Genomic DNA, 144,179 nt, shown 5'->3' with positions numbered 1-144,179 from the left:
AGCAATCCATATATCCCATGCATTCTTTTTCTGAAAAGCACATCATTCATCCACAAACTTATAATCCCTATGTCCAATCCTTTTTTTGGACTTATAACAGTCAAAAGAACAATACGATAGAATTGATGAATGCACTTTGTTACCTAGAGTGTTCTATTCCTTGGGTATTTATATACAAATACGGTTACAAGTGATAAGCTTTACAAAAGATATTGCAAATGATAAAATATAACCCCTGAAATGGCTAACATTATTAGGACTTATTTTCTTGATCAATTGATTTGCACTGATTGGTTGACATCCCCCCGCAAGCTGATGGTTGAGGCATGACCTTCAGATTGAAACGCAGTGTCCGATGCGGGAAGACACAAGTCCTTTTGTGTAAAAATATCGGCAATTTGATCCCTGGTGCTAATATATTGGACGGTTAAATCACCCCGAGTGACTTAAAAATCTTTGTATTCAAACAATAAATTTTAGTAGAATTTGAACATACTGACATTGTTAACAATTAATTTCAGTTGGGGAAAAGTGAATTCATATAATTCGTGTGAAACATATTTTTTATTTCATCAATTCAATGCAATTGGCGAGGAAACTATTTTTTTCCATTTATCACTTTTTTATTTTAATAAATTTGCTAATGATATTGAACTATGTAGTTGATTATCCCTTACCATCGTGATATTAAAGATACATGAACATAATTAATAATGACTTACATATAAAAAATTTAATGAGTCCTAAAAAAGGTGACAAAATATTTTTCGCCAAAAGGTTACATTGAGCAAGGAAAACAAATTTCCTCGCAAAAGGGTTACATTTGGCGAGGAAATTATTATTTCCTCGCCAAATGTAACCCTTTTGCGAGGAAATTATTATTTCCTCGCTAAATGTAACTTTTTGGCGAGGAAATTAAATTTCCTTGCTAAATGTAACTTTTTAGCGACGAAATTGAATTTTCTCGCAGATTGTATACTTTTAGCGACGAAATCTCTTTTCCTCGCCATATTTCCTCGCTATAGGCCATCCGTGTTGTAGTGACCACACATTAGAGTGAGAATGCATTATGCAATATTAGTCTACTCTGAGAATGCATTTTTCCCAAAGTGCTTTAACAAAACCACACATTAGAGTAAGGTAAAATCTATTCTGCGCATATCTTACAAATACTCTCCAGATTGATAATCTATTCTAATCATAATCCAAAAAACTGTAATTCGACACATGAGTATATATCGTCCGTTTTCATGAGTCCACAAGAGACAGGATAGTAGTAGTAGAGTTTATGATTAATATTGAGAACTCGAGTGATAGGAACAGAGATAATAAGTTCATTCAACAGAACAAATTAACAAATATGAAGGCTAGCCATTGAGCAACGTAAAAACTAAGCGTCCAGTCAAAAACCATAAGCTACTGAGTTTAGAGGTCCCAACATTTTATTCGTGTGATCACTCATTTCATACTATTCCCTACCAAAAGCGGTCAAGCGGCCCTCGCCATCCTCTTGAATTTTTAATAGAACAATTTTTATCATTGAAGGAACAATAGCGTGGTCTCCCGCTCTAAGTGTTTTGGCTAATAACCCATTTGGCTTGTTTTGTTTTTTTGCCTTTATTCAATTTTTTTCGTATTTGTTAGTTTCGTGTAAATTTTTTGTGAATTATCAATTTGTCTCAAGAAGACAAATCAGAAAAGTAAAAATTGTGATCAATACTCTAATTTTTATGATAGTCAAAAAATCTAGCTTTTTGGCTGTTTTTTGTTTTTATTCAAAGCAATTTATGTTTTGACTATAATTTTTTTACTTTTTCGATTCATCTCATCGAGATGAACCAATAACAAACAAAAATCTGGCCCAAAATTAAGAAATGTCAAAAAAAAATTGTATAGCAAAAAAAAAAAAAAAAACCAAATTACTTATTTAGCCAAAACACTACCTAGTCTTCAATCATATCCGAATAGGGGACCAGACACGAAACATTATTCAGCGGGCCCATATCAAGAGCATTCTGTATATAGATAATTAGAGGCCGGTCCTCCTTTCTAGCCTCGGAATGATCCCAACCCTGAAATATTTTCCCGAAGCTGAATGGCTCGGGTATGTTGGGTGATGGACGTTTTTGCCCTTTTTCGGGTTTACTATATATAGGCTTGTTTTCAAAAGAATATTGACGGAGAGAGAAGACAGATAGAGAGAGAGAGAAAGCGCGATCGCGATCGCGATCGTGAGAGCGATTTCGAGAGAGAGATATCGAGATCTAGGGAGAGATTGCGATAGAGAGAACGATTGATGTCTAGCTTGAGCGATTGATGTTCGATTGAGAGGAGGAATTGCGTTGGATTGAGATTCAATCGATCTGTTGAGGTATTTTTGAGTATGTTGTTAGATTTGATTAGTTATTCAGTTGATGTACTTTTCATTTAGTAGTGATGTATGTTGCTTTGTGATTCGTTGTAGCTTTGTGGTGCGTGAGGAGATGCAGGTTGATGGAGTCGAGCAGATGAGGTATTTAATGTCGTTTTTGTTGGTAGATTTGTTTATTTTCAGTGTTTATGTGATTGTTTTGATGTATGAGAACTGTTTTTAGATCTATGAGAACTGGTTTCTGAATTACGAGAGCTGGTGTCTGAACTATGAGAACTGGTTTCTGAACTATGAGAACTGTTTTCTGAACTATGAGAACTGGTTTCTGAACTATGAGAACTGTTTTCTGAACTATGAGAACTGGTTTCTGAACTATGAGATCTGGTTTCTGAATTACGAGAGCTGGTGTCTGAACTATGAGAACTGGTCTCTGAACTATGAGAACTGGTTTCTGAACTATGAGAACTGGTTTCTGAACTAGGAGAACTGGTTTCTGAATTACGAGAGCTGGTGTCTGAACTATGAGAACTGGTCTCTGAACTATGAGAACTGGTTTCTGAACTATGAGAACTGGTTTCTGAACTATAGTTCTCATATGAATTTGATGTGATTTGTCGTTTTGTGTATTATTTAAATGTTGTTTTTGTTGTTAGATTGAGGCCTAGCTTGAACTATCATTGTGTTTGTTTGTTAGATTTTGATGTGAAGTGTCTTTTTGTGTTTTTTGCATGAGAAGTGTTTATGAGAATTGTGTTTTTAAAATGAGAACTGTGTTTATTTATATGAGAACTGTGTTTTTAATAGGAGAACTGTGTTGGTTTATGAGAATTGTGTCGTTTTCCTTTGTGTGAATTGTTTGTTTTTTTGTTAGGGAAACGGAGAATTCGTTGATTTTGTTTTGTAAATACAATGGATTGTGTGCTGGAATAAAGTTGTCTCGGTCGTCGAGAATTGGAGATTTTATGAAGATATTGTGTGGCAAGTTTAGTGAGTTGAGAAGACACTCATTGCAACTCTTTTATGCTATACGTGATCATCCTAGTACCATGTTATATAATGATGAAGATTTGGAGGTGATGTTTGCTGTAGCTGATAGTATTGGATTGAATTGCATTGAAGTTACAGTAGTAGATAGTCGTGGTTTTGATAGTGGTATTAGTGGGTGTGGTGTTGATGTTGGTGCTAATAGTAGTGGGGTTTTCGATAGTGGTGGTGCTAGCACTAGTAAGGGCATTTGTTTCAGTGGGCAAGGGTTAGTCGGTTGTCGGTTGGAATCAATGGAATATGTAGTAAAGAGGATGATTTGGGAGCTATGTTTTGCCCGCATCAGCATCGGCCAAGGTTGTCGGACGCGTGGAAAGAGCTTATTAAAAGTGTTGGTCAGTTGTTTGTCGGGGGTTCGGAAGGTTTTCGTGATGCATTGCGGAAATATTCAATTGTTCATTCTTTTGAGTTTGACTTTGTAAAGAATGAAACAGAGAGAGTGACTGCAGTTTGTAAGGTAAAATCTTGCAAGTGGAATATCCATGCTAGACTTGACAAGGTCAGTGGTTGCTTTTACATCAAAAGGTATTATAATGTTCATTGTTGTGGTGTTGCTGGGCGTATGACAAAGAACTGTCATGCTAATTCATCTCTGATTAGTCAATTGATAAATGATGATGTTCGAGACAAGTCAAAGAAACGTCCTGTTGATGTTGTTGATGATTTGAAGGAGTATTATGGGGTGGATGTGTCATATAATCGTGCTTGGTTAGCTATCCAGAAAGCCAAGTCAAGTGCATTTGGAGATTATTCAGATTCTTTTAATCAACTGCAATGGTATCGTAATGTTGTTCTGAATTCGGATCCTACAAGTGTTTTTGATGTTGAGTGGGATCAAACCACAAATCGTTTTTTGAGGTTGTTTGTAGCATTTGATGCATGTGTACAAGGATTTAAGCACTGCAGGCCTGTTTTATCCGTTGACGCAACGTTCTTGAAGGCAAGGCATATGGGATGCTTGATGTCTGCTTCAGCTAAAGATGGTAATGCAGGTATGAAATAGATCACATATACAATTCTCATATGAGTACTTACACACATTTCACATAGGGTACAATGCAGTATGAGAAATATGAGAACTGTTTTCAGAACTATGAGAACTGGTGTCTGAACTATGAGAACTGGTTTCTTATGGTCATATAGGATGCTTGATGTGTGATTGAGCTAGAGATGGTAATGCAGGTATGAAATAGATTACATATACAATTCTCATATGAATATAACATACAGTTCACATAGGCTATAATGCACTATGAGAAATATGAGAACTGTTTTCAAAATTATGAGAACTGGTTCCTGAATTGTGAGAACTGATTTTGTCATATGTATGAACTGGTAACTGAATTATTTTTTCCTTCTCAGGTCTATTTCCATTGTGCTTTGGTGTGGTTGATTCTGAGAATAATGATAATTGGCTTTGGTTTATGGAGAAGTTGCATGGTATTTTGGATGAAGACAGAAGGGTTTTTGTTTTTATATCTGACTGTCACAGAGGAATAAAAGAGGGTATTGCTAAGGTGTTTCCTTCAAGCTTTCATGCTTACTGTCTCTATCATTTGAAGGGTAACTTGCGTACTGCTTTGGCGTCCACAAATGTCAAGTATAAAGAGAGTTTGATCAGAGTGTTTTCAAAATGTGCTTATGCTCCCACTGTGGCAAAGTTTAATCAGCATATGGGTAATTTGCTGAAACACGGTGGTGCAGCTGTTGTTCATTTTCTGTCGGAGTTGCCTAATGAGCGCTGGGCAAATGTTTTTTTCCCGGGGCAACGTTATGGAGCAATGTCCTCTAGTCTAGCTGAGTGCTTTAACTCATGGATATTGAAAGAGCGTGAATTGCCCGTGGTGGATATGGTTGATCGTATAAGGAAGAAGATGATGAAATCAATGTGTTTGAGGAGAGAAAGGGCAAGTAAATGGGATCAGGTGATTTGTCCTTATGGGGAGTCTCGGTTGGAGAAGTTATATGATTTAGTTAAAACATGGAAAGTGATTCATTCAAGTGCTGATATATTTGAAGTTGACACGGATCCGTCTGTATGTGTTGATATTGGGAGGCGTACATGCAGTTGTTGTTGGTGGCAGTTGAATGGATTCCCTTGTTGCCACGCTGTCTGTGCTATCAAATATAGTGGTAAGGATTTGAACTTGTATGTAGAGCGTTTTTTTCATGTTGAGAGTTATCGTCAGGTGTATTCAAAACCAATTTACCCAGTTGCGTCATTGTTGAAAGGTGATGTGGTTGATTGTGGTACTAGTATTCTGCCACCATTGTCAAAAAAGCCTCCAGGGCGGCCTAAGAAGAAGAGGATTCGTTCGAATGGGGAGAAGGTTAGAGAAATGAAGTGTGGTAGGTGTGGGAAGATGGGGAATCATAATAAACTTACTTGTAAGGAGGATTTGAGGCCTGATTTTTAGTTTTTAATAATTGAGTTGTACAAAAAACAATGTTATTGGATTTGATTCATGAAATAATTGTTGAGAATAAGATTTTTTTTTGTGTTTTTGTTACTAATTCTGTGTTTTGTTCTAGCACTTTGAATTATGTGAAGTATCTAAGCAACCTGTGTGTATAGCTCTATGAGAACTTTGTATTTTCTATGAGAAGTGTGTATTTTCTATGTGAAATGTGTATCAAAACTGTGTTTTTAGTATATGAGAATTTTGTATGAGAAGTGTGTTTTTTTCTATGAGAAGTGTGTTTTTTTCTATGAGAAGTGTGTTTTTTCTATGAGAAGTGTGTTTTTTTCTATGAGAAGTGTGTTTTTTTCTATGAGAAGTGTTTTTTTTCTATGAGAAGTGTGTATTTTTCCATGAGAAGTGTTTTTCCCCCCTATGAGAAGTGTGTATTTTTCCATGAGAAGTGTTTTTCTCCCCTATGAGAAGTGTGTATTTTTCCATGAGAAGTGTTTTTCCCCGCTATGAGAAGTGTGTATTTTCGATGATAAGTTAAATTCTAACAGAACATGCATCAAATTGACATACACCAAACCATACTAACAAATAGCAAACGATTGTTAACATAGATGAAATCCAGTTTAACATTCAGAAGACCCTAATTATCATCAGAGTCAGATAGCACTAATTACAGCATCAGTGGTTTAACACAACTACAAACCCTAATTTTCATTGGAGTTAGATTCCTTAATCATTTGAGGAAGGAGCCAAAAAGTCGCAAAAAATCCCCAAAATGTTGATGAACCCCAACTAGAAACCCTAATTTTCCAAAAAGTAGTTGAGGCACGAAACCCTAACTTCTACTGTGCATCTTCCTCTTCCTCGTCCTCCTTATTCCCTTCTGCTCTGTGAGCGTCCATCAATGCCTGGATTTCTAACCTGAGGCGGAGAAGATCGATGCTCTGTATCCTGTGCTGGCGATGCAGGCGTTCCACTTCAGCTTTGAGAGGAGCCACATGCTCCTCAATGATCTTCTTCACAGCATCCTCCATGGTTGAGATTTTCGGAGCGTTGTTTGGTGGAGTGTCGTCCGGAGCGTTCTGATTTGGGGCTGCCATTTGGTGGAGTGTCGTCCGGAGCGTTCTGGTTGAGATTTCTTCTCTCTCTCTCTCTCTGGAAATGAAAAGCCGTGTGCGGTGTTTAACCTTTCAGGTATTTAAGGTGGTAGTGATACACGTGGTGAACAGTTTAAAGTGCAACGATTTTTGGTATAAAAAACAAAACAAAAACAAGAAAAACAAAAATATAGAGATCTTTGTTTGAAAAATAATAAATAATAAATATAATAAATAAAACAAAAAATAGAATATATTCGAGATTACTAATTAATTGTGACTGTTTTTTTTTTTTTGGTTTAAGTATTTTTGGCAATTAGAAATATAATAAACAAGGAAAAACATCCAGATTTATAAGACATACATCGTTGGATACACCTGACGATCGAAGAAAGTAAACATTTCAAACATCCTAGATGAAATTGATAGATCCAAATACAAGGAGAAAAAGAAAGTACCAGATTTAAACAAGAGATCTACTAAGAAAGAAAGAAAGAAAAAAAAAAAAAACATAGAACAGCCAAACTGAAAAATTAGATCCCTAGTTAGTTGGTGGTTGTCTTCTTGGTCGCACGTTTCTGCTAGTAGTGGCTTCTTCCGCTTCCGCTTCCTTTGCCAAATTTTTGGCAAGTTTCCAATCTTTGAAGATCTGCATTTTTTTCTTGAGAAGGTTGATGTTGTCCTGGTTTTCGAAGAATCGGGCTTGGGTTTCATCAAGTTTTTCACTGGTCTCTTTGACTGATGCATCTACGGCATCTTTGATGAGTCTTGCCAAGTCTTCTGCCATTTTTTAGGATTTTTTTGTTGTAGTTGTGTTGAGGGTGGGAAATGAAGAAACGGGAAGAGGAAGAGGGGTATTTATAGGCCATATAAAATAGGGTTTCACGTTGAAGATGTAATTTACAAAAATACCCTTTACATTTTTTATGAGAATTGGTTATTTTCTATGAGAATTGTGAAATTTCCTATGAAAACTGTGTTTTTTCTATAAGAACTGCAAATTTTTCTATGAGAACTGTGTTTTTCCTCTATGCGAAATGTAAACTTTGAACAATGAAAAATGGAGTTTAGAGAAAGATGATTGTATTATGAGAATTGGTTATTTTCTATGAGAATTGTGAAATTTCCTATGAGAACTGTGTATGAGAATTGTGAAATTTTCTATGCGAACTGCAAATTTTTCTATGAGAACTGTGTTTTTCCTCTATGCGAAATGTAAACTGTGAACAATGAAAAATGGAGTTTAGAGAAAGATGATTGTATATGTTGATTAACCAGTAAACTAAACAACTCATTAACCAATATACATGTCATGAACAACACCTCCACCACGTCATTACCCATGTGCACTACTTCCACATCCAAAACTAATATTTTTACAGTGGTTAATGAGGTTTCTGCTATGTTAGGTTTCTATGAGAATTGTGAATTTTCCTATGAGAAGTGTGTACGGCATCTTTGATGTGAACTGCAACGGTTTTTTTCCTCCAATGTGAACTGCAACGGCATCTTTGATGAGTCTTGCCAAGTCTTCTGCCATTTTTTAGGATTTTTTTGTTGTAGTTGTGTTGAGGGTGGGAAATGAAGAAACGGGAAGAGGAAGAGGGGTATTTATAGGCCATATAAAATAGGGTTTCACGTTGAAGATGTAATTTACAAAAATACCATTTAAATTTTTTAAGAGAATTGGTTATTTTCTATGAGAATTGTGAAATTTCCTATGAGAACTGTGTATGAGAATTGTGAAATTTTCTATGCGAACTGCAAATTTTTCTATGAGAACTGTGTTTTTCCTCTATGCGAACTGTAAACTGTGAACAATGAAAAATGGAGTTTAGAGAAAGATGATTGTATATGTTGATTAACCAGTAAACTAAACAACTCATTAACCAATATACATGTCATGTGCACTACTTCCACATCCAAAACTAATATTTTTTGCAGTGGTTAATGAGGTTTCTGCTATGTTAGGTTTCTATGAGAATTGTGAATTTTCCTATGAGAAGTGTGTATGAGAACTGTATTTTTTCTATGCGAACTGCAAATTTTTGTATGAGAAGTGTGTATGAGAAGTGTTTTTTTCCTCCAATGCAAACTGCAAACTTTGAACAATGAAAAATAGAGTTCAGAGAAAGATGATTGTATATTTTCATTAACCACTAAACTGAACAGTACGCATTAACCACTATACAAGTCATGAACATCACCTCCACCATTTCATTACCCATCTGCACTACTTTCACTTCCAAAACTATTTTTGCAGTCTGAGATTGTATATCTTCATTTACCAGTAAATTAAACAACTCATTAACCACTATACAACTGATGAACAACACCACTACCAACTTTGATGAGTAAGTTGAATCTATGCCTTTTTTTTCTTCTCTTCAAGAAGCTCCTGGTCGTCATAATATTTTTGCAGTCTGAGATTTTCCATCCTATTATGATAGATTTCTGGAGTCCATGATCTCTTGGGGTCACTGACAAATGCTTGCACAATATCAGCTCTCATTTGAAGGCATTGTTGCTTTGTAAGGTCGCTTTTAATTGGTTTTTTCATTAGCTTTTGGCGAATGATGTAGGCAACAACAACTGCACAATCAACCCTGTGAATACAAGACTAATGTTAGGGGCTTATATAAGATGCAGTGACGAGTTTTGGTAGTTGAAAGATACTTACGAGCCTGGTTCTTGTTGTGGTGCATTGTCCACGAGCTTTGCAGAGGTTTTAATCTTCTTCTTGCATTGTTGGTTGATGTAGTTCGTGACATTCTTTCTCTGTTACAGAATATGATCATGGATACATTAACGATACACATTTCACATAGTTTGTTCACATAGACTACAATACACAGTTGAAAGAGTTCATATATTTTTCTTAGAATAAGGAGGGATTATGTTACCAGATTGGCAGTTGCTTCACAGTATTTATCTCTTCTCCCTTGTCTGTGGATGGAGTTGTAGAACCTCCATTCTTGGTCAATGGTGTCTAGCTCAAGCAAAGTATAATGGCTTGAACCATATATTGGGATAAGGATTGTTCTGGTGTTCAAAATCTTTGAGCGGACGACATCAAGTGCTCTGTTAGCTGAGTTTTGATCACCTCCAAGGAAGGTCTGTTTCGAAAGAAGATAATTAGGCAACCTCTTAACTGTGAGTGTATGCTACATGAATTGTGAGAGAGTGCTTCCTTTTCTTACTGATGAAAAGCTGTTGAAGACAAACGGCATATCTTGTTGGGAATCTTCTATTCCCAATGAAAAGGATGGTCCAGATGTTGGTGGTTGTAGTGTTGTAGTCAGCAAGTGGACGTAGGCATCTATTGGCTGTATCAGAATGTAAAAAGTATTTGTTTATCACGTACAGTTCTGATATAAAAAACAGAGTTCTGATAGAAAAAATACAGTTCTCATACAAAAGCACAGATCTCATATACATTTCTCTTAAAATATAGAAAGAGAGTTGCTTCTTTTTTTATTGTGTTACCTGGTCTGTTAATTCTCGATCACATAGCAGAAACCTCACATCTTCTTGATATATGCGCAGGTCATCTAATTCACAATCCCATATGTGCATACTGCATGATATACATAACATTAGCCAATCTGAAATGATTTAAAGACAGTAAATTGTTGGGTTTAGCATTTTTACCATCCCTCCTCGAGTTCCCAAAATTTTCTGATTGTTTCTTGGCATTCGTCAGGTAGCAATGCAAGGAGAATGTCTGCCTTTTTTCCTAGGGGAGGAATCTTGTCATCAAGTTTCTTGATTTCTGCTTGTGGCTTGTCACTTTCGACAAGGACAATTTGTTCTTTTTTGCGACCATCCTTTGTGATTGAACCATAGTAATACTTGTCATCCATTTTTTGCCTTCGTGGTCTTTGTTTTGCATTATCATCTTTGTTGTCCTCTTCAGAATCTTTCCCTGCATGAGCATATAGTTGTGTAACTTCATGGACCACTTGCTCAATCTTCTGATCAGTGTACGTTTGTGTGATGTTATGTATTGCTTCCTCACTTCTTTGTGTGAGCAAAGAGGAATCAGTCTCGAGAACCGGTAAATGCTTTTGAGGTTCTTTGGTATGTTGCGGTTGGATGGAAAGCTTGCTGGTGAGGGAAAGCTTGTTGGTTAGGCTGCGTATTTCTGCATCTTTTTGAACAATTATAGCCTTTTGCCTTTGTTCAGTTGTGCTCAGATACTTTTGCAGCTGGCCCTTCTCGGTCATTAGGGATTGAACTTGCATTGTAAGGGCCTTTTTGATTTTGTTCTTCTCAATTTCAAATTGTTCCAGCATCATATGTTTCTGTTTTTCAAATTCATCCCTTTCTTTTCCCATTTCCAGCAGCTGCTTTTCCATTTCATCCCTGTCCTTTTTCAAAACGTTTGAGATTGTATCCATCTTCTGCAGCTTTTGTTCCAGTGAGTCCCTTTCTTTTTCCATTTCCAACAGCTGATTTTTCATTGTATCGCTGTCCTTTTCCAAGACTGCAGTCTTCTCTATCAGGAACTTGTGTTGTTCTTGGGCCTGCAACATTGTGTTGGACATAGTTACGATCTTCTGCAGCTTTTCTTTCATTGCATCCCGTTCTTTTTGCATTTCCTCCAGCTCATTTTTCATTGCATCCTTGTCGTTTTGCAGTCCGTGGTTTTGTTGTTCAAGTATTTGTTTTTGATTCTGAATATATTGGACTTGTTGCTGGAGATCCTTGATGATAACTTGATCATTGTTCTCCAGTAAGCTGTCACAGAATTTACCCATCTGGTTGTGCTCTTTAATTAGGCCCTGATAATGGAGTCCAGAGGTTGGTAGGTACTCGGAACCATAGTCTCGCCTGATTGTGATTGTGAGAACATTGCTTGTTGTTTCTCAGTAGATGATGTTGACACAAGAGGAGATGGTTGCTGTTTTTCAGTTAAGTGTATCTCATCAAGTTGTAGTGCCGGACTTTGAGGAGATTGTGTATGCTGCATCATCTGTGATATAGTTCCCCTGTCATTGTCATCTACAACTTCTGGGTGTGGCATGCTGTAGACTTGAGCCTCTTGGCATGTTTCTTGAAGTTCTTCCTCATATACCTGAAAGATGTGAACTCACAATCAGAATTGTGTTTTTCATATGATAACCATGTATTTTCCTATGAGCACTGTGTATGAGAAGTGTGTTTTTTTGTATGAGAACTGTGTTTTTGCTATAAGAAGTGTGTATTTATCTATGAGAACTGTGTAATTTTCTATGAGAAGTGTGTAATTTTCTATGAGAAGTGTGTAATTTTCTATGAGAAGTGTGTAATTTTCTATGAGAAGTGTGCACTTTTCTATGAGAAGTATGAGAAGTGTGTATTTATCTATGAGAAGTGTGTAATTTTCTATGAGAAGTGTGTACTTTTTTATGAGAAGTGTGTACTTTTCTATGAGAAGTGTGTAATTTTCTATGAGAAGTGTGCACTTTTCTATGAGAAGTATGAGAAGTGTGTAATTTTCTATGAGAAGTGTGTAATTTTCTATGAGAAGTGTGCACTTTTCTATGAGAAGTATGAGAAGTGTGTATTTATCTATGAGAAGTGTGTAATTTTCTATGAGAAGTGTGTAATTTTCTATGAGAAGTGTGCACTTTTCTATGAGAAGTGTGTATTTTCGTGTCCAAGTTAAGCAATTTGATTAGTGTATATACCGTAATGTTGAGATTGCTCAAATCTTTAAAATCATCAATTCTTTTTTTCAGGTCTGAGGTGTTCCAGTTTAGTAGTCTTGGAATTGCTTCATTTTTTGGTCGTGCAATCAAATCCGTGTGTTCACAAATCCAGTACTGCAAAACAGGTAAGGAAATTATTAGAATAAAAGAAAATTATTAGAATACCCAAAAATACTTCTCATAGCAAAATAGATTTAAGTTACCATCAATGCCACCACACATCCTGTTGCATCTCTTGGTTTGTCAAGGAACTTGTGCATTGATGTATTCAATGTTTCTGCAATGGATTGTGCCCAGTCGTAGTCTTTTATTTCTTCTATTTTCTCCATGCAATGCACATATGTCCATGCAATGGTGACTCCTGATGTGGAGAAGAACAGCGTCAGGCAAATGAACATGCATACAAGGCGGACTACATCTTGGATGTCTTCTTCAGTTATGGATTCCTCTTTTTTTGAAAGTATTTCATTGATCATATCTTTCATCTTTTTACTACCAATCCTTGCCTCCTGTATCCCCCTTCTTTTTGCAAATGCAACATCACTTTTCTTCTTGTTCAAATCTCCTATTTGTTTGTTCCCACAAGCTATTCCAAAGATTAGCTTGATGTCATTCCTTGTTATGGCAACCTTCTTACCACCAATGAGGAACTTGCTGTCATTGGTATCATAGTTCTGAATGATACTCAGGATGGTTTTATCGTGCTTCATGCAAGCTTTTTCCGCTAACTTACCTTTCCTAATGGCATCAATCAGCATCCAAAAAGGTGTTTGTTTCAAGAGCTCTAAGTGGGCATTGTTCAAGTTCAGTTTTGACAATAGCCCCACTGTTCCTATTACATTGGACCTGAATGTGCATTGCTTTTGGGTCTGGGTTGGGGAGTCTGGTTGTGATTCTGATTCTGATTCTGATTCTTGTTTCATGGCCTTCTTTTTCTGTTTTGGGCTCTGATGTTTCTTTTGTTGGGTTTGCTTTTGGGTCTGGATTGGGGAGTCTGGTTCAGATTCAGATTGTTGGGTAAGCCTTTGGCGTTTTTTGGCGACCTTTTCCTGTTTTGGTCTTTGTCGTTTCTTTCCCTGAGTTTGCGAAGGGTTCTGTGATGATTGGCTAACTAAGGAGGTTGCTGGCCTGTCAGGTTGAGTTTTCGATCTTGTAATGACTCCTGCCTCCTCCATTGTTAGTGTTCTTGGTCTGATCTCGTAAGAAGTTTTCAAATCTTGTGTGTAAGTCTTCTCATGCCCTGTTAAATATATGAACAAAATTGAGATAGAGTTTTTACATTGGCTCATCATAGGTATAGTACACAGTTCTCATAGAAAAATAAACAGTTCTCATAGAAAAATACAATGTTCCTGTAGAAAAAATACATAGTTCTTATAGACAGATGTCATGTATAATACACAGTTCTCATAGAAAAATACACAGTTCTCATAGAAAAATACACAGTTCTCATAGAAAAATACAATGTTCCAGTAGAGAATTCACAATTCTCATAGACAAATCTCATGTATAATACACAGTTCTCATAGAAAAAAAAACAGTTCTCATAGAAAAATACAATGTTCCAGTAGAAAATACACAATTCTCATAGAAAAATCTCATGTATAATACACAGTTCTCATAGAAAAATACACTGTTCTGATAAACAGTTCTCGCAGAAAATACACAGTTCTCATGGATAAGTATGATGATGTGTAACTTTAAAAATGTATTCTTTCGGAACAGAATACACAGTTCAAATTTTGTAAGTCTTCTTGTGTCCCGTTAAATATATGAACAAAAGTTAGATAGAGTGTTTACGTTGTCTCATCATAGGTATAGTACACAGTTCTCATAGAAAAATAAACAGTTCTCATAGGAAAATACAATGTTCCAGTAGAAAAATACACAGTTCTCATAGACAGATGTCATGTATAATACACAATTCTCATATTAAAAACTAAAAAATGAAAAACCTAAAGCGAAACCATCAAATGTGCTTATTATCCTGACCTCTTCGCTGCTGGATAACTGGCCAGTCTCCTCCTTGAAGGAGCTGATCGAGAACATTTCACATAGAACCCTACACACAGTTCACATAACTCGAAAACACATACTTCACATAGACGCAACACGTTTATGAGAGTTAGGGTTCTCATATACATATTTTACAGTTCGCATAGAAATTTCGCATAAACGTTCGACATTCTTTAATGTACATACCTTTTTTTGCCATATTGAAATGTTGTTGCCTGATCGATTGCACGAGAGAGAGAGAGAGATCGAGCGAGAGAGAGAGAGAGCGAGCGAGAGAGAGAGCGAGCGAGAGAGAAAGCGCTGTTGAGCGGAAGAGTTAGGGTTCTGTAGCGGTAGAGTTAGGGTGGTTCTGTAGTGGTTGGGGGAGAGAGGGTTTTGTTTAGCCGTATGGAGAGGGTTCGGGAACGTGACCCGCGAGGTGTATTTTGACCCGCAAGAGGATCCGGGATGCTTGTTTTGACCCGCGAGGGGTATTTTTGTCCACAATGTAGCGCCGGGACTAAAGGGGGTATAGAATATTTTGTGCTGGGCTGAATTAGGTCCGAGCCTAATTTTTTGGGCCGGCCTAAAAATCCCCCTTCTGTATATCCACATTAATAACCAAAGGCCCAGTACATGGTTCCACCGCCATGTTCATAGGCCCATTAATCGGTTGAATTGAACTGGGCTCTAAAGGCCCACTATGTGGTTCCACCATACTGTTTATAGGCCCATCCATCTCTTTATTTGAACTGGACTCTAACAGTAACCCGCCAGTCCCTTTTGTTAAAACTACTTAGTACTAGGAATAATCTATGTGTTACCTGGGAGCGCATTAGAGACGTGTTACCTGGGAGCGCATTAGAGACGTGTTACCTGGGCGCGCATTAGAGCCGTCAAAACATGTTTTGAACGGCAAGGATTTAGAGGCCGAGAAAGAGTGCTCAGCTAAGTAAGATAGAGTGTTCGGATTTGGGCCGTCCAAAACATATTTTAAAGGTTTGAATGAGCGCTGGATATAGCCATGCGGTACCCAATTTGTACCCAAAAACCTGTTGAAATACCGTTGAATAAGTGTGGTTATCTATTTATTAATTTTACCACTTTACCCTAACAATTAATTCATGTAATATTTTAGTGTAGTTGGGGCAGTAGTGGAAAGAAATTTTGTGACAGTTCACAAAAGTGTCGACACCAAAGAAGGATAGCCCGTTTATACAGAGAATTAGATTGTCCGATCCCCTTCAACCTCGAGCACCCCAATCTTCGCTGCAAGATTAACATTCAGTGTTAATCTGAATGAAAAAAAGAAAAAGATTGGATTGAACACTTACATATATCAAATTAAGCTGATTTTTCACATAATCACTCTTTTTTTTTTTTTGAATTATTAAACGGATTGGATTTTTCATGCAAGATTCGTAGTGGACCCGCATGATTGTCGGTGAAGCCACCATCAGTGCATGGCTTTAGAAGGATTCTATTGCTTCTCCACTAAAAGATGCTTAGTAAAATATATTTACGTGATTTATTATTTAAAGACAATCTAAAATCTTATTTCTCAAAATAGTAGAGGCCAACGTTTGGTTAGATGAAGAGAATTGCCTAACACCTTCTCCTACAAAAATTTATTGGTGTGTAAATTCCCAAAACTAAGTGGCAACTCCAGAAATATAGAACACCATAGTGGGTGATTATTCATCAAACGGGCATCCTGCTGTGGGTGTCGACATTCACGAGCGGGTATCAACATGATATAAACTACTACTAACAACTTTTAGTTAAAGATCGAATTTTTGGCCATGTTGTTACGCTCTAACAAGTAATTGGGCTAGTGGCATAAATGGAGTGTTTTAGATATTATCAGAGCAACTTGTATACACAATCATGTGGGCTAGAGCTAGCTAGAGGAAGGACCAGTAGAATATGGCGGTGACTATAGGCTTATGGCTCATGTGGACACTAAGGAAAAAATCAGTGCAATATCGTGATGACTTTAGTGCTCAATCCCTTACGAGAACGCAAGGCTATATATACAGACTAGAAGTTTGTTGTAACTCGCCCCAGATCGAATGTCTAGATGGGTGATATGGAAAGTATGAGGAAACAAGTAAATTTGGGCCATGTTTTTGGGTTTGCGCATGTCATGGTTGATCTCAAATATTTATTTATTTTCCATAGACGACGCCAATCATACAGGAAATAAATTTGTGTAGCTAGTATTGTAGGACGCTCTTTGAGATCGATGGCATGTGAGCAACTCCGAAACCCTAGTGTTTGCAAAACAAAACATCTTGAGTGCGCCTTTGCCTCTCATCGACAAATGCCGTCCAATCAATGCCTAAGTTAGACCCGTACTAACAAAGAAACCTTAATTCACGTATGTATAACGATTGCAAGTAACGACGTACCGTTCTCTTTAGGTTTACGGCCGCTCCAATACCCTTCTTATGGTAGGAAACTCATACATTAGAAATCCTTCTCAACTTCGTTCCATAGAGCAACTCAATCTCTACCAACCACATGCTGCAGTTCGATCGATCTCTTCTCTTATTCACGAGATTCATTCTTATATCGTATGTATTCCTTCTAGAATACTCTAGAATAGCCTAACTGGCCTAATTCCCAAGTCAGCTATACTGGGGTTTGCTTCCGTATACTTATGCCCTTTGCTCGGCAATAATGTTGAGCGTCCTTACGTAGTGTTACTGATCTGGTATCTTGTTCGGCCCTATGCACCTTCTCGTGGTGCCCCTGACCTGGCCACGTGTCTCATACGTGGTCGGGGTTAGTCTCTCCGATGCACTCCGGGGTTAGTCTCTCCGACGCACTCCCATGTGTCAAAAATATGTCCACATGTACCGCACGTGTTCGGGCGCAATTCTTCCTATTCGGGAAGACCCCTCTACAACGCTAAAATTATCATTTTGAACAAGAGGATAGAATTAATCATGATAAATGGTCTTTGTAAATAAATAACGATTGTATCGTAATGAGATATGATCAGTGTGCAACAACTACAAGTTGTGTGAGATTTTATTTCAAAGTACATTTGCAATGATTAGAGTAATGATTTAATAAACGGATATACCTACTAATGAAATGATATAAATCCTACGATATACAGACTCAGTTCCAAAAACCTTCTTAAAAAATAAGCAGTTTATTTCACATTTTCAAACTCAAAAATAAGGTAAATGAAAAATAATTTTTTTAATTTTTTTTACATCGTATAAAAGATCTCTTCGAAATCTTCCAAACAAGATCTATATTGCATATTTTTCGATTTCAATAAGTCCATAATTTTTGAGCTTGAAATTGCCTTTTCTTGAAAAATAAGGACTTATTTTTTGTTCTGAAACGGAGCCACAATGACATAGAGATAGATAGGCGCGCAGAGAAAGAATAAATCCTACGATATACCTACTAATGAAATGATATAAATCCTGTGATTAATTTAGGAGGTTAATCACATCGGGATTTTTAATTGAAGGGTGCAAGGACTTATTACTATAAGTTTAATTTTGGCTTTAAAATGAACATTTCATGGAACCAACTTGGGCATTTCCGTGTGCTATAGAGCAACGCAAAGTTCACCGGTTATGTCTACCGGCTCATGTGGCCATTAAAACGTGGACCTTTACTCATGACAAGGACTCTTTATGCCAAAGAAACATGAGTTCAAAAAATACGCCAAGGGAACTATTTTAAGGAATTCACTTCTCCTACTACAATTTTTTTTAATATTTTATTACCCATGTTTGATGGTATGTATGTTAACACAGTGGTAGAGTCAAGATTTTAATTCGAAGGAACTAGTGAAGAATGGGTGCCCTTAGGCCAAAAATGTTTTCCTGGCTTTTGTCGATCTCACGGTTTTTTTTTCCGTTGTTTTCTCTTAATTTTTATTAGATTTGGTCAAGTTTTCTAGATTAATTGTTTATCATGATGACGGAAATAAATAAATAAATAAAAGTATAGGAACATATAGATAAAAAAAAAAAAAGTACTCCGTATAGTTTTTTAGATTAATTGTTCTTCAACTCGTCTTGTATAAAGATTTTCCAACTTCGTTACGTATTTATATATTTTTTGATACCCTCGTCAAAGCGAAAAGTGTGAGCCCCGTAAATTTTTTGACCAAAAACTAACAAAAAAAGTTAAGTAAAAGGGTAAATCTTTCATTTTCTCTTTTTTTGTCATTCGATAAATGTCTAGTCTATTTCTAAGGAGATGGGGAAGGAGTCGCGCTCCTGGCAAGAATTGAACCATCACCTTCCTTCTTCTTTTTTGTCACTTAATAGATGTCTAGCCGGCCTACTCCTAAGGGGATAGAGAAGGAATACCGCTAAGCGGCATACAGGTAGGGCAAGCCCAAAGAACATCAAACACTCACACTCCTAGAGAGAATAGAACCCTTACCTTCCTTATGAAAGAGGTGATGAAGTGTCATTGGACTACAAGCCCATAGGCTCCACTTTCTCTTAAAATCGGTGGACTTTTTCGTGCTCTCTAGCATTTTCAATTGGAGTAATGCCCAAGTTGGTTCTATGAAATGTTTTTGATTCCCAAGACGAGTTCAACAAAGATAAATGAGGCCTATATAAGCTGGAATTCTAGTACTTGTCCATATCAAATTATTTTTTAATTAAACAAACAATTCTATATTTTTTTTTCATGAATGATGTATTTAACGACTCATCTAAAATCAACCTACCATATCATCAACTTGTTATCTTAAGTCAGAATCCTGATCGACATAAAAAGTTGACCAAGTCGAAGTTATACACGCTTTGTTCAGTTAACTGTTTAGTTTTAGTTTTAGTTTTAGTTTTCAATCATTATCCTATTTCTTTTTCCAATTATCATCCTATTTTTTCAATTATTACTTTCTCATCTCTCTCCAATCATTACCCATATCTTCAATCATTACTCTATTTCTCTCTCCACCCACTATCAAAACTAAACTAAACTAAACTCTCAACCAAACATAACTAAAACTTTGTTGGACATCTCAAATTGTTATCCTAATTAAGACACAATCTTAACATAAAAAGTTAACTAAGTTGGACATATCAACTTGTTAACCTAAGAAACAATCCTGACATAAAAAGATGACTAAGTCGAAGTTATATAAGAAACAACAGTGGACATATCAACTTGTTATCCTACGATAGAATCCTAGCATAAAACGATGACTAAGTCGAAGTTATATAAGAACTACGGTGGACATATCAACTTGTTATCCTACATATGACAGAATCCTGGCATAAAAAGATGACTAAGTCGAAGTTATATAAGAACTATGGTGGACATATATCAACTTGTTATCCTACGACAGAATTCTGGCATAAAAGGATGACTAAGTTGAAGTTATATAAAAACTTTGGTGTACATATCAAATTGTTGTCCTAAGACAGAATCTTAATTAGCATATATAAAAAGTTGACTAAGTTGACATTATATAAAAAGCTTTGGTGGACTAGAGCAGCTGTCCAGATCATGTACATTACGGTCATTACCCAATTATTGAGTGCCTTATTAAAAAGGACGTTACTCATTCATTAGTCCTATTTTCTAGCTTGAGAAAAGTTTTAGTCCTACTTCAAAGTCTAAGTTATGTTTATGTCTTGTATTCTGTATAATCCCAATTACACCCTTAAAACTTTATCCCTTGTTAACCGGCGTCGTTATGCATCGAAAATTACTACTTTACCAATCCAAAGAGAACTGTATGCTTTCTAAAATATTCCCCTTTCGTAATTAGTAATTAATTACTCCTAAATCGCAATCTAACAAAATCCGATTCATATGGTGGGACTACCTTCTATTGTTAGTTTATGATAAATTAAGAGTGATTTGATTTTACATCCCTTCGATTTTATGCGAAAGTTCAGTTTGATCCTTCAAGTTCCAATTCCAACAAATAAAACCTTTAATTTGCAAATTTATTTCAATGTCATCCATGCATCCATTGGGTGCCATTACTAATTTGGACGGAAAATGGGCATGTGCCCAGCATGGACAAGGTGAGCGGACCGTGTGCTCTCCCCAAGGGCATATTTGCCCATTCCCCTCCTATTTCTTCTTCTTCTTCTTTCAAATGTCAATAAATTTTTTGCAGATGTTTTTGAAAACATTTGCAAATTTATTTCAATGCATAATCTTGTACCAAAGGTATTCTCAATTCTATTCTATTGTAAATTCCATTCCATCGAACTAAACATATTCTTATAATAAATTTATGCATGACGTCCTAAACCTAGCGTTTATGCTCACATGTTCGTACGGCATGGCCACGCAGATCATCTTGGTCTGTCTCAAGTTGGTTTGCACCCAACACACTTAGATTCGGTATGGACAAGGTGAGCGGACCGTGCGTGATAGCTAGGGTGCAACTGTAGACCAGAGACCATCAAGCACAGTTCTGTCCGTTGCGCATGATTTGCTTTGGTTCAGTACATTACGTTGGTCCAGCCCATTTGCACCCGCCGCCAAGGACGGAACTAGGATTTTACCCTAGCAGTGGCGAAATGTATACTAAAAAAATTTATAAAAAAATATTTCAATATTAATAGTCATCAGCTCCAGAAAAAATTAAAAGAACATAACAAAAACTAAACTAAATGATGTTTGTCATTTACACATGGAGTACAAAAGAAGACTAATTTTAATTTTGGGCATCGATAATGGCATAATAATTAAATTTCTTTAATTTTTTTAGGTTAAGTTGTTTTAGTGTTAGAGTGTGGAATATTTTTTTCTTAATTACACATCATCATTTATATTATTTCACTTTGGCCCATTGAATTTATTTTTGGAATACTTTTTTGGATCTCCTTTCATGAAAAAAAAATATAAGATTTATGACTAGTATATAATAAAAAATAAGGGAAAAAACCTAGCAGTGACGAGACTACATAAGTTGGGGATAAAAAAAAATTGTCACATATAATAATTGCATTTTTTAAAATTCTTGTCATGGCGGTCGCCGCCATTAGACCTCCGTTGTTCCATCCTTAGTTAGCATGTCAGCTGGCGCAAGTCATTATAGGTCATACATTATAATGATGCAATATTATAGTGTATGGCCATTTATTATAAATTCTCTCACCAAAAGTGCAATAAAAAACTCTTAACCAAAACTCTCTCTTAAATCAAGTCTCGCAAAATACTAATTTTCACAAAAAAAAACAAAAACATTTACTGGCTTCTCCAATCCAAATGGACGAATCTTCAATCAATCAAACAAACAAACAAATTAATGGAGTGCGGAGTCTTCCAATATTGGATTTTAGCTAAAAAATTCCACACACAATCCTTCTCAAATACAAGAATGACTATGTGTGGGGATAAGCTCGTTCAATGTGCATTTGAGACATTTCGTTTGTTTATTTTAGGAGACTTTCAATGAAGACTCCTGCAGTCAGCTTTAATGACAACGTATGAGGCCCTTGTTTGCCACCGGCTGATAAAGTGGGGAGCTGATAAAGTGGGGACCTATTAATTCAGTGGGAAATGAATTTCATTCAGTCCTTTTCGATTCCCTCGTTCAACAATAAGTTGATAATATTCTCTCATTAGACACCAAACAATCATTTTCAATTAAATGAAACCAAAAAGAGAGACCAAGACTATTTGAATAGTACACATACGTACTTATCAGCAAGATAATTCCCAGGTCAAGAAATCCTCCCATAGTAACTTCTGATCTGGTTCTTAATTCTCGATCTTATGAATGTTATAGTTGGAATGGTCTCGAAAGACAATTTAAGGAATCTATCTCCAACTAATTAATTAAAAGTGGCACGAGGCACTGAGATATACGTGATTATAAAAAGTAAGGAATACAGCTGTCTCCAAATAATGTTTTCTAATGAACCTGGCTATATTTGAATCAGATTGATCACTCTTAATCTTGGTTAGCTCATTAGTTTCGGTTGCATAGTCATAGTCGTAGATTTGATTGGGTTCAAGCAAAAGTAAACTAAATTAAGAATACAAGAATATCCACGTAGTTGTGTTCCCGAAGCACTGGAAAATCTGTGTGTGTGTGTGTGTGTATATATATATATATATAGGGGCCGGTTCTAGGGACAATACATTTGACAACACTTTTGACAATACATTTTTCAGAGCCCCACATGAATAATCGGAGCCGTTCAATTTGTTTAAAACATGTTTTTAAAGGTTCTTATAAAAAATCAACTCATTTAGATGTCGACAAGAGCTTGATCGGCTTATTCAATTTTATCTTGTCAAATTTGATAAAAACCAATTAAATGAGCCGATCAAGCCCTTAACGATATCCAAATGAGTTGATTTTTTATGGGACCCATTAAAAACATGTTTTAAGTATATTGAATGGCTCCGATCAATTGTATGAAGGTCCCACGTGGAATTTTGAAAAATGTGTTGTCCAAAGTGTTGTCAAATATATTGTCCCTAGAACCGGCCCCATATATATATATCCTCGTACTCATTAATTTCCTTATGCAGGCTTGAAGACTCATCTTTCTGCATGACTCAATATCCAACCTAATAGAACGACTAATTTGGAGATAAATCTCATCCACTGTTTATTAGCGGGGATTCAATTAAAGTCGAGATAAAGTTCGTAAAGACTGATCCTCAATACAAAAATGCATTGCACTATTAATAGTTATTGGCTCCAAAAAAATAAATTAACATAACAAAAACTAAACTAAATGATGTTTGTCATTTACACATGAAGTATGAAAAATGACTAATTTTAATTTTGGGCATTGATAATGGCATAATAATTAAATTTCCTTAATTTTTTAGGTTCAGTTGTTTTAGGGTTAGAGTGTGGAATTTTTTTTCTTAATTACACATCATCATTTATATTTTTTCACTTTGGCCCATTGAATTTAGTTTTGGAATACTTTTTTGAGTCTCCTTTCTTGAAAAAAGAAGAAGAAGATTTATGACCAGAATGTAATAAAAAAAAATAAGAAAAAAAACCTAGCAGTGGCAAGACTATATAAGTTGGTGATAAAAAAAATTGTCACATATAATAATTACATTTTCTAAAATTCTTGACGTGGCGGCCTCCGCCACTAGACCCCTGGTTCCATCCTTGCCCGCCGCACAGTACGCCCCCGGTTTGTACAATAAGGGAGACGAAGAAGTCGGGGAGTTTCTTACAATTCCTTTAGTCAACTGTACATTCTCTGCGTATTTTTAATTACTTGATTAAAATATTCTTTTCTTTTCTTTTTTAATAGGCTGTATATACTATATACATAACTCTCTCTATATATAAGAACACAAGACTCGACAAAGAATGCAATAAAAGGCCTGGTGAGTTTGGTATTCTACAGGGATTAGCGGAAAAGCAAAAGGAATCAGAGGATCTCCGAATTTGGTGAGTTCAGTCAATGAATTTTTATCTTTTTTTTTTTCGAAAAAGTTTCATTAATCTTAGAGACGAATTTTGTATTTTCAGAGACGAATTTTATTTGTCGTCAAAGAACGAATTTGTTGTAGTTGCTTGAGCAACTTTGTTTGGAATCCTTGCTTGACAGGTTGCTTGAGCAAGTTAGCAGATACTTATACCCAAACAAACTCTCTAGAAAGAAAAAAATAACAGACTCGTTAAAAACGACAGACAAATGCATGCGTGATTTGTCAATGGTATGGCAAACCAAAAGGGAGCTTAGCTTTTTAGAGCTTACGCCTACAATAAAAACATAATTACAGAATGTGTATATATACGCTTCTTGATCAGCAATATGAATACTAAATGCTAGTTGAATTTTGTTTTGTTTCATTTTTTTTAACTATTCTTGATTAGGCAGTGATGGAGGAGTTGATCAAGACAGCTAACATGCATCTATTATAAGTCATGCTCACCAGCCATGAGAGATGCAGCACATAAATTCTTCAAAGCGATCGATCATGACAACGACGGGAAAGTGTGCCTCCACGAATTTCTAGGGTTTATGAGGGATGAAGGCCACGCGAAAATGAGCAGTCGCCATTTTTTCAAAAGTCTCGACCGAAACGGGAGTGGAACCCTAGACTTCATGGGAGTTATGACTCTTTACTACATAATCCAAAGTGGGAGGCCATTTTGTTATGGGTGCGATGATTTTATTCCAGGCATGTATTTCACTTGCTCCAAGTGCTACCAAAATAGCCAAAACGTGATCTGTCTTTGTCCAGAGTGTTTTGCTAATGGAACGTATACTCATGAGCATAACCAATTCTTGGATAACTATGCTTTGCTGGAAGTAAAGAGAATGCAAGGAATTGCCACTCATTCAATACATCAGCATCAGGTAAAAGCGTTGTAGTTGATATCAGGAGGACGAAACTGAAATTTTGTTGAAACTAAAGGGACCATTTCTAAATTTTATGCCAAATATAACTCGTCTCGTTGACTTTTAAAAAGGATTTCTGAAAATGTACTTTTTTGAACTTTTTTTTTTCACCGATCAAAATTATTCATTAGATCTCTTGAACGGTGCAAAATAATATTTAAAATTTATTTTGAAAGTACTTTATTATTTGAGGTCAAAGTTATACGCCTAGGAAGCACGTAAAATGGGACAAATGGAGTATTTAGATTTCATGGTTAATATCTGTAAGAGTTTTTTTTTAAAAATAATTTTTTGTCCTTTTTTTTGTTTAGCCAAATAATTTTATTAATCTTCATAAATTGATACAAAGATTAAAGAAAGATCAAGTGTACACCGGGAAAAAGCCACATAAGAGCGAAAGGAAGGCAAGATGCCAACCAAAATACCAAAAATCCTAATGAAATTGCCCCAGAAACTGATCAGAAACAACCCGACACCTATCGAACCAAAAAAACCAAAAAACATACCCAAGCCACAAAATCAAAATAAACCCAGCCAGAAAAAACGTTCGAACATATCAAAAATCCAAAAACCAGACCAACAAAAACCTAAGCAAACCCAGAGCAGCCACACGGAAACCAGAACTCCAACGAAAGGGAATTGAAGCGTCGTCATCCCAATCAGAAATTTCCCCCTCAACTAGCTCTGCGACATGCCTCAAAGCTTCCTCCCTATCAAGCTATCAGCGATTTCCTTGGTGAACTTTTCTCTACTAGGAGTATTATTTATGTATGCTCAATTACTTACTTTTCTGGTTCCATTTTCTAACTGAATTACAAAAATGGAATTTTTTTTTAATCAATTTTAGGGAAAATCATTAGAGACAAACAAAAATTAATTATATTTTTCACTTTTCTGGTTCCACTGATTAACATTGCAGAGTGTGGTCTTCATAGTTGTTTCTTGTGTTTTATCTCAGCAGTTGCACCCAACATCATCCGTTACCATTACTGAACTTCCATTATCCACATCCACATCCACATCCCATGCTGTTGTTCCTTATAAACCCGGCCGCAAACGGGTGAGTATCTCAATTTTTTAATCCCTCCGTCCCAATTTAATAGATCCTCGTTCTATTCCGACCGAATAAAAAATTAGTTATATCTTCAAATCAGTAATAAATTTTATATCTAATTTAGATCTTGTTTCAGAAAGCTCAATTAGTTTTATAATATAATGTTTTCAAGACATAATCAATTGAAAAGTGACACAGAATCGAGATTTTCCAGATAGAAGAAAATCGAAAGAAAAATCTAGATCCAAATTTGTTAGAATTCAAGAATCTAGTTGAGATGTTTGAGTTTAAAACTCCGATTATGCAATGCTATAATAGTAATAGTTTGTTGAAGAGTTTGTTGAAGGGTGAAAGGCGCTATGAAAATTCTTCTGATTACTAGTGACTGAAGTCAAGCGAGTTGCAGGCTACAATCCGAACTGAGAACAGGATTTTGGAGTTAGCTAAAACCCTCGCGGGATCACAACCCTTTGTCCCAACCATTGTAGCACGTGTGTCACTTAGGGCATAAGGGGCATGATGACTTGATGTCATCCTCACCTTCCTCCGGCTTATCACCGGCAGTCTGTTCAGGGTTCCAAACTCAACGATGACAACTAAACACGAGAGTTGCGCTCCTTGCGGGACTTAACCCAACACTTACGACACGAGCCCAAAAAAGACTGTTAAATTTTGATGGATGGGATATTTGTATTGGCACATAAACAAGTTTATTTTAGTTTCTTTCTGAAACTCCATGTTTATAATCCAAAATATTGAAATTGCTTTTCTGATTTTATTTTTTTCAGCAAAAGTGGAAATACGCGTTGTGTCATCAAGTGGAAATATTGAACTGTAATAGTAATTCGAATACCGCCGAGGGCCCATAATTAGTACACTTACGTTGTGTCATCATGTACCTAGATATTTATGTTCGATCATTGATTATAGATATTTATTACCAAATGAATACAATGCATATCGGTAAAAACGAACAATATATAAGAACATGGCATGTCGTTGAACTAGTAGTACCGAGCACATTTGTCTCACTAGCGCATGTACGTGGTGGTTATGTTCACGTCCATATCGAACTAATTAATAAACCGACATCTTACCGTGTGGTGAAGGAGGAGAAAGATCAAACTTGAAAGGAGCGCCTGACGAAATAACTAGGTAAGACGCAAGTCAATCTTTATTAATTTACAGATTTAAGCAAATTTTGTAATCGTTGAGGTCTATACTTGTGATTAATTCCATATGACATGAAGCTAATTGGCTCCATGACGTATAATTTAGCAACTTATGAAAGTGAAGAGAATCCCTCCGAAATAACTTTATTTTTTATGTAAAGACCCATTCTTCTCTTTTAAAAAAAAATAAATATATAATCTTTGCTTGTTAATTTATTTAATACAGAAAATTATTTATGTCGTCACACAAAATTTTTATCTCGTAATCGTTTGTGTGTGTGCGCGTATCCGACAAATAATTTTCTTAATGTGTGGATGTGTTGCACTGAATTATTTTTCTCCAGCCTTATACAATTTTTTTCCCGCCATTTCTTCCCCTACGTGGCCCCTCTCTCAACCATTTATCCCACCTACCACTTTTCTTCTTTTTTTTTTTTGTAATCAACACACACTCCACACGGCACACAGAGAGAGAGAGGAGAGAGGAGAGAGGAGGAGCTCCGGACCCATCACCACCGAGCATCCTCATCACCACCGATCGGCTCCACCACCAGCCGGCCATCACCACCACCGATCAGCTCCTCGCCCCCGCCGATCCTCGCCACCACTGCCGTGCTCAACATCATCACAGCCGAGCTCCACGTCGCTCCTAAGTAGTATTAAAATTAGCTCTTAAGTAGCCACCCCTTGTCGATTTGATTAATTAACTACAACTAACAGATAACTTGCTCAAATAATTAAAAAGAGAGGCACGGTCGTAGGGAATCCGGCGCTCGCTACCAATCAGAATCCGCTCGCTTTTCAAGGTTTTAAAAACGGTTAAATTTAGGGAGAATTGGAAACTCCGAAGGATGCGAATCCTAAGGTTGCCGGTCACGTACACAGCGGCAAATAGGTTTTGGTCCCCTGTTCCCGCTCACATTAGCCCTGACAATGCATCGGATCGTCCAATGGACGTAGTTTTCACCAACTAAATTTATTTAATTAAATTAATGTGCAGAAAATTGCGACACGAATCCTAATTGGGTCGCGGCGCGCCTTTACCCAGCGACCAAACCTCAGATAAACTACTCACTTATTATTAAAAATAAAAGAAATAAAACTCTAGAATTAATCATGCTTCTATTACGGATAAAGAAAATAAACGGAAGATAACAACTAATTGAATATCAATAAACAACTTTAATTAAGAACATAAATTAAATCGAGTTATCAGAGTACAAGTAATTGAACAAAACTTGAAAACTAAACACTATTGAATCTCGCGGCGTGCTCCTGTTTCGTCCGAAACCTTTTTCCCACGGCAACCCCCTTTCTGAAGTCAGTACCACTGACTTATATAGGAGTAGGTTTTTTTAATCCCCTAATAACATAAAAGCCCCTTGGACTTCATATAATAAGATATTAGCCATTCAACTTCGAAGGACTTTGCATTTTGATTCAGAACTTCTATAAATTCTTTTTTTTACTCAAATTATTGGAAACCAAGCTCGAGCAACCTATAAACATAAAAACACATCATAAAAAATCAGTTAACAAAAATAAAGAACTAATAAATGTAGATTGAAGGGCCAAAATATGTATATTTTGCAATGTTCTAAAACTCGGTACTCGGTACTTGCTCGGCCGGCCACCTTGTACCTTGTAGGCCGAGTACTTGGCAATTACTCGATGATTACTCGGCGAGTAGAAATTACTTGGAATTTTTTTTTATATGTTCCCCAAATGATATTCATAATGCATAATGAGAAGTTCAATGTTCATAGTTCAAACCAAATGAAACTAAGTACAAAATTACTAGTCCATTGCAAAGTTTTACTAGTCCATTGCAAAGTTTAACGTTCAAACCAAATGAAACTAGATACGAAATTAATAGTCAATTACAAAGTTCAACGTTCAAACCAAATAAAATGAAGTACGAAATTAGTAGTCAATTATTCCTCGAAGAAGAGGAACAACAACAGTAGCTTGATTGGTGTGTTCACTCGATTAGGGTAAGTATAAAACTATACTGAAATTACACTAACGATCCTTCAAATTTAACATATTATGTATTTTACCCTATTTTTCAGTTTTTTTTCGATTTTCTCCTCACTTCCGAGTAATCTCGTTTTACCGAGTAATCGGTACTCGCTGGGTACTCGCCGAGTAATGCCGAGTAATCGGCTGGCCGAGTAATTCCACCGAGTAGCCCTAACTCTACTCGGCTAGGCACCGAGTACCGAGTACTCGCCGAGTACTTCCGAGTTTTAGAACACTGATATTTTGGCACTTATCACGCCCTCAACTTACACTTTGCTAGTCCTCGAGCAAAGAAAATAAAAATAAATAAATAAAACAAATGACAAGGGATAGATCTTTTAAACCCCCGGGTGGCCTCGGTAGGACGAGTGAAGTCTCGTGAGGGTTTTCAGCAATGATTACCCACAAAACACCGTGAATCCTGTCCACATAGAACCCAAAAACTGCAATGCAACTCATTGATACACCAATGCCAAGAATTTATCATACGCAACAGTAGTTCTAGATGCTATCAAAACATAGAAATTAATCATGGCATCCAAACTTAGCGTGAGTGAGTAAAGACCTTGACCACAAGTGAATCGCAACCAAGTACTGTCTCCGGACCGAGTCTCGACTTCAATTCTCACCATGTCATGCACTCAACAAAAGAAAACGCTCGAAACAAAGTGCATTTAATAAACTCTCAAAGTGTGCGGACGGAAGTCAATTATGTAATAAAAAATCAAAGTATCCCGCACACTTTAGACACAAAGAGAAAGCCACATGATCTCATGAAATAAATGTCAAGCATTAAAGACTATTTATCCATCGAACCACAACCCATTGCCCCTAAAATCAAATATGATTTTTATTCGGTTATATCGGTAGGCAAGGAAAATTGCTTCAAAAGTTATGATAAATTATAGGCAAGTGTCCAAAACTAGGCCAAGATAACATAGGGCAAGTATAACAATGGTCGGCCTCTTTCAACCCTTTTCATCTCCGCCATATCCCTCATGTTCTTCACCTTTCACACAATTCTAAGATGAAACAACTTATTTCATTCTTGCAACAAGTATATTGGTGTCTTTCCTTTTTTTCTTTTTTTTTTCAAGTTTCAACCTTTTTTTTTTGCATGGGGAAGAACACCGCAACTCGAGTACAACATTCTTGAAACACTTATCATATTCTCTTCAAAAATTAACTTTCATATGATTAGCTCGCCATTCTCAAGACACAATTTGGTTGGTGAAGCTTAACAAGAAAAATGCTCATGCAAGAGGCTCAATGTGGCTCGCAAGGATAAATATTTAAGAAAAAGAAACGAACCGGCTCAATTAGCAAAGATGGCCTATTATCCTCTCCTAGGGGCAATAAAATCAAGTAACGGTCCAATCCAAAAGAATAAGATTACAGACATGTATTAAGTCTCAACACTTGACGACAAAAGATAATGAGATCAACAACGATTAAGCTTTTTTTTTATGGCAAACGAAGAATTTATGTGACACCACTCCAAAGAAAGGTAAGACACTAAAGCTCACATGGGTATAAGTCTCCACTAATCTAGCCGTTGAAAGCGCTCAAATCACAACTCACAAGCAGTCAAGGTCCAAGAAACGTGCAGTGCAAAAATGCTAAGAATGTATGCCAGAATAAATTTCTATCGCCAAGTTAGCAAAAAAAACTACCATGCAATATCATATTCAAGTAATGCCCAACAATTCTCAACACTAGCAACCAACAAGTAGATATTGCAATCTCCAAGACTCAAGCAAACAGGATTTAACAAGTATTTTTTTTAATTTTCAATTTTTTTTTTGCTAACAAGATAAAGAACAAAGTGATCCCTCCCCCTAATTTGAACTATTCAATGTCCACATTGAAAGCATGAAAAATAACGATAGGACATAAACGTATAAGAGAGGAGAGATATCACCTCGAAAATGAGGGGCTAAGCAAAGTAAACAATAGAGAGAGAGAGACCCCCCAACTTGGATCGAATAACCTACAAAAAGTTAGCCTCCAAGACAAAAAATAAAAAATAAAAAAAATAAAAAAATAAAAAAAATTATATATATATAATAATAACTAAAAGAAATAAACAAGATAAGACAAAAAATTATCTACTTTCTTCACGCGAAAAATACGAGTACTACTTTTCTTCCCATTTCTCAAGCGAGAAACGGGTGGCTAAACCAGACTAAAAATATATATATATATGTACAAGCAGCCAAACGTGGATACCAAACATTTATCATGCCAATGAAAGCTAAGACCAGTGTTCTAAAAATCGCGTTTAATCGCCGATTAATGGGCGATTAATCGGTTTTATGGCCTCTCCGATTAGATTAATGCTTTGGCGTTTGAATTAGGCGGTCTGGAGATTAATCGAGATTTGGCGGCGATTAATCGCACATTAATCGGTTAATCGGCGATTAATCGCCCATTAATCAACGATTAATCGGCAATTAAACGGTGATTAATCGGTTAATCGATTAAACGGCGATTTTGAGTGTGAGTCCGACGGAGACGAAGTTATGGATGGATATGGAGAAGAAGATGAGTAATTGACTAATAATTCCGTATTTGGTTTCATTTGGTTTGAACGTTGTACTTTGTAATTGACTGGTAATTTCGTACTTGGTTAGTTATTTGGTAGTACCAAGTTTCTATGTCTGTATATTTGAATTGTAGAGAATTGTTAACATTTAGAAGTGTTAACATTGAGTATCCAATAGCCAAAGCGAACTAGGAAATTTTTTAGAAGAGAAGATATATCACATCAATTAGGAAATCTGTGATTATTAATGGTAGGGAGGTTGCAGAATATTTAAAAAAAAAAAAACCCCAACTAATTGCTAAAAGGCGATTAATGGCCGATTAAAAGGTCTCGACGCTTGAAGGTGGTTAGCCGACCGCCTAGCACCGAGCGTTTTTTAGAACATTGGCTAAAACAATGAACATAGCGCTCCATTCTACACCTTTTATCAAGAATTGAACCCGGCCATGCCACAAGATAAGATAATTCGAGTAGCACATTTGCCGAATTCGTTTTAGACATTTAAATTCCAACAAGTGTATAGCCAAAACTAGATCAATTTTCAAATTGTTGATAAAATCCACAAGATATGGATGATAAACTAAATTAAATTCATCAACACCATGAAAATCAATTAGCTCTACATTTAAAAACTCTTGCAAAAGTGTAGATTCAGTAGCAGGGGTGGCACAATCTAGAGCTGAGAGTACTTGATTATTCAGTGCAACTATAGGCAATGACTCCTCAAAAGGCATATAGCCTTCACTAATGACAAGCAGCTCTATTTCCTCTTTTTCTCTCGCATCAGAATCCTTAGGAAGTGGCTCTATTTTCTCTTTTTCTCTAGCATCAGAATTTGTATCCTCGGGAAGAGGCTCTATTTCCTCTTTTTCCCTATCATCAAAATTGGTACCCTCAGAACTTTCAGTCAATTCACAAAATTGGAGTTTTTGGGTTAATTCATCTAAGTAATCCCAATCTTCTTCAGGATTTTTATCCAGAAATTCGTCAGTGGACCTAAAATCCACTTGGCATGGCTTAAGATTTAAACTACGGCAAAAGATAACCAAAAGACTGCCAAGCTCACAATTAAAACTCGACCAATAGAATACGACAAATTTAAATCGCTCCCAACACTGTGACAAAGACTCATCGTCTTGTTGAGAGAAATCTGATAGTTCTTGTAAAAGCATATAAGTCTCATATGAGGGATTGAAAGTTTTGAAAAACTGTATTACAATCTCACTCCATGTCAATCTTGAACTCAAATAATTAAACAAATCTAGAGCACTATCACGCAAAGATACTGAAAATACATGTAAAAGAGCCACTTCATCGCTAGCAAAATCTTCCTCAAGGTCATGAATATGCGAAAAAGAATTTTCTGAGGCCAAACCATAAAATATAGGAATTGACAAAGAACAATCAAATTGTCTTGCATAACCTCCATACCTCCCCGCAAAATGGGCCATTTTTTTTTCAACGATAAAAAAAAATTAAAAAATAAATAAAGAACTAAAAAGAAAATAAATAAAAAAATAACTACCCGAATTCTTAACACACATTACCGTCCCCGGCAATAGCGCCAAAAATGCTTGACCGATTTTCTAGACCTAAAATAATGGGTTGCCCCAAGCGTAGGGCGGAGACCGACGTAGCACAATATCCGGTAAGATTGGAGTCGAATCCACTAAGGACGGTGAAGTGTATGCTGTGGAAACTCGGGTTGTAGTATTAAAATTAACTCTTAGATAGCCACCCCTTGTCGATTTGATTAATTAACTACAACTAATAGATAACTTGCTCAAATAATTAAAAAGAGAGGCACGGTCATAAGGAATCCGGCGCTCGTTACCCAATCAGAATTCGCTCGCTTTTCAAGGTTCTAAAAACAGTTAAAGTTAGGGAGAATTGGAAACTCCGAAGGATGCGAATCCTAAAGTTGTCGGTCCCGTACAAAACGGCAAATAGGTTTTGGTCCCCTGTTTCCGCTCACATGAGCCCTGACAATGTCTCGGATCGTCCAACAGACGTAGTTTTCACCAACTAAATTTATTTAATTAAATTAATGTGCAGAAAATTGCGAGACGAATCCTAATTGGGTCGCGGCGCGCCTTTACCCAGGGATCAAACCTCAGATAAACTACTCACTCTTTATTAAAAATAAAAGAAATAAAACCTTAGAATTAATCATGTTTCTATTGCGGAGAAAGAAAATAAACGGAAGATAACAACTAATTGAATATCAATAAACAACTTTAATTAAAAACAGAAATTAAATCGAGTTACCAGAGTGCAAGTAATTGAACAAAACTTGAAAACTAAACACTATTGAATCTCGCGGCGTGCTCCTGTTTCGTCCGAAACCTTTTTCCCACGGCAGCCCCCTTTCTGAAGTCAGTACCACTGACTTATATAGGAGTAGGTTTTTTTAATCCCCTAATAACATAAAAGCCCCTTGGACTTCATATAATAAGATATTAGCCATTCAACTTCGAAGGACTTTGCATTTTGATCCAGAACTTCTATAAATTCTTCTTTTTACTAAAATTATTGATAACCGAGCTCGAGCAATCTATAAACATAAAAACACATCATAAAAAATCAGTTAACAAAAATAAATGACTAATAAATGTAGATTAGAGGGCCAAAATATGTATATTTTGGCACTTATCACTCCGTCCCAAAATGGATGACCAAATTTTTGAAATTCGTGTCATTTTTCATCGCTTATAACTTTTAATTTATAATGTTTTTCATGAGTTTAAAAACTTTGTATTATAGAAATAATCGAAAACTATCAAACAAAATCCATATTGCATATTTTTTGAGATCCATATTGAAAGATATAAGGAATTGAAATTAGCACGAATATCAAAAATTGACATCCAATTTGGAACAGAAGAAGTACCACATTGGATAACTAAATGGATTCAAGTTGCAAACTGCCGCCGATCAAAAAAAAAAGTTGCAAACTGCCCCATTTAGTCAATTTGACGGGGCACATTTCGGCTGGTGCCTCGTTAGATAACTATTAAGGCATTGTTGGAAAAATGCCCTTTCAAAAGTGCCCCAAAATCCCTATTTTGTTGTAGTGGAATCAATAATCCACAAAAGTAAGGCGCAAAATTAATTAACGTGAAAGAAATTGAATAAGGAGAAAACAAGAGGAAGCCACAAAAATCTAAGCGGAAAGCTAAATTTTTTTTCTTTACCACAAAGCGAAAAACTACATTATTCCTCTTAGACCGTAGCATTTCGCAAACCAACTCACACTAAAGTGAAATGTCGATTTTGCCTTTGAAGTTATCATATCGTTTTTTTCTAAATATAAAAAAATTAGATGGATAAGTTGATTGGATAAGGGCAACAAGGTGATTTGGTAAAAAAGTACTTATAGACATACAGCTAAGCGGATCAACATTTCAATAACTTAGAGACTCGTCAAAAAATCCCAAAAAAATCTTTAGTGGAACTTAGGCTTACTTCTGCTCTTTTTATGCACATAAAACAGCACCTCAAACTCATGATACTCCATTTATTCTCTTGTAGTGATCACTCCCTCTCTCATGGCATTCAACGGAGAAATATTCGAAATTTTGTCATGGCTGCCGGCAAAAGCCATATTCACCTCGGAGCAGTACTTTGCAAAAATACAAGCTCGAAACATGCTTCAGAAAAACGACAATGCTTTCTTCATTCAGCAAAATTCCAGCCAGAAATACAAGGGCAAACTTGAACTCCATGTGCTAGCCGGTGAGGAAAATTCTTGTGGGGTGCCTTGTGAATCTCTTGACTTCATGAAAAACTCAGGCCACTTGCTTGGTTCGTCCAATGGGCTAATTTGTTGTAGAAATACAAATGAATTTCGCGTTGGAGGCGAACTATTTATTTGTAACCCTGCAACACGAAGGTGGCTATTGATACCCAACCCAGGGAGGTTCGAGGGCCCAAACCAGGACTTGAACATTGTCTTTCAGTGCGATGTCGGCCAATCTGATCGGTTTCCTTGTGGTTACCGACTGATGGTAATGGCGCACACAGAGTTTTGGACTTCAGACCTCATGTGCAAATTCTACATACCCTACAAAGGGATATGGCAAGAGCTGGGGCTTGTAAACCTTGGAGTCAGAAACATTAAATTCGATTGCGCAATATACCATAAGGATGCGCTCCACTTCCTGTCTGACTGGTTTCATTTTATACGCGAGGGAAGTGATTTCTGCTGGCCTTACATTGTGGCATTTGACTCCAAAAAGGTATATCGAAATTTATGAAAATACCCGAGGCTGCAAGAAAATATGACTTCGGTCACCCAAATTTCAAGATGGGCTTATTTAAGTGGAGCAAAGGGAACGAGGAATCGATTTGTTTGGTTACTCTTTGAAAAGAGTGTTCACCGCATGGGCAATGGTAGACTACGATGCGGGATTGTGGATAAAGATTAACAAAGTCCGGGCACTGGCAATGGGGATGGTCGAGCCAGACCCGGAAATACCCGGATTTACTGTACTGAATGGGGACTCTTTACTTATCGCCACAGAGAGGTTTGCCGGTATTGTTTGACCCATGATTGGAGTGGGAAGAGAGCTGAAAAAGTGTACAAGAATGGTTGCGGGGCCAATGTATTGCTGTATCCGTACTCGAACACTCTTCGTACTCGCGGGGATGGGATTGACTCGTTTCCCTTTATAATTTTGTCTTTCGATATAACGAGTTGTGAGTTTGGCCTAATGTTTCTAAGGATCAAATCTGGGCATTGATTTAAAGGAATTGAAAAAAATATTTGCAACGTTTATATTTCCTTATTTGTCAAAACCTGATTCAATTTGCGACGTGTGCACCGCGCCTGTCTCGTTAACCATTTGGCCAGTTTATGTTTGTTTGATTTTCATTATATTTGGTTACTCTGTTAACCAGCTCATGCTAGCTCAATTCGCCAGAACCCTTGCATCACTAGGAAGTCAAGATTTCTGTGAAAAAAAAAGGAAGTCAGGATTTCAAATCTCTCCATCGCGTGTGAGTATTCTTTCCTTAGAGGGGTTTTTTATTTTTTATTTTTTATTTCTACCTTATAATAAGCTTATTTCTTATAGTAATTGAATTGTTGAGCTTCGTTGTCTCATGTATTTTACAATTGGCTCCTTAATAATTTAGTGTTAAGCATGATTTGTGTAATGACCCACTCCTAGCTTGTACACTATTGTCTGCTATGGCCGCCCAAGCTCTCTCACGACTATTCCAAGAGGAGCATACTCAACTGTGTACTTTCAATGAGTTTTGACGTCCTGACAGCTTTAAAAAGCCTTGTATAAGATAATGACATGATCTATTACATATAGCATTAAATTTTGCATTCACTACTCGATATAAGACTCGTGACTAGGGTCACCATAGCTTTATCTGGGTTTTTTTCCATCCCATCAAGCATTAGGGTCACCACTGCCTCGCCCCGGGTCTTTTCCGTGCCTATGGGGCGTCAAAATTTGGTTTGTGAATTTCTTGTATCCTCAACGAAGAGTCAAATTGACCTCCAATAATAGCGAAGTATAACGAGATCTTTCAAGACACTACACCTAAAATAGGCCAAAGTGATGAGATCAGAGGATAACGGAGTATTTTTAAACTGGACAGAATTTTATCCTTCGGTAATTTCCTTATTTCGTTGTGGAAGACCTAATCCATTCAAACGAAACATCGGCCTCTACGTATAATTAGTTAGTTCAACATCCATTGTCATTCAAAAACAACTCAGAATCGAACCGAAGCCATTTGAATCCAGCACAGAGTTCTATCTCAAGCAAAATGAATTCCCTACAAATTGGGGCTCCTCTGGCCCTTTAATCAATGCGCGAAACAATCAATCTCTCTCTTTATTTGTCTCTCGCGAGGAAAAACAACAAGGGTTCTTGAAACTTTTGATTTTGTCGTGGTGAACGCGATGGCACCAGGTGAGAAAGCGATGATGGGTGTCGTAATGTGTGTGCTGCTCGTGCTCGCTCTGGGGGAATACAGATCTTCGTATCCGCATTGCAAGTCTGAATGCTACTTAGAATGCATGCACATGAGGCTTTTCACGTGGAACGAATGCAAGATAATATGTGACCAGGCTTGTGAAATTGCTCCCTCTCCGGTGGCCGACGATGGGTTTAATCCAGAAGAAGAAAGGGTTTCGCCCAATTCGGAGGGATTCGGGTCAATCGACGCACAACTGGAGTGATTGCAAAAACCATCTACAAGGGCTTCTATGTTTTTTTTTGGTTCTTCTTCTTCTTTTTTTCCTCTGTATTCAACATGTGCCAGATACGAATTACTTTTTTTGGTTGAAGCCTTTCTGTTCTTCTTGGTTTCAGTTACTTGAATTAAGCCGATCAATTAGTATTGTTGGGTTGGTAGGTTCTCGTAAACTTATTTTTTTCTTCGTTTTGTGTTTTGTTCGTCTTTTTTGATTTTTTGTTAGATTAGATTTGCATTATATTTTTTTGGTTAATGATCCGTCTCGATGTGAGGAGCCTAAAAAGCAAAAAATTATGGCCAAAAGTAAAAAAAAAGTTTACTAAAGACAAAAAAAAAGTATAAAACATTATTTTTTTTGTCTTAAGTATCGTCTTATATGAATTTTTTCTGACAAAGAGTTATAGGGAATCATCGGTTCATATTTTTATATTTCTCCGATTTGTCCTGTCTAGACGAACGATTAACCCTAAAAATTATAACGAGAAGCTAAACAAAGAGTTACGAAAAATAAAAAAAAAATATTGAAACAAGTTCTGAACAAATAAGTTTACAAGAACACATCTTTACTAATAGAGAAAAACGTAGATTGTTCCCAATTGTGAAATGCATAATGTTTGAGAGAAATTAATAACTAATGTTCAATTTAAGGGTATCCTAAATTGCAAGTCAGACGAGAGATTTTCTGAGATTTATGCCAGCTTTGTTTTTTTTGCAATGTTTGTTCATTTTCGACTATGGGTATATTACGGAGACAGGCCATGATGCCATTGATAAAGTTAACAAAAAAACCCCCGAAAAGACATGTCATAGACTTAACAGATTAGAGGATTTGGAGGCCGATTTTGTTCACCTACCTTAAAGACATGTCGAAAAAATTCATGTATACTGACCTTTTTCAACTCCATAGCTTGATGGGTAGTCCTATGGTATACACCCCTTATTAGGGGGTGTACCGTACGCATCATGATTTTAAATCCTTGGATTTCAAAATAAATAATTCGGACCACCCCTTTATTAAATCAAATTATAAAATAAAAAAAAGGCTCAGCAGGTAACAGATTGTTCTCTCCTCCTTAACTTTCTCTCCCTCTCCCTCATGTGTAAAATACTACAAATTATATAACATAACTACAATTGTTATGACAACACAAAAAATTGACACTTTCTTACCACAATGTATCGTACCAAAAGAAATCAATCAAAAGATACTAGATACAAGACCAAAATATATCGTAGCACAATCAATAATTATTATACCCAAGCAAGATACATGTCTAAAATATTACAAATTAAATATTGTATAACTTAACATCTTAACAGTCCTGATCGATCATTTTAAAAATACACTCACTAACGACATTTAGACTGTACAGTCAATTTATAGTATTTGGTATGAAACCTAGTCCTCTGTTGTAGTTGAATGTAATGTAGTCATGCGACTGTGACATAATAATGACGATCAAATCCGTTGAATTTTTTATGTTTGTTGATTAAGTCACCTACGTAAATTTTTGTCACAATCAGGTTTAGAAAGCTCCATCATCGGCACGCAAATTGAATAATAGAATGATATTTTCCATCCAATTAAGTGTCTAGCTATAAGCCATCAACTTCATTCTTGGTACGAATGACCTAATTAATATTATGTAAAAGATAGACGATTTTGATAAAAAAAAAAAAAACACCTTACGTGGGGCTCAGATGGTGTATTATTATATTTTAATGTTGTATTGAAATTGAACGACGAGATTTGTTGAAGTATGAAACTTTAAGGATTAACTATGTAATTTATCCTAAAAAATAACAACATTCTTTTTAAAAAAAAATAGGAACGAAGAGTGTAAGACATGAACCCCAGATCTTTTAGATAAATGTCCAAATTTCAATACTTTATCACTATGGTACACAATTGAGAATTTGTAATTTTAAAGGCTATTAATTATACAATATTTTCTTGTATGTAGGGGCTTTATTTTCAGGCTAAAAATTTGAGAAGACAGTGATCTCAAATGCCTCTATCCTAGTGCTGGGCCTACACTTGTAAATCATATTATAGCCTATGTCATTGGTGTAAATCAATATGTCGACTATAATAATTTTTTTTGAAAGAAAGTACAATGACAGTAAATTTACAAAATTATTTAGATTTTACTTCCACGGCCTAGTTTCAAGGACCACCATTAAATTTTGATTGGTATGCATAGGGTGAAGGTTTGACACCGATCCATGTGTCAAATATATAGTGCCAAATGTTAAGTGCACCGCTCTGAATATTAATAAGATTGGGTATTAATATAATTAATTTCATCAATTACAAAAAGGGTGGTAATTTTTACACTCTATTTTTTGATATTCACACTTATTTTTTTGTATTCCATTTTAGTGTCGAAAGTGTATACATTTGAGACAGTAGGATAATTATTTTTTTAGTGACCTCTCATTTTTCCACGAAGGAATTTTAATTTTTTGAATTAAATTTTGTAGAGAAAAAATTTGATTTAGACAATAGTTTGAGAGGAAATTGTAGTTTTATTCAAAAATTTTGGTATAATATTTACTTTTTGGTGAATTTCTTGGATGAAAATTTTGTGTGAGAACTTCATTTTTAGTTTAAATTATTGAGGTATTGTGTAGGGACAAATAAGAATTTGAAAAAATAGCATGGAGGGAATCAAAAATTAAGATAATATGGTGAAAATTTTAAAATTTTAAAAAATAATGTGGCGGGAATTGAAAATAATTAGTGGTATTGTATTTTTCCAATTATAACTATCGTTTACTGAACATTCCGATTGAATTTTTTTATACGACACGTTGTGGGTATGAAAACGCCAATTTATGGTGTTGTCATAACAAATTTGGTTATATTACTGAATTTGTGGTATGATATTTTGTTGATTATAACTATCATTAATTGAACATTCTAATTGAATTTTTTTATACGACACGTTGTGGGTATCAAAACGTTAATTTATGGTGTTGTCATAACAAATTTGGTTATATTATTGAATTTGCGGTATGGTATTTTGCTAATAATAACTACCGTTAACTGAGCATTTCAATTGAATTTTTTTTATACGACACGTTGTGGGTATGAAATACCAATTTATGGTGTTGTCATAACAACTTTGGTTATATTACTGAATTTGTGGTATGATATTTTGTTGATTATAACTATCATTAATTGAACATTCTAATTGAATTTTTTTATACGACACGTTGTGGGTATGAAAACGTCAATTTATGGTGTTGTCATAACAAATTTGGTTATATTACTGAATTTGTGGTATTTTAGACATGTGTTATTATAGAATATTTTAATTAATTTCCTTTGGTACGACACATTGTGGTAAGAAAACATCAATTTATGGTATTGTCATAATAATTATGGTTTGTTATATAATTTGTGGTATTTAAATATGTTTCTTTTGATACGACACCTTGTGTTAAGAAAATGACAATTTTAGATGTTGTCATAATAATTGTGGTTATTTTATAAAATTTGTAGCATTTTACAAATATTTTTGGCTTGAGTATAACAATTGTTGATTCTGGTACGACATATTTTGATTTGTTACGGAATATCATACGAGTCAAAAAAAATTTGGTACGATTCATTGTGGTAAGATAATGCCAATTTATGGTGTTGTTATAACATTTGTGGATAACATTATTTATTTTTTGATATTGTATGCATATATTTGGTTAGGGTACAAGTATTATGGATTTCGGTACGAATAATTATGGTTACATAATAACAATATTTTTTAATTATGGGTAACCTGCTAATGACCTGTTCAACAGGTAAATTTTAATGTACAAGTCGTAACTAGAATCATAAATATGCATTAAAAAATCAAAAATCGGCATAATGAAAATCACAAATTGTCATAATTTAGACATACGGTATACCCTGTGTACCATAGCTTCCTCCTAGCTTGATATGGGAATTCAAAAAAAAAATCAAGCGTAGCAACTTTGACATTGTTGCATATGGGGAAAGAAATGAAGAGTGGATTCTTGAAATGAAGCAGCGTCTAGGCAAGAGCTTTGGGAGGAATTATTGGAGCTTAAGAATGGCTCCCCTGTTCCATGGTGCGTAGGGGGGATTTTAATGAAATTAGAGATATCAGTAAAGGGTGGGCTGCTTGTGACTAGAAAGGGGCATGAGGAAATTCTCAGAATTTTGCAACAACATGGAGTTGATAGATATTCCTATGCTTGACCGGAAATATACTTGGACTAATTATCAGGATCATGCTGTCCATAGTCGGTTGGACAGATTCATAGTGTCTCAACAGTGGCTAGATAAGTACAATATCTTGCAATGGGGTCTACCGAGACCAATCTCTGATCATTGCCCAGTTACGATTAAGGATGATAGCAGGGATTGGGGCCCTAAACCTTTCAAGTTTATAGATATTTGGCTTTCTAACCCTAAATGCATGAGTTTGGCCAAAGAGACGTGGAATGAGGTTCAGGTGGAGGGGTGGGCTGGATTTATTCTTGTTCAAAAACTGAGGGCCATTAAAGATAGGCTGAAAGTCTGAAATAAGGAGGAGTTCGGGGACATCAACACTGCTCTCCAGGATAATGAAGCTACACTCTATCAGCTTGATATTGTTGCTGAAGGTAGACCACTTGATCCAGATGAAAAAGCTTTGAGATGTAAATTAAAGGCAAAATATTGGAGGCTCTACAAGCTTTCAGAATCATTATGGCGACAGAAATCACGGGTTAAGTGGCTAAAATTGGGGGACAAAAATACAAGGTATTTTCAGATTATGGCCAATAATAGGTTCAAGAGGAATATGGTCGGTTCAGTCAGAGTTGATGGTAGAACAGTGGAGGATCCAAACGAAATCAAGGAAGCTGCAATCGTCCACTTTCGAAGTAATTTTACAAAGGAGAGAAAGGTTAGACCAACTCTGGGGGGGGGGGGGGGGGTTTCCGAGACACATGTCTAGAGAGGTATCATTGCAATTGGAAGGAGTGTTTGAGGAAAGGGAGATTGTGGCTGCTCTAAAAGGGTGCAACAGCTTAAAAGCTCCGGGTCCAGATGGGTTCAACTTCTCGTTTATCAAGAAGGGGTGGGAGTTCATGAAGGACCTAATAATCCAATTCTTCTCAGAATTTCATCGGAATGGAAAGCTTACAAAAGGTATTAACTCCACTTTTGTTGCATTAATTCCTAAGGTTGATTGTCCTTCTACCTTTAAGGATTTTAGGCCTATTAGCATGGTGGGGAGTATTTACAAAATCCTATCCAAAGTGCTTGCTAATAGGCTTAAAGTTCATCTTCCTGATATTATTGGTGAAACTCAAGCTGCTTTTGTTAGGGGAAAACAGATTTTGGATGGTGTGTTAATTGCTAATGAAGCTATTCATAGTTGGAAACATTCTGCTCATGGTGGTTTAATTCTGAAATTGGATTTCGAGAAAGCATATGATTGTGTTAACTGGGGTTTTCTATTGAATATGCTTAAGAAGGTAGGATTAGGAGATAGGTGGTGTGGTTGGATTAAGGAATGTTACTCCACTGTATCTATGTCTGTCTTGATTAATGGGGCAGCAACGCGGGAATTCCAAATGCAAAAAGGGCTGAGGCAAAGGGACCCCTTATCCCCTTTTTTGTTTAATTTAGTGGTAGAAACACTTAATATTATGCTGGAACGAGCTCGAGCGAAGAATATCATCAAAGGTGTTAAGTTGGGGAATAATGGTGTGACTATTTCTCATCTACAGTTCGCAGATGATACAATTCTTTTTTGCAACAATGATTTGGTAGAAATGGAGAACATCAAGCGAATTCTTAGATGCTTTCAATTATTGTCTGGCCTGAAGATCAACTACTCTAAACGCTCCCTTTGTGGAGTAAAAGTTCAGCAGCAGGATATTGAGGCACTTGCTCGGGTGATGGGTTGTAAGGTGGAGTCTTTGCCTATCAAATACCTTGGGCTTCCACTAGGTGCTAATCCTAGAAGGGTGAAAACATGGGAACCAGTCTTAGAAAGGACTCAAAAGAAGTTATGTGTATGGAGAACGAGAACTATGTCTACTAGGGGCAGGCTGACTTTGATCAATCACAATTCTAGCACCTTGTCGATTTATTTTATGTCCCTATTCAAAATGCCCGTGGAAGTAGCCAAATCGCTTGAGAAATTACAAAGGCAATTTTTTTGGGGTGATACACCGGACAAGAAGAAAATGCACATGGTCAATTGGGAGAGGATCACTATGAAAAAGGAGAATGGTGGTCTAGGGGTCAAGCGATTGTTGCAACAGAACCTGGCTCTACTTGCTAAGTGGTGGTGGAGATTCGGCAATAATAAAAACTCTCTATGGGTGTAACGCCCCGATTTTTGAAAATAAAATCGGAGGTTTTAAATACTGATTTCTAAAAATTTATTGAATTAAAATTCAAAATCCAAACCGGATAATACCCTAAAGTTTCGTCTATTACAAATTATCGTAGAAATACTGAAAATAGTCTTTGTGGTAATAAACTAAACAAAATAACAGAGCCATCTTCTAAGTTTGATACGGATCCCAAGCATATTCTGGCTCAGCTCCCACCTCTGGGTTCTCTTCAGCATAAAACTGTTCACCTTCAGGATTTGGTGTCTCTTCTTGATTATCTGCAAAATCTGGCACGGAAGCCAGGCAATCCGTACCTGAGTGAACAAGTTCACCCCGAAGTATAATCCAACCCAACTACCCTTCTTACTTTACAGTTAGCATGCAACAGGATAATAATAGTGCGAAAAAGTAACACAGAGTTTGTTCCACATAATCAGTTTATTACTATCCATTAACTTGTCGTGTAAACTAAGATCTCCTCCGCGGGATCTTTCCTCCCCAACCGCTAGCTATGCCCTGTCCCATGAGCTCACTTTCTCTTGTTGTCGCGGATTGCACTTCAGTTATGTACCTAGCGTGTATCCCTCTCATTACAACAAGAGAAGGCTTATCATGCCCGAATCATAACTAGGGTTCGCTTATCTTATATACCGCTTCACAATCACCACTGGGCTTACTTTGCCAGTATCAATACATCGTTCACCATTGGGCTTACTTTGCCAATCATCATTCATCAATCAACACTGGGCTTACTTTGCCAGTTTCAAACCATCACATTCAACTCATCACATCTCAAAATCTCGCCTGCAGGCATTCTAAAGAAAACAAAACTTTCCAATTCATCCATTACCTAGCATCGTCTAAGTGAACTCTATTCGCATACCAACCCATGTCTCTAGGGTCCAATCTAGCATTCAATTAAACAGTAATGCAATATACAACAAATAAATAACAATTAAAACGATTAATAAATAATGTAATCACGTAACTTATTATGGACGGACCGTTGCCCTTAATCTTGTATGGTCACAATGTCAACAATAAAGTAAGAGTTTTAAAATGAATTTAAAAGGAAAATTTTCTAGGCTTTCATTAATTAATTCTAGGACAATAGATTAATTCAAAACTAATTAAATACATTAAATAGATAAAAATATAGAAATATTTATCATGACCTTAATAAGAGTCCTACAGGTCCTATGCAATCAGTTGAGTGTCAAAAGTTGGGTTCGGAAGGTCACGGAATTTATTTAAATAAAGACGCTTAAATAAAGTGGCTGAAAGTGAAGTAAATAGATAATAAATAATTTATAAATTAAAAATATGTTACTGTTAACAAAAATTCATCTTCAGAATATAGAGAGTCTAAATAAAATTATTCGGGCATTTATAATAACGTTATAAGGTCGTAAAGAATTTTTAATCGGGAACGTTATAAAAATAACAATAAATAGTAAATTAAATAAATAAAATATTAATTTAACAAGATATCATCTTTGAGGTGTGAGGAATCAAGGAAAAATAGTTTGGATGCTAAAAATATTATTTGAAAGGTCGCAATTATTTTTCGTTTGTAAACTTTGATAGATAACGAACAAATAATTTAATAAATAGATAATTAAATAAAAAAAATATGATCTTAACAAGTTATGATCTTTGGAATGTGAAGAGTCTAGAAAAAATAGTTCGGGGGTCGAAAACGATGTTCGGAAGGTCGAAAAGTCGATTCGAAACAAAACAGGTCAAAACGCAAGGTCTGACCGGTCAGAGGTTGCGGCTGGAGTCTCTGCCGCGAACTCGGCACTGGTTCTTGCGGCCCGAACATTGCGGCCGCATGGTTGAACGCAGAAAACGGTTTTTTTGTTTTTCTCCACTGTTTTCGATGCATGGGACGATTAGGGCTATTGGGTTAAACATAAAAACAATAAATATACTTAGAGGAGTGTTTGGATAGGATTATAATACCTTGAATCGGATCGAATGGATTAAAAACCGAAACTTAAATTTTTGGGAAGATGAATTTGGTTTCTTCAATCGGGGGAACCTTGGGCTCGAATTGATCGACGTTTAGCGAGGCTAGGAGTGGTAGAAACAGATTGGAATGGTCAATTCGGGTTTTGATTGGCTTCGGAAAGGAAACCCACTTTTCTCTCTCTCTTTTTCTCTCTCTAGAACTCCATTGATTGGAGCTCCGTTTTCTCCGAATTCTCTCTCTCTTCTGGACTGGTGGAATATGGGGAGTGGCGTGGTGTGCCCTAGGGTCGGGGTTATAGGGTATATATAAGAGAATTCTTTTGATAAAAGTGATAAAATTGAGTTTCAAAAGGAATCGAACTCTAGATGGACGGAAAATAGGGTTAGGGAGGAAGTAGAAATCGAGTAGGAGAGGGAGAGATAGAAGGAATTATAATCATGCATGCATGCAATTAAAATAAGATAATTAGATTAGGATAATTGTGTTTGTAAAATAAATCCTATTAATGCATTAATTAATTTTTATTATCAGTAAAACTAATTAATTAATTTTTTTACTATCAATAAAATTAATTATATGATATTATTATTAAAAGAAAATCTCGGGTCGTTACAATGGGTAAAGGTTATCAAAGGAAAATATAACTTAGACCGGAGAAGTTGGCTCCCGTGTTCGCCTCATGCTGGGTCGGTATCTAACGTATGAAGAGACATTTGTGCACTTGGCAATGTTGATTCGACACTTGGATTTTCTATTCGGAAGGGGTTTAAGGTGCAGGTAAACTCCGGTCGAGATACGCTATTTTGGGAGCACACGTGGTTGGGTAATATAGCGCTCAAAGATGAATTTCCAAGGCTGTATAGGCGATCAATGCAACAGGACGAGGTTCTGAGTAGGCTTTGTGGTTTAGGGGGCAATGGTGAGTGGCACTTGCTGTTTCGTGGCACTCTAAGGGTTCGGGATTCTTAACAATACGAGGCCTTGAAACAAAGACTGGTTGGTGTGACTTTAAATCCTTCAAAGCCTGATTTGTTACAGTGGATTTGGACAGCCGACAAAGTTTTTTCTGTAAAATCGGTCTATAGGCAGTGGGAAGCCCAGTCACAGCCACGGAACACTTTACTCGGTTCATTGTGGAAGAATTTGAGTCCCCCAAAAGTGGAAATTTTCTCTTGGATGGCCATTCAAGATAAGGTTGCCACAAGGTCGGTTCTTTTCGATAGAAATTTAATTTCTGAGATTCATTTGGCAAGGTGCCCCTTCTGTGACATGCATGTGGAAACACCTCAACATTTGCTCCTTCATTGTCGTTTCTTGTGGGTGGTGTGGTCAGAAATATTGGCTTGGTGGAACATCCAGTGGGTTTGTCCATCATCCTTAGTAGAGTTAGCACTTTGGTGGTTTAGGAGTAGGTTTCGAAACTTGGAGAAAGTTATATGGGAAGTATGTTTTTTTGCAATGCTCTGGTCCATCTGGTTAATGAGGAATGGGTATATCTTTAATGGGGCAACTTCTCAGGCTTTAGTAGTGGCGGATTTAGTTAAAACTAGAGTAGCTATGTGGATAAAGGCTAAGTTCAATATCAAGATATACACAGTGGAGGATTTCAAAGGGGATGGGATTCGAAAAGTGAAGGTGTAGATTGGATAAAAGAGGTGTTTTATCCAACTCTGGTTGGATATTTTCTATGCTTATAGCTCTTTGTATTTTTTGCTTTATCCTCAATGTACCCCTTCGAGATTAATAAATATTCCTTTTGCCGAGCAAAAAAAAAAAGTAAAATATAAAGTGCTGACTAAAAGCACAAAAAAATTCACTAAAAGGCAGAAAAAATAACAAACAGTTTTCTTATTTGTCTAAAGTGCCGTCTTATTTGATTTTTTTCAACATCGGTCCATACTTTTATACTTTTTCGATTCGTCTCGAACAATTAATTTCAAAAATTACGACGAAAAACTAGACAAAAAGTTACGAAAAATATTCACTACAAGAAATTACACAATTGCCGACTAAAATTCCCGACTAAACTAAATTTAGTCGCCAATTATTGAACAATTGCCGACTAAAATTATTTAGTCGGGAAATAATTATGTTTGCCGACTAAAATTAACTTTAGTCGGGAAATAATAATGTTTGCCGACTAGTAAATAAATTTAGTCGGCGAATATCAATTTTCTCCTCGAATTTAAAAACCAATAAATGAAAATCATTTCCCGACTAAACCATTTAGTAGGGAATATTTATTTTTTCCGACTAACATTATATTTAGTCGGCGAATATCAATTTTTTTCCTAAATTTAAAAAATTAAAGAAAGAAAAAAATTTCCCGATTAAATAATTTAGCAGGGAATATTAATATTTGCCGACTAAAATACATTTAGTCGGCGAATATTTATTTTTCCCTAAATTTAAAAAATTAATGAATGAAAAACATTTCCCGACTAAATAATTTAGTAGGGAATATTAATATTTGCTGACTAAAATTACATTTAGTCGGCGAATATCTATTTTTTGCAAATTTTAAAAATTAATAAATGAAAAACATTTTCCAACTAAATAATTTAGTAGGGAATAGTAATATTTGCCGACTAAAATTACATTTGATTGGGAAATATCAATTTTTCCTCTCTTTTAAACAAAATTTCAAGAAAATCAATATTGGTCCGACGACATCGATCACACAATGAAACCTTCCCAATCGAAACCGTTCAATTTTTTTTCCTTCTTAATCATTAGATTTCCGTAAATTTTTTGCTCGATTGGGTTAAGGAAAGCTGTTTATCGGCACACAAATTGTTAATTAAAAATAATTTTATTGTCTGATCAAATGTCTATCCAAATAGAGTTAACTACATTCTTGGTACGAATGATCATTTGTATTATGTAAAAGATAAGATGATTTGGATTGCCAAATAAGACCTCAGGCGGGACTCGATTAGTGCACTATAACACTTAAACGTCTCCGAACGCATTAAATATGTGTTTGATTATGTGGTCACTGATATCGAATGGTCTTTGATTTTGGTGACGATGCTATAATTGGTAAGACGTGAAATCCTAACGGTTCAGATCGAGTATTACAAAAAAATTACTCGGCAGTTATGTTTACAATCTATGCTTTTTTTTATTTACTTGATGATAGTCAACTAAGTCTTATGTTGCACTCATTGTTACAGAAGCCACACGACCACGAGAAAAATATTACGATCGAGACTGTTCATTTTGCTACACTCAGTGAATAATTCATTCTCGTAAATTTGCGGTTCGATTAGGTTTAGAAAACCCCTTTATAGAAATAAAAAAAACCCTTTATTGCGACATGAACTCATTAGAATAAATAGTATTTTCATGCAATCAATTGTCTAATAAAAAACAGTCAACTATAATCTCGGTAAGAATTATCGTTTAAACCATATTTAATAAAAACAAAAGATAAGATGGTTTTAACCGGGGAAAAAAGACCTCAAAGTGGGGTTTGAGTGATAACGTTCTTATTTGTGCATTGAAGAAATAGGTTTTGTCTGTGAATGTGTGATTGAAAAAATTCTCTTTTAGTGTGTGTAAGTTCTAAAAAAGATTATGAACTGCAGTAATGAGTTTTTTTTTTTTTTAAGAAAGTAAATTTAAAGAATAAAAAAAAAGTAAATTTAAAAGCTTATCAAAGAAAAAAATAAAGGTAAAACAGACGAAACCAAATAGTATAAATATTTTTATTACTGAAAAGTAAACCAAGTACAGCAGTGGTAGAGTGGTTAGTTGCGCGTGTGATGAAGGTAGAGGTCTCAGGTTCGAGACCTGGAAGCGCCATATTCCATCAAAAGAATTAGGTGGGAAAGGCAAATACAATTCAAAAATGGAAATGTAATTTTTTCACTTTGGCCCCCTGATTTTTTCGTAATGACATTTAACGCCACAATAATTATTATTGCCGACTAAATTTTTAGTCGGCAAAAGTTAATTATCATTGCCGACTAAATATTTAGTCGGCAAAAAGTTAACTTTTGCCGACTAAAATAGAAACCCCGACCAAGTTTTTTAGTCGCTAAAACCATACATTAGCCGACTAAACCTTATTTAGTCGGCAATTACATTTGCCTACTGTCATTCTCCGACTAATTTGCCGACTAAATTATTTAGTCAGGAAAACCCTTTGGCGACTAAAAACTGGACATTTGGCGACTAAACGTTAGTCGGGATTGGTGTAATTTGTTATAGTGATTATATTAAGTTCCAGACTTTTAAGTCAAAAAGAACACAGCCTAAGATACATCACTCATTTTTTATATCGTTGTGTATTTGGATACAGAGTATTTTAGGACCGACATTTATGGATGAACGTTCGTCATTGCTTGTACACAAAATCTAGTAATATGTCATGGCAATAATTAAAATTCTACGTGTCTGATTTTGTTGCGTCATCGTGTACCTAGATAATTATGTCCGATCATTGATTATAGGTAATTACCTGTGGAGTTGGCGTATACCGGTAAAAATGAACGATATATAAGACCGTGGCATGTCGTCGAACTAGTTGTACTACAGAGCACACTTGTCTCACTAGCGCGTGAAAGAATGTTTCTCGTGGTTAAGTTTACAACCATATCCAACTAATAAACTGACATCTTACCGTGTGGTGAAGGAGGAGAAAGATCAAACTTGAAAGGAGCACCTGACGAGATAGTTAATTAGGTAAGACGCAAGTCAATCTTTATTAATTTATTACAGAGGAAAAACAACAAGGGTTCTTGAAACTTTTGATTTTGTCGCGGTGAACAAGATGGCAGCGGGTAAGATAGCGATGAGGGGCATCGTAATGTGTGTGCTGCTCGTGCTCGCTCTCGGGGAAAACAGATCTTCGTATCCACATTGCAAGTCTGAATGCTGCTTGGAATGCAAGCAAATGAGGCTTTTCACGTGGAGCGAATGCAAGATAATATGTGACCAGGCATGTGAAATCGCTCCCTCTCCGGTGGCCGACGATGGGCTTCTATGTTTTTTTTTCCCCTCTTGTTTTCAACATGTGGCAGATACGAATTACTTATGTTGTCTCTCTGAAACGAAGATTTAGAAAATGGTTGAAGCCTTTAATTCTGTTCTTCTTATTCAGTTAATTGAACCAAATTGTTCCAAACTGTGAATTAATAATGTTTGAATGAAATTTAAGGGTATGTTGCCAAATTAACAGACCCTGCGGAGATTTTCTGAGATTTATGCCAGCTTTGTTTTTTTTGGCAAAGTTAGTTCATTGTAGACCATGGGTACATTATGGAGACATGCCATGATGCAATTGATCGATAACGTTGAAAAAGAAAAACGAAAAGACATTGGATTTGTCAAACAAAGAGTGGATTCTTGATCCAATGCTAGAAGAAAATTATTGAACTGGTTGGGAACCATTCGAAAAACCTTTGGAATGTTGTTCAATCGACAACCGATTTATCAAACAAGCTTGATTGAAATTAAGCGTGCACAACCGACTCCATAGATAAATGACTCAAAACCAAATATATACGGGTATCTATTATTTTCAAAGGTCTCTGACGCCCTACAATTCCTGTAGGGCGCCCTATAGGATTTTTCAATTCCTCTGGCGCTTGTTCTAGGTTTTTTTAGCATGGATCCTTCAACCAGATAACACATGAAGGGATCCTCTCGAGTTCCCTTTCGGAATTGGATGGTTCTATCCAAGCTTGTGGAAAATTTTAGGGATCCCTTCGGCAGTAGCTTATTTTTTTGTCATTAATTTTTTATTTCCTGAGAATAATTCTTCTCTGTCCTCTGACATGCGTGCACTCCTCTTCTCTCTCTCTCTCTCTCTCTCTCTCTCTCTCTCCCTTTATAAACTCTCCCATCCGGATCAAAAAAAAAAACTCTCCCATCTCCTCCTCTCCAACATTATACTACTGTATCTCCTCTCTTCACTTTTTATTTTAAAGTTTTAAAATCTTATAGTATTTATAACTTTTTCTGTAGATATTAATTTTTTATTAATTTATATTTTTAAAATCTACTTGTAGAGATATAACTAATGAGATCAATATTAAATATAAAATTATGAAAAAACAAAAAAAAAATTATCCTTATTTTTTGTTTTGTTTTGTCTTAATCTATAATTAGTAGCCTTAAATTACAATTAACAATGTAAATTAGCTACTAATATAGTAAATTAACAGAGTAATTAAAATTAACTGTAAATTAACAAAATAAATTAACTGTTAATTAACCTAAAAATAATCTTTTTTTTCTACTCACAATTTCATATGCAATATTAGTCTTATTTGATACATCTCACCAAGTATATTTCAAAAATATAAATTTTATAAAAAAATTTATAGGAAAAATAGTTATAGGTCTTATTAGATTTAAAATGCTATGTTTGGATTGGAGTTGGAAATTTTTTTGGAAAAATAGTAGAGGTAATAAGTGGAGAGAGATAAAGAGAGAAATGTTGAAAGTAGGGGGAATCTAGAAGGAATTTTTTGAAATTTTTTTTTTGAATTGTAAAGAGAAAAAGGCATTTAAATAAAAAAATTAGGAGGGAGAGAGAGAGAGAGAGAGAGAGAGAGAGAGAGAGAGAGAGAGAGAGAGAGAGAGATTTAAAATAAAAAAGGTACTCCCTCCGTCCCTTTTTAAGTGTCCTGCTTCGTAACTCCAACTTATTAAAAAGACATCATCATTACACCTTTCACATCAACTTTTTCCTCCACTTTCCCTACTTACCCATTATCATTACACTTTTACCAACTAACTTTTCAAAATAAAATCTACTTTTAGAGACAAAATAGATAATACACCAACTTTTACCCCCCTAACTTTACAAAATGGACACTTATTAAGGGACAGCCCAAAATGAAATACTGGACACAAAAAAAAGGACAGAAGGAGTAGTAAAAGTGAAGAGAGAGAGAGAGAGAGAGAGAGAGAGAGAGAGAGAGATAATAGGCATGAGTTGTGCACATGGGTAGGGAGATGGAGAAGGTGTGTGGGAGCTTACTTTTTGGCTTTTCATTTTCAATTTTTTGATTTTTTGGCTTTTGGATTATTGTCAGAATGAGTTTTTGAATTTGGTAGAATGTTTGAATGATATGTGCAGAATGCATTTTATAATAGGAGTAGTGTTTAGAAGATATGTGATCAAAATGAGTTATGACCTGATTTTTAACCATGTTGCCCTTGTTTATTTATTATGGGATATACTACGTATAAATAATGATTTAATCAATTTTTTTTTAAAAATTCGTTTTTAATTGTATCAGCACACACAGCTTTTTACACCTTTCCTAAAAAAAAACTTTTTACACCCATTATATATTAAAAAATAGAGTCCTGCTACCGGTACAGATTTTTGTGCACAGATTGTGCACAGATTTCGTTGTGGGGCCCACCACGGGTCCCACACAAATCATCCAAGCCGTTCATTAAATATAAAACATTTTTTCAAGGGTCCCTGTAAAAAATTAGCTCAATCCAATACCTATAGGTGCTTCATCGAACCATCTAACTTTTCATTCAGATTTTCGGATAATAAAAAGTTATACGATTGGATCGAGCATCTATAGGTATTGGATTGAGATTATTTTTTACGGGGGCCCTTGAAAAAATATTTTCCATTTAATGAACGGCTTGGATGATTTGTGTGGGACCCGCAGTGGGCCCCATAATAAAATCTGTGCACAATCTGTGCACAGATTGTATGTATGTGTAGACTTTCTGTAAAAAATATGATTAAAAAATTAATTGCTCAAGTTTTCAATCCGTTTTAACTGATGTAAAGATTTTATTTTTCTGATTATTTTATCTGTAATGGTCATAATAAAATTTTGGCTATAAGGCCTTTCAATAAGCACCCTAAAAAAATCCTAAAATCTAATATATATGATAATTTGGTCTTTTCTCCTCTTAGCTCATCAGAAGTGGAAAATGAGAAGTGGAAAAGAACCTCCAGCCTTATTTTTGACTTCTGCATATTCAAAATTGGAAAAATCATGTTCCCTAAACTGAAAAGTAGAAGTTAAAATTAAATGTGAAAATGAAGCGACCAAACAAGCACGGAGATTGGCGTGGGTTACTTTCAAAGAGGACCCACAGAGCATTGCACATAGCCTAAGTGACAGGGTGTGGTGGGGCCTTTGGCACCAAATGGTAGATCAATGCAACGTACGACTTAAAGGGCAAATTAAAGATGGAGTTTTTTTTCAAATCTATTTCGTTCGTCTTAATTTGTTTATCTAATTTTGATATAACTGTCTTTCAAAAAATTATCTATATCTCATAATCTATAATATTTTACATAATTTCAAAAATATCATATTTTAGATCTAATTGAAATCTATCAAATAAGATTCATATTGCATGTAAAAAATATTACTCCATAAATTGAAACATATAGACAATTTTGTAGGAGGCCTCAAATAGTGAAAATAGACAAACAAATCGAGGCGGAGGGAGTATTTTTAAAGGTCTTTGTGTATGCAAGTAAGTATTTTTACTGCTTTCATTTTATTTGTATGCTTGGAAACTTTCACTGAAAATTCAATACAAAAAAAGTTTAGAATTCAAAGTACATTCAAGTCTAAAAACGAAGGAAACACCAACAATAAGAACGAAGGAGTATTTATATACTGAGAAAATGACTTAGGCCCGTTCCGCTTTCTTATTCACTAAGGAATCGGTGACTTATTCACAGTTCCGCACAATCTCATATGTCCATCTCGATAATCAATAGTTGAGATATATTTTGAAATTTTAACCAATAAAAAATATTTTTGGCCAGTAAAAATTGATTTTGATGTAGGACAAAAATGGAGAGTTTTTGTATTTTATTTTCTTTGTTTTAGAATAAGATTTTGGTTAGGAATATTTCCGTTTAAGTTAGAATTATTAACTTTCCGTATTCGGTTTAATTTTGATTTTTACCTTTATTAGGATTCTTGGTCTATAAGAATTAGGATTTTATTTTAATTAATTAGGAAATATCTTTTATTTAATGCCGCTTGTTTTGGCATGATTTATTATTTCTTTTACAGTAGGATTTCTAGGGTTAGAGTCTTATAAAAAGGGCTGTAACCTATTCAATTATTAAACTTTTATAACTTTTATCAATAATATTCAGAGATTTTCTCTTTCTTTCTTGTGCGCAAGAATTGCTCGTTGCGACGAGTTGTTTATCTCGTTTGAACTAGTACGCTAACTAGTCTCTTCGTGAATTCCGCTGCGTCAAGTGGTATCAGAGCAAGGCTTTGCCTGGTTCGATGGCACCAAACAACGTTGAAGACACACCCATTGACGTTCGTCGTGGTGAAGTATTTAACAAGACTCGCACCAAGGGATTTGCCCATGGTCAATCTGTTAAACGCAAAGTTGATAGGAACCGCGTTGAGGGATTTGCCCGCAACCAACCTATTAATCAAAACGTCTCCAGAAGATATTCTTATTATCAACTTGATAGTGAGGATGAATCTGAAGACGAGTTATTTGAGGATTATTATGGATATCAGTCGAATAAGCGACACTCAAGGTTTGAAGGATTTTATCACATAGATGACGACTTTTCGACTTTTCAGGTACAACCAATAATTCCTAGTTTTAATGGGTATTGCCATCCTGAGAATTTAATTTATTGGTTTCGTAAAGTTGATAAGTTTCTTGAGTATATGGAAATTCCGGAAGAAAAGGAAGTTAGATACGTGACTTGTAAATTACAAGGCTATGCTTCTAGATGGTGGAAGCAATTGCAATATAATCGGGAGCGCCAGTATAAACAACCAATCAAGACATGGCTCAGGATGAGACGATTGATGAGTGATAGATTTCTTCAATCGCATCATGGTCAGATGTTATATGAAGAGTATCGAAGAAATCTTGAGTCCAAGCGATTGTCCCGAGATAATCTTGAGTTGTCTTATTCTTTTTCAAATAATAAAAATTATACCGTTGCGGCTACTGAAAACTCGAGGGACACATCACTGAGACTGTTAGGTTCGGGTCACTCAAAGCGTCAACAAACCGATAAAAATCTTTCAATCTCAGATTCATCACGTTCCAGCTATTATGATGGATATGAGATCGCAGAAGAGGAAGGAGATCGAGTTGAACTAGAGGAGGTGATATTTGTTGAGCCCAACATCGAAGAAACAGTGGAGGTCGATGTTGAATGCAGTCATTATGGGCACATTGAAGCTGACGGTAAAGAGAAATTTGACCTTGGTATTAGCGAAAAAGAGAAAACTATAATTGAAGTTGATAATAAAAAAAAAGGTATCGATGTTGGTGATCAAGTTGTTGATGACCAAAATAATTGTCCATTGGAGGTGATTGATACTAATATTAGTGTCAATGAGGAGATTTTGGTTAGCGACATTGACGAAAGTAAATTGGTGTCCGAAAAAGTAGATTCAAAAGATTCAGCCAACGATCATGTCGAAGAATACATTCATGGAAAGGATTCAAAACATGATTGCGGGCAAAGCAGAATTAATGATGCTAATTTTGTCGATTTTCTTGGTGTGCAACAATTTGATTGGGTTCCGAACATTCGTCTAATACATCTTGTTAACAAGTTGAAGTACGAAGAGAAAAGATCATTGCATAAATACTTTTCTTTAAATGATTTTTGGAAGACGAACAAGAGGTTGAAGTATTCCAAATATCTATTTCTTTGGAATGGAAGGTGGCAAGTTTCTAATGAGAACTCGAGGTCGAGTTCTTTTGAAGAAAAGGAGACTGATGTAGGACAAAAATGGAGAGTTTTTGTATTTTATTTTCTTTGTTTTAGAATAAGATTTTGGTTAGGAATATTTCCGTTTAAGTTAGAATTATTAACTTTCCGTATTCGGTTTAATTTTGATTTTTACCTTTATTAGGATTCTTGGTCTATAAGAATTAGGATTTTATTTTAATTAATTAGGAAATATCTTTTATTTAATGCCGCTTGTTTTGGCATGATTTATTATTTCTTTTACAGTAGGATTTCTAGGGTTAGAGTCTTATAAAAAGGGCTGTAACCTATTCAATTATTAAACTTTTATAACTTTTATCAATAATATTCAGAGATTTTCTCCTTCTTTCTTGTGCGCAAGAATTGCTCGTTGCGACGAGTTGTTTATCTCGTTTGGACTAGTACGCTAACTAGTCTCTTCGTGAATTCCGCTGCGTCAGATTTTCAATCCGAATCCTCTCAAACACTTTTGGATGCGCGATATTGAGCTTCATAAAACTTAGTTCACGAAGGCTCCGGAAAAAAGTTTTTCTCATAAATGGAAACTAGGAAATTGAAGTTGAAGGATTCAGGGTGAATGGACCTTAGCCACAATTGATTATTCCATTAATGGTATTAGAGTACGGTCAATCACGTTGTGCTCTAACACAATTCTTTCCAACATATTTTTGTAGGGTACTCGTGTCTGGACACCATTTTTTACCGAACATTTCTTCGGGCCGGGTTCTGTTGGGTCAACCCATAAAACTGTGTTGCGCAGAATTCTGTTGGGCACCAGGTGTGATTCCCCAAAACAATCCCACAATTTTTCTTTAGTCGCAATCCTGACATTAATGTTTTGAACGCGTCTGTGGGAAGACCAAGTCCTTGTACCTTACGTATTCCAAGATATTTCATGCACGCATTCTTAATTACAACAAAAACGTGAAGTTTTCACCATTTGACTTGTTGCAAATCATAATATTTTCGTAACCCAACGGTCCGTTTGTCGGACGTATAAGGTTACGAGTGGATAAGATGTTGATATGTTATAAGGGAGAATTATTTAAGGAGGAGAGATTACCTAATACTTAATTAGGCTAGGAAGTAATTGATATGGGTGGATATATAAGAGTGGATTAATGTAATAAATTACTTGGTTGCGCTCATGTAATCATTCTATCGAGAATACAGAATGATTCGAGGGATAATTTGGTCTTTTTCTCCACCGGAATAAGCTAATCCTAAGGTGGGTTGTTAGCTAACAACCTTAGACGGAGATAAGCTCTCTCCCTCCTCCCACAAATAAACACCTTTCTTCCTTCTCCGCCTCCCTCCCTTGTCCTTATCCCCCCTTATCTTCCCATCTAACAAGACTATACCATTTTCTCCTCCTCCCACCTATTTAAATGAGCATCTCCAATTCAAAAAGGCATGTGGAAGTCAAAGTTTGCCAGGTTATAACACCTAATATGCCCAAATCGGCAACATTACGCCGACGCAAATTTAGAATGGTACTTTTCTTCATAAAATTCCAAGTTTTCTTGCATGCAGAATACAGTAAAGACAACCCATTTCTTCAAAGAAACTGTTTAGGATCTCCCATTTATAGGTAGGACAGACATACAAGGTTTTGTCTTGGAGTACTATAAAATCTCTCTTCTTCTTAATTCCCTTTCTTCAAACCCCTTTAGAAAGAACATCTCCATGGCCATCATGTCTCCAACCTCCCCTCCACCTCCGCCCATTCCGACGGTTGGAAAGTCAAATTCGCTGTCGCTTAGCGTTGAGGTTCGACCCATGACCAGGTTGAGGAGGAGGCCGGAGAGGCTCATCGTGCCCGAGTGCGGCCTTTCGTGTTTGGATATCGCTGAGATGAAGAAGCAGAAGAAGACAGAAAGGAACATGAATCCTGAGTTTGAGGTAGAAGGGAGAGATTTTTATTTGGCAAGCAGAAAGGGAAGAAGGGAGATCATGGAAGATGGGTATGGAGTTATGCTTGACATTCTTGGAGACCCTAAACAGGTTAGGGTTTCTTCTTACCCCTTCTTTTCAATTTTGTAAATTTGTTTAGTTTTATTGTCCATTGAATGTGGTAACAATCTCGGAGTGGAACAAGAACCTCTTATGGTTATGGCTAACGCTTCCTTCTCCATGAGGGAGTTTCTGATTAGGGATTGCCTAAATATTAGGCAGAGCCTAGACTAGGTTTTATTTTAGGTATGATGTGTTTAGACCAAACTCTGAATTTGCACTTTTGATGCAGACTATCTTTCTGTTTTAGTTGAATGAATTTTCGAAGTACCGAAAAAACAAAAAAGAATATGGTAACAATTTGACCATCTGCATATATGTAACCCATCAATTTAATCATGCACATGCATTTTCTCACATATTGCATTGAATTTGTTCATAGAATTGGAAAAAAGAAGTCATTAAAACAATGACTGATGATCGAGTTAATATTTCCCCCCCCCCCCCCCCTTTTTTTTTTTGACAGCTTATATTCAATTTTTTGATGAAAAGATGAACAAAATATTCTCATCAAATGAGGTGATGTGTCAGAATAAAATAATAAAATCCTAGATTAATACGATACTCAATTTCGACATGGAAGCAGAACTTTTTGAAAAATTTGAATGAAATCCTGGATTAACATGATATGGAATTTGACGATTGGAGCCGGACACTTTTGTGGATTTATGACCAACCACCATAGGTCTCGGCTATATAAATAAAGGTTTTTGAAAAACTAGGTAACTTTTGGGGACTTTGTATTTTTCTCATACAAACGTGCCTAGCTAGAAGCTAATTAAGAACACAATCTTGTATTGATCTCAACCTATCAAAAGTCTTATCTAAAACCCATGCTTGGGAAGTTCTAAGCTAAACTTGTACGGTAGGACTCTCTTGAATTGAATTAAGAACTTTTAAGCAAAATTTTCTAACATTTGTAAAACAAAAATGCTACTTGCACAACTCTTGTGTTGGTTGTGTGCGTAATTCTGACCATCCAGATGTATTTGGACGGTCAAGATTTTATAAAAACTCTTTCAAGGAAAAGCATACCATTTGCATAAAACTTTGTACCAGCAGGAAATTAATCATGCAAAACATACAAAGATGATGTTGTAAATTTATATGCAAATTCCACGAATATAAGCTATGAATTCAATATTGTTGGTGTTATAAATTTAAAGAGGTATGTACCATACAAACCTAAGAGCCGTGTGTGTTGTAGCATTTTCTTTAGAGATTCATATTTCCGGTTAAATGTTAATCTGTTGATGGTAAAATTTCAAGGCGTTTTTCGTTGTGATTGACGGACATGGAGGACGAGCTGCAGCAGATTATATTGCTGAAAATTTAGGAAAGAACATTATGAAGGGCCTTGAAACTGTGGGAAAGGAAGAAGATCAGCTCCAGGCAGCAATACGTGATGCCTACTTGACCACAGATAAAGAATTCCTTAGTCAGGTAATTAACTAAACTATCAGGTTGAATTTTACAAAGCACAATTAATACTCCTATTACACACTGCAAATGATTTTCCAAATTCATTTTCTAACTCTCTTTTTTTCTCCACACATATGCAGAACGTAGATAGTGGAGCTTGTTGCGCAAGTGTGCTCTTTATGCACGGCCATCTGCTCGTAGCGAATGTGGGTGATTGTAGAGTAGTTTTGAGTCAGAAAGGGGTAGCGAATGTTCTGACAAGGGATCATCGCCCCGATAGAGAAGATGAACGTTCCCGAATAGAAAGATCAGTAAGAAATTCTATACCATGTTCCATTCATAGTTTCTTGTCCAATTTCCCGATCGGTATATTGTATGTTTTTGCCGGTGAGCGCTTTCGCATAGTGAGGGACCAAGAAATTCAATCTAGAGGATGCACTCATTAGGATGCACTTATTATGTTTGAGTTTTTATAATATCATCCGTTTAAAAAAAAAAAAAAAAACTTGCAAGTATTTTCCACAACCAGAGCAATGTTGGTTTGGCCATGTTTCAAAAATTTAAAGATGATTTGTTCTTTAAATGAAAAGCTCCATACTAATTAGACCATCAAGATATTAAGTGAACAAGTTTAATTTAAAGAATATACCAAAAGAGAAATGAGGTGTTTTTAAATATAAATCTGTGAGAAAAGTGATTCCGGGGTCGCTTTTACTCTTGAAGTTTGTAGGATTGGTTAGTATAATCGATAATTTGCAAATGTAATTTTTTAACTGAGGAAAATCAATGAAAGACATTAGAAATCTTTTGGGGTCTAAACGTAAGAGTCGGAACTTTAGGGGCATGTGACCCCCTGGTTCCATTTTAAATTCATTCATGCTTATGCGTATCTCAAGTAATTCAAAGCACTTGAAATAATGACAAGGAAGACCTCCAACGGCCCAAGGGGCTTTTACCGGCCATGGGAGTTTAACCTTGAATTCGACTGCTTTATCCCTCATTTAATGTCATTCTCCTACTCAGCCAATCCCTTGGGGTTGCGTTCATAATTTTGGCTAGATGTAATCATGTAAGATGTATACAAATGTAAAATACACATCAATATATGTTCTTTGAATACAAATCAATTCGACGGCCCAAAACTGTTTTTGTTAGTGTCAACGGAGAAAAAGCTTGTACCATGTGCAGGATATAATCTTTGATGCACTAAAATTTTGGTATTAATAAAAACAATTTTGGTATTATCATTTTCCTTTGAAAACGCAATGATACGGGATCCTCGCTAACTTTAGGCGGTGTGAAATTGTAGGGTGGTTATGTGGATTGCCGAAATGGAGTCTGGAGAGTTAACGGATCACTTGCGGTATCTAGAGCCGTTGGGGACTTGCATTCGAAAGAATGGATCATTTCCGAGCCAGAAATTTGCAAGTTTCCTTTAACTGCAGACTTGGACTTCTTGATAATGGCTTCTGATGGCCTATGGGATAAGGTAGGTTTGCAATTGGTGTTTCAAAGTTCAGATCAAAAGCTTTCCAGAAATTAATTTGTAGTACTAGAATTGTGGGTATACAATTAGTCTATCAAACTACGGCCACAAAAATTTCAAGAAGTTTGGTTTGGTTCTCGGGTGGCTATTTGCCGTCTTTTTTGGTTTGGTTCTCGGGTGGTTATTTGCCGGATTGCCAAAGATCTATTTAACCTTTGTATACCTTTTCAAAGATTAATGAAATCTTTTTTTGCCGATAAAAAAAAATTTGGATGCTTCCTATTGCAATTGGTGATTCATGTTTTTTGGGAAAAAAATCAAAGAAAAGCTCAACATAACCCGTTATTTTCGTACCAAAATAATTTACTGCCTTTTTAATTCTCTTTTCTAATGTTTTTATCATCTTTAGTCCATGTTTTTATACTTTATGATACCTCTCATGGATGCCTGTAATTAATGCCTAACCTGAACTTTAACCCGTTACTAACAAAATTCACTAAAAAATAAGAATGGTACTCCCAGTATTTAACGACAATTATTTAAGTCAAAACTCTGTATTAGTTGATAGTTTGTTCTGAAACAGGTGAATGGACAAGAGGCAGTTGATGTGGTACTAAGGGAGAAGGATCCACTTGAATCATGCAAAAAACTTGTGGATATTTCTTGTAAGAGAGGCAATATCGACGATATAACCGTAATGGTGATCACTGTTCAACAATTTTTGGGTAGCATCAAGAAATCACATAAGATTGATCCATCATCACCTCCATACATGAAATCGACTTCCTAAGCCGTGGTTGGGTCGATGTCCCATAAAGCCGATCTTCTGTTTTTTTAAAAATCTTTATTAACATTAGATAACGAGTTTTTGGTGAAAAATTTAATTCATTTTTCTTACTTCCTCTGATCTACACTAACTATAAAAGTTTATTCTCTTTTACTAAGTACAGATGAAAGATTCCAAAGAAAAAACCAAAAAAATTGGCTTTTAAGGACATCCCCAAACATAGCCTTACTAGTTTTTTTTTTTTTTTTTTTAAATCCTATGAACCAAGAAGAAAAAGTTATATATTTTTTTTTTGGTAAAGAAAAACTTATAATTTCTTTTTTTTTTTGGTAAAGAAAAACTTATAATTTCTTTTTTTTTTTTTGGTAAAGAAAAACTTATATTAATTTGAAAAACAAGAAAAAAATATATCAATAGTCTAGTAGTCGAAGTGGAGACCGTCAAGATGATTAGATCTGCAACCCTCATTGCTTTCTGCAATTTAGAATTGTCGTCAAAGCTTGTCAGATTGTAGCCGGATTTTCGCCCGAAGACTCGTTGAAGGATGGCTCCATCAAAGCAACCACAGCGGTATATAGGAAAATAGCATTAGATCGAGTAGATTGAAGGCCAAGAAAGCCAATGATCATAGAATGGCCACACATCTCCAGCTTCAAAACACGAAGACGGTCTAATTCATGCATTGACATTGAACACATATATAGGGAATCTATTTAATTTCTTCATTTGATTCATTCTCTTCTTAATAAAGTGAAAGTAGCCAATAAGTTGTAAGCTGTTTCCATTATTGAATTTCATTCGTTTTTTTAATTTTCTGTCAATAGTTGTAACGACCCTAATTTTCTCCTTAATTTATTTTATTGTCATTCAAATAATGTTAATTAGTTTAATATAACAGTTAGTAAATAGTTTTTTTGTTAGTTTGATTTTTATTTTATTTTAATTACATATGTATGTACGTGTATCATGTATACATGTCCAAGTACAGAAAACATGGGGGACATGTCCTCCTCGCCTCCCTTTTCTGCTGACACTCTCTCCCTCCGATTATCTCTCTTCCACTTCCCCACTTCTCCCTCTATGCCCTCAAACCACTACAACACCCCACCTCCCCACTATCTCATTCCCTCTCATTATACATGCCCTTATAATCTGAAAATTAAACCCACATTCACTCCACTCCTATTTTTGATACTCAGTCCAGAGAAGAAAAAAAAAAAAGAAACAGAGAGATGAGAGTTTGGTTTTTTTCATCTGTAAAATTTTACTGAGAGAAAAACGGGTTCCTACATCAAATTCGGGTTTCAATCAACCATTACATCACCAAGCATCCACAGCCCACCTTCCATTCGTTCCATGGCAGTCCCGGAGTTCTCCGATTCCGTTGTCTTCTCCAATCGCTAAAAATCGACCGAACCCATTAATCGCTTTTTCGGCCGGATTCGAGGTAGAATAATCGCTCATCTACTTCCTTCTAAGTATATAAATGTGCTATTATATTAGTTGTAATGATAGGAATTGAAAAGACACAACCCGTGCATTGTAAGTTGAGAAAATCGAAATTTTCGTTTTCGGTTCAGATCTGCATTTTCGTGAAACTATTCATATGGAAAATCTGATCCGTTCATCTTGTTCCTCTTGTCGAGACGATTCCGGAAAGGTATAATAAGGCCATTTTCGATGTCGGGATTGATCACACGACCCGGTCAAAGTTCCGGGTTAAACCATATATATATATGTTATATATATGTATACCTGTGCGTACAGTACTCCACTCCAGGTTGAAGATGAGTGATGTCATCATGAACTCATCCATCAGAATTTGCAGTTTAACCCCTGTGTTTTGGTTTGTACTAAAATTAGATCCTAAACTATGTGAAATTATTTATTTTACCTCATGTGCTAAAATTTTAAGCTTTTAGAATGCACCTATGACTATTCCTTTGGAATCTGTAATTTTTGTTAACCTCTAAAGTATTTAGTAACTAAAAGTATTAGGCTTAGAAAAGAATAAATTTTTTTTTGGTATTATTAATGTATTGTTAACAAAGGCCCTTTATAATAATACTTATTGTGTAATTCATTGACTTCAGTAAATACATTGTAGATGTAGATCATGTTTAATTTACTAGAAAGTAAATGTTTGTCAATAAGAAAAATAGTAACATGATGTATAAGTTTGAAAAAAAAAATTTATTAACTTACTTATTTGCTAAAATTTCCTTGTTATAAACATAAAAATCTAAGAGCATCGGCCTGACCATAAAATACTATGTGTTTTTTTTTTCTACTCACAAATTTTTTAATTGTTATTTATACTGCCTTTCTGAGATATATCATGCTACCACTACAAGAAAAAGTATGTTTAGTGACGAAAAAATGGCGACAAAATTTAATTTCTTCGCTAAATGAGTATATTTGGCGACAAAAAAATAAATTCGTCACTGTTTTAATAACTTCCGTGACGAAATTATTTTGTCACCAATTATAACTATTTAGTGACGAAAAAGGTATTTTTGTCACCAAAGGCTCCTATTTGGCGACGAAATAAAATTTTCGTCACCAAAAGAGTAAAAAAGGAGACGAAATTATTTTTTGTCACCAAAGATAACTATTCGGTGACGGAAAAAATATTTTGTCGCCAAATGAACCAATTTGGTGACGAAAAATATTTTCGTCTTCTTTTTACGTTTTTAGTGACGAAAAATTTATCCTTTGGTGATGAAATTTATGAATTACGCTTTGTCACCAAGTATATTTCGGGCATAACTCTTTGCTCAGAACTCCGATTGAGATAATCTAAATTGGGTTTGAACAATAACATAAAGAGTTACGACTTTCATGTTTATTAAAATTGCTAATTTTAATGTTTAATAGTTTAAAATACATTTTAATGTTCAATATATGTGTTATATATTAGATATTTCAAACATATGCTGAAAAGTTTGTGTGGTGTAGTTGGTTAAAGCATGCGTGCAAAACGTAGGAGATTTGGGTTTGAAATCCCGCAGGAGCAAAAAAGTGAGATTTTTTTCACATATAAGAATGTCTTTCGTGACGAAAAATTTCGTCACCAATGGGTCACCTTTGACGAGCCAAGGGGAATAATTTGTGACGAAATTTTTTGTCATCAAAAAAGCACAATAGGCGACGAAGAAAATTTCGACACCAAGTCATTTTTCGTCACCAAAAGGCACTATAAGTGACGAAAAATAGATTTCGTCATCAGGTAGGAATCCTCGACAAATTTTTTTTCGTCACCTATATTATTTGTGACGAAAAACATACAATTTGCGACGATTTTCATTTGTCACCCAATGCAATTTTTCTTGTAATGTACAATGTTACTGTTTGAGAAGTTGTTGGAATTACCTCATTTTACGTGTTAGAATGGACTTAGGATCACGGGATGGTTACGAGTAGAGATTCGTATAGACGATGCTAAGTAAATGAAAATTAATAAAGTGTTGAGGTGTGAGGTTGTGGATTGTGATTTGAGCTATGACTATGGCAAGGGTAACTAATGGGGCCCTTTGTTGAAATAGGTAACCAATGAGGCCCAGTGTTGAGAGATGTTGTGACGCTAATGTATAATGCGTAATGGAAAAATTCGCTTCTTTTGTTCAAGAGGAAATAGGTCTCATAAAACGGTTATAGTTAGTGGTAGGTGTTACCCAAATTATGCAACCTAGAGGGGGGTGAATAGGATTGCTAGTAATAATTACCAATAAAAATTTATCTCTAACAATATATGCAAACAATAAGTATGCAATCAAAATAGAGAGATAGAGAGATAGAACCCGTTTATAGTGGTTCGGTCCGGATTTGTCCACGGTCCGGCCCTACTCCACTTCTCCTCAAGCAATTACTTGAAGGTTAGACTAATCTTTAAAAGATTACAACTTGTAAGTCTTGCGGGTGCTTACAAGAACCGAATGCCTCTAGCTTTCCCGAGGAGCTAGCACAACCGCAAGAATTTTCTCCGAAAACTTCTCAAAAACAATAACACCCAAATTCCAACCCGAATTTGGTCTTCTAAGCTTTCAAGTGTTTGACTCAAACACTCACTTAGGAAATACAAGTATGTGAAGAAGGTATGAAAATTATCGCTCACGACTTGTACAAATTTTCTCTCAAGAATAATATGAAAGTGGAAGAACAATGAGAATTTTTGGCTTTGATCTTTTGAGAATTTGCTCTTGCAATAATATGGAATGTTGTAGCTTGTGTATGTACTCATTAATGAGTTCTTGATGCCTTATATAGCCATCCATATGCTTCCTAGCCGTTGAAAACTAGCCGTTGGAAACTAGCCGTTGGAAACTAGCCGTTTGAAACTAGCCGTTGGAAACTAGTCGTTGGAAACTAGCCGTTTGAAACTAGCCGTTGGAAACTAGCCGTTGGAACTAGCCGTTGGAAACTAGCCGTTTGATAGAGTGGTCATCCGGGTGGTCGTCCGGTTGTCACAGCTTTCTGTTCAGACAGCCGGCTTGTCAGCCGGTTCGTCAACCTGTGGCTCACAATTTCATCTAAATAAACCGTTAAAGCATGTATTGAGCTCAATAAAGTCTTTGTAAATATAAATCATGAATCCAAGAGACTTTATGCTATATTTCAAGGTCACGAAAATATTTAATTCGGGAATCGACTTTTCGATAATTTTGTATTTGCCGAATAAAAATATCATTGAATTAATCATCAAAATAATTAATAGAGATGCATATAAATTTTCACAAATTATAATGCATACATTTTTCAACAATCTCCCCCTTTTTGATGATGACACAAAATGATAGTTTTTATTCAAGTAGGAGTTATGCCAATCTCCCCCTTAATACATGCACCAAAGCAGTTATCTACGATCAACGAGTAATAGCAATAATCATCAGATCATAGCAAGCAATTTTTTAAATTTGCCCAAAATGGCAAGATAGATCAATTAAAACTTGGCTTTTTCTCCCCCTGTGACATCATAAAAAAAACTAAAAAGAGAAAAACAATAGGGCCATGGTTCCAGCACCATGCCGCTCTTGCCCTGTAGCACTCTATCTTCGTTCATTGAGAGCTTGGCGTCCTTGATTTTCGTATTCTCGAATAATGGCTGCTACAACGGCAGCTATAATGCCAATCCAATACCCCAGAGTATCCACATTTACATTCCATCCGAACCATGGTGGTATTCTCATGGTAAGTAACGCACACAGCAGAATGAAGATAAAGAGTTGCATCCAAATGGTTTGGATAAACAACCTGAACTCTGCTCGTTCGGCATCTCTTTCGTAAAACTCAAACGGTAACCCTTGCGGTATGTTTGCCATTGCTTGATGAGAGATTTAGGCCGAGAGAGAAGGAAAGATAGATAGATGAAGAGATAGAGAGAGTGTTGTTGAATTTATAGAGTATGAGAGAAGTGTTTGGAATGCTGCGCCGAATTGTTTGAAATGCTGCGCCGAATTGTTTGAAATGCTGCGCCGAAAGAGAGATAGATGAAGAGATAGAGATAGGATAGGGGATGCGGTAGAGATGCGGCGCCGAAAGAGATAGAGATAGGGGTGGCGCCGAATAGAGATAGGATAGGGGTGGCGCCGAAAAGAACAAGAATAGGGGAAGAAAATTGTGTTCGGGTGTTTATTGTTGTGTCCCCTTAATACATGCTCCCCCTAAAAGAGAGCTTTTTAAAGAATGCGAGGGGTATTACCGAGAATGATTATCCCTGCAAGCTTAGAGACAAGAAATTCATATCGGCGAAGTATATAAGAGACAATTTAAGCACTAAGCCATGAAGTTCATACAAACTAAGTGTAACAGACTTAATAAATCAGAGTTAGCAACGCAAAAGCTTGAATAAGTCTCAACCTCACGGTTGTCCGGTTGGACATCCGCTTGGACATCCGACTGACTGTCACGACCCTGACCCGCCCCTTGAGGTCTTAATCATGACAAATGCCAGTGATTTCTAGCAGAGGGCTCCCAAAAGACAGATTTCCAAAACCCACGAAATTATCAGCATATAACAGATTTGTTCAAGACTCAAAATAAATGATCAAACTTGATTCTTGTACATCTAACCAACACTTAAACATGTAAAGAAGGTAGGAGATCCCTACCTCGAGGGTTAGAAGCAAGCCCGAACATGGAGGAAACCTCAAAGTGCTCCGATCATGATTCTTCTTCGATCAATAGGAAGATCTCGTCGCGTAGAACAACTTTAGTACTTGGGATTTTTCCGAAATCTCATTCTAAGGCGATGAAATCGAAGAGAGAAGTTTGGAGGAGAGGTGAGAAAGAGAGAGAGTCGGTCGAGGGAGTAGAGAGAGAGAAACGTGTGTGTGTCTGCCCGGAAAAGAAAAGAAATATATGTGGGGGAGAATTATCCCCTACACACACCTTCACTTATACACCCATGCATATTACACTTGCATCCCGAACTTCTAAATTCTAGCACATTCGACATCCGAACTCATTCTCCATTTTATATCACAACTCATGCCTTAATAAAACATAAAGAATTATGGAAATAAAATACGGGTCTCTACACTGACAAATGCAGGTTAAGTCCAGAAAACGTTTAAGAGGAGTAGCATTAAAGACCATAAAACTGTTTTTCTGCATACCAAACACAGGAAAATGAATCATATGATAAAATGTTTGGAGGGTGATTTCTATATCAAGATCATTTGTACTCTCCATCAAGTATGATATTTACGAATTCAATCAACTCAACATTGAATCCAAAAAAAAAAACTTTTGACATCAAGAACACAACTTTTTCATAAATGATTAGACATGCCGAGTTCTCGTCGAATGAAACAAAATTGTTCTTCACCAAGGGGTTTTGTGAAAATGTCCGCCAATTGCTTGTCGGTACTAATAAAGTTAAGTTCAATATCCCCTTTTTGAACATGATCTCTTATAAAATGATGTCTAATCTCAATATGTTTTGTTCGAGAATGTTGAATCGGATTCTTGGTTAAGCTAATTGCACTAGTATTATCACATTTAATAGGAATATGATCATATTGCAAATTGAAATCCTCCATTTGTTATTTGATCCACAATATTTGGGCACAACAACTTCCGGCCGCTACATATTCCGCCTCGGCGGTAGATAGAGCTACGGAATTTTGTTTCTTGCTATGCCAAGACACTAGAGAGTGCCCTAGAAATTGGCAAGTCCCACTTGTACTTTTACGATCAACTTTGAAACCTCCAAAATCCGCATCCGAATAACCAATTAAATCAAATGCAACTCCACGTGGATAAAACAATCCTAAGTCATGAGAACCGGCAACATATTTAAAAATACGTTTAATAGCTTTTAAATGCGATTCTTTAGGACATGATTGAAATCTAGCACACATGCAGACACTAAACATTATATCAGGTCTACTTGCCGTGAGATAAAGTAATGAGCCGATCATACCTCGATACATCTTTTCATTGACGGCCTTACCATTCTCATCTTTGTCTAGCTTAGTTGATGTGCTCATTGGTGTGCTCGTTGGCTTTGATCCTTCCATGCCAAACTTCTTAATAAGTTCTTTCGCATACTTGGCTTGGTTGATTAGGATCCCCTCATTAGTTTGCTTGATTTGAAGTCCGAGGAAGAAGTTAAGCTCCCCCATCATACTCATTTCAAATTCACCTTGCATACACTTAGCAAACTCTTTGCACATATTATCATTAGTGGCACCAAAGACAATATCATCAACATATATTTGAATAATGAGCATATCTTTACCTTTGGCTTTAATGAAAAGAGTAGTATCAATTTTTCCACGAGTAAAGCCATTGTCAAGCAAGAATGAACTAAGTCTATCATACCATGCACGTGGTGCTTGCTTCAAACCATATAAAGCTTTTGAGAGTTTAAAAAACATGATCGGGGTATACATGATCTTCAAAGCCGGGAGGTTGTTTGACATAAACTTCCTCATTTATGAACCCATTCAAAAATGCACTTTTCACATCCATTTGATAAAGCTTGAAATTTTTGAAAGATGCAAAGGCAAGTAATATGCGAATAGCCTCTAATCTAGCTACCGGTGCAAAAGTTTCTTCAAAATCAATACCTTCTTCTTGATTATAACCTTGAGCAACAAGTCTAGCTTTATTCCTAACAATATTTCCGGATTCATCTAGCTTGTTACGAAAAACCCATTTAGTACCTATAATAGTGTGATCAAGAGGCTTAGGTACTAATGCCCAAACTTTATTCCTTTCAAATTGATTTAACTCATCTTGCATGGCCAAAATCCAATTTTCATCATCTTGAGCTTCCGGAAAGTTTTTAGGCTCAATTTGAGAAACAAAAGCTTGATTTTCACAAAAATTTCTATGAGACGAGCGAGTGGTTACCCCTTTCGAAACTTCTCCAAGAATCAAGTCCTTTGGATGGTTTTGCACGAATCTCCAATCCTTGGAAAGATCTTGGTTGTCTCCCATGGCATCTTGAGGTTGATTAATAACTTCATCTTCTTTGATTTGAGAGCTTTCTACTTGAGTATCACCATCAACTTTTTCTTGAATTGTCAAGTCATGAATCTCATGTGTAATTTCTAAGTCATCATTATTAACAACATCCTTAGTAGCACAAGGATTAGATTCATCAAAGGAAACGTGAATAGATTCTTCAACAAGATTAGTGCGCTTATTATAAATTCTATATGCTTTGCTAGTAAGAGAGTAACCAATAAAGATGCCTTCATCCGATTTTGAATCAAATTTACCCAAGTTATCTTTTCCATTGTTTAATACATAACATTTACAACCGAAGGCATGAAAGTAATTAATGTTGGGTATTCTACCATTCCAAAGCTCATAAGGAGTTTTCTTGAGGATAGGCCTAATTAAAACTCGATTCAAAATATAGCATGAGGTATTAACGGCTTCCGCCCAAAAATATTTTGGCAAAGAGTTTTCACAAAGCATAGTGCGGGCCATTTCTTCCAGAGTACGATTTTTTCTCTCTACTACTCCATTTTGTTGAGGAGTACGAGGTACGGAAAAGTTATGACCAATACCATGTTCATCACAAAACTTTTCATATAAAGAATTGTCAAGTTCTTTTCCATGATCCGTACGAATGTTAGAAATAACAAATCCTTTTTCATTTTGAACTCTTCTACAAAGTTTAGTGAAATTAGGATAAGCCTCATTCTTATGAGCTAGGAACATCACCCATGTATATCTAGAGAAATCATCAACAACAACAAGACAATAATAGTTTCCACAAAGACTTGGAGAGCGAGTTGGTCCAAACAAATCCATATGAAGTAATTGCAAAGGTCTAGTAGTTGAAACAACATTTTTGGACTTAAAAGAAACCTTGGTTTGTTTTCCTTGTTGGCAAGGACCACAAAGTCTATCTTTTTCAAATTTGATTTTAGGAAGACCTTTTACCAAATTTTTTCTAGAGAGTTTTGAAATAGCATCCATACTTGCATGTCCTAGGCGCCTATGCCAAAGCCAACTATTTTCACTCAAAGCGGAAAAACATTTTATATCACAATTACTTAAATCATTGAGATTAAAAACATATACATTTTCAAGTCTTTGTCCAACGAAGAGTGTCTTGTTACTTTTGACATTTTCAATGATACATTTGGATTTTTCAAAGATAACACGATTTCCTCTATCACATAATTGACTTATGCTAAGAAGATTGTGTTTTAAACCACTAACAAGTAAAACATCTTCAATAATAGGAGAATTACCTATATCACCGATTCCTATGATTTTGCCTTTGTTGTTGTCTCCAAATGTGACATGTCCACCATCTTTAGGCGAAAGAGAATTGAAAGCCCTCTTGTCACCGGTCATGTGTCTTGAACATCCACTATCAAGGTACCAACTTCCTTCCTTGAGAGAACTTTTGAAGCATACCTCGTTTTCTTCGATGGCCATGAAACACAAGTTAGCGACCTCTTGTTGCTCATCGTCCTCATCGGAGCTACTATCGTCACTATTGTCCCATGTGGCCATCATAGCTCTCCTTTTGTCCTTCTTTGAATATTTTTTGGCATATGGACATTCACTTTTGATGTGGCCGGGCTTCTTGCACTCGTAGCAAATGATTGGATCCTTTTTGCTACTTTCTTCTTTGCCTCCATCTTTTCTTGAAAATCCTCTGCCTTTGTGAGATGCTCTATTTTTGAGGAGTTTCTTGAACGTTTTTGTGATGAGCGCCATTTCATCATCCTCACTTTCGTTGCTTGAATCCTCCTTGCTTTTTGATTTGCTTGTTGTACTTTTGAAGGCAAGATCCTTAACTTTCTTCTCTTTTTCACCCTTGAGGTTGTGATGCATTTCCTCCGTCATGAGAGATCCCATGAGCTTGTCCATCGTGTATGTTGAGAAATCTTTGGATTGTAGGATGATGGAGGTGGTAGTGTCCCAATTGGTTGGCATGGAACGGAGCACCTTCCTTGTCATTTCGGATTGACTGTAAATCTTTCCAAGAGCTTTTAAACCGTTAGTAATACTAGCAAATCTAGCAAACATTTGAGATATAGATTCATCCGGTTTCATTTTGAAGAGCTCATAGCTATGCACAAGAATATCAATTTTGGACTCCTTAACTTGACTATCTCCTTCATGTGACATTTCTAACTTATCCCATATTTCTTTAGCCGATTCACATGCGGAAACACAATCATATTCATTGGGAGTAATAGCACAAAAAAGAAGGTTCATAGCTCTATAGTTCTTTTCTATTGAAGCCTTTTCCAAATGACTCCACTCATAATCTGGTTTAGGCATAGTCTCTTCTCCAACTTTCTTAGTAGGAATAATGGGACCATTTTTGATAATTTTCCATAGATCATAATCCGTGGATTGAATAAAGATCATCATTCTATTTTTCCAATGAGAGTAATTTTCTCCGGTGAACAAGGGAGGTCTATTGGACGATTGACCTTCGATACAAGAAACATTACTAGTGGTTGCCATGGATCTTAACTCTTAGATGGTTAATCTACAAACAAGAGCCGAGGCTCTGATACCAATTGTTACCCAAATTATGCAACCTAGAGGGGGGTGAATAGGATTGCTAGTAATAATTACCAATAAAAATTTATCTCTAACAATATATGCAAACAATAAGTATGCAATCAAAATAGAGAGATAGAGAGATAGAACCCGTTTATAGTGGTTCGGTCCGGATTTGTCCACGGTCCGGCCCTACTCCACTTCTCCTCAAGCAATTACTTGAAGGTTAGACTAATCTTTAAAAGATTACAACTTGTAAGTCTTGCGGGTGCTTACAAGAACCGAATGCCTCTAGCTTTCCCGAGGAGCTAGCACAACCGCAAGAATTTTCTCCGAAAACTTCTCAAAAACAATAACACCCAAATTCCAACCCGAATTTGGTCTTCTAAGCTTTCAAGTGTTTGACTCAAACACTCACTTAGGAAATACAAGTATGTGAAGAAGGTATGAAAATTATCGCTCACGACTTGTACAAATTTTCTCTCAAGAATAATATGAAAGTGGAAGAACAATGAGAATTTTTGGCTTTGATCTTTTGAGAATTTGCTCTTGCAATAATATGGAATGTTGTAGCTTGTGTATGTACTCATTAATGAGTTCTTGATGCCTTATATAGCCATCCATATGCTTCCTAGCCGTTGAAAACTAGCCGTTGGAAACTAGCCGTTGGAAACTAGCCGTTTGAAACTAGCCGTTGGAAACTAGTCGTTGGAAACTAGCCGTTTGAAACTAGCCGTTGGAAACTAGCCGTTGGAACTAGCCGTTGGAAACTAGCCGTTTGATAGAGTGGTCATCCGGGTGGTCGTCCGGTTGTCACAGCTTTCTGTTCAGACAGCCGGCTTGTCAGCCGGTTCGTCAACCTGTGGCTCACAATTTCATCTAAATAAACCGTTAAAGCATGTATTGAGCTCAATAAAGTCTTTGTAAATATAAATCATGAATCCAAGAGACTTTATGCTATATTTCAAGGTCACGAAAATATTTAATTCGGGAATCGACTTTTCGATAATTTTGTATTTGCCGAATAAAAATATCATTGAATTAATCATCAAAATAATTAATAGAGATGCATATAAATTTTCACAAATTATAATGCATACATTTTTCAACAGTAGGGATGTTCAACCCTAATGTACGATGCGTCATAGGATGACTCGATCCTCCTGTTATGGTCTTAAGTGAGAACATGCTAGATACATAATTTAGGAGAACTCACCTGGACCCTGGTACAGGATAAACAAAAGGAAGGGCAGACCTATGAGACGGTTGTAGTTAGTGGATATGGGAGGAAAGGATCTCATGGAGAGGATCCGTAGATTTCATATAAGATGATGGATAGTAAAGAAAAATATGATGTGCTTTTATGTTGTCCTTACTATAATTTGTTATATCGTTGATCTGCTAATTGTAGAGTAAGGGGTTAATAGGGTTGAGATTATCTACTGAGTTTCAAAACTCATTATGATGTCGTTGGGCTGACGTTTTATGCCAGGTAATCAAGAGACCGAAGAACAGAATCCTCTTCAAGATGATCAGTATCAGGGTGAGGACTTCCCAGGTGAGGAATGGGAGTTTGTCGAGCCTTGGATACCCTACCCTTAGAAGCTCTGTTAATTTAAAGTATTGTTATTTAAATTTTCAAAAGTGTTATCACATTTGTCAAACTCTATTTTTATTTCATTGGGTTGTAAGACAGTTAAGTTGCTTTGAATTCGTTATTTGAGATTTTCGTTGCTAAATCCTGTTTCATAAAATTTTATTTCTTAAATCAGTTTTATGGATTATTAAATCAATTAGAAATGATTTAATTAACGTGTCCGAAATTCGGGGCGTTACAATAGCCATTTGACCAGACTTTAGCGAAATATATAGGGTCCGGTAGAATCTAAGGGATTGTATCTTCTATCCTTAAGGTTAAGCATCCTTATCAATTGTTGCAATCATATGAAAGTCCGTATGCTTTCTTGTATGTGTTATTTTCTAGCTAATAAATGAATCGTTTTTCATTCATTTTATTAAGTTTCTGTCAATTGTTGCACTCATATATGATACGCGTTTAGTCCGTATGCTTTTTTGTATGTGTTATTTTCTAGTTAATATATAAATTGCTTTTCTTATCAAAAGAAACAAGCGATCAATTAGTAGGATGATGCTATGGTGTCCCCGGTCATTTTGGGGACACCGTAATTTTTGGCATAACTTCAACATTATGAGTATAACTAAAACTCATTACAAGCATAACAGAACCCAAATAAGGCATAACCAAGGAATATCTAAAAAACCAATCAAGACATAACCAAACCCAACCAAGACATAACAATCAAGTTATGTCTTGTTATGATTCTGTTATGCTTATAATGGTTTTGGTTATATTCATAATAGATTTTGGTTATGCTCATAGTGATTTTGTTATATATGCCAAAAGTTACGGTGTCCCCAAAATGACCGGGAACACCGAAATCATTCCCCAATTAGTAATATAACACGCTTATGGTATTATAGGCTAGCAATCAACCCATGCTATATATGCACATTACTTAACATTGCATCGATCGTAATTTTTTAAAAGCAAAAAAGGCTAATAATAGGCCTTAAGAACTGGACGTCCACTTTGAGCAAAGAACAGATTGGGCCGACGCTGTTTTGTGAGAGTTAATAAATGCATGGGCCAATAACAAGATTATACAAGGGAATGAACAAGCTAGCTAGGGCCTTGATTAAAATTGTGACATCCGCTTTTCGGTGGCCGGCGGTACTGCAGGATGGCAGGCTCCGTTCGGACGGGAGTGGGTAAGTCATGGTTTATAAGAAAATATCCCTCTTACTTGTATAAGGTCTTTTAAAGCCGTGAGGGCAGACCAAAGGGCATAAGAATTTCACAGTTAAGTGTGCTCAACCTGGGGGTAGTCCAGAGATGGGTGATTTACTGGGAAGTCTATGGGCTTTGGGCGTCCAAAGCGGACAATATTGTACAAAGATGGAGCGGGTCGTTACAAAAATATTACCACTACTTTAAAAGAGCTAATTTATAAATTGTAAAAATCAATTACGTACCCTGAGTTAAAAGAAGTATTTCAGCTCAGAAAAAACAATATGCTTCGTCTGGGGCTAGTAAAATAACTTCTTACGAGAGAAAAATGATTTACTAGAAAAAAAAAAAAAAACACGTCATTTTCCTAGAATCAATATTGTCAGCTTTTAAGAAATTTTCAATAAGACAGCTTTTAAGAAATCAATATTGTCAGAGAACATAATCGAAATCAACTATTTCTAAACACTAGTTTTCTATTAAAATAGTATTTGCCTAGAATCTGAAGTACTGTATCAATCGGCTTCTTGGACCAAACCATCAAGGTTAGGTCCACACTCCTACTGTTACTCTGTTGGGCCTTGTCGCTCCAACTGGGCCATGTAGTCCAGTGCGATCACATTTGCATCATCCAAGAATCTTATCTCTTCCACAAGAAATTTGAGAGAAGTCCCATTTATGGAGAGTTTCCACACAAGATCATCTCATTCACTGGTCCTTAAGCACGTGTTAGGGTGGCTTGAAGATTCAATATTGTGGTGGCAATCACGCAAGATCATCGATCTCATGCAATTTTTTTTTGCTTTTGTCGTTATTTGATTTTTTTTTGTATTTATTAGTTTTGCGCCTCATTTTTTTGGTTTTCTGATTCGTCTAGTCAATACAAATCGAAAAAATAAATTTTTTTTTACTTTTACCAAAATATTTTGGAAAATAATCACTTTTAGCAAAAATAAAAATTCAGACTTTTTTTTTTTAAAACTTAAAAGTGGTTATTTTTCAAAATATTTGGTTAAAAGAAAAAAAAAATACTTTTCCAAACTGTCTCGTCAAGACAAATTAATAAGTCACAAAAAGTTGGCGCAAAACTAACAAACGCGAAAAAATTCAAATAAGGCCAAAATCATAACTCTTAAAAAAAGTTAAGTGGAACATAGTCCAAGTTTGGACACCCCGTTGCCCATCACTGCCACAAATCCGTCCCCATCCCCACCACGAATCCTCATCGACATACTCCGCATCTCAGTCACCGTCCCTCGCATCCCTGTCTCTGTACGCCGTATCCATGTCGTTGTCCTCTGCATCTCCGTCGCCGTCCTCCATCCCACCCTCCACCGGAAGCTTTGCGGCATGCTGGGGGATATGATTGTTCCGACTCTGTCGATGGCAGCGCAAAAGTCTTCGTTTTCTGGGAGATGGAGTTGGAAGCTAAAGTCGGAGGTGGAGGCACGGAGCACCCTAGAAGGCGGTAGAGATTTGCCTTATTGGAGAAGAGGAAGAGCTTTGTTGCTGTGAGAGGGATTTAGCACCAGAGACAGGATTTGGTGCTTTTAGAGGTACTAGTGAGGAGCACGTGCGTTGCATGTGGCACATAGATTATTTATAAATCTTGTGTTATTTTTACACAAAAACAAACATGTAATAAAAATTCAAAATTTTCCAAATAACAACATAAATGGAAGTGCACTCGAAGGATTCGTTTTGCTCTGGATCACTCATCATTAGCAGAAGAACAAAAAAAAAACACACCAACGCCTAAATAATTGCAATGCTTTGTTTCCTGTCAACTAAGTATGGATCAGCCTTCTAATACTTTATATCGGGAATCTCTCAAACTTTTTGAAGGCATATTGACATAGTTGTTGGAGCGATGGATTCAGTATTCTCGGGTAGCAATAGACTGAAAGAGTATTCCTTCTAAACACGAAATCTAATGTTCCTTTAGATAATCTCGTCATCAAAAAATTGCAACCTATGTTAATCTTCGAGCAAAATTTGTCATTATTTATTCTACAAAATGTAGCTTCTTTTTTATTAGGATCATCCAACATCAAGCTACTATTTTACAAACACTAAATGGGTATTAGTTTACAAAGCTATCTTATCTTTGACTAACTGGGTGCTGGTTTGACAATCTTGTTGGAACAAGAAGGTGGGCATAATGAAATGCTTGTGATATGATCCTGGAAAAGCAACAAGCGGGATTTTTGATAAGGATAATTTTGACAAGGAATCTACGGAATAACTATATCGTGGATTAAAAAATTATAGTAACAATATTGCAAATATAGTAGAATCCATATTACAACTGCAAACATATTAATCCACAAGCCCATCTCTGATGTGAATCAATGGGAATAAGTCAGGTATTCAAGAACGCATGAACTAATTAACAAAAAAAAAGACAATTACTACTGGTTTCAAACCAATTCTAATGCACCGTGTGCAATACAAACGGGGTAACGAACAGAATTTTAGAATACTTATAACAGGTATCATCGGAAAATGAAGCACACCTAGTCATTAGTCAAAAGGGCTTTTTGCGAAGGAGAGTTTCATAGATTCATGGTCGTAACAGGTATCATCAGAAAATGAACTCTAAGGATCTTTTATTTGCCAAGAGATTTTTAGTAACATTAATAATTATACCTTGATGTCCTTGGCCACCAAACACTCATTGATGCAATAATTGAGGTGGTCGAGATCTGATTGGACTTTACACCACTCTCCCAACTCAGATTCGCTGATCTAAAGATGTGAGACTCTGGAAACACTTAAGGTTTAGTATTGTACCTGAATGGAGTGAATAAAAACAAAAGAGATAGGAAGCTGCATAAGTGATATCGAATAGATGCTACAACATAGAGCTCGCCTTCAAGATGTTTCATCTCCTAGATTTTACACTCCTACTTACTTGATTGATCACGTTAACATAATAGGCGGCAACCAGTGATGAAAGCAAGGCTTGAGGTGGGGTGCCATAGCCCACCGTTATGCCAATTACACATTAGTATATTACATTATAGAATATATCATATAATGGGACAATTTGACATCATTACACCCTGTTTGGCTGACTAATACGGAGATAGGTATAGGGGATTTGTCTCATATTAATCAACGTTTTTATGTTTCAACCAGTTAATTCATTTGTAGTTTGGGCCTCTGATATGTGCACTACCTATTGTCATGGTCTTCACCCAACCAATTATAAGAAAATGGGAAGCTCTTTACAGGAAATAAAATTATAGGGCCAATTACTTCAGAGAGGGAGAGAGTGAATTATTTCGGAAGAAAGCACTCAATTGTGAAGAAGGCAGAAGCAAAACTAAATAGGGAAATCACAGAGCAAAAGATAGTTTCTGTACAAGTTCCAAGCATGGGTTCTGACTTCTGAGCCCCTCCTCTTCTTTCTCTTTACCTCTCTAAATTTCTTTCAAGATAAGATTCCCATTTCTTCTTCCAATGCCGTGAAGTGGCGAAAAGTTAAAATCCCGTTGTCATCGGTGATGACACAAAGTTTAAATTCTATTACCGTAAGGTGGCACCCGTCGGGGACGGCGCAAGGCACTACAAGAAAAATTCAATTGGGTGACGAATGAAAATCGTCACAAATTGCATGTTTTTCGTCACAAATAATATAGGTGACGAAAAAAAATTTGTCGACTAAAGGTTGTCGAGTATTCTTACCTGGTGACGAAATCTATTTTTCGTCACCTATAGTGCCTTTTGATGACGAAATATTTCGTCACCAAAAAGTGAATAATTGGTAACGAAATTTTTTTCCTCACTTATTGTGATTTTTGACGACGAAATAATTCGTCACCAATGGGTCACATTGGTGACGAAATTTTTTGTCACTAATATAAGAAATCGGTGACGAAATTTTTCGTTGCGAAAGATGTTTTCATATGGGAAAAGAAATCCATCTTTCTTGCTCTTGCTGGGTTTCGAACCCGAGTCTCTTGAATTTTTCGCGCAAGCTCCAACCAACTGCACTACACACACTTTTTAGTAAATATTTGAAATATCTAATATATAACACATATGTTTAACATGAAAATATATTTCGAATATAATTTTGGACCTTTAAACATTAAAATTAGCAATTTTGATAAACATGAAAGTTGTAGGCAATTGAGTTATTGTTCAAACTCAATTTGAATTATCTCAATCGGAGATTTTAGTAAAGAGTTATGTCCGAAATACATTTAGTGACAAAACGCAATTCATAATTTTCGTCACGAAAAGTACCCATTTGACAACGAAATATATTTTTTGTCGCTGAAAGCGTTAAAATGGTGACGAAATTATTTTTCAGTCACCAAAGTTAAGCATTTGGTGACGAAAAAAATATTTCGTTACTAAATTGCTCACATTTGGCGACAAAATATATTTTTTGTCACCAAATGATTATCTTTGGCGACAAAAAATAATTTTGTCACCTTTTTTAAGCTTTCGGCGACGAAAAATGTATTTTATCGCCAAATGGGTATCTTTAGTGACGAAAATATTTTTTTCGTCGCTAAACAAGCATAATTGGTGACGAAATTATTTCGTCACGAAAGTTATCAAAAAAGTGACGAATTTATTTTTTCGTCGCCAAATATACTCATTTAGTGACAAAATTAAATTTCGTCGCAACTTTTTCGTCACTAATTTTCATTTTTCTTGTAGTGAGGTTTAAATTCCATTGCGGTGAGGGATTTCACTTGAGCTTTCTCTTTTATTAATTCCTTAATTTTCTTTCATCAGAGAGAAAGACTTCAGAATTCTATCAACTTGACATGATGAACAATTGTACCATTTTTCATTCCAGGAGAGAGAGAGAGAGAGAGAGAGAGAGAGAGAGAGAGAGAGAGAGAGAGAGAGAGAGAGAGAGAGAGTTCTTGTATGTCCGGGGTGATTATTTCAGTATGGGTTGATCGATCTTCAATTAAGACCCATCCTATGGTGTACATTGGCCGGATAAATTGCGCTTCCATTCCCATCGATGTTTTCCCACCAAATGGTAGTTATCACTTTAAGTAGGAGAATTCTGAAAAATAGCATGCCAATTTGTATTTGTACATGTGAAGTGACATTGGGCTACGGCGTGAAATGAAAACCTCATTTATCTAAGAAACATTTTGTCAAACAGTTTGTGTGCAAATGGCACAGTGAATATGGTGGACGATAATGCCTGACTATGTCTTTGAAAGGGGGCCAGGGGACAATGGTTCAATTAGAGGCAGGAAGGAAAACTGAATAATTATCTTACTTTCGTTTGGATTTCTGTTTGGCAGTGACATTTGATGGCGGTAAGAGTCGGTATGATTTTGGCAGTTTGATACTTGGATCTCTCTGCACAAAAGTACTTCGTCGCATGTGCAGTAGGTGGATGGGCTCGCGCTTTCGAACTTTCTCATTGGCAACAGGAGTTCCATGGAGTAGATGAATGGTATGGTGAAGCATTTCCGGAAGTAATTTATTCTTCGGCGCCAAGTGGCCTCAGTTGACAAGGGGTGTCATTTACCAAGGGGTGTAACTTTCTCGTTGGCAGTAGTAATTTTTCTGTTCCGGAAGTTCCTTCGACATTGTGTCATTTACCAAGGGGTTGGCTGTAGTAATTTTTCTGTTCCGGAAGTTCCTTCGACATTGTGTCATTTACCAAGGGGCAGTTGGCAGTTGGCAGATAAAATAAGGATTGTAGGATATAGAACAGAAATTCACAAAAATACTTGGGGGCATTTGTGGAAATTAAAAAGTAGAAAACTTCTTCGTGCTTTTAAAAGAAGTAGTATAGATTTAGCACTAGAGAAAGGATTGGGTGTACGTGGGTATGCGGTGCCCATGGGCAGGCCTACCCTTGGCAAGGGTGGTCTATCGATCCCACTAAAGGTGGAAATCCCCAGGAATATACATTAAATTTTGGAAATTTCGGTTGTTTTTGTCCCATAGATTTAGATCCTTTAGCTCTTGCCCCAAAGGAAATATAATTGCCCCATATATATTTTACACTTTGGTTCTTGTCCGAAAAGTATTATACTTGCCCTAGGTCTTTTTTAACCATTCAGATCTCTTTTTTTAGGTAATTTTGCCAACAATAATACTAGTCTTTCGTGTTAAAAATGGACAAACACAATGGGAAGGGGGAAGTATTGTTTAATGCTTCCTATCCACGTTACGTTGGTCAATTCTAATTTAGGACTTTGAATTTTGTGTATTAAGTTAAGCCCTATCATTAATCCAACTTAACTACCTCAGCAAACTTATATTGTGACCCTGTTTTGTTAATTAAAAATTATAATAAATTTAGGTCAAGTTATTCTGTGTGCTATGTTCATTGTTTTGCTCACCAAATATGCAACTTACTTGTTAGGGATTTCCCGAGCTAGTTCTGTTTTTTTGTTGTTTCTTATGACCATGTCAAAAAAAAAATAATAATAATAATAAAAATTGTAAGTGAAATGATGTTTAATGGATTGACAAATAGCTTTTTGTTCATGTATTACTCCCTCCATCCTTTTTCAAATGTACATGCTTGAAAAACAAGCCGCTGGAGGAGTCAACTTTCACATGCACTGTACTTTACACTTTTCTCATCAACTTTTCTCTTCTCTTACGCTTTTCACATCAACTTTTATTTCTACTTTCCAAAATTATCCTCCACTTTATACTTTTCACATCAACTTTTTACCTTCACTTTCCAAAATTATCCTCCACTTTACCCATTGAATTTTCAAAGTGGACACTTATTTTGGGACAGCCCAAAATAAAATACTGAAAATTTAAATAGGGTCCGAGGGAGTATATAAATAGGTATTTTTTTGTGTAGTATTAATATTGAATTTGTTTATCCTTTATCATGTGTTAATACAAAATTATGGAGTACGTGCTATAAATAACTTGACCCCAGTGATTATAAATTATGGGTCCGCCCGTATGCCTTTGGTTTGTTCAGTGGTTATGTAAAGCTTATGACATAGCTCGGGGATGATGTTTGGCCTGATTTTCATGATCTCACCTTGGGAAGACCTCCTCACAATTTACGTGTGTGGCATTTCATCCTTGATCGATGGTTTATTGGTTCCCAAATGTATTTCATGGTTTATTTGTTTATGAATTCACGATTTATTTTATTCAAGGTTTGTATATTCATGGTTTATTCATGTTTCTTTTTCTTTTTATCAAATCATGGTGTATTCCGTTAGTTCATGAAATCATGGCTCGAATTTGTATTTTTTAAGTAAATCATGTTGTATTCATTAAATCGTATTTGTTTCAATTCGGTTCAAATTGAAATAAATCATGGTGTATTCATGAAAAAAATATGAGCGATTTGACTATCCACCATATTTCAGAAAATATATTTTGTGGTAATTTTGCAGAAACAATTCATGAAATCGGTCAAGTCATATTTACACACGTTTAGAATATATATAATACGACCAATTTACGAAATTCACGAAAATTAAGGATTTGAATCACGAAAATAAGGAGTGAGAATGGTTTAGAATATAACTATTAAGAATTTTAAAAGTGGAGAATTCAAAATTTGCCCCATTCCTATCCATTAATCATTCCATGTTTTTGTTTGGAAAATTCTAAAATCAGCCCAATGGGCTGACAATAGTGAGTGTGTGAATGTGTATTAAAAGGTATAAAAAGTACACAGAAATACATGTTTTCCTTGTCTTCAAGTGTGGTTATCGTCAGCCCAGTGGACTAATAATAACAAGACCGTAACTTATTAAGAGGGCAATATAGGTAATTCATCATCTGAAATGATAACAATGTAATTGTTCAAAAAGTGTCTGATGAATTCGAATGAACTCTTGCTGAGCTGAAAGCAAAGTGCCGGCGCATCAAAGATTCCACAGGGGAAAAGATACGCGGGCAAGAGATGAATCTGACTGGGAGTTTTTAGTTGAAAATACGTATTCCGTAGCGAAAAACTAAACCTGAAGGCAACCGATCGATCTGTTGGCTAGCATATCAATTTTACCGGAAAACTAGGTTTGTGGCAATTTTAGGACAAAAAAGCACTATTACACCCGGGCCGTGTTGGGATCCAACTGAACCTTGGACCGAGGAAGACTAATTTAGTTTGGGTGCGAAAAACATTGTACAATTTGGGGCCTATGTTCTGATTACATTGAGAGGCTCAGATCATCGAAATTCAATAGAGAAATAGAAGGTGCGGACCGGAATCAGGTCAAGAATCCCTGACCTGATCTGGACTCTATATGTATATATATATATATATATATATATATATATAGAAATTCTAATTGACAACTAAAATTGAATTGTAATATTTGCTTTGCAACCTTCACCCTTAGGATATCTCTTTTTTTTTTTTGGAATGGATCCAGCTCCATCCGCAGGGCCCTTGCATTATCTAAATTTGACAAATATACATTCTGAAAAAACACCACCACAAGACCATAATTTATTGAAAAACAAGAAAAATCAAGGGACAAGCCCAGAAAATAATTCACGAACCATCTTCAACATGAGCGAACAAGAACTTCACCTTATTACAAACCATTCAGACACGAACAAAGAACAATCTACTATCATATTTGACCATTGTACCTTCACACAAAATGTCACCTCTTAACGTCGAAGGCTGTTACGTGGGAATGTCATGCTGCAGTTGAAACTATATTGCGCAGATATATTACTCTCATTGGTAGATGGACATATTGGCTCAGTGTAAGTGTTTGCTTGTGCTTCTTCACTCAGCAAACTTTCACTCTCTTCATGACTTTGTTGATTAACCCATGGATCCTTTTTATACTTCCTCAAGCCTTCTAATTCCATCACCACTTCTTTCATTGTTGGCCTCTCTTCACTTTTCAAACAAAGACACCTCTTCACAAGCTCCGCAATTGCTTGGAGTTGCTCCAAGGTCCCTTCCCTCACCAGCCGAGGCTCCAAAATTTGGAACAACCTATTTTCCTTCATTGCCACAATGAAGTATGTCGCCAAATTCCTTTCCTCTTGAGACCTCTCAAGACAAATAGGCTTTTTCCCGGTCAATAATTCTGCCAGAACCACTCCGAAACTGTAAACATCACTCTTCTCTGTTAACTGGCTGGAGTGGAAGTACTCAGGATCCAAATAACCTAATGTCCCTTGTACTAGTGTAGTCACTTGAGTTTGGTCTAAGGGGACTAATCTCGAAGCACCGAAATCTGCCATTTTCGCCACGTAGTTAATGTCTAGCAATATGTTGGCAGACTTGACGTCTCTATGAATGATCGGAACGGAAGCAGCAGAGTGAAGATAGGAAAGTGCACTGGCTGCTTCTGTGGCTATTCTCAATCGATTGTCCAATGTTAACCAGGATAATGTCTTATGAATAAGCTCGAATAGCGTGCCATTTGGTATGTACTCATAAACAAGTTCGGGAACCTCTGATTCAAAACAACACCCCAAAAGCTTCACAACATTCCTATGGTTCACTTGTGTTACGATCAATAACTCATTGATGAATTGCTCTACTTGGTTCCCATCCATTACTTTGGACTTCTTGATGGCGACTACGCGTTGATCAGGTAAAATTCCCTTGTACACCACACCATATCCGCCGCGGCCGAGTATTTGGTTCTCAGCATAGTTGTTAGTGGCTTTCTTTAGTTCTTCTGCTGTGAAGAATTTTGATGACTCTACACTTGTTCCATCAATTGAAGAAATTTTTTGTTTCATTAATAACCCACCATTTTGTTGGAAGAATTCCTCCCTTTGTTTGATTAGCTTTCTTCTATTGATGCAAGAGTATAGCCAAACTACACCAATCAGTAATGACAAGAAGCCAAAGCTCAATCCTAAAATAAAAAAAAGGTATAGATTCAGTCATTAGGTAATCTCTAATAAAACAAATAAAAGCTATTTTGTAATATGTTTTTTTTTTTTGGGTAAGTATTTTGCAATTTGTTGGAATGAGTTTTGCCCAGACTTTGTGTTTCGCAGGAGGAAATTGGTAATGATTCCAATAGATTAGTGGCACTACATACGCGTACAATATGATTCTTCATTTTTTTTTTTATGGACCAAAAAGAGATTTCCACATCATAAATGACAAAAAAGAAAAATTCTGTAGTAATACACCAAGGAGCGTCGTACAAAGAGGACCACACCTAGCTAGTAGTGTCATACAAATTTGAAATACCGAGGCTTTCAGTACGTGAATTCATCGGAGCAAAAGAGGTAGTTCAGATTTTCCATAGGAACCATATTGTGCATGATCTTTTTTTTCCCCCCTTAGGAGTAAAAGAGGTATACGTATGATAGCTGCTATGTTAAACTATCAACCATATGCAAGTGGAGTGGAGGCAGTTGATTCCTCCCTTATACTCCCATGCACATGGACGTTCGATTCCTGTAAGCATCCATCCCCCTTCTCAAATTTCTTAGGATAGAGTAGATTAGGTTTAACGAATGACAAAAAAAAGAACTATCAACCATATTGTGCATGATTCTTTCCCCCTAATATTGTACTCCCTTCGTCCCTATTTAAATATCCACTACAATTTTGCATGCATTTTCAATGACTTATATCCCTTGACGTATATTGCTAAAAATATGCAATATAAATCCAGTGTTCTAAACGATGGTCACCTAGGCCGATTAGTTCCTACCTAGCTAGGCGCTAAGCGGTGGTCTGATGCCTAGATTAGACAGCCGACTAGTCGGGCGCCTAGTCCCCACCTAGGCACTAGGCCAACTAGTCAACGCCTAGGCGCTAGGCACCCCTTTTCTGCTTGACTAGCGCCTAACAATTTGTAGAACATTGTATGAATTTTATTTGATAGATCTCAATTTTTCTAGAAGACAATAATTATAAAAACATAAAACAAAATATATGTCGAGAAATATAAGCCGTTGAAAATGCATGTAAAATTGCAGTAGATATTTAAATAGGGATGGAGGAAGTATGCATCAGCAGAGGTTAGCGGAGAGTTAGTAGGTTAGTTCACAGTGAATTTAGGGGCTATCCATAGCTCTGAATCTCAAACGCTTACGACGGATAAGTATTTTTCTCTAATAAGTTTATAACCACGCACAAACACACCAAACACTTTCACACACACTCATAATAGAGGCGGACCCCACACACACTAAAGGTGTGCAAATTGTATGGGGTCCACCCCTATTGTGAGTATGTGTAAGTGTTTATGTGTAGTTGTAATATTTTTTATTTTTCCCATTCGTCAATTTCACTCTCTCTTGCTCATGATCCAGAGCATCAGGAGTCAAGACAAGCAATGGTGGTTGGCATTTTACTGTTGTCCACTCACATTCTCTCTCCGCGTTAGTGTTACGATCATAGCCACGGTTTCTCTGTATTGACAAGTTCTACGGCAAAACACAATTTTATTTGTATCTCATTTCTTGAATTGTATTTTATTTATTTTTATTTCTAAGGTATCTGATTAGAAAGTGGAAGGAAATAAATAATATGTAATCGAGAAATTGAGTTTTTAGGTGAAAAAAAATAAAGAAAGATGAAGACAATCAAGAGTTTCAATATTTAGCCCTTCAAAAGGAAAGAAAAATCAACGAAACCCCATTTCAGTATATGACAACTTCACCGAATATACAAGTCAAACATTAAGGACAAATTATGTAGCCTTTTTTTATTATACATACATAAAAAGTAGGAGTGAGCATGGATCGGATTGGTTCGGTTTTCTAGTAAACCAAGAACTAAACTACTTACCGACGGATTATGAATTTAGGGAACCAAACCAACCCACAAAAAGCATAGGAAAAAACCAATCCAAACCATTGGATAACGGTTTGGTTTCGAACCACAGTTTACTTTAAACTGAAATATCATCTTCGTAAACTATTTAAAGTACTCCAAATTGTGGAGATAACTAAGAATTAGTTTTCACTTATAGAAATATAGGAATTAATTGAACCGTGGAACCACTATTCACTGAATGAAGCATTATATATTTATATACCATATACTTTTGGTGTGTCAAAATTCTAGGAATAAGTTTTTTTTTTTTTTTTTTATAACGTCACTGGATTTTAACAAGCAAAATTACGAAAAATCCTTAATCAAAATAGAATTAAGAGCGGGCAGGATACGACCCGTAAAATGGAAAATTTAATTATAGGAATAAGATGTGATATATAGAAGTTTATGCTAAATAATTTTGATAGTAAATGAATACTGAATAGGACGGTGGATTAAATAGATTATTAATTTAGGAAATTAATTGACTGTATATAACTCTCAAGTATAATTAATCTTTCTCGTTCAATAAGTTTAAACTAATTGTACGAATGATTACGTAAAAAATTAACTCAATTAAAAAATTATTACGTGGTGGCTGCTCGATGCTGAAAAAGTTCTCCCACTAGCGCCATCTCTAGTGCTATAGTTAATGGGTGGGTTTGCTTAGAAACTTTCTGACTTAGGCCGAATTCTTTTGAAGTTAACTTAAATTTATCAGGTGGTGTCCGCTCGGTGCATTCGGGATGTCCATTTCGATTTTGGACGCACTACAAGAAATTCAGGATCTCCCAACGGTTTTTTTCGCAACGGTTGAGAAAACCGTCGGTATAGATGGTGTATAGTAACGGTTTACAAAATGTTACTAGAAACAGGACTATAGCAACGGTTTTCATGTGACCGTTAATAGATTACAACACTATAGCAGCGGTTTTCATTAACCGTTACTAAAAACTGGACTATAGCAACGGTTTTCATGAAAACCGTTACTATAAACTGGACTATAGCATCGGTTTTCATTAACCGTTACTAAAAACCGGATTCAAAAAAAAGATTAAAAAAATCCGGTTAGTATAGTATAAATATTAAAAGGTGTATGATTTTTTACAAGTTATGGGCTAGCACAGTTGGTTCGCGCACGTGCGCGCACACACGAGGTCGGAGGTTCGATTCTCAGGAGGAGCAAGAATATTTCGCCTGCCACGTCAGCGCCACGTGCACGCGGGGCGCCATGCGAGCGCCATGTAGGCTGCCACGTGGGTGCCAAACGGGCGACATGTGGCTGCCACATCAGTGCCACGTGGAGGCTTACGTCACACCGTGGTTGGTTTTTAAAAAAATGAAAATTGCCTTTAGCAACGGTTAATGAAACCGTTGCTAATGAAACCGTTGGTAAAAAAAAATCTGTACCAACGCTCGTCGAAACCGTTGCTATATCTCTACAGCAACGGATATATTGCAACGGTTTTGCCGACGGTTCTCGAACCGGTCGAACCGTTGGTATAGCCTAAACGGGTCTCTACCAACGGTTTTTGGGTTTTTTGGCAACGCTTTCGACCGTTGCTATAGAACGATTTTCTTGTAGCGACGGTTCGGATTTGAAGAGAAAAAAAGCAAAGAGAAAGATGAGAGAGAGTGTGAGGGTGAGAGAAGAGAGGGTGTTTCACTCTGGGCCATTTAATTAATACACTTTTGGATGGTCCGAATGTTTTGCTCGGACACCACATCAGCCGGACGACGTGGTACCCACCCGGCACTAAAAAGTTTCTCCCTTAGTGGGCTATTGACTTATTTGGAAAGGATTTCAAGGACTGTGAAAAGGCTATTGTGCATGACCTTAATTACCAACAAGAGAATTGGATCTGAAGTAGATTTTTTCTTTTTTTTAATTGGGCAATTACGTACCTAGAGATAACTTGATCACCGGGAATTGTGAGGGCTCGGGAGTGCACCCACTTCCGTCTATTGTTCCATCGCCAGAGTAATGATCAGGACATACACAATAATAACTTCCTGGAATATTTTTGCAAATTGCACTCGCAGCACAGTTATTGAGGACGAGGTTGGTATTGTTACACTCGTCAATATCTGCATGCCAATAGATCATTAAGGAATTGGTACGCTGATGATTTTATAACAAAGTAATCTATCGAAAGATTTTGATACATCACTTTTACTAAGGGTGTTTCCGGTAATGAAACATTGGGAGAAAAAATTTGTGGGAATAAAGTTGTTAGGTGTTTCTGATAATGAATAAGGTATTGAAAATGTAAAATTGTTTCAGGTAGTGAATATGTTACAGATGAATTTGTGAGTAGAGTTACTATAGTAAAAAAAATTTTGTTGACTAGTTAGTTACCGTGAATAAGATTATAAGATGGTACAATACCAAAGCTCGTTGATTTGTGTGAACGTCATGCTAAAATCGTCTATATTTTTCTGCAAATTGCTACCGAAAACATGGCCTAATGAACAAGTTTTTAGAAAAAACTTGTAGCAATCAAGTGTTGAGAATATAAGTAATAAAGTTGCCCATCTCTCTAACAGCTTAAATTTTTAGATGAGTTGATGGTTAATAATCTAATATGGTATTAGAGCAGGCATATAAATAATAAAGTTGTCCCTCTCTCTAATAGCTAAAGCTCTTAGATGAGTTAGTGGTTAATAATCTAATATCAAGTTGTTAGGTATTTTTGGGAGTGAATAAGTTGTTGAAAAATGTCAAGTTATTTCCGGTAATGAATAAATTGTAGATGAGTTTGAGAATAGAGTTACTATAGCAAAAAAAGTTTTTTTTAGAGAACTTTTTTGTTAGTGTAACCAATATAGTAAAATGTTGAAACTTGTTGATTAGTGTGACCAAAATAGATCAAAAGGATAGTGATTTTGGCACTCCACTTTCGTACGCAGGCGCTTCATTTTTAACGTAGTAACTTCATGTATAAAATGGAGCGTCGTATAAAGTTAGAGCGCAGAAATCAATTTCCATGGAAAAAAATGCCTAAATGTTTTTCGTTAAGGGTGCAAGGTGTGCCTTTCATATTTTAAGTCACAAAATTTCATAAATGAACAAAATTTTTTTTTTTTCTTTTTGAACACATTCAATTCATTTCATAACAAAGCCCGAAGGCAATACAGATTTCATCAAAAAATACAAGAATGAGTCAAAACTATTCAGACTTCGACACAGGCACCCCCTGCAGAAGCAAGACCGGCGAAATCGCCAGATGAGAGCCAATCAAGGCCTAGATAGTAGAGAATCCCAAACGGACCGGATCCCAACTCAAACCCGAGAAGCGCATATGAAATCTGGACGGCAAGAGCCATTCACCGGAGCAGAAGTAAGCCAGATGAACCTCAACCCACCAACAACCACAAACAACCCCAACTTCGGACGATCCTCAAAAGGCGCCGGATTATTTGCCCACCTCCTCTTCCACACCAGATTTGGGGAAGCCAAACTGGTACCAAACCGGACTGATTTGGGGGAAACCCAAGTCAACCGGTAGAAAGCAAATTAAAAACAGACAGAAAACCAAAAAAACCCCAAAACACTCCAGCCCCATTATTCATACCCAAAATCCCCGGAAATCGCCACCTACAGCCGCCTATCACCGGAGCTTCCTCGCCGAACCAGATCAGAGGAAACACGGGGGCTAAGCCACGCAACATTCCATCCTGACTGAGGGTGAGACGAAGCCAAAAACCGGAACAGTGGGATAGAAGGGAGAGAACCGAAGGAGAGGGTAGAGGGAGGGGAGGAGAAGGAGGGGGAAAGAGGGAGGGGGAGAGGCGGCGGAGGCAGGGCCTCCCCCCGAGAAAACCTAACTGTTGAAAGTTTCTAGAGAGAGAGAGTCTTTTTTTCTAGAGAGAGAGAGTATGTCAGCTTAAGGAAAAATGAACAAAAAAAATATTAAACACGGTAAAAGAAAAATATTTTTTTGGTTTTGTTTGGGGTAACATGGTAAAAGAAAATTAGAAAATATCGATATTGGAGCGGTGAGTGACATTCTATAAATTTGAAGACAGAGAAAAGTAATTTAAAGAATGGCTTCAAATTATTGTGTTTTAGGAATTTGTTAGAGCACATATTTCATGCCTCATCGCTCAAATTTCCCTTAATTTGCTATCTGAAGGATATGTCAGAGATGCTCTTTTGAGTTTACCACATAGCATTAATTATGATTTGAAAAAAAAAACAAAAAATAGCAGAGCCAACAATAAACCTGTGCATCCAGGATTGAGATAAGGATTTCCCTTGTAACCATACGTGCAGTTGCAAAGATATCCTCCATAGCCGCTCTGTGAATCGGTACACGAAGTATTGTTCTGGCATAGGTATGATGATGCGTTCGAGTTTTGAGCTTCAGCACACGTTTGGTTTCCGATCACAAAATCTAGTACCACGGATACATTACCGACGGTTCGGTTTATGAAAGTGGGGTCCTCAAAATCTGATGCACCGTTGAACTGGAAGCTGTCCTGATCCCCCAGAAATGCATAGGTACAGGGGTCAAATGACAAAACCTGTTTAAGAGGCATAAGAGCAAGATAAGTAGAAGAGAATGACTTTTCAGGTAGTTTTAATTTTAAGAGAATAGGGTGTGCAACTTCTCTCCAAAGGGACTGGAGCATCAAGTGTTACCCAATTTCGGGATTGGGACGTACAGTCGAAACCAGGGATTTATTAAAGCTTGTCGAGATTATCAATCATGCCGAAATTTATATGGATAGAATAACAAAGAACATTTCTGGAGAAAAATTATTCCGTAGTAGTATCCATTGGTATCCGATCAACACGATGGACTCCACAATGTCTAAATATGATGACAAATGGACCCCACAATGTGTGGTTCTTCTTAGTTATTTACAAAGGATAAAGAAGACAAGAGGAAAAGTGGGTTTGTGTCTGCTGGCCTTGGGGAAGGAGAGATATATAAGATGGATCCAATATGCATTGTCAAGGTACGTTGGACTGACAAGAGGGTATATTGGTCACTACAGATGCCAAGCAATATCGTGGCATCTTATTGAATTCTTCTAATGATTTTCTTAATTACTATTTTTCACGTGTACTATTTTTCATTAAAAAAAAGGAAAACAAAATCCAAACCTGGGTGTGACCGTTGATGCTGCCTAGGGAAGCAGTGAAGTTTTTCAGCCCCTTTGGAATATCGATTTGGCAGCAACCAATCCCGGTACAAATCCCAGCAAGCACGTTACCCGTATCATTCGAGCATATGGACAAACATCCGCTACTAAAAGACCCGCCTAATTGATAATCCCCCGAGAACAGGCCGTAGTCGTCGCAGCCGACGACTGTGAACTTATTTGCCGTGTCCGAAAACGTGTATGGCCAGTCACTCCCCCAATACATCGAGATCATGGTAGCAACGTTCACGGCCCCGGTCTGGTTGTAGCACATGGAAGCGACGATGTTCCGGACCCGGACTTGAGTCTGGGAGAATGATATGACCTCGAGGCCGCCGAGGAAGAGCTTCGGAGGGTCAAAAAAAGTGCTGCAGTTGAGCTGGAAGTAGGAGCTGATGGAGCAGCTGGACGAGTTTCCGATGCCGAACGGGTACGGGACGGGTATGTTCCCGCATTTGGCTTCGCAGCCGGGCTTGGGGATGAAGAAGCTGGAGTTCGTTACAGTGGTAATGTTAGGGTTTGTGTTTATTCCTATCGTGGGTTGTGCTAACAGGAGGCACGAAAAAAACAAAAGGAGTAATACATGGAGATACATGTTTAAGGATGGACACATAATCAAGAGAGAGAATGCACTTCGACAATCAAATGAGCTTATGTGTCTATCTCTCTCCCCCGTCACATATATATATATATATATATATATATATATATATAAGTATAGTACTCCCTCCGTCCCTTTTTAAGTGTTCTGCTTCGTAACTCCAACTTATTAAAAAGACATCATCATTACACCTTTCACATCAATTTTTTCCTCCACTTTCCCTACTTACCCATCCTCATTACACTTTTACTCACTAACTTTTCAAAATAAAATCTACTTTTAGGGACAAAATAGACAATACACCAACTTTTACCCCCCTAACTTTACAAAATGGACACTTATTAAGGGACAGCCCAAAATGGAATACTGGACACAAAAAAATGGACGGAGGGAGTAGTACATACTAAATACCAAAAAAATAATTATTCAAGTCCAAGTGGAATGCTTTGACTTAATCACACTGCTACAATAAACCATGGAAAAATCTAAAATCAGTTCACTAGGTTGACAATAAGAAGTGTGAATGTATATTAAAAAGTGTAAAAAAATATATAGAAATATGTGTTTTCCTTATTCTCTTGTGTGCTTATTGTCAACCCACTGGGCTGACAATAGAAAGACCGATAAACCATAAAGATCACAGTTATTGGCCATGATGGTAAGTTTTTTATCACGCTTCTGCTACCGTGATGGATCTGGATGTGATTGTAAGTCATTCTCTTTTATTACGGTTATAAACTGTGATTGAAGGAGAGAAACAATCATGGCCAAAAGGCGTGATCGTTTCTCTTTTATCATGATTATAAGTTGTGATTGTTTCTCTTGGGCGTGATTGTTTATCTTTTTTGAAAGTGATTGTATATCACTTTAGATCACGGTCTGTAACTGTGATTGAAAGTTTAAAATAATCACACCATAAACTGAGATGAAAAATTATTGCGCGTGATCTTTTCTTTGAATCTATTAGACCATCTTTTCTTGTAATTGCCAAGTTTCAAACTCACGCACTCTTGATTGATTTCTCAAGTCCTTACCACTAAGCTAGCCAAGAACTTCCGTTACATTAGGAAAACAAAAATATTTATATTTACTTCCTAAAGTGAAAAAACTTTTTTTTTCTTTAAAATTTGCTGAATTTTTTGAAATGCAATTAACATGATATTAAAATATATATAAAAATACATACATTGAAACTTCCCATTTGGTCTAATCCAGGGGCGTGTTTGATAGGAGGTTTCGAGGGGAGGATTGGATTAATAATCCCATGGGGTTGTTAATACCTTGTTTGGTTAGGTTTTTGTAGGGGGGATTAGTTATCCCATGGGATTGTTAATCCCCCAAAATGGGGGTATTAGCAATACCATGGGGGGGGTGTTACTAATAATCCCATCCCCATGGGATTGAGCAATACATGTTTAAAAACCCACTTCAATCCCAATCCCAATTCTAATCCTAGCCAAAACAAACATGTTATTTACAATTCCTTTCCATTCTCAATCGAATCCCAATCCTAATCCCGTGCAAAACAAACATGAATAAATAATTCATCTCCTCATTAATAATCCCACCTCATTCTCAATCCCAATCCTAATCCCATATCATTACGAATCCCCTCAAAACGAAATCTGCAATCAAACACGCCCCAGAGGTTTATGTACGCCATCAATATAGTCATGTGCTTAGCACTGAATTGATTTCCAATTAGAGAACGTGAGTGATTTAGAAATGCCTCAGACATAACATTGCATGCCTATCTATTACGTACACATAAAGACGGAACCAAGATTTTACCATAGTAGTGGTGAAATGTATACTAAAAAAATAAAAATAAAATACATTACAATATTAATAGTCATCGGCTCCGAAAAAAATTAAAGTAACATAACAAAAACTAACTAAATGATGTTTGTCATTTACACATGGAGTACAAACGAAGACAAATTTAAATTTGGGCATCGATAATGGCATAATAATTAAATTCTCTTAATTTTTTTAGGTTAAGTTGTTTTAGTGTTAGAGTGTGGAATATTTTTTTTCTTAATTACACATCATCATTTATATTATTTTACTTTGGCCCATTAAATTTAGTTTTGGAATACTTTTTTGGGTCTTCTTTCATGAAAAAAATAGAAGATTTATGACTAGTATATAATAAAAACTAAGAAAAAAAACCTAGCAGTAATGAGACTATATAAGTTTGGGATAAAAAAAAATTGTCACATATAATAATTGCATTTTCTAAAATTCTTGTCGTGGCAGTCGCCGCCATTAGACCCCCTTTGTTCTATCCTTAGTTAGCATGTCAACTGGCGCAAGTCATTATAGTTCATACATTATAATAATGTAATATTATAATGTGGATCCAATGCTCATTCATTCTGCAATATTATATTGTATGACCATTTATTATAAATGCTCTCACCAAAAGTGCAATCACAAACTTTTAACCAAAACTCTCACTTAAATCAAGTTTCGCAAAATACTAATTTCCACAACAAAAAAAAAAAACATTTACTGGCTTCTCCAATCCAAATGGACAAATCTTCAATCAAACAAATAAACAAACAAACAAATTAATGAAGTGCGAAGTCTTCCAATATTGGATTTGAGCAAAAAAATTCCACACGCAATCCTTCTCAAATACAAGTATGGCCGTGTGTGGGGATAAGCTCATTCAATGTGCAATTGAGACATTTTGTTTGTTTATTTTAGCAAACTTTCAGTGAAGACTTTTGCAGTCTGCTTCAATAACAACGTATGAGGCCTTTGTTTGCCACCAGCTGATAAAGTGGGAACCTATTAATTCAATGGAAAATGAATTTCATTCAGTCCTTTTATTCCCTCGTTCAGCAATAAGTTGATAATGTTCTCTCATTAGACACCAAACCATCATTCTCAATTAAATGAAACCAAAAATAGAGACCAAGACTATTTGAATAGTCCACATACGTACTTGTCAGCAATAAATTGATAAGGTGGGTACCTATTAATTCAATGGGAAATGAATTTCATTCGGTCCTTTTGATTCCCTCGTTCAATAATAAGTTGATAATATTCTCTCATTAGACACCAAACCATCATTCTCAATTAAATGAAACCAAAAAAAGAGACCAAGACTATTTGAATAGTACACATACGTACTTATCAGCAGGATAATTCCCAGGTCAAGAAATCCTCCCATAGTAATTTCTGATCTGGTTCTTAATTCTCGATCTCGTGAATGTTATAGTTGGAATAATTTCGAAAGACAATTTAAGGAATCTATCTCCAACTAATTAATAAAAATGGCACGAGACACAAAGATATAAGTGATTATAAAAAGTAAAGAATGCAACTGTCTCCAAATAATGTTTTCGAATGAACCTGGCTATATTTGAATCAGATTGGTCACTCTTAATCTTGGTTAGCTCATTAGTTTTGGTTGCATAGTCATAGTTGTAGATTTGATTGGGTTCAAGCAAAAATAAAATAAATTAAGAATACAAGAATATCCACGTGGTTGTGATCCCAAAGCACGTGGTTGTGATCCCAAAAAAAAAAAATATATATATATATATATATATATATATATATATATATATCCTCGTACTCATTAATTTCCCTATGCCGTCTTGAAGACTCAATGGGGTATCTTTCTGCATGACTCGATATCCAACCTAATAGAACGACTAATTTGGAGATAGATTTCATCTACCGCTTATTAGCGGGGATTCAATTAAAGTCAAGATAAAGTTCGTAAAGACTGATCCTCAATACAAAAATGCATTACACTATTAATAGTCATTGGCTCCAGAAAAAATTAAAATAACAAAACAAAAACTAAACTAAATGATGTTTGTCATTTACACATGGAGTATGAAAAATGACTAATTTTAATTTTGGGCATCGATAATGGTATAATAATTAAATTCCCTTAATTTTTTTAGGTTAAGTTGTTTTAGGGCTAGAGTGTGAATTTTTTTTTCTTAATTACACATCATCATTTATATTATTTTACTTTGGCCCATAAAATTTAGTTTTGGAATACTTTTTTGGGTCTCCTTTCTTGAAAAAAAAATAGAAGATTTATGACTAGAATATAATAAAAAAATAAAGAAAAAAACTTAGCAGTGGCAAGACTATATAAGTTGGAGATAAAAAAAAATTGTCACATATAATAATTGCATTTTCTAAAATTCTTGACGTGGCGGCCGCCGCCACTAAACCCTCTGATTCCATCCTTGCATACACAGTAACACAGATTGCGGAATTACTTGGCAAATAGTTTCAACTTAACCAATTCATCATTGCTTAATTAAGAGGCAAGAATTCAAGAATATTTCTTTCTCTCTCTGCTAATTAATCCTCTTGTGATCAGTAATGAAACAAAGTAAGACCGGTGGCACATCAAAATAGGCTCCAAAAAAAACTAAACACAAAATCAAGATTAATTTTTATCCAAATCCAACCGAAAACAGGGCCAACGAGCTCTTTAGCTGAAAAATAAGACAACCTCAGAAACCCATTGACGACAACAATCTCGAGCCAAATAGGCCCCTCAAGAAATTTCGGACCCCAAAATCTCAAAACCCGACTCCATTCTCGACTCACCGTCATTGAAGAAACAACTTGCACTGGTGAAACCCATTCGTGGAATTTGCCTTCTCTCTCTATATATCTTTTTGGGTGTGAAGATGAAGATGAAACGTAAAGATTTTTTGGGATGAGTGTAATTAGGACTTATTTTCTTATCTTAAAAAAAAAAAAAAAACTTTTCAAAGTCCTTAAACGACATCGTTTTCCTCACATAACTTTTCAAAGCCCACCTAAATGAGTATCAGTCCGCCCACGTGAAAATTCAAACCGCCCGCCTAAATGGGTAGGTTTTTTATCTAGCCGCAAGAGTGAGATTATTTATCTCACTTTTTTTCGCGCTAAGTTTTTTATCACGCTACAAGGGTGAGATCTTTTCTTTTTTATCTCACCACAAGAGCAAGATCTTTTATTTCATTCTGTTCCGCCCTAAAATCTTTTATCACGCAATAAGGGTGAGATCTTTTCTCTTTTTTATCACGCCACAAGGGTGAGGTCTTTTGTCTTTTATCTCGCCACAAGAGCGAGATCTTTTATCTCATTCTTTTTGGCCCTAAAATCTTTTATCACGCCACAAGAGTGAGGTCTTTTCTCTTTTATCTCGTCACAAGAGTGAGATCTTTTATCTCATTTTTTTGCCCTAAAATCTTTTATCACGCCGCAAAGGTGAGGTTGTTTTTCTTTTATCTCGCCTCAAGAGCGAGGTCTTTTATTCCGTGTTAAAATCCACTTTTTATCTCATATTTAGAGTTAAACTGTGAATTTCCTTAGTGTGATACATATCTATTATTGTAGTAGTGTCAACACATATAAACAAGAATATATATTATTTTAGCTAGTGCAAGGAACGTATGTAATTCCATTTTAATGACGAGAAAACCCTAACTAATGAAAATATGGTCGGATTGGAGTTTTGGATAGGAATCAATTTTTAGTATTGGCCAGAATTGTGTTTTTTTTTTTAAAAAAAATATCTAGGCCTAGTGTTTAGCTTAAAATTTATATATTCACACTTATTCTAATAGTTGTTGATGCCCTTTTATTATTGTAGCTGAAAATCATATTAAACTATTTAATTTCACATGATATCTATGTCAAGTTGTATTTTAAGGCATTTTTCAATATCATGACTTCATTGCCTTTATTATTTTTGTGATTATGATGGTAGAATCTGCTTCTTATGAAGGATCCTTTACTTAGCTTGAGTGCAGATCTCATAAATTTCGATCGAATTTTGATTATTCGAGTCACTCAATATGATCAGAGCATGATTTTAAGGGTTCTTGCAAGAAATCGTAAAAAAAAAATAACCGGGAAATTAAGGTTTCATCAGAATAGTTTTTTATTGAACAGTTTAAAAAAAAACTGCTCAAATAAATTTGGTCATTTTTTTTGCTGATTTCTTGCGGGTACTCTTAAAATCATATTCTAACATCTATGCTAAGGACAATCATATGCCACCCACCATCACAAGCAAAAATCAAAGTTGACGAGAAGCCAACCAACAAACAAACCCAAGAAAAGGTAGAAACAATAGATAACAACGTCTTGTCGACCCAAAGTTGATGCATTTGGCGAAAGGCATTAATTGATTCAGCTACATAATTTTATGTCGAGAATATGAGTCGGCAAAAGTATCTTCGTTTGGCAAATTTAGTTAAAAAGTTGGATAATATGGCACCTTTGTCGACGAGCTTGTTGTGTCGGCGAAAATATACAACCACCGAACCACGTAGCTACGGTGCCATTGCCACATGGCTGCCATGTCCTACCCATTGTCAACCATAATTTTTTTTTTCTCGGCAAACGAATCATTTTATTGAACTCGAAAAGGATACATCGAGGGGAAGAAAATTAGATGAAAGGTGCAACAAACTATCCAACCAAGGTTGGATAGACAATACGCCTAAAGATTACGCTACAACTTCACTTTCCGAATCCCTTCTAGATATCCTTTGAAATCCTCCACTGTATAAACCTTAATGTCAAACTTAGACTTTATCCACATGGCCACTCTAGTTTTGATTAGATCCACTACTTCCCATGCTTGAGTTGAAACATTGTTGAAAACATATCCATTCCTCACAATCCAGATAGACCAGAGAATTGCAAAAAAACATACCTCCCAAATACTTTTTTCCAAGTTCCGAAACCCGTTCTCAAACCACCACGATGCAAGTTCAGCTAGAGAGGATGGGCAAACCCATTGTATTTTCCACCATTCCAGAATACTAGACCAAACTTCCCACGAAATTCGACAATGCAGGAGTAAATGAAGGGGGGTCTCAACAACATTGGAACAGAGGGGACACAATGCCTGTTGGATTTCAGTAATCAAGTTCCTATGAAATAGCACTGACCTTGTTGCAACTCTTCCTTGAACGGCCATCCAAGAGAAGATTTCCACCTTTGGGGGGCTCAAATTCCTCCACAGAGAACCCAAAACACTATTACTTGATTGAGTCTGAAGTTCCCATTGCCTATACACTGATTTGGTGGAGAACTTTTTGTCTACAGACCAAATCCATAGAAGGGAATCCGGTTTTGATGGATCTAAGGTCACTCCCTGCAGTCGTTGCTTCATCTCCTCCAGTTGTTGACTCGCCTGTAAGCGCAACTTTCCCCTAAATTGCAAATCCCAATTGTCACTGCCCCTTCCGATACAAACCTCGCTCAGAACAGCATCTTTTTGCGTGGAACGCAAGTACAGCCGTGGAAAGTCCTCTTTCATAGCTGAATTACCCAACCACACATGATCCCAGAACAGTGTATCACGGCCTGAGTTTACTTGCACTTGAAATCCCGCCCGGATGGAGAAACCAAGGTCCGAGTCATTATTTCCCACTGAACAAATATCCCTCCAGACATTTGAAGTTGGGCCATTGTCTTGTATGTACGGGAGCCAACTCCTTCGGTCTAGATTATATTTCCCTCTAATAACCTTTGCCCAGAGAGAGTCCTTCTCGTTACCGAACCGCCACCACCACTTAGCAAGTAGAGCCAGATTTTGTTGTATCAATCGCTTGACCCCTAAACCCTCGTTTTCTTTCTTCTTGGAAATCCCCTCCCAACTAACCAGGTGCATCTTCTTCTTGTCCGGTGTATCTCCCCAAAAAAACTGTCTTTGTATTTTCTCAAGGGTCCTTGCTACTGCCGTTGGCATTTTGAATAATGACATGTAGTAAGTTGGCAGCGTACTGGAGTTGGAATTAACAAGAGTTAATCTGCCCCCTGTAGAGATGGTTCTCGATCGCCAAATATTTAATCTCTTTTGGGTTTTTTCAATAATGGGCTCCCATGTTTTAATCCTCCTTGGGTTAGCTCCTAGAGATAACCCAAGGTATTTAATAGGCAAAGATTCCACTCTACAACCCATCACCAGAGCCAGGGCTTCAATCTCCCCCTGTTGGACCTTAACACCACATAGGGAACTCTTGGAATAGTTAATCTTCAAACCAGACATCAATTGAAAGCATCTAAGTATACATATCATCACCTAGTGTCCTCCACGTCATCCTCCAAGTCATCATCTCATTGGTTTTCAATTTACGTAAAATGCCTTTCCCAAGAGTAAAAGTTATGCTCATGACCTTTATATAACAAGATTTGACCCTCTGTGCCCACCATCGTGGTCGATAACCCATCGCAGTCATTAGCATTCTGGACTCACCTCGTCCATTGCCCCTCTGTTGCCCGTTGGTTTGTGAGTCAATTGTTTAGTCTCCGGATTTTCGCAAGCATTGGTAGTTTGGGTGCATGCATGTTTTGATCATTAATTGGGTAGGGCAAGACTTCAGGGTTTTGTTTGTGTAGATACCTTAATTTGGCATAACAGTTATTTAAGTCTCACATTGGGCATTTTTTGATGATGAACATGTTCTTGTGAGTTTTTGGCTAAAAGTCCGAAGTCCTGCTTGAACAATTGTAAACCTAAATTGTTGGAATATCGCTCATCTAATCATTTTCACACCCTTATCTTCACTTCATGAACCAATCATCACTTTCATAAGTAGCAATCGCCACTTTCCTTGTCTGTTCCAACTGTATTAGTGGCGATCTAGATATACAATCGATCATTGTTTCCTGGTCTGTTCCAATTGTGTCGATCGCTAGATATATAAACAGTTGATTGCCTGTTTTTTTATTCATCGCCACTTTTCACTAGTCCAAAACCACAACTGCCTTTTATCATTTCTGTCTATCGCCACTCTTTCTGGCGATCGCCACAAACTTTTAGCGATCACTGATCTTGGTTTTCTACAGAGAACATTCCAGAACCCAGCTTAACAGTTGACATAGTTTGAATCCTCTTCAAACTATTCCTTTCTAATGCCGGTTACACTTTTCAAATCTCATACACCTCTTTTTGATAGAGTTGCAACTGCATTAAACTCTCAATTCATATTTAATTAAGTCGAAGTAGAATTATCACTTCTTGTCTATAAATAGAGGCCTTAAACCTCTGAATTTGATATGTTCTCATACACTGAAAATACTGTGAATCTCTGCATGAATTCCTACTCTCCTGCAAACAAAACCCTAGCTCGTAATCCCTCAATCTCGAAGTCAAGAACACCCAGCGTGTTAACGTCATCCATCCTCTGCCAACTGAAGTAAGCATAAAAGGTCCACATCTACCGGCACGTATAATTTTTTATATTACTTTTCCCAACAACATTAGCGGACGCATTTCTCTTCTATCGCTAAAAGGTCCACATCTATAATTTTTCGTCCCATAAACTTGCCTTGGCTGTCAATTACCCTTGCCTCGGCAATCTGGTCTCATACCGTGCATGTTCTTGTAGTGGTATTAAATATTTGTTTGAGATTATGTAAATGATATATAAGCATAAATAAGCATGCATACGTTGAACACATATGATTATTTTTATTTTTTGGTAAGTATTGAACCCATATGTTATTGAAGTTTGAGTTCTACTCAGCGCAGTAAGATTATTGTTAGATATTTTGGCACTTTCTAGGGTTGTTCAAAACCACCGTTGGTATCTTTGCTATTGACTCCGTTTGATTGTAATGGGTAGTTTTTAGAGGGTGGTAGTTTCTCGCTCGATACTCCTCAAATTTTCTGTGTCAAGTTGACGCTGCAGAATTGAGCCAATTGCATGTGAGGTAAAAGCATTACACAGGACATTATGCATATTATTTCCTAGATAAGAAATTTTATTCCTGCTCGTTTTCCTTTCCGGTAAATCTCTCCAAAAATTCGTTTTCCATATATATATATCATTATCATTATCATTACAAGAGGTTCTTTCTAGAGCAGTAAAACACAAAGAATATTGCACGTTTGCCTTTCCAAAATTCTGTGAGAATTTGCTTTCCATATTTGCATCATTAAAAGATTTTCGTTTGAGAGCAAATATGAGTATAAAAGGGGTTAATCAGCCATAGAGTAAGATTGACCACGAGAGAGTTATTTGGTTTGTCAGCAACCCTTTGGTAACAATCCTTGTTTGGCAGCAACCCTTGTTGTTCATTTGAAAAAAACATACAGAGAGGCGTGAGATTTTTTTTTTTTTTGCTTATAAAATTAAAGGAAAGAAAGGGTTGCACGGGTTTTTGGGTTTTTGGTGAAGGCAAGATTGATAGGTTTCCTGGCAGCGCACTCTTAATTTGTTCGTTCATGCATCTTCGAACGTTTTTTTTTGGATGTTTAGATCACGCTACTCATCATATCATTCATCCATTCATTGTTCGTGATTTTTGGTGTCATTTGCTGCTATGGCCAAAGGTTTGGGAGTTTGATTCGGAACCGGTTGAATCTAGAGATCGGGCATGAAGTCCGTGGTGCATCTATTGAATCTTGAAGAAACTCTGGGAGCATCGGAGATTGACGAGAATAGGTAAAGGCTTGGATAAGGTTTTGCTATTTCACAATCTGTACTTCTTTTTTGATTAATAGAATAAAGTAGTAGTGTTAGGCCGTGGTTTTGGCTTATGGTTATTTAGGACCCTAAGTTTTTCTACGTAAATCGTGCGTCTCTTGTTACAATTTTTATTCTACTGCTGTACTTTATTTTTGGTTTGGATTAATCAAGATAATCAACCCGTTTATCTCTATCAATTTTTAAATCTAAAAATTGGTAATTTTTTTATTATCAAAACTCCTATTCACCCTCCTCCCTAGGAGTAGATTGAGCATATTTCAATTATGTAATAAAAGAAGACAAATTGTTCAAACTTGACTTAGAGATAATTTCTTTTTAGATTGGTTGGAATAATAAGAAAAGCTAGATCTCCTTTTTTCAAGTTGTTAAATGTTCAAGTCGTCTGTCATGTACTCAGGTCAACTTGGCTTATCTACAATCCTAAGAATATTTTAAAAAAGATCAACTTGCATTTTCCTACATTTTCGATGACGATGAATTTTCAAGTATGCTCCAATCATCATGAAATACCGCTTCTTGAAATAGAAGAAAATATAAATATTAATTCGAGTCACTTGATCATTTGGCATGGTGATGTAAATGGTGAATAATTAGTACTGAGTACCACAGGGCAATGTCAAAGAACTTTCTGGATTAGTTTTTTTTTTTTGATCCATGATCTGAGCAAAGTTGATCTCTATTTTTTTCACTTTGTTTATTAAATGGTTGTCAACTTTAATTCATTTCCTCCATAAATCGAACACTCAAAACACTTTGCAAAATTCTTTCAGGAAAAAGTTTGCATTTTCCTTGCTGAGGTATAAAACACGATCGACGTGTGGCCCTTCGTCACCAACCAATTATAAACCACATATTCACGAACAGTTCCGATGGGTTGACTGGTTATAAAATGACTTTTGGTGGCTTAAGAAGACCTCAAAGCCTGCTGATGGTGTTACATACTTGCTTATGTAATACCCATAAAATATCATATATATCATGGCCAATTGGTAGCTTGGGGAATTTTATTGACAGTTAAGGTATGTTTGGTTCAATGGAACAAAAGTTGAAATAGAATGATCATTCCAATGACATACTTAATTCCAGTGGCGGACGCAAGATTCTTAATGTGAGGGGATCAAGTCACATGTATTTGTAAATTAACAACAAAATATCATTTTCATATAACAAAAACACAATTTTAGGGGACCATTCTTCATAATTTTTACGTACAAAACCAAAAATATAATAGAAATATTGCGATAATTGAGGGGTTTGAGCCTATGTCCGCCTCTGCTTATTTTCATGTTTGGTTCACCATTAAATGATGAAATGATCATTCCTAATGGAATCATTATTCACCTTAAAGGAGTTGTCATTCCACTAAAAAAATAAAAGAAATTGTCATTTCATTTCTTTATCACTCCAAAATTACTAGTGTTACTCTAACATTCACTATTGCCACTCCAAAAAATACTATTGCTACTCTGCAAGTTACTACTGTCACTCCAAAAATTAATATTGTCACATTATTCCATTGTAGATGAGAATGATTATTCTTAAGCATAACCAATTTTGGAAATCAGAATGGATATTTCAATCTCATTTTCTCTAATTTCATTCCAATCTCAATTTCATTTTATTGTCAATTCTATTCTATCGAACTAGATATACTCTTAATGTTCTGACAATCCTATCCTCAATTGGAAAGCTAGTCATATTAAACTTGTAAAGTGGAATCACTTGTTAACCATTTAGGAACCTTTTAGGAAGGTAAAAGATCCCACTTTATTTTCCTTTGTCATTCTTTTTATTGTGAATTCTATTCCATCGAACCAAATATACCCTGAGTGTTCTGACAATCCTGTCCTCAATTGGAAGCTAGTCCTATTAAACTTGTAAAGTGGAATCACTTGTTAACCATTTAGGAACCTTTTAGGAAGGTAAATGGTCCCACTTTATTTTCCTTTGTCATTCTCGGCCAGCTTCGGCCTTCGTATCGACCGATAAAATGTCTCTTCTGAAATAGTCTGTCATATAGTATGGCTTATTTGTACGGATAGTTTCTAAAATATTTTTAAAATGTCAATTTGCTCTCAACATATAAATCACGTCTATTGCATCCCCAACGTTTATAATGTTCGTTTAAATGGTTCATGTGATTAACTCCGTCTGTATTTTGCCTTCAAGTGTAGGGATATCTATGTAATTTCATCTTTAATAGTTGTAATATTTTAATTCTTTAATTTCCTCCGTCGTTCATAAAAAGGTCGGGATACTCTTCTAGAAAGATGTTTCACATTTTCTTTGCTGAAGCAAGAACTTGACGTTTGATTTTTAGGTAGGAGGGTAAACGAACCGAGTCATTTGCAAACAATTCCAAAAACGTTGCCCGATTATAAAATCACTTTTGGTGGCTTCATTTGTGGCATAAGAACAAGTAAACCAAAAAGGCTAGGTACACTACCATTTAACACTACATAGTTACATTACATCGTATGTGAGATCCATTGCGGATCTTACAAAAATTCAAAAAAATATTTATAAATTTTAAAATATTATTTTATGAGACTATAAAAATATCATCTGTAATGGAGCTAATCTTTTGCAAGGCTCCATAAAATAATATTTTAAAATTCATGGATATTTTTTTGAATTTTTGTGAGATTTGAAATATGCCCCACATAAAACATGACGTGTGACCCTTTGTCACCAACCAAATTATAGACCACATATTCACGCGAACAGTTCCAATGGGTTGACTGGTTATAAAATGACTTTTGGTGGCTTAAGAAGACCTCAAAGCCTGCTGATGGTATTACCTATATATTTGCTTATGTAATATCCATAGGCCCCGTTTGATAATAGTGATAGATGGGTTGAATTCGTAAGGAGATGAGATTGATAATGAGAAGGAATTAGTAATGAGTATGTTTGTTTGAGATGAGATTGGATTATGGGATTATTAATATCATGTTTGTTTGAGATGAGATTAGATGATGAGATTGGATTGATAAACGAAATTGGTAATGAGAAGGGATTGATAATGACAAGGAGTTGGGATTGGATTATGAATACCAAGTCCCAAGGGGTATTGCTAATACTTCCTAAAGGCCGGATTGGACATTCCAATGAACTAATAGTCCAGACCCTTTTTTGTTATCAAACAGAGTATTAATACTCCGATGGGATTAGGACTCCAATCCCAAGTCTCAACCTGTTATCAAACGGGACCATAAAATTATATATATCATGGTCAATTGGTAGCTTGAGGAATTTTATTGATAGTTAGGGTATATTTGGTTCGATAGAACTAAAATTGAAATAGAATTAATGGCCATTCCAATGACATATTTATTTTCATGTTTGATGCCCCTCTTACTCTCCCACATGCCTTTTGGTTGCAATAGAGAAGAATCGACTGTATTGTGATGATTTTTAGGAGAAGAGATAGAAATTTAGGCCGGACGAAGGGTAGTATGCCCCACAAACCTGCGGGTTTGGGCGACCCCGGCAGGCAGCAACCACAAAAAATAAAAAAATTCATTTCAAATTAACGAAGTTTCTTGAAACAGAACCCACATGGTGATATATTTACGGGGATGAGTATTTTCAACAATTTAGACATTTGAAAATAATATTATCGAGAGAAGTGAAAAAATTGATTGACATTTTTTGATTTTATAAGTTTTTATTGATAATATGGTTGTTTCCAATTGGTATGGGTTACTTATCGAATTTTGTTGACTATATGGATTACGTTTTTTTTTTTTTTTGGGTCAAACTTTAGAGGTACTTTCATTGATACGAAGAACATACATCGGAAATGGATAGCCACCCCGAGAAGAGAGGAAAGCAACCACAAAGAAGGACTAAACTCACAAACGGAGATGCGTTTTCTAAAGACGAATTTGATAAAGATTTACCTTTGAACTACCATTTCAAAAGAGAGATTAAGTGTAGTTGCTATGATCTGAATTGAACTAAAAATGAGTACTTGGATAAATTAAGGTACAATGACTTAATTAAAGAATATGCTTCACAAAATGCAAAAAGTTACTGTATTATCTTTGGATTGGATCTTACTAATCACAAAATACCATAATCAGTGTTACATTCTGATTTTGATTTTAATTTTTTCAATGTAATTTAAGTTAAAGCACAGTGTTAACCTTAATTTTTTTGACTTGCAAGAAATAACTCAATGATAAATGAGTAACCAAATTTGGAGTCAGACTAAGACAACCTAAACATCGGAATCGGTAGTGGAGGAATTAGCATGTTCTCCCATAGCGGATGGAAGTGGTGAGATGACGATGGCCATGTGTGGTGATGAGACCCTGGCGGGAAGCCTTCGGCAGCTCAATTGCAGTAGTAGTGTGCATGAGCTCACAATTGTAGGATGATTTGACAGAGAAATTTTTTAGTGGCAAGTGGGTATCACGTGGTGTCCGTTCAGTGCATTCGGTCAGTTCATTTCGATTTTGGATGCTCAAATTTGGAGAGAAAAAAAGGAAAGAGAATGTAGGGATAAGAGAAGAGAAGGTGTTTCAATCTGAGCCGTCTAATATACTTTTGAACGTTTTAGATGTGTTGCTCAGGTACCACATCAACCGGGTAACGTGGTATCCACCCGGCACTGAAAAATTTCTCCATTTGACAAGACAAAAAGGAATTAATTAAACACAGAGGGAGGGTGAACATTAGGCATGAATGGGCGTAGGTTAAGGCCCCGTTCTAGAAACTTTCTTAAAAAATAAGCAGTTTATTTCACATTTTCAAACTCAAAAATAAAGTAAATGAAAAATAATTTTTCAATTTTTTTTGCATCGTATAAAAGATCTCATCGTGATCTTCCAAACAATATCCATATTGCATATTTTTAGATTTTAATAATTTCATAAATTTTGAGCTTGAAATTACCTTCTTAAAAAATAATGACTTATTTTTTGTTCTGAAACGGAGCCTAAGAGTCTTGTAGTGTAGGTTAGCTCTAGTCAATTGAGATGGGTTTGGTTTGGACTTTGTCAGGATGAAGTGGTCAAGGGTCAAGTCACTAGTAAATTTGTCAAGTCAAAAGGAGAAATTTTTCAGTACCGGGTATGTACCACGTGGAGCCTGTTCGACACATCTGATGTAATTTTGGACGGCTCAGATTTAGAAAGAGAGAAAGAGGATGGGAGAGAGGAGAGAGAAGGTTTTAATCTGAGCCATTCAAAAATGCATCAGACAGCTTGAAAGTGTCGAGCGATCGAACACCACGTGAGATATACCTACGAAGTACTGAAAAATTTCTCTTGATTTGCTAGGTCAAAGTAAGACACCAGCTATTTGGTTTTAATTAACCACTAGTTGTCAATTGTTTATGAAAGTTCTTTAATTTAGTTACAAACTTCTGAATGTTACAATAATACTAACAAATATCATCATTTTTTATTAGGAATTTCGATTTACCATTATAGTTAGAAATTATTTATCACATTCTGTAAGTGCTTGAACTTATCTAACCATGAATCTACTATATATAGGGCCGCTAAATTATCCAAATAGCTTGAGCTTGGCTTGACTTTTAGCTCTTTAAAACTCGTTCAAACAAAGTATAAATCAAGCTTAATTACTTTGTATTGTTAATTTGAAAATTCAAATCAAGCCCAAGCATATAGGTGTTTGGCTTGATAGGCTTTGAACAAGGAATCATTTCGCATATATTGCAAAGGTAGTATTAGATCAATAAAAATTTCAAATATGTGAGATCTTCTCTTACATCTTAATTTCCACCAATCACGGGTACATTCAATACTTTTTTACAAGTCTATATATAGTTTTTTCCCCAATTAATTTTTGTCATTTTGAAATGTGAGGAGCTTAAACTCAGGCTTGATAGCTTGAAATTTCACTAGCTTGAGATCAGACTCAAAATATTGATATTGACTTGGATATTTCACGAACGTCCAAGCCAAGTTTATCACTTACATAAAATTTCAAATGTGAACCATGCTTGAACAATTAATTTTCAAAAAAAAATTCTCAAGCTCGAGTCAAGCTTGAACACATGTAATAAAGAGTGGAGCCAAGCCTAAGTTATATTGTGTTCGGCTTGTTTAGCTTAATTAGCACCCCTAACTATACATGGATCATCCAACTGGACAATACATTCGGGGACCTGTTTGGATGGGGTATTGTGAAGGGGTATCGTGATATCCCTCCTTTTAGTCCGTGGGCCCAGCCTTAAGACCTCGTTTGAGAAGCAAAATGGAGGGGTATTAGCTAAGTCCCAGATTATATTTTACCCCCTAATACCCCTGGAGGGGGGATTATTTATGGAGAGGTTCTGGGGTGTTATGTAATAACACCCCCGGATAATACCCATTCTCTCTTCCATTTCAATTACAAAACAACTTTATTCCTCCATTTTATCCCTCATCCAAACCAAGTACTATTTAATCCTTCCTCCATAAATATCACATCAATGTGGGACATCCCTTATTAACCAATACCCTCTACTATCCAATCCCCCCTTCTTACATAATACCTCCAAACCTAATCCCGCATCCAAACGAGCCCTCGAGTGATAATACAAATCACTAAGTACTACTTTTTTGTAAAAGTAGTTGTGGGAGTAGGATTTGGCGCTGTATGGCATGGCATATCACCATCTCTAATGGAGAGGAGCTAACTTCTTTGATACTCCCTCCGTCCATTTTTAAATATTCATTACAATTTTGCGTGCCATTTTTAATTATCCGTGCCATTTTTAATTATCTATATCACTCAATATATATTGTTACAAATATGTAATATGGATCTTGTTTGATAGATCTCAATGGTTTCTATTAGACAATGATTTTAAAAATATAATACTTTTTTTTTGAACGGCAAAGAGAATTTTATTAATCTTTTGAATAAGTATTACAAAGATTAAAGGGAAACAGGGGTTTAAACGGCATTACAACCCGCCTCAAACATCCCAACTAGATTGGCAAACAATCATATGTCAATCCAAGACCCAAAAGTAGACATGGGAGATGGTGAGAAACAAACTCAGAAAAAGGAAAATAAAAAATAAAAGATACAAATAAGTGAACAAAAGCAGGGGAACTGGTATCCCACTACAGCAAGCTTAACACCATTCCTTGAATATGCATTGTCTCCTGAGGTAAAAATATAAGACATCCTCCCTCCGTTTCTTTTTTAAGGTCCAGTATTTCATTTTGGACTGTTCCTTAATAAGTATTCATTTTGTAAAGTTAATGGATAAAAATTGGTACATTTTTTATTTTGCCCTCAAGAGTAAATTCCATTTTGAAAAGTTAATGAGTAAAAGTGTAATGATGATGTCTCCATAAAGGGTAAGTGGGGAAAATAGAGGTAAAAGTTGATGTAAAAGGTGCAATGACGATATTTTCTTAATAAATTAGAGTTACGAAGTGGAACACTTAAAAAAGAACGAATGGAATAATATATATCGAGAAATATAAGCCTTTTATAATAACATGCAGAGCCATGACGCTTAAAATGGGACCGTGGAAGTACTAAAAATTTAGGAGCCTTTTTAGGAGGTAAAAGTTCCCTAGCTCGTTATTTTCCGTGTCATTCTCGTCCTTAGCCTACCTATGACTGATGAAATTTTTTGTCTAAATTAACTAGTCGTTTTTTATCACTCGTCAAATGCTTATCATATAGTATAGAGTTCAAATTTTTTTTTTAAATTGTTGTTATATTTTAATTCTTTTCGTCCATAATTGTGCAAAATTCTTTAGGAAAAAGTTTCGCATTATCCTTGCTGAGGTGAAAACTTGACGTGTGGCTGAGCAAATAAATAATTGACGTGCTGTTCCAACTCCAAGTAACCAATTAAGTAGAAAACAAATCACGAACAGTTCCAATGGGTTTGACTAATTATAGAATGACTTTTTTGTTCTTTTCCCTTCTCAAGAAGAATTTTTTTAAAAATTCCTCCTAGATTTTTCCTACTTTCAACATTTCTCTCTCCACTTATTACTCTTACTATTTTTCAAAAAAAAAATTCAAAGTACAAACCAGACAAAACATTAATTTGCAGCTTCAGAATATGTCAAAACCTTAGCATAATCATTATGCCATAATGTTACCTCTTCACCCAGTGGCGGCTCGATCTAGGAATTTTCGGAAAAGTGTTCAAAATCTCTACTACCTCTATAAATTATCCATGCATAGGGAGTTCAAGAAGGCTAAAACTATAAATAAATAAAAAACTAAAAACTAAAAAATTCACATGTATCTTAAATAAATAAAAAATATTTTGAAGCGTTCGAGTGACCATAAGGTGGAGCCGGCACTGTCTTCACCAGTGTGATGCGCAGAAAACCATATACATACAATTACCAATTGATGGCTTTTGGAAATATAATTGACTTCATCAAACTCTTTTTGATCACAAACCATCATCATGCCGTCCTACCCCACGTGTACTTTCTTTATTATATACATTTTTTTTAATAACTCAGCTAGTCTGAGAGCTTACTTGCACATTGAAAATTGGCTTATAGCGACAGGCCGACAGCCAAAAATCTCAATAAACATTAAAAAAGTCTCTAAATGTCTTAGTGACTCATACTTTTTTGCCACAATGATGTCACTAAAAATGTGTTGCTAAAAATACACTGTGACAATTTTCCAAAAAAGTGTCACCAAACTTATCACATTTTAGTGATATGGAGGAGTATGTCACTATCAAACGCACCAACAAAAATGTTCAAAAGAATGCTTACTAGGCCCACAACTCGGGTTCGAACCCACAACCGTAAACCTAAGTACTATGTCACCCCATTCAATCCAAAACTTCTATAATGCTTCTTAGTGGTATGAGAGCATGATGTTCCCATTAAATATGGAAAAGTAAGTAAATTTAGCCCTTAGATTAAAACTACTAACAAAAGTAGTGTGAATTTGCCAAAAACAAGATGGTAAAAAAACATAGAATTACTTACCATAGAAACAGATGTTATATACCATTTCTTAAGACAATACTTACTATGTTACATAGCTACACTTGCTGTTAGGCCATTGAGTTATCGCATGCATTTTGGGCCAACGATATTCTGTGAGAGGTAATAAATGCATGGGCCAATAGCTAAGATTATACACGGGAATCAACAGGGGCAAATTAGCTTGACTTCACAGAAGCATATTTCAGCTTAGAAAAAAACAAGGGAAAATTTCAAAATACTCCCAACCTTTACACTAAAATTCAATTAGACTCCTAACCTTTTAAAAACTTTAATTTTACTTCTAACGTTATCTTCTGTTAATCAAAACGTCCCCTTCCGTCCAAATGACTAACGAATTCCGTTAAAAGCTCCGTTAAATAGCGTCCCGATCGAATTTCGATGATCTGAGCCGCTTAATGTGTTCAAAACGTGATTTTAAGGGTACCAATTAGAAATTAGCAAAAAAAATAATCGGAAAAGGCTTCATCTGAATAGTTTTTTATTAAATAATTTAATAAAAAACTATTCAGATGAAGCCCTTCCCGGTCATTTTTTTTGTTGATTTCTCGTGGGTACCTCTAAAATCACGTTTGAATCATATTGAGCGGCTCGGATCATTGAAATTCAATTGGAAAATGGGAGGTGCGGATCGATCCGGATTTTGTTCAAGTTCGTATGTCTGGGTTTTGCTTCGGTATGCACCTCCCATTTTCCGATCAAATTTCGATGATCTGAGCCGCTCAATGTGATTAGAACGTGATTTTAAGGGTACGCATGGAAAATCAACAAAAAAAATGATCAGGAAGGGCTTCATTTGAGTAGTTTTTTATTGAATAGTTCAATAGAAAACTACTCAGATGAAGCCCTTTTCAGTCATTTTTTTTTTACTAATTTCTTACGGATACCCTTAAAAACACGTTTTGAATACATCGAGCGGCTCAGATCATCGAAATTCGATCGGGACGCTATTTAACGGAGCTTTTAACGGAATCCGTTAGTCATTTGGACTAAGGGGGGCGTTTTGATTAACGGAAGATAACGTTGGGAGTAAAATTGAAGTTTTTAAAAGATTGAGAGTCTAATTGAATTTTGGTGTAAAGGTTAGGGGGTATTTTAAAATTTTTCCAATTAACTATATGCTTCAGGGGCTACTAAAATAACTTCTTACAAGAGAAAAATGATTTACTAGAAAACCTTTATTTCCATGGGCTTTAATTAAACATATGTCTCAGACTTAATTAATATTGTCAGAGAACATAATCGAAATCAACTATTTCTAAACACTAGTTTTCTATTAAAATAGTATTTGCCTAGAATCTCAAGTGCTTTATCAATTGGCTTCTTGGACCAAACCATCAAGGTTGGCCCACACACCTACTGTTACTCTATTGGGCCTTGTCGCTCCAACTGGGCCGTGAAGTCAAGTGCGATCACATCTGTATCATTCAAGAATTTTATGTCGTCCACAAGAAATTTGAGAGAAGTCCTATACATGGAGAGTTTCTACACAAGATCCGCTCGTTTGGTGTTCCTCAAAAAAGTGTATGGGAGGCTTGTAAATTCAAGGTGGTGACAACCAAGCACGGGTTGTGTTCAATAAGTAGTTGGCTATGTACATCCTAGGTCAATTAGCAATGAGTCACAAGCGTGCAGTAAGATTTCTTCGATCATATAATACATTGAGAATCTGCTTGATTCATTTCCGTGCTTGTTAGATTAACGGATTTCACACCATTATCTTCATGCTCTTGTAACATAAAAAATGAATTTGCAAATAGACCACAAAAAAGTAAAGCCTCAGACATCGTGATACAATAAAATACACCAAAAGTTTCACCGAAAATGACTTATTCTATGGCTCTTTGGTTGGTTTAGTGGTTAGCCCAAATCCGAAGGGAAACAATGGGTCGTAATGTGGGTCGCCAACATTCATCGGGAGCTGATCGACAGTCTTGAACCAAGTCCGAGAAAGTTTTCCGGTGAAACCATAATCCCCGAACAAAACATCGGCGATGCCTTGTCCTTCCGTTCCCGGTAGCCAAGCGGCTACAAGGGCGTCCATCGCTCCAACATATGATTGAATCACGACAGGGCGACCGGTTATAAGGACAACAACGCATTCCACTGCTCCGCAAACATTTGTGATGATGCTTGGGCCCGGTTCGGGAATCGTCAAATTAAAGCTGTCGCCAGCCGTCTCCGCGTATGTATGGTCTCCTACTACAACAATTGCGTAGGAGAATTCTCCGGACTCGACGAAGCTGGGATCTGGGTCCTCATTGTATACTACTTCTGTTGTCGGGTCGACCGTGTTTTTTATGGCAGTAAGAACTGTGGTCCCTGCGTAGGGGGAAAAAAGGCAGTTTTCGTATCTATCCAATTGATTAACTATTAAACTATCTAGGATGGTTCTGATCACTTCTATACCGAAACAAAAACATATTCTTGACAGAAAACTAGCGCTACATATGTGAGGAGAATGGTCTATCTTGAAAAGCATAAAAAAGTTTTGAAAAAACGAAGAAGCCTTAAATGCCCAAAAATGCTCTTAGTGGAATGGCGCCTCTTTTTCGATTAAGATCATAGCCAATTTCTTTAATCTCTCTTTCGAAATTGTAGTTTCAAAGGTAATATTAAAATCCCTGTTAGCTCACTCGATTTATTTAAGCACTTATTGACGACGTACCAACTGTCTGGTTGTTGCCGCTAAGTCCCTGCCATGAAATTGTCCACCCACCGCACTGATAGCCAAGATTGTCAGCATGAGTCCCTGCAACAAGTATTTTCGATGCCTTCTTAGGAAGCGGTAACAATGGCTTCTCAGCTGATTTACCATTCTTCAGCAATACAAGAGATTTCCTCACAGCTTCCCTTGTCAATTCTGAAAACTCAAGCGTTTTCCAGCGAATGAATAAGGAAAGAAAAAACCTACGCCTGATATGTTGTTTTGTATGGGGTTGGGGTTGTAAATCTTCTCTGAATACGTAACATATGATGTCCCGTGGAGTAGGCAATTGTCTTCTTGTAAAATTATCTTCTATGTTTTTATTGTGTACGCGTGTATGATTATGGACATAGAAGTATAGACTTACTAACCTGACATCCCAGATAGTTAACAAAGCTATAATCACCATTGGGGCTTTCAAACAGGCCTGCTGTGAACTTCACTCGCAGTATCCTCTTCACCGCATCGTCAATTCGGGTCATTGGAATGAACTCTTTCTTCACCAAAGAGGTCAGAACGTCGATGAATTGTGTGTAGTTGTAAGGAACCATGATCTGAAACAAGCCCACAGCCACATTAGTCCTTTGTTGCAACCTGACGGTAATTCGTTCCTTGTATCTTCTAACTTCGAAAAATAAGTAAAGTACGAAAACAACGAGTTGATGAGGAGTGAGTGACCATGTCAATGCCAGCACCGATTCCTGCGAGGACAGAGTATGTATAGTTAGCATCAGGTGGATTTGTGAGCTGATCAATGCCCTGCCAATCCGAGATGACAAATCCCTGAAACAATTGTTCGATTCATACATAAGTTTAGTTGCATATACATATTCCCAATCCCTCACAAACTTGAAGGACAAACATTTAGTTCTATGTCAATCATTTATTTACTTCGAATCGCAGTGTGTTCTTGAGGTAACCGGTGATAAGCTTACGATTGGAATGCATTTTTATGCCATTCCAGCTCGAAAAAGAGATCATCACGGTTGATACGCCTTTCGCAACAGCATTGGCATAAGCTGGCATGTGGATCCTTAACAATCCTTTCCAGCTTATTTCAGTGTTGTTTTCGTTGATTCCATCAGTTGTTCCTCCATCACCCACATAGTGTTTCGCGCATGCCGCGACCTTTTTCCTGCACAGTTAAATTCGGAAAACCAGTGAAGATTAACAAAAGATACAAGTAGTCAAGACTAGTTTAAAAGCAAATAAAAAATACAAAATTACGTAGCCTGTATCATCTACGACAACTAGTAATTGCCCAATGCTTTCTAAATATAGTCTAAATGAAGTATCAAACCTCGCTTTTCCGAAGTTTTTTGTGTAGATACAAGTACATCGGTTCTTTTTAACGTCTCATATGAGGTGAGTCCTGGATATGTGTATGGTCTCACCTTACGCGAGATGAACATTACAAATAATCGTGAATTATAAAAATTTTCCTTCTCTCAACAAAATCTACTTCTCGGAAATTTTTATTTCAAAAATAAGCTTCAAACATGGTCCATCTAACTAAGTTCATAAAATAGTCTAACACAACAAATGTTACCAAATCTATTTAATTCCGTTAGTTGTATTCAAGAATGGCATCAGATATATTAAGAATGTATAATCATGTGGAATTCTAACTCAAATTCAATTTTTTGAACCTCCACTCACTCAAAAGTAATACCCCTATTGAACTTGTTTCTTTTATTGAACAATTGTTTTGTTCTCCTACCTACACTACAAGAAAAAACACTTTTGCCGACTAAAATAACAGTCGCCAAATGGCTATTTTTAGTCGCCAAAACCTTTCCGCGACTAAATTTTTGGTCACCACTTTGGTCGGCGACACTTGGTCTGGGAAAGTTTTTGCCGACCAAAATTTTTTGTCGCCGAAGATTGTTTTTCCCGACAAAACACTTTTGTCGCGAAAGGTATTCGCGACTAACTTTAATCGCCGCATCTAATTAATTGAAACCCTTTTGAAAAATCATATTTACATACGGCGACCAAACTTTTGGTCGCCAAATACAACTTTCTCCGACTAAAACAATTTTGTCGCCAAATAAATAAGAGTGTTGCTATAGGTACCGAAAATGGGGGAGGGATTTCGGACCGACGGCCGCCGGCGGGCCGTCTCCGGCCACCGGACGGCCGATCCGAGCCGTCCAAAAATTCTAATATACATATACACACAAAAAGGGGTGCGCCGATCAAGCACCCTACACACCTCGGATGACGTTGATTCCCGCGTTGGGCCCCTCTGTTCTTTCTTTTAGAATTTTTGGACGGCTTGGATCGGCCGTCCGGTGGCCGGAGACGGCCCTCCGGCGGCCGTCGGTCCGAAATCCCTCCCCCATTTTCGGTACCTATAGCATTTTTCAATAAATATAATATTAAAAAAAATTTGGGTGCCACGTGGCCCGTCTTTGTACCGCCACGTGGACTAACCTGGATCCTCCACGTGGCACGTGTAGAATAATCCAACCGCATGTCTTTGCCAAGAATCGAACCGCCGACCTCTCTTACCTTATGAGGGCGTACAACCACTGGGCTACACACTTAACTTGTGCTTTATTCCTAAAGATAATATATTTATTATATAAGAAAATAAAATAAAACTTATAAAACTATATTTATATAAAATAAAATAAAATAATATATATTATATTATATTATATATTATGTACGAAAAATTAAATATATAATATAATTATGTTTATTATGATATAATATATAGTAAAAATATAGTTAGATTAATTACATTTATTTATAATTTACTCTAAAATAGTGATAATTAATTTTTAACTTTATGCTCTCATATTAGAGCCATATGAACAAATGAAAAATGTAACTTAATCATAAAAGCCATAGAGACGAATATTAATTATGGCCCTTTAGCATAAAATGATCAGAAATCCTCTTCGTATATTTTCCATTACTGATATAATTGTTTTTTTTTTATTAAAATTCAAAAATTCCTAAGAACCTAATCTAAATTGATAGTCCACTATCGCAAGACCCCAACCGAAATCATTTCTTCTACCAAAAAAGACTCTCTAAAACACTACCGTTGAGTCTTCGACATCGAAATAAAAACTCTAACCTCTAAAAAAATTATCCTCGTCCCACTCCATTTCTTTATCACATTGAAGCAACCTTCTTCTTCTTCTTGATTTTTTTTTTTTTTATAATTTTGTTACATGCCTAAGGTCATAATAGTCGAACATGTCCCATATCAAATGAGTTTAACGCAACTTTTTTCCTATCTTGCTTTTTTTTAAAACTCTTTATGGACCTGTGGTTATGTCTTCCTAATGGACCTAGAAAGCGTAAATTAAATTAGTGTCTAATTTTTTTAGTGCCTTAGTAGCGTAGGAGGATTTTTTTTCATTGGAGTTAAAAATGGAGAAACCATGGCCAAATAAAGATTTGAGAAGTTCTTCGTCATTCATTTTTTTTTTCATAGTGGGGTTTTTATGACGAGAATTTGTGCAATGTACAAATGGGCATCTTAGAAAAACTAAATGACCCATAAACGGCATGTTATTTTCATCCGCACGGGTACATTTTGTAGATGCGCACTATTTGATTAGATGATGAACGTGGATCTCCTCCTACCCCAGTACGAGGACTTTCTCCAACCTCAGACACACGACAACCTTTCATTGGCCTAAGCTCATTTTCTCCATAATCTGCCTAACATCTACCTAATGGAAGTTAGCCCAACCCATATTCCACCGTAGGGAAATTAATCCTTTCCACCATTAACTCCAACAATTCAATGTCCTTTTTTTTCTCATCAAGAAATTAGTTATAAGGCTAGACAATCTTTCTTTGTCTAAAAATATAATAGAGAAAAATCCGAAAAAACCAATAAAAAAACACGAAACAACACATCCAATAGATGAACGCCAATGGAAAACCTTAAAAAAGAAAAAATTAGAATAGCTAATTTGGACGTTCAATCAAATTCAAAAGAGTCTAGAGCAAAAATGTCATTGCCGTTTGAATTCCAACAATGTCATACCGCTATTGAAAAATATTTTCATCGGTGTAGATGGGAAAAATGATATCGGTAACTCATTTTACAGTAGCTAGAAGTTGGACTGTATATGATTCATTGAATAACAAGATTATGCAATTTGATTGATTCTTGTAAAGATTAGCATAAGAGTTAATTGGATAAATTCTATTAGATTTTTCCTCTTCCTTATTTTAAACGAAGGTTTTCTCCATTCATAGGAGCATTGTTTTTTTTTTTTTTTTTTTTTGCTTTGTTGAGAATATATGGAAGAGAGAGAAACTGAATTTAAAAAAAAAAAAGAAGTGTAAGGAGAAAAGTCAGATTTAATTCAGGAGCTTTTTTTTTTTTTTTGTTACTTTGGTAGCATTTAACATTAGATTTAAGGAGTTGCCATTTAAAAAAAGTGAGATTTAATTAAGAAGTTAACGGTGGAATATGGGTTAAACTTCGGTTAAGTAGATGGAATAAATATATAAGGTTATCATGATATAATATATAAATTTTCGGCGACAAAATGACCTTTGGTAGCCAAATGGTAGCCTTTTGCCGACTAAAGATATTTTAGTCACCAAAGGTTCACACAAACGGCGACAAAACGAATTTAGTCGCCAATTGGTAGCTTTCCCCGACTAATATTTTTGTCGCCTAATGTTTTTCTTTGCCGACTATTGGTTGGTCGCCAATTGTTTGTTTTCGGCGACCAAATGGTGGCACTTCGCCGACTAAAAATGTTTTAGTCGCCAAAGGTCTACAAAATCGGCGACAAAAAAGAATTTAGTCGCCAAATGTCTACGATTGGCGACCAAAACTATTTTAGTCGCCAAAAGTTGACAATCAGCGACAAAAAATAATTTGGTCGCCAAATGTGTTTTTTCTTGTATTGCTATTAGTTAAAAAGAAAAAGAATCTGACGCAAAGAATTACTATTGGCCGCAAAAAATTATTCCTGGCCGCGAAGAATTACTCCTAGCCATGAAGAATTACTATTGGCTGCAATAAATTACTCGTGGCCAAAATGAATTACTTTTGGCCGCAAAGAATTGAAAGACCATAAAGCAATTTGATACGGTAAGAGCAATTTGATGCGGCCAAGAGCAATTCGATGCGGCCAAGTGCAAATTCGATGCCGTCAAGTGCAATTCAATGGGAAAACTGCAATTTGATGTGGGTGCAAATAAATGCGGCCAAGAGTAATTCGTAGCGGCCAAGGGCAATTCGATGCGGCCAAAAGTAATTCGATGCAGCCAAGAGTAATTTGATGCGACCAAGAGTAATTTGATGCGGCCAAGACTAATTTGATGCGACCAAGTGCAATTCGATGCGGTTAAGTGCAATTCAATGTGGCCAACTCCAATTTGATGTGGGTGCAAATAGATGCGACTAAGAGTAATTCGTAGCGGCCAAGTGCAATTCGATACGGTCAAAAGTAATTCGATGCAGCCAAGAGGAATTTGATGCGACCAAGAGCAATTCGATGCGGCCAAGACTAATTTGATGCGGCCAAGTGCAATTCGATGTGGTTAAGTGCAATTCAATGCGGCCAACTGTAATTTGATGTGGGTGCAAATAGATGCGACCAAGAGTAATTCGTAGCGGCCAAGTGCAATTCGATGCGGCCAAAAGTAATTCGATGCAACAAAGAGTAATTCGATGCGGCCAAGTGCAATTCGATGCGGCCAAAAGCAGTTCGATGCAGCTAAGTGCAATAAGTGTAATTCGATGCGGTCAAATGCAATTCAATGCGGCTAAATGCAATTTGATTGATAAGTGTTAGGAAAATAAGGAAAATTTGAAAATAAGGAATCAAAATAAGATTAGAAGAAATTAATTTTAGTTTTTCTTTCATCCTTCTTCCAAATATTTATTCAAGTATATTTCTAGTTTTACTACCCGTATATCTCAGTTATAGAAAAACTATGTACAAAATTCGATGGTCCAAAACATAGAGAATTCAAAAACCATTGTTCCATATTATATAGATATAAATGTTCAGGTAAGAGATTTGGAAAACAAGAAAGTTATGCTTACTTCCGCTTCCAATTTTGAGATGGAGTATGTGCACTGGGTTTAGAGCCGATGCGTTGAGTTGGCTTTAACACTTGGTTTGAATGTTTTAGTAAATGGAATTCCCAACTGGAACTAGAAATTTTCAAGGTTAACATGGTCGTATTGTAAAAGTGAATTGCCAGAATGAAAATATCCCTGTCCTCTCTCTCTAACTTTCCTCTCTCTGGTAACTAGGGTATCGGCTGCCGCCGCCTAGGGGTAGGGCCGCCATCCCTCCTCCCCTCAGGCTCCCCTGTCCTCTATTTCTCCTCTCTACCTCTCTCTCCCTCCTCCTCCTCTTCCAGCATCGATCTCCTTTCCCCTCCCCGTTTCTGCGTTTCTGGGCCACCGCTTTCCTCCATGTGGGAGGGTGGGGCGGCTGCTGTCGCCTCCGACTGGAGGTCTCCCTGGTCTCCTCCGGATGCCTAGCAGCGTTGGGTGGCCTGTACATCTTGTGCTGCGGTGGTGGTGGTGGGTATGAGATGTAGATCTATTCGGGGAGGGTGGCAGTTTGGGTTTTTGGAGGTGTAGCTAGTTTTTATTCCTAACCTTGTTTTGCAGGTGTCCATATTTCCAAAATCGATTGGTAAAGATGGCGATCTTTGTTCGGTGGTGGTACAGTCCGGCGGTAGTGAGGTGGATGCGGCTCCCATGTTTGTCTGCTCTGGTCATTTTTTTTGTGCGCGGCTATCTGAGCTCTCAATCGGACGAGGGGCTGGTATCTCGTTGCTCTGGTGTGGCACTGTTGCTGATGAAGATTGGGTTTTCTGATGTTTGTTTGTGTTGTAGGGGACTGTTTGGGTTTGTTGTTGTTGTTGGTTGTGGTCTGGCCATCAGTCCTTGAATTGCTTGCTAGGCCGGTTCTGGCCTTCACTGCCGTAGGCCGGTTCCCGCCACCGCCTCTACATCTGGGCGAGGCCGGCTTGGCTTAACGGCGAGGTTGGGCTCCGGTGATTTGTGCGGTGGTGGTTGCCGGTGTAGTTAGGGTTCTGTGGTTTGGTTAGGGTGGGCCGGCCCAAGTTTGGGCCGGATTTAGGCGTTTGGGCTTTTTTGATTTATTTGGGTGCTAGGTTATGCTGTATTGTCTTATTTTGTTATGATCCCTAGTAGACCTTTAGGTGTTTTGGACTATGTATGCCCTTGTGGTGTATTTTCCAACTTTTTGTTGAATCCTTTCCCCTTTTCCCCGTGTTTTATTGTTGTGGGGTTCCAATGGAGACATCACTACAACAAAAAACACATTCGGTGACATGTAAAAATGTCACTAAATGTCCAAATTTTGTCACCTATTATTTTTGGTGACACAAGAAGGAGTGTCACTGTATCCATGACACTGAAAGTCAAGGGTGACAAAATTTTGTAGGTGTCACGGAATGTTGTCAATGGTGACAAAAATTTGATGTCACCAAAGACAAATTTTCCGTGACACAGTTGTCACCGAAAGTAACAGTGACAACAATATGGTGTCACGAAAGATAGATTTTCTGTGACAAATGTGATTATGTCACAGATAGTAACAATGACAACACCATGTTGTCACGGAAGAGAGATTATTCTGTGACAAAAATTGTCACTAAAAGTACCGACCATGACAGCCGATTGTGTGTCACCAATAACCTTTTGTTGTAATAGACACACAACAGTGACAATCTCTTTTGTCACCAAAAAGAGGACTTTAGTAGCAATATAATTTATTCCATATATTGTTTTCAACTGCTTACAAATTAAATTTTAGATTTTTTTGTATCTTATAATTCAACTTAGCAAAACTTAAATTGCGAAGAAGCCAAATATAATTCATATCAAATATCCATTAAGTCAACATTCATCATCCAACTTCAAAACGTTTCAAAAAATTCATCCTCTAACAATAACCACTTCAAACATAACATTACCGAAACTACAAAACATCCATATCCAAAAAGAACTCAAAACAAGTGTTCCATTTACTCCATCTTGGTTAGCTTCCAAAAATAACTACCAAAAAGTCTTCAACTCCATCTTGGTTAGCTTCCAAAAAGCAACTGCATCTTCTTATTTACCTGTGCAAAATTGGAAAAAAGAAAAAGTAATTATATATGTAACAATGTCCGACACATGGACAGGCTCCGGACACACTTGAGACACGTGTCTGACACATGAACAACATTAATTCAAGCTTTATCACACTTTTAAAGCCTGAAAAAGCACGATAATTAAATTGTACGTAAAAAAACAAATTCAATTAAACCACATAAATCACTTCTTTTCATGCACGAATGCTATGTTCTATTTACGTATTTCTTTTTCCCAAAGTACATTAAAAACATCATAAGGCAAGGAGGAGGTATGAGAGGTGATCAATATGGCTTAACTAGCCATAACACAAGAAGTCATACAGTCAAATTAGAAAATAGCAGCTAGTTTTTGCCACGTCAACCTCAATGATATCCTCTCGAACCATAGAAGTGCCACAAGTTCCCTAACCTTAGCAGTGGGCAGTGGCAAAACACAAAACTAGAAGGATGCTACTGCACATTGCGCGGCATGGCCACCAATGAGTACATGAGAGAGCTTGTACAGGTAAAGATAACCAACTGCAGCGAATATAGACTGCAACATCCTTGGAGCTTTAATCTATGAAAAACACTAAAACGGTGGCAATTGTCATGAAGGAATGCTATGATACTAAATTTGAAAGCACATAGACCACATGTTGTGTACCCAATGACAAAAACCAGCCAAAGACCAAATGTTAGAGCTTGGTAAATTGGTAGCCAAAGTGAAACAAACCAGTAGTACAAAAACAAAAACTACAATTACTGTACAGAAACTGAAATTACAATTACTGTAAGGAATATAGCTTAAAATAGCTCTAGTTCCTGCAATACAGCTCTAAGTTTCAATTTTTTATTAGCAGCAAACTTGCTAATTTTGGTTTCATGGAAGGGCAGAAAAGAGCGAATCCGTTGGCACCAATAGGTATCTCCATCTATAGGTCTCCAAAGTGTCCCAAGCCCCCAACAACACACCAGACATAACACATTCGTGTTACAGCCAAAGCATGAAGCATTCAACTTTCAGTATTAGAACTACTTTTTTCCAGAAGTCTATAAATTATTGGGATTACAATCTCCCATCTACATGAGAGGTCAGAATATATTCTTTACTATCAATTGTGAGCTTCTTGTACCTGGGCAATCATTAAAAGTGGATGTTCCAACTCCAAGTGTCTAATTTGGTTACGGCGTTAGACAATATCACATATCCATGGCCTTATCCAATCCTATAGACAGGTATTTGGAGGAATGGAAGAGTTCATTTCACAATGCATAAAACCATTGGTACAGTTCACATGACATTAATGGGTATATACTATATTGTACTTGTACCATTTAGGACCTTGCAAAAGAATCCAATGGTTGATGCAGTATATGCATAAATTCTTATCTCCAAAAGTTCTTTATCTATCTAATAATAAATCAAAACTTTGTCCCACCAACAATGACTTGGAATCCTGAACATTTTAAGATCACAAACAATGCTTAACATAAACTTGCCATATATGACTTGAACTGGTAAAATTTCCGAAACTTTAGAAGGGGGTACTTACCTTGGGCAGGACATCCTTGAGAGTTTGATGATCCTATCCTAATTATAGAAGAGCCAAATTTGACCTGCACATAGAGAACATATTGCCATTTCTTTAAAAACTCTGCACTTAATACTATAGATAAGGATGTTAGGATATTTGAACAACTAAATAAGCAATGCAAGAACAGTATAAGTCCATATTCTAAGTACCAAATATAATGTAAGCAGTAGACAAAACACAAACACATAAAAGTGTGGTTCCAATGTGTGCAGATTCAAATTTTAGTTCTTCATAACAAATTGATACTCCTGCCATTTAAAAAAAAAAAAAAACAAATTTATTCCCAAAGAGATACGAGAGAGAATACCCAATTATGATTCTGAATTTGCTAACCCAAGGATTCTTGAGAAGACTCCAAAATGAAATCAAGCCTATCAAATCTTCAACTCTGCCACTGTGGGTCAGCCTAGGTCTATGAGGGAACTGAGAAATTTAGAGAAATCAAGCTGAAACAAAAGAGAGTAATACACTAAAGAAGGTAAAATCATAGTTACCAATTTTGTAAATCAAATTCTCTCAATCACTCGCATCAGTTTGCAAACTCATATAAAACGCAACAAAATATAAGACCCAATACACAATAAAGTTAACGAAAAATTGAAAACCTTACATAGAAATCAGAGAATCGAAATCACTTACAGGAAAAGCAATTGGTGCGCCATGAAATTGAAGCTTAAGAAACCTTCCCCAAATATTTGAAACCCCGATCTGCCCAATTGAAAACCCTAGAGCATAGCTTGCGTCTATATTGTATACACGGACGAATATACCTACGAAGCCGAATCCAGAATATTCGAAATCTTCCCAGCGAAATGTCGAAACCCTTAAATAGAGAGAGGGGATTTGAGGTTCAGAGAGATCGAAACCCAAAACTTGATCTAAACCGAACTCTGTGCCTGTGTGTGATCCAAATCGTGTGACAACCAAACAGAAAGGTCGATCAGGAAGAAATCGTGCGTACCTGCGACGCCGGAGAGAGAGATCGACGATCAGTGAAGATGCCAGTGAGAGATCAATGACGATCAGAAAGGACTTGGGGCTTTTTGTTTGAGAAGTTTTCGTTTGGGGGCTGAGGTTAAAAAATTATGAGCTTTTAGTTCAAAAGAAAGGGGAAAAATAGGAGGGAGAAGGAGAAGATTTTGGGTACACAAAGAGGCGACGTCGTTTTAGGAGGGTTGAAATTTCGCAGGTGTTTCTGAAATTATTGACGTGCATAATCAGATTAAAAACGGCATTTTTTTTAATAATGCCGGTTGTGGAAAGACGCAGAGTAAGTGGAGAGAGTAAAGTTGAAGTAAAATTAGGGCTGGTTTTTCAGTAATGATTCTACACAAGTGTATTTGTACATATCATGCACATATATTTTTGTAGGGCTTATATTGGCCTCCCACAAAATAATCCAAACCTCTCATTTTTTAAAAAATATTTTTTGGAAAGTTTTTGTAAGAAATCAACTCCAAAAAATATCGGTAAGAGCTTTCTCAGAAATCGTAGGACGAATAAGAATGATTCGTCCTACGATTTTTGAGAAAGCCCTCACTGATATCTGTTGAAGCTGATTTCTTATACAAACCCTCCTAAAAATATTTTCAAAAAGATTAGCGGTTCAGATCATTTTAGCGGACCCCACAAAAATATATGCGCCAAATATGTGAAAAACATCTGTACAAGTAGCTAGCATGGTTGCTTGTTTTTGTGATAAGAAAAACTGACGTCGTTTTGAATGAAAAAAAAAATTTATTTAACTTTTTATAAGCGCGCCAAGTTCTTTAACTTTTTATAAGCGCGCCAAGTTCTTACCAGGAAATTCGGATCTTTCAGTGACAACCTTACGCTTGTCACCAAAACTTGCCTTCGGTGACAAATTTTTAGACCTTTCAGTGACAACTTTACACTCGTCACCAAAACTTGTCTTTAGTGACAAATTTTCTGTCACCAAATCCCCTCATTATTTGGCACCCCAGGGCCTGGTTACCCAAAGGTTTTCAGTGACAAGTAGTCAAATTGTTTGTCACCATTGAGTATATTCCGTGACAACACCATTTTTTTGTCACCAAATGGTGTCAAAAGGTGTCACTATTGGTGTTTTTTGTTGTAGTGCATGGAATACCCTGGGGGGGGGGGGGGGGGGGGGGGGGGTGGGGGCGGGGTCCATTGATGAGGAAACAGAGAAGGCGGCAAATTTCTCGTAAGAGGAAAGTTCAAATGTGTCACCTCTTGTGTAGGTTTCATTAGCCAAGACATTTGGTCGGATTGCAAATTGAAGGAAAGAAACACATGATTAGGGTCGTGTAGGAGCAAATGGTCATTCATAACATCATGAAAACTCAATGTCAATGCAAATGTCATTCGCCGGAGAGTTTCGTGAGATTGGTGCTGGATTCGAGGGAAACACAGCGTGGATACAAATTGGATGAGGGCACACTACAAGAAAAATGATAATTAGTGATGAAAAAGTGGCGACGAAATTTAATTTTGTCACTAAATGAGTATATTTGGTGATGAAAAAATAAATTCGTCACTATTTTGATAACTTTCGTGATGAAATAATTTCGTCACCAATTATGCCTGTTTAGCGACGGAAAAAATATTTTCGTCACTAAAGGTACCCATTTGGCGATAAAATACATTTTTCGTCGCCGAAAGTTTAAAAAAGGTGACAAAATTATTTTTCGTCGCCAAAAATAATCATTTGGTGACAAAAAATATATTTCGTTGCCAAATGTGAGCAATTTAGTAACGAAATATTTTTTTCGTCACCAAATGCTTAACTTTGGTGACGAAAAATAATTTCATCACCATTTTAACGCTTTCAGTGACAAAAAATATATTTCGTTGTCAAATGGGTACCTTTCGTGACGAAATTTATGAATTACGCTTTGTCACTAAATGTATTTCGGACATAACTCTTTACTAAAATCTCCAATTGAGATAATTCAAATTGGGTTTGAACAATAACTCAATTGCCTACAACTTTCATATTTATCAAAATTGCTAATTTTAATATTTAAAGGTCCAAAATTACATTCGAAATATATTTTCATGTTAAATGTACATATGTGTTATATATTAGATATTTCAAATATTTACTGAAAAGTGTGTGTAGTGCAGTTGGTTGGAACTTGCGCGAAAAACTCAAGGAACTCGGGTTCGAAACCCAGCAGGAGCAAGAAAGATGGATTTCTTTTCCCATATGAAAACATCTTTCGCAACGAAAAATTTCGTCACCGATTTCTTATATTAGTGACAAAAAATTTCGTCACCAATGTGACCCATCGGTGACGAATTTTTTCGTCGTCAAAAAGCACAATAAGTGAGGAAAAAAATTTTGTCACCAATTATTCACTTTTTGGTGACGAAATATTTCGTCATCAAAAGGCACTATGGGTGACGAAATATAGATTTCGTCACCAGGTAGGAATCCTCGACAACCTTTAGTCGACAAATTTTTTTTCGTCACCTATATTATTTGTGACGAAAAACATGCAATTTGTGACGATTTTCATTCGTCACCCAATTGAATTTTTCTTGTAGTGGCACGCGGGAGCTTGATTGCTCATTGGTGTGAACCAATCTCTAAGCAATTGCGAATCAATGGTGGGGGAAATGAGAGAGGAAACCGCCCAGACAATGATTTAAAAATCGGCCATTATGTAACGTAACAACCAATAAGTAACGGGTTTTTGGCCTTGCAAATACCATTGCCCCCAGATATATCAGAGAAAGGGAAACTCGCATGTATATCGGCCAGTTCCCCTTATGTATCAGTCTATTTCCGTTTCTGATTCACAAACCGATTTTCCGTCATTACGGCCAATACTCGACCATTACGGATGATTTTAGCACATCAAACTTTCTTTCCTAAAAAATGAATTTTGAAAATTGACATCCACAAAAAAAATATTCCCATTACATATCGGTTCAATACTTACATATCGGTTTAATACTTTCGATACCGTTACACCTCAACTATTACCATTACGTGGTGGCTTGTACCTTTTACTTAAAATCTTGCCTGCGTGATTCATAATGACAGTCAATGGCCCTCCATTAGAAATAGAATTGGGCCCAGTTATTGGGCCTTCAGAAATTCATACCGCAATATATTATCAGTTTCCTTAATTAAGCTCAGTTTGAATGCCCGTAATCTTTTGCAGGAATCAAATTCATAGTAATTCAATACCCTAAGTAATTATATTCCGACGTTTGGAATAATTAAGTAATCTTCTTTAGGATTCATTGATTTTGGAAATATTCTAAAGTCAAACATTTCTTTTTTATATTGATCGAACCAGGAATCCAAGATTCCCATAGGGGGTGGGAGGGATCAAATTCCTCCCGTACTTAGGAATGTGATTCCTCCTGGATTGGGAGATTAATAATCTCATTCTCATTCCCACTCTTCACAAACATAGGAATGTTAGAGTTCTCAAATCACATTCTTATTCCCTCCTAAGATGCCTGTCATCCAAACGTAGCCTTAAGAAAATCTATAGGGAAGAGAATAAAGATAAATATGTGGTATTGATAAGTCGCTGGAAATGTGTTATGATGGGGGAAGTGATTAGTACGATTGGAGCTATGTTGGCTGAGAAGGGAAAAAAAACAAGATTAATTAGCTCCTTTTTTTTTTTTAGATTTTTAGATTTGTTTTTTTAGGGTCGGGTGATCCAGAAGTGGTGTTGGATTAATCGGATGGGCATTCGGGTTGCAGCTATGACAAATCTATGATTGTTTTTCATCAATCTTTTGGGTAAGGAAAAAATAGAAAAAAAAAAAAAAACTCAAGGATCCAAATTAATTGCTATTAGAGCAGGTCATATCTCTAACACGAGGTTATAATTTAGAGACTAAATTCTATCCGGCCACCATGGGTGGAAATTCCATGGTTTCCACCATCGCCTATGGGCTCCACAAAATAATTTTTGTTATAATATGAACGGTTCATTTTGTAGGGTAAGTAGAGTAATATATTCATGGAAAAAATCAGTTTAATTGGATATAAGATGAACTATATTTTTGAATGTACTATATTTTTGCAGTTCCTACAAGATGAACGGTTAAGATTATAACAAAAAATACCCAGTGGAGCTTGTAACGGGCGGCGGTGAAAAACCAAAGATTTCCACCACAGGTAGAAAGAATTTTATCTCTATACTAGTAAAAAACTCTTACTTGCCACCGACAAAAGGAGCACCCTTTATGAGATTACTGGGGATTTCTCCTTGTAATCCCGGAATGATCTCGGTCATTGCCTGAACAATCCTGTGATCTTCGCTGTAGCTTCCATAGCACTGACCCCATCTCGGATCTCTACACAGCTGTACATGCGTCGTCTGATTATTATTCGGTTTCTAACACATCTTATTTAATTAATTAAAAGTAGGTATTTTGTGCAAAAGTATACTGAACGCCTGTAGCTCTGACTTCAAGAGCAGTCGCAGCTCCAATTCTCTTGACCAGTTCAGGATCTCTAGTTGCAGCAAAATGTATACTTGTCATTAGTTAGTAATTCACAAAACGTGCTGCTTAAATAAGTAACAGAACTTATCAGAAAAAAATCAACAGATAAATATTTGGTTGTGGATCCGGTCCTCAATATTCGGTGTCAACGAGATGTTTATAATATATATGTTGCGAATGCATCTTCTAGATCTTATCTAGTTTAAGGCTTCATTTTTTTATCGTGAATGTTGCGTGAGAAATATGTTCTTAGACAAAGAATTCGTTCTCTTATCGTGAAGTAGTAGATATTTTCTTATCTTTTTCACAGCTGCCCTAAAATTAATCTACTATAAAATTATGTCCCTTGTGATCATATTATTTTGTGCATCGCATGCAATCACTCACCCACACGAATTTGGAAATCTTGTACTGCAGCCCGCACTATAAGGGCTGTAGGGCGGTCGATCTGGCCCGCGTTCATTTTGATTCCGACGGCTCGAATTTAATCTGAGCTCCTACATATATATGTTCATTGCTCAGATTAAAATCCGAACTGTCCATAAATGAACGGTCAGATTAGCTGCTCTATAGCCCCCGTCAATTTTGACACCGACATTAATTAATCCGAGCTCCTATATACTGTCCATTGCTTAGATTAAAATCCAAACCTTCCATAAATGGATGGCCGGTCCTATAGCCCTCTCAGGCAGCCCGTCCTATAGGATTCTCTTGTCACACTCACACATATATGTATGTATATATACATTTTTATGCTTGGCTGGTAGCTCCAAGACCAATATTGTGGGGGAAAATGGTTGCCTTGTAGACGTTATTGTTGCCATGCATCGCATGAAATCACTCACCCACACAAATTTGGAAATCCTGTACTGCAGCCTGCACTATAAGAGTTATAGGGCGGTCGATCTGGCCCACGTCCATTTTGATACCGACAGTTTGAATTTAATTCGAGCTCCTACATATAAATGAGCAGTCGAATCAGCCGTTCTATAGCTCCCGTCAATTTTGACACCGACATTAATCCGAGTTCTTATATACCGTCCATTGCTTGGATTAAAATCCAAACTTTCCATAAAAAGATGGCCAGTCCTACAGCCCTGTCGGGCAATCCATCCTACAGGATTCCCTTGTCACATTTACACATATATGTGTGTATATATACATATTTATGCTTGCCTGGTAGCTCCAAGACCAATATTGTGGGGGAAAATGGTTGCCTTGTAGACGTTACTGTTGCCATGCACAGCGTCCATGCCGTAGATGATTGGGATCTGAAGGCGGGTGGACAGCGCACCTTTCTGGAAACTGTTTACCATCTCTATCCATGTCCCGGTTGACGCGTTTACCGCAGGAACGCTTCCTCCCCCACTCAACACGCTCCCTGCCACATGATTCAATCACAACTTTCTCAAACCACAATTATCATTTCCAGTAGTAGGCTTGTGCATGCATCGAATTTGATTTATAGTATTGATCTCAATCTAATTTGTTAAGGCTCTGTTTGGTAAAGTTGTCAGTTTTTTATTTTTTGTTTATGTAAAACAAGAAATGAGTTTTTGTTTATTTATTTAAAAAATGTCTGGTGTCCATAATAGTTTTTGTTTGTTTATTTTTTGGGCTGCCAAAGGTATTTTCAAAATAAATGAAAACACAATTTTTGTGTTTCTAGAATTTTCGTAAACTAGTGAAATTAATTATGTATTTTGTAAACAAAACAGTAACACAAATATGTTTAACAAACATGTTTATGGTGCCTATTTCAAAGAATATGGAAAACAAAAACAAAAAAAATAGGAAATAAAAACTTTTCCAATTAGAATCTCTAGAGTGTCAATCAAATTACGAGGAGAGAAAATGAATTTTCATTACCGATCTCGAAAAAAATATTGTGAATATTTGGTACTGCTTGACTTATACTTTGCTCATGATTTCAAAGTAAAAGTCAAAAGCATCAAAATGAAAGTTTTTTTTTTTTTTTTTGCTCGGCAATCAAAATGAAAGTTTTAAGTCAGCACTTTTGCACTTTCCTCAATTGACTTGCCTATAGATTGAGAAAATGGAATTGTTAAATAATCAAATTTACGGATGGAGGAAAAATGGTTTAATTCAGAACATATCTATAGAATCATGCATCAAGGATAATTTGGATAGTTATATTTAACTTCTGAACATATATATTCAAACTTGTAAAAGCTATGCTAAACGCGTTTAGAATTCACGTTTATTCTTTCAGATTAAGACTCCGAAATAATCTCACAAATCTATCTTATAATTAATAACACTTGAAAAATTGCACGATAAAAAGAGTAAAGATTGGAATAAGATGATCATATTTTACCAATATGGTACTTTTTGATCACTTCAGCTGAAGCAACGGTTCGTTCAATCTGAGTCATTTGGCCTATCTTCTCCTCTAGAGTCATTCGACCCATCAAATCCTTAATCCGAACATTTATGTGCTGTTTCGGATCCTTGTATTTCTCGTACTCTGCTTCTGCTGTTGCTGCCCAGCACAAACACAAGGCCAGAATCCAACAAACATGGATGGAGATTCTCGCCATTTCACCCTTCCCAAATTGCCCTTCTGGTCATAAAATTAATGTTATTTTTATGTTAGAATCATGGCATCTTAATTCGTGAAATTCTTTTACCATAGTAGGCCATGGGCTACGATAAGTTCTTTAATATAAACAACCAAAATTTGAGTCTCCATTGAGTGTAATAAAACAGACAATGTAATTTTAAGGATATACATATTGTCTAAAAAAGGAGAGGCTGTTGTGCGTAACCGTACAAATTTGGATTGCAATCCAGTTCTGGCACACCCGCGACTCTAGCCGATTTGGTTTTGCACTTTTTGTGGAGAAACAAACTCATTAATTTTTGCCAAATATTTTTGAACTGTGACAATGCTTTTAGAACAGTAGAGAGTGTCAGAACGATCCATAAAATGATACGCAAGGGCAGAGGGAGAAGGGGTCAAGTGGGCTCATTTGGGTCCACTTGACCCAAAATGTTTTGAATTTTTTCATTGAACAATTGAAATTTCGCTCCATTTTGGAATTTGACGGCAAAAAATGCAACAAAATTTGCCCAAGAATTTCCATTTTGTAGTGTTGCCTCCTTTTAAATCTATGATTTTCCTAACTATCGTCCAATAGGAGTGGATGATACATACATTTTTCGAATTTCAATCCACATGTACAGGTTTCATGCACTTTCCAAAGATACTGGACTCTTTTCGCACATTAACCGCCGTCGTAAATGTTATTGGTAGTGTTGTTCTATTGGTACGTAAAAATTTCGTTATTAGCACATAGAAAAAAGATCACAGGTATTAACACAGGTTCTCGAAAATCTTGGCTCCGCCCATGCGGAGACAGAGGGAGACAATATGCTAACGAGCCAAAACCAAAAGTTACAATGAACAATAAAGGAATGAGAACTTTGAGTTTGGCCATAGGACCCAAGGATCACTCACAGAGAGAAAACAAGGGTAATGCGGAGAAATAAGAAACTTACAGGGAGGGCGCGAGAAACCAGACAGACTTTATTCTTCTGGAGAGATAGATGGTTGGCTATGATGGGTTTTGATCAAAGTGAAAGAGTGAATACTCTGTGTTATTTATAGAACAAAAATATAACCTAGCTACTTTAATTCATAGCTTATCCAATGTTGGCAAATATTCAATGACAATATATATATATATATATATATATATATATATATATATATATATATATTCATATCCCGTAACACGTTGTTTTAGGTATACAAAAAGATAAGAGTACCGACCAAATGACTACTGAGGAGTATCGACGATCCAATGATTGGATAATTTGGATTGAGCACTTACACATATTAGATTGAGCTGATTTTTCGCGGGTTCACTCGATTTTTTTTTTAAATTATTGAGTGGTTTGGATCATCTGTGCGCGCCCTGTGGGGCTGTCAGTACCCCATTGCTATAAAACTAGCTAATCGGTACCACTAGAAGTCCTCTTTAAGTATAAATCTCATCTATATTTTTGGAGTCCTGCTATACGTACCGAAGGCTCCCCTACCGAAATTGTATCGATGGCCGTGCCAGGCCGTCTCCGGCCACCGGACGGCTGATCCGAGCCGTCCAAAAACTCTATAAAAAAAAAAACCGAGGGGGCTTACGCGAGAATTAACAGCATCCGATGTGTGTAGGATGCTTGATCCAAACACCATTTTTCGTGTATATATGTATATATGTGTATACACGAAAAAATAGTGTTTGGATCAAGCACCCTACACACATCGGATGTCGTTGATTCCCGTGTAGACCCTCTCGGTTTTTTTTTTATAGTATTTTTGGACGGCTTGGATCGGCCGTCCGATGGCCTGAGATGGCCCAGCTCGACTGTGGATACGATTTCAGGAGGAGAGCCGTCGGTCGCCATAGGATTTCTGATATTTTTGTCCTACTGGCAAAAAAAATTTATTAATCTTTTTTTTTATAAGCAACACAATTTTATTAAAAACTCGACAATGAATACATCAAGGAAGAAATTTATTTAATCTTTAAAAAAAGGATATTAATGAGTACTGCTATATACACCGACCATTTTGGACCGAAACCGTACCGACGGCCGCGCGCGGCCGTCTCCGGCCACCGGACGGCCGATCCGAGCCGTCCAAAAATTTTAAAAAAAAAAACCGAGGGGCCCAACGCGGGAATCAACGTCATCCGATGTGTGTAGGGTGCTTGATCTAAACACCCTATTTTTCGTGTATATATGTATACACGAAAAATAGGGTGTTTAGATCAAGCACCCTACACACATCGGATGACGTTGATTCCCGCGTTGGGCCCCTCGGTTTTTTTTTTTTAAATTTTTGGACGGCTCGGATCGGCCGTCCGGTGGCCGGAGACGGCCGCGCGCGGCCGTCGGTACGGTTTCGGTCCAAAAATGGTCGGTACACATAGGATTTTCCTATAAAAATTAAACGGACTAAAGGAACAAAACTAGCACCAATCGAGACCCAAAGGATACAAATATTAAATCTCACACTACAAGAAAAAATATGTTTAGTGACGAAAAAGTGGCGACAAAATTTAATTTCATCGCTAAATGAGTATATTTGGCGACAAAAAAATAAATTCGTCACTGTTTTGATAACTTCCTTGACGAAATTATTTTGTCACCAATTATAACTATTTAGCGACGAAAAAGATATTTTTGTCACCAAAGGCTCCTGTTTGGCGACGAAAATTTTATTTCGTCGCCAAAAGAGTAAAAAAGGAGATGAAATTATTTTTTGTCGCCAAAGATAACTATTCGGTGACGGAAAAAATATTTTGTCGCCAAATGAACCAATTTGGCGACGAAAAATATTTTCGTCTTCTTTTTACGTTTTTAGTGACGAAAAATTTATCCTTTGGTGACGAAATTTATGAATTACGCTTTGTCACCAAGTATATTTCGGGCATAACTCTTTGCTCAGAACTCCGATTGAGATAATCTAAATTGGGTTTGAACAATAACATAAAGAGCTACGACTTTCATGTTTATTAAAATTGCTAATTTTAATGTTTAATAGTTCAAAATGGCGTTCAAAATATATTTTAATGTTCAATGTATGTGTTATATATTAAATATTTCAATTATATGCTGAAAAGTTTGTGTGGTGTAGTTGGTTAAAACTTGCATGCAAAACTTAGGAGACTCGGGTTCAAAACCCCGCAGGAGCAAGAAAGTGAGATTTTTGTCACATATAAGAATGTCTTTCGCGACGAAAAATTTCGTCACCGATGGGTCACCTTTGACGAGCCAAAGGGAATAATTTGTGACGAAATTTTTTGTCATCAAAAAGCACAATAGGTGACGAAGAAAATTTCGTTACCAAGTCATTTTTCCGTGATGAAATTTTTCGTCACCAAAAGGCACTATAGGTGACGAAAAATAGATTTCGTCACTGCTTGACCGATTTCCTAGTCCTAAATTAATGGGTTGCCCCAAGCGTAGGGCGGAGATCGACGCAGCATAATATCCGGTAAGTCCGGAGTCGAATCCACAGAGACGGTGATGTGTGCTGACTAAAAATTCGGGTTGTAGAATTAAAATTAGCTCTTAGGTAGCTACCCCTTGTTGTTTTGTTTGAGATTAACTAAAACTTAAGAAAAATAACTTTTCTTTTCAAATAATTAAAAAGAGGTACAGTCGTAGGGTTCATAGCACTCGTAACCAGTCCAGATCAACCTGCTCAATTTGGTATTCTTAAAAATGTTCAATTTTGGATTGAAAAGATACCCCGCAAGATGCGAAACCTTAGGGTCGCCGTATACCCATGCGCAGCGGAGAATGGGTTTTGGACCCCCATTCCCCCGTTCACAAGGGCTCCGACAATGCCCAGATTCGTCCGCGGGAAGTATTTTTCCAATCTTAAATCATTTTTACATTGTTTGATAAAAAGAGCAGTACCCGAACTGATCACGGCGTGCTAATCACCCCGCGACCCTACCTATATCACTACTCACTAATCATTATGTGATAAACAAAAGAAACCCTAAATTGAAACATGATTCTATTACGCAAGATGAAAAATAAACAAAAAAATAACAATTAATTAAATACCAATGAATAACTTTAATAAAGAACAGAAATCAATACGAGTTACCGGTGTGCGGAGATCTAAACAAAACTTAAAAGAGAAAAACAAAGCTTCGAAGAAATCAATACTGTAAAATAAAGGTCGGAGTGTGTACTGAAAATACAGTGGGAGAAATTGCAGCCCTGTTCTTTCTTTAACCCTCGATCGCTGCTTGTGTTTTTCTCTGACAACCCTCCGTTTTCTCTTCTCGCAGCTCTCTGTCCTCCCTTTTATATTTTTTTCCGCTGACAGCCGCCCCCTTTTTTTTCAAAAGCTGCTGCCGACCGTTTTTTTTCAAAAACTGCTGCCGATTAGTTTTTTCCAAAAGCTAAAGCTGCTTTTGACTTTTTTTTTTCAAAAGCTGCTTCCCACGTAGACGGTAGGGTAAAAAAAAGTTGTTTTTTTTACAGGCATTGAAGGGAAGAATCACATAGAGGCCCTTGGGTTTCATCTACTTCGCGCTTTGACCCAAAACTTTTGCTACCTTCCGTTTTTACCCAAAATCTTGAAAATCGAGCTCGAGCAACCTTTATACATAACAACAAATAATAACAATCAGTTAACAAAAATAAAAGACTAATAAATATAGATTGGAGGGCGAAAATATACATATTTTAGCACTTATCACACCCCCCAACTTACATTTTGCTAGTCCTCGAGCAAAGAGAATAATAAAAAATAAATAAATTCTAACTATGTCACTTTCGTAGGACTCACGATTGCACTTAGCATGTGCAACAAGCCTTTTAAACCCCTAGGCGATCCCCAGAGGACGAGTGGAGTCTCGTGAGGGTTTACAGCAATGAACACCCGCAAACATTGTGAATACTTTTCACATGAACCCCAAAAACCTGTAAGACGGCTTAATGATATTTCAAGCAAAGAATATGAAGCCATCGCGATGAGATAATGGGCATAAACAGTTCTAGATACTATCAAGTCAGAAAAATAAGTCATGGCACCTATACTCAGCGTGTGTGAACAAGGGCTTCGGTTACTAGTGAAAAATAATCAAAAATTCTCTCCGGACCGAGTCTCGACTTCAAATCTCACCGTGTCATGCACTCAACAAATGAAATCACTCGAAACAAGGTGCATATTACTCTCAATATGTGCAGTCGGAAATATGTAACTGAAAGCAAAATGCTCTGCACAAGTTGACACAAAAAGAAAGCTCTACAAAGTGGATACACGATCTCATGAACGGAATGCCAAGTATTGAAAACTCTTTCTATCCACCAATTCACAGCCCATTGCCCCTAGGATCAAATAGGACTTTCATTCTGGTTATAACGTTAGGTAAGAGAAAGTATTTCAAGGTTAGGGTAAAACATTCAAGTGTCTGAGAATAAACTAACCACAACTCACATAGGACAAATATAACGATGCGTTCCCTCTTTCTTTCTTTATTTTCTTTTTTTTTTCTTTTTTTTTCTTTTTCTCTTTTCAACTTCACCATATTTCTCTCCCTAACTCTTTAATACAATCTCACATTAAGAACAAATGTTTCTTCTTCTACAATAATTTTGGTGTGTCCTTCCTTTTTGTCTTTCTCTCTCTTTTTCTCTTTTGAATGGGAAAGATCACCAACAATCAAAGTTCAATTCACAATTCCACTCATCCCCCTCTCAATAATTCACCTTCACATTATTAACTAACCATTCTCAAGACACAATATAGATGGTGGAGCTCAACAAGAAAAAGGTTGTATGCACGAGGCTCAAATTGGTTCATAAGTGATAAATGTGTGAATGAAGAAACGAACCGGCTCTAAATAGCAAAGATGGCCTATAATCCTCTCCAATGGGCAACACAACCATGCAACTTTCTAAATCCAAGAGATAAGTAGGCAATTCAAAACATTTCCAACACTTGACGACAAAAATAATGAGATCAACAACGAATTTTTTTTTTTTATTTATGACAAACAAGAGTTTATTTGACACCACTCCAAGAAAAGATAAGGCTCTAAACTCACATGGGGCATAAGTCTCCACTAAACTAGCCATCAAGAATAATCAAGTCACAACTCACAAGTAACCAAAGCCCAAACAGACGTGAAGTGCAAATGTGCTAAAAATAAATGCCATGACAAATTCTTCGCGACAAGCTAGTAAAAAGAACTACAATGCCACCACAATATTAAAAGAATGACTACCATATCTCAATCAATCGCAAGCCAATCTCGACAGCTTTCAAGTCTCATGCAAAAAGAAATCCACTATTTTTTTTTTTTTTTTTTTTTTTTTTTTTTTTTTTTTTTAACAAAATAAAAGTAAGTAAAAGAACAAAGTGATCCTTCCCCCCAACTTGAACTAGTCAATGTCCGCATTGAAAGCATGAAAAATAACGATAGGACAGAAACATAAAAGAGAGGAGAGATATCACCTCGAAAAGGAGGGCTAAGCAGAGTAAACTATAGATAGAGGGAGACCCCCCAACTTGGATCGAACAATCTGCAAAAATGTTAGCCTCCAAGACAGCAAGAAAAATAACTAAAAGAAATAAACAAAGCAAGAAATAAAATAAAAGACACAAAATTAAACCATCCACTTTCTTCACGCAAAAGACACGGGTACTACTTTTCTCCCTGGCCAAAGACTGTGTTTCCCTATTTGTTGGAAGGACAGTATGCATAGGATTCAACGATATCTTGAGAAGTAGTGCCATCATCTAATAGGCTGTCACTCCCTCTGGGGCTTCCAGATTCCTTACCCACCACTCCGTTTGTGAAGCAATCTCCACAGAGTTTGGACATTAAAGTCAGATGGTTCAGACAGAATTCTCGCTGCTAACTACGTGCCTGCCGTCAGACCCAACCTCCTAAGTACTACATACATAGCTTTGACCAGGTGGCTATACCAAACCATTATGCTAATTTTTTCCCTTTTCCAAATTCTACTTTTTTTTTTTTTAACAAGAAATAAAAGAACGAGTGTACAAAGATTATTCCCAAAACCCAAGTCAATGATGGGTACCACTATTGCTAGGGGCCGGGTCCACTTCTTAGTGAAGACAGTGGTACGCGAAAGCTACCCGTCGGAACGTAGCCCAACGGCTACACAACAGGGTCATCCGAATAAACAGGATCGACCAAAACCTCATCAGGTTCACCTATTTCCACATATTCCAAAAATGATTTTAGACGTTGCCCGTTAACCTTGGAAATATTATTATTTTTCGGGTCACAAATATCTACAGAACCATTCGGGTAAACCTTATGCACAACGTAGGGACCGTCCCACCGGGACCTCAACTTACCAGGAAATAAATGAAGGCGCGAGTTATACAGTAACACTTTCTGACCAACACTAAAGGTTTTGCGCTGAATATTTCTATCATGATACGCCTTAACCTTAGCCTTATAAATACTCGCACTCTCATACGCATCATTCCTAATTTCCTCAAGCTCACACAACTGGAGCTTCCTATGGGCACCCGCCTCAGGTAAACGCGCGTTTAGCGTCTTAATGGCCCAATAGGCCTTATGCTCCATCTCAACGGGCAAGTGGCAGGCCTTACCATAAACAAGCCGGTAGGGTGAAGCACCTAACACGGTCTTGTAAGCAGTGCGGTAGGCCCACAAGGCATCAGTCAACCGAAGTGACCAATCCTTCCTATTCGGGTTCACGGTCTTCTCTAGAATCCCCTTAATCTCGCGATTTGCTAGCTCAGCCTGACCGTTGGTTTGAGGGTGATAAGCAGTAGACACCTTGTGAGAGATGCCATACTTGTTCATTAACGCCCCAAAAGACCTATTGCAAAAGTGTGTGCCCTGATCAGAGATAATGGCACGTGGCATGCCAAACCTTGACAAAATGTTAGTTCGCAAGAACTCTAGCACGACCTTAGAATCGCTGGTCTTAGTGGGAATTGCCTCAACCCACTTGGAAACGTAATCCACCGCCAGGAGGATGTACTCATAACCGTATGACACCGGAAACGGGCCCATGAAATCAATACCCCAACAATCGAAGACCTCTATCACAAAAATGTTTTGTAGGGGCATCATATTCCGCGGGCCAACCTTGCCTAATTTCTGACACCGGTCACACGACTTACAAAAGACGTATGCATCCTTAAAAAGACTCGGCCAAAAGAAACCACACTCACTGACCTTGGCGGCGGTCTTCTTTGCGGAGAAATGACCTCCGCACGCCTCGGTGTGACAAAACTCTAAAATTCCCCTTTTATCAGTTTCGGGGACACACCGGCGCACTATCTGGTCCGCGCAATACTTGAACACATATGGATCATCATAAATATATTGCCTGACCTCTCTCAAAAATCGCTGCTTCTCAGCTGTGGACCAATGGGGTGGAATTTGCCCAGTCACCAAATAATTGGCGATATCTGCAAACCATGGGCACACATTAGCAGCGAACAACTGCTCGTCAGGGAAAGAATCCACAATGGGGAGATGAGAGGTGGGGTCCTCAAACTCCAGACGAGACAGGTGGTCGGCTACTACATTCTCAACCCCTTTCTTATCCTTAATCACAAGGTGGAATTCTTGCAGCAAAAGAATCCACCGGATAAGGCGAGCCTTCGCATCCTGCTTGGTCATCAAATACTTCAAGGCCGCATGATCGGTATACACCACAATCTGCGAACCCACCAAGTAGGACCGAAACTTGTCTAAGGCAAACACCACCGCGAGCAATTCCTTCTCGGTAGTGGTGTAGTTCATTTGTGCCTCATTTAGCGTCTTGCTCGCGTAATAAACGACGCATGGCTCTTTCCCTCGCCTCTGCCCTAAAACCGCTCCGACTGCATAGTCGGAGGCGTCACACATCAACTCAAATGGCAAACTCCAATCTGGAGGCTGAACAATCGGCGGAGTAGTGAGACTCCGCTTCAATGTCTGAAAAGCCTCCTTACACGCCTCGGACCATACAAAGGGCGTGTCTTTTGACAGTAAATGGCACAACGGCCGGGAGATAGCACTGAATCCCTTAATGAAACGCCTATAGAAACCGGCGTGACCGAGGAAAGATCGAATGTCTTTTACAGACTTTGGAGTGGGAAGATTTGCGATCAAATCAATCTTCGCCTTATCCACCTCAATACCCTTGGATGAGACAATGTGTCCTAACACAATCCCTTGGGTCACCATGAAGTGGCACTTCTCCCAATTAAGCACAAGTTGCTTTTCCTCGCACCGTTGCAAGACCTTTCCTAAGTTCTCGAGGCATTCGTCAAACGAGTCCCCGAAAACTGAAAAGTCATCCATAAACACCTCCACGATCTTCTCTACCATGTCGCTAAAAATTCCCATCATGCACCTTGAAAAGGTTCCGGGAGCATTGCACAAGCCAAAGGGCATGCGACGGTAGGCAAACGTACCATAAGGGCACGTGAAGGTGGTCTTCTCCTGATCCTCCATGGCTATCTCAATCTGATTGTAGCCAGAGTACCCATCCAGGAAGCAATAGAATGCCCGGCCAGCCACCCTCTCCAAAATTTGATCAATGAATGGGAGAGGGAAATGGTCTTTCCGGGTGCTCGCATTGAGCTTCCGGTAATCGATACAAACTCGCCACCCGGTTTGAACACGGGTCGGCACTAGTTCGCCCTCGCCGTTTCTCACGACGGTCACTCCTGCTTTCTTAGGCACCACCTGCACTGGGCTCACCCACTCACTATGGGCTATCGGGTAAATAATACCCGCATCTAAAAGCTTCAGCACCTCAGCCCGAACCACCTCCTTCATATTGGGGTTCAGACGACGCTGAGGTTGCCTAGTAGGCTTCACATCCTCATCTAGAAAAATGCGGTGTGTACACACCGTTGGACTAATACCCTGCAAATCTGCTATTGTCCAGCCTATCGCACCCACGTGCTTTCTCAACATGGTAAGCAACTTAGCCTCTTGATCTTCCTCAAGGGATGAAGAGATCACAACCGGAAAAGTATCATCGCCTTTAAGGAAGGCATACTTAAGTGTGTCCGGCAGAGGCTTTAGCTCTGGTTTAGGTGGCTGGACAGACGATGGGAAAGCTGTAGGAAATGGGGCGCCCAGCGGCTCAAGAACTGGGTTCCAAGCGGCGCCACACACATCCTCCACTGCAAGCATCTCCATTAAACTTCCTACATCTGGAGAATCTAAAAATGACGCCTCCTCGGCGGTTAAGGTTATCTCCAGAGGATCCTTGTATAACACACTATCGACATGCTCTTGTACCAGCGTGTCGATCAAACTCACCTCATATATCTCCTCATCATCCTCAACCCG

General features: G+C 36.6%; 6 protein-coding genes and 1 long non-coding RNA gene across 7 annotated transcripts; 2 read left to right on the top strand and 5 right to left on the bottom strand.

Annotated features, from left to right (window-relative positions):
- The first annotated feature begins 3,417 nt into the window (after nt 1–3,417).
- On the top strand, nt 3,418–5,832 carry LOC131301651 (uncharacterized). Its single transcript, XM_058328029.1, has 3 exons — nt 3,418–3,750; nt 3,840–4,407; nt 4,778–5,832. The coding sequence occupies exons 1-3, from the start codon at nt 3,418–3,420 to the stop codon at nt 5,830–5,832; spliced, it is 1,956 nt and encodes a 651-aa protein (XP_058184012.1).
- Nucleotides 5,833–9,229: 3,397 nt separating this feature from the next.
- Nucleotides 9,230–10,292, bottom strand: LOC131301956 (uncharacterized). The gene is made up of 4 exons (XM_058328483.1): nt 10,127–10,292; nt 9,830–10,042; nt 9,607–9,704; nt 9,230–9,532 (listed from the first exon to the last, which is right to left on the bottom strand). The coding sequence occupies exons 1-4, from the start codon at nt 10,154–10,156 to the stop codon at nt 9,292–9,294; spliced, it is 582 nt and encodes a 193-aa protein (XP_058184466.1). The 5' UTR covers nt 10,157–10,292; the 3' UTR covers nt 9,230–9,291.
- Nucleotides 10,293–10,573: 281 nt separating this feature from the next.
- On the bottom strand, nt 10,574–11,686 carry LOC131301650 (uncharacterized). The gene has a single exon (XM_058328028.1). It carries the CDS (start codon nt 11,684–11,686, stop codon nt 10,574–10,576), a length of 1,113 nt encoding a protein of 370 aa, XP_058184011.1.
- A 46,662-nt stretch (nt 11,687–58,348) lies between these two features.
- On the top strand, nt 58,349–63,547 carry LOC131301955 (probable protein phosphatase 2C 2). The gene is made up of 5 exons (XM_058328482.1): nt 58,349–59,025; nt 60,304–60,477; nt 60,597–60,767; nt 61,766–61,945; nt 62,526–63,547. Exons 1-5 carry the CDS (start codon nt 58,708–58,710, stop codon nt 62,730–62,732), a joined length of 1,050 nt encoding a protein of 349 aa, XP_058184465.1. The 5' UTR covers nt 58,349–58,707; the 3' UTR covers nt 62,733–63,547.
- Nucleotides 63,548–84,974: 21,427 nt separating this feature from the next.
- On the bottom strand, nt 84,975–94,047 carry LOC131301954 (wall-associated receptor kinase 2-like). Its single transcript, XM_058328481.1, has 4 exons — nt 93,378–94,047; nt 92,491–92,791; nt 90,170–90,352; nt 84,975–86,342 (listed from the first exon to the last, which is right to left on the bottom strand). Exons 1-4 carry the CDS (start codon nt 94,026–94,028, stop codon nt 85,129–85,131), a joined length of 2,349 nt encoding a protein of 782 aa, XP_058184464.1. The 5' UTR covers nt 94,029–94,047; the 3' UTR covers nt 84,975–85,128.
- Nucleotides 94,048–115,239: 21,192 nt separating this feature from the next.
- LOC131301952 (uncharacterized) lies at nt 115,240–133,901 on the bottom strand. Its single transcript, XM_058328479.1, has 9 exons — nt 133,664–133,901; nt 132,502–132,706; nt 131,260–131,335; nt 131,038–131,198; nt 117,062–117,305; nt 116,849–116,953; nt 116,542–116,724; nt 116,132–116,333; nt 115,240–115,785 (listed from the first exon to the last, which is right to left on the bottom strand). The coding sequence occupies exons 1-9, from the start codon at nt 133,884–133,886 to the stop codon at nt 115,298–115,300; spliced, it is 1,887 nt and encodes a 628-aa protein (XP_058184462.1). The 5' UTR covers nt 133,887–133,901; the 3' UTR covers nt 115,240–115,297.
- Nucleotides 124,722–126,898, bottom strand: LOC131301953 (uncharacterized). Its single transcript, XR_009191483.1, has 3 exons — nt 126,170–126,898; nt 125,821–125,884; nt 124,722–124,844 (listed from the first exon to the last, which is right to left on the bottom strand). It is a non-coding gene; the product is annotated as an uncharacterized LOC131301953 (long non-coding RNA).
- Nucleotides 133,902–144,179: the final 10,278 nt, after the last annotated feature.

This window comes from Rhododendron vialii, chromosome 9a (assembly GCF_030253575.1).
Source record: "Rhododendron vialii isolate Sample 1 chromosome 9a, ASM3025357v1".
NCBI lineage: Eukaryota > Viridiplantae > Streptophyta > Magnoliopsida > Ericales > Ericaceae > Rhododendron > Rhododendron vialii.
Note: the sequence above shows the minus strand (reverse complement) of the source record. Positions and strands in the feature narration are given on the sequence as shown.

What these genes read in the sequence shown, in the direction of transcription:
- LOC131301651 (XM_058328029.1), top strand. Translation starts at nt 3,418, where the DNA reads ATGTTATATAATGATGAAGATTTGGAGGTGATGTTTGCTGTAGCTGAT. An exon ending in AGAGCTTATTAAAAGTGTTG is followed by an intron (nt 3,751 to 3,839) that starts GTCAGTTGTTTG and finishes GACTTTGTAAAG; the next exon opens with AATGAAACAGAGAGAGTGAC. An exon ending in AGCTAAAGATGGTAATGCAG is followed by an intron (nt 4,408 to 4,777) that starts GTATGAAATAGA and finishes TTTCCTTCTCAG; the next exon opens with GTCTATTTCCATTGTGCTTT.
- LOC131301956 (XM_058328483.1), bottom strand. Translation starts at nt 10,156, where the DNA reads ATGCCGTTTGTCTTCAACAGCTTTTCATCA. An exon ending in TCTTCAACAGCTTTTCATCA is followed by an intron (nt 10,043 to 10,126) that starts GTAAGAAAAGGA and finishes CTTTCGAAACAG; the next exon opens with ACCTTCCTTGGAGGTGATCA. An exon ending in CCACAACAAGAACCAGGCTC is followed by an intron (nt 9,533 to 9,606) that starts GTAAGTATCTTT and finishes TTGTATTCACAG; the next exon opens with GGTTGATTGTGCAGTTGTTG.
- LOC131301650 (XM_058328028.1), bottom strand. Translation starts at nt 11,686, where the DNA reads ATGGGTAAATTCTGTGACAGCTTACTGGAGAACAATGATCAAGTTATC.
- LOC131301955 (XM_058328482.1), top strand. Translation starts at nt 58,708, where the DNA reads ATGGCCATCATGTCTCCAACCTCCCCTCCACCTCCGCCCATTCCGACG. An exon ending in TTCTTGGAGACCCTAAACAG is followed by an intron (nt 59,026 to 60,303) that starts GTTAGGGTTTCT and finishes TAAAATTTCAAG; the next exon opens with GCGTTTTTCGTTGTGATTGA. An exon ending in ATAAAGAATTCCTTAGTCAG is followed by an intron (nt 60,478 to 60,596) that starts GTAATTAACTAA and finishes ACACATATGCAG; the next exon opens with AACGTAGATAGTGGAGCTTG.
- LOC131301954 (XM_058328481.1), bottom strand. Translation starts at nt 94,028, where the DNA reads ATGTGTCCATCCTTAAACATGTATCTCCATGTATTACTCCTTTTGTTT. An exon ending in TCTCAATCCTGGATGCACAG is followed by an intron (nt 90,353 to 92,490) that starts GTTTATTGTTGG and finishes ATTGGCATGCAG; the next exon opens with ATATTGACGAGTGTAACAAT. An exon ending in GGTGATCAAGTTATCTCTAG is followed by an intron (nt 86,343 to 90,169) that starts GTACGTAATTGC and finishes TTTTTATTTTAG; the next exon opens with GATTGAGCTTTGGCTTCTTG.
- LOC131301952 (XM_058328479.1), bottom strand. Translation starts at nt 133,886, where the DNA reads ATGGCGAGAATCTCCATCCATGTTTGTTGGATTCTGGCCTTGTGTTTG. An exon ending in GCTCCTTTTGTCGGTGGCAA is followed by an intron (nt 117,306 to 131,037) that starts GTAAGAGTTTTT and finishes TTAACTGTGCAG; the next exon opens with GAAAAAGGTCGCGGCATGCG. An exon ending in AGAACACACTGCGATTCGAA is followed by an intron (nt 116,954 to 117,061) that starts GTAAATAAATGA and finishes CAATTGTTTCAG; the next exon opens with GGATTTGTCATCTCGGATTG.